Below are 144,179 nucleotides of genomic sequence, written 5' to 3'. Positions count from 1 at the left end.
TGAGATATTGTGAGATATAAAGTCAGAATTGTGATATAAAGTCAGAATTGTGTGATCTAAAGTCAGAATTGTGAGATATAAAATCAGAATTGCGAGTTATAAAGTCAGAATTGCTAGTTATAAAGTCAGAATTACGTGATATAAAGTCAGAATTGTGTGACATAAAGTCAGAATTGCGATGTGTAAACTCAAAATTGCGAGAAAAAAAGTCAGAATTGTGAGATATAAAGTCAGAATTGCGAAATATAAAGTCAGAATTGCTTGTAATTAAGTCAGAATTGTGAGATATAAAGTCAGAATTGTGAGTTATAAAGTCAGAATTGTGATAAAAAGTCAGAATTGTGAGATATCAAGTCAGAATTGTGTTATAAAGTCAGAATTGCAAATTATAAAGTCAGAATTGCGAGTTATTAAGTCAGAATTACGTGATATAAAGTCAGAATTGTGAGATATAAAGTCAGAATTGTGAGATATAAAGTCAGAATTGCGAGTTATAAAGTCAGAATTGCTAGTTATAAAGTCAGAATTACATGATATAAAGTCAGAATTGTGTGACATCAAGTCAGAATTGCGATGTGTAAACTCAAAATTGTGAGAAAAAAAGTCAGAATTGTGAGATATAAAGTCAGAATTGTGAGGTATAACCTCGCAATTGCGAGTTGTAAGTCAGAATTGCGAGAAAAAAAGTCAGAATTGTGAGATATAAAGTCAGAATTGTGAGGTATAACCTCGCAATTGCGAGTTGTAAGTCAGAATTGCGAGTTGTAAGTCAGAATTGCGAAATATAAAGTCCGAATTGCTTGTACTAAAGTCAGAATTGTGAGATAAAAAGTCAGAATTGTGAGATATAAAGTCATAATTGTGAGTTATAAAGTCATAATTGCGAGTTATAAAGTCAGAATTGCGAGTTATTAAGTCAGAAATACGTGATAAAGTCAGAATCGTGAGATATAAAGTCAGAATTGTGAGTTATAAAGTCAGAATTGCGAGTTATAAAGTCAGAATTGCAAGTTATTAAGTCAGAATTACGTGATATAAAGTCAGAATTGCGATGTGTAAACTCAAAATTGCGAGAAAAAAAGTCAGAATTGTGAGATATAAAATAAGAATTTTGAGTTATAAAGTCAGAATCGTGTGATAAAAAGTCAGAATAGTGTGATATAAAGTCAGAATTACGTGATATAAAGTCAGAATTGTGATATAAAGTCAGAATTGCGATGTGTGAACCCAAAATTGCGAGAAAAAAAGTCAGAATTGTGCAATATAAAGTCAGAATTGTGAGTTATAAAGTCAGAATTGTGTGATAAAAAGTCAGAATTGTGAGATATAAAGTCAGAATTGTGAGATATAAAGTCAGAATTGTGTGATATAAAGTCAGAATTGTGAGATATAAAGTCAGAATTGTGAGATATAAAGTCATAATTGCGAGTTATAAAGTCAGAATTGCGAGTTATTAAGTCAGAAATACGTGATAAAGTCAGAATCGTGAGATATAAAGTCAGAATTGTGAGTTATGAAGTCATAATTGTGAGTTATAAAGTCATAATTGCGAGTTATAAAGTCAGAATTGCGAGTTATTAAGTCAGAAATACGTGATAAAGTCAGAATCGTGAGATATAAAGTCAGAATTGTGAGTTATAAAGTCAGAATTGCGAGTTATAAAGTCAGAATTGCAAGTTATTAAGTCAGAATTACGTGATATAAACTCAGAATTGCGATGTGTAAACTCAAAATTGCGAGAAAAAAAGTCAGAATTGTGAGATATAAAATAAGAATTTTGAGTTATAAAGTCAGAATCGTGTGATAAAAAGTCAGAATAGTGAGATATAAAGTCAGAATTACGTGATATAAAGTCAGAATCGTGAGATATAAAGTCAGAATTGTGAGATATAAAGTCATAATTGTGAGTTATAAAGTCAGAATTGCGAGTTATTAAGTCAGAAATACGTGATAAAGTCAGAATCGTGAGATATAAAGTCAGAATTGTGAGTTATAAAGTCAGAATTGCAAGTTATTAAGTCAGAATTACGTGATATAAAGTCAGAATTGCGATGTGTAAACTCAAAATTGCGAGAAAAAAAGTCAGAATTGTGAGATATAAAATAAGAATTTTGAGTTATAAAGTCAGAATCGTGTGATAAAAAGTCAGAATAGTGAGATATAAAGTCAGAATTACGTGATATAAAGTCAGAATTGTGATATAAAGTCAGAATTGCGATGTGTAAACCCAAAATTGCGAGAAAAAAAGTCAGAATTGTGCAATATAAAGTCAGAATTGTGAGTTATAAAGTCAGAATTGTGTGATAAAAAGTCAGAATTGTGAGATATAAAGTCAGAATTGTGAGTTATAAAGTCAGAATTGTGAGATAAAAAGTCAGAATTGTGAGATATAAAGTCAGAATTGTGAGATATAAAGTCAGAATTGTGAGATATAAAGTTAGAATTGTGAGATATAAAGTCAGAATTGCGAGTTATAAAGTCAGAATTGCGATGTGTAAATTCACAATTGTAAAATAAAAAGTCGCAGTCAAAAGGTTTTTTTTTTCTGTGGCGGAAACAAGCTTCCATACTATCCAGAACTTCCTTTAACTTTTATGGCTATGAAATGACAGTATTTTCTAAACCCAGCTGAACCGTGTACTTAAAATAATGTAACTGCAGTTCAAACTGTGTTGTTCTCTCTGCTGGCCCAGTGTCAGCCAACATTACGAGCCAAAGCAAGCAATAAAACTGATGGGTAAACTGATTATATTATCCTGTGCATCTCTTACATGGATTTGCTTCTGAAGTAGAAGTAGTTGTTTGCTGGGTGTCTGAATCTCTATCATTTGCTCACTGACCCTCAAAAGCAATCTGGGCCAAACAGTGAAAAAAGTAAATTCACTGTAAAGTATGATGTAAGCGAGCAGTGTGCAAGTACTACACATTTAAACTTGCGTCACGTTTAACATTTATTTGGCAGTTTTGTGTGTCATTCTTAGGTCTTTAGTTCATGCTATGTTTATTTACAAATAGTAATGAAGACCAAATTGTGAGCAATTGCTTTCAAATGAAAAACATGTAGCAACGCCAGTTTATGTCAAATCTTATTGACTGCATGCTTTTTGTGAATTTCTTTTTTTTATGACTTAATTACGTCTTCCACTTGAATCAAATCATAATCACCCATTATCTGAACAGTTTTTCCAGTCCACCTGGTGTGCTTTCCCATGCTCTCTGTAGCAATTCTGTAACAATCATTCCTTTTGGCCCATGCTGTATATAACAATCTGCCTTGTCTACAGCGCCACAGGCCACAGCAGCCAAATCCTTGTCAGGGATTATCTGTTAAATTCCCTCTAGTGTTGACCCTGTACATAGAGTTTGTATTGCATATTATGTGACAGTATTGGCAGGAGTGAACTTCCTGACGTTTTCTCTTTTTCCACTAATGAGCACAATATGCTGTTCCTGCTATAGTCTTAATGACGTTTTTTTGTTTCTTTTTTTTCCCTTCCACTTAATTCTCTAGTTTAACATTCTAAATGACTTTAAAGAACACAAATTATCCTGATTTTTACCCTCAGGAGTGTACCCTAATCACTACCATTACAGAGGGGAATATGTAAAGGTGAATGCTAAAATGATTCCCAAAGCATTTAAGTATAGAACGCAAGTGATGCGAACACAGTGATTCACAAAGCTTAATGAAGCCATAAGCCAAGGCCTTTGCCACAGAATTAAACCTGTCACGATTACAGAGTATGACTCCTCTGGAGAGCTGTAATAATGGTGCAGGAGCCCAGACTTGGTGGAGACACTTAAGTGTTAGTTTTGACAGGACTGACTTGTACTTCTGCATTCTCTAGGAATCAAATAATTACCACAGTGCCATGCAACTTCTGCAGTGGGAAAAAAAGGAGTTGCATGTTAAGTTTGTTTTGCGTTGCATTTTGTTTTCGATTTCTTGTATAAACATTGCTGATTTGTGCAAAGATCCTATTAAATGCACATTTAGTTGTACAAACCTTTCCCATCATTTGCTGTACAATATTTTCCTTTCAGTGCAGAGATCTGACAGAACAGAGGAGAGTTCATAGCCTTTGAATTGACAGACTCGGGATATATGAGTGGGCGCCATACACCTTGAGAAGGTAGCAATTTTCCATTATTACGGTTAAATCCTGGTAAAAATGAACCGGATTCCAGGAGCCTAATTACAAGGTGTTAATAGCAACAACAATATAATTACTGTAATTTACATGCTAGCCAGAAACATTTGGTCCCCTCCAAACATATGTCACAAATGTTATCAGCTCACTGCAAAAAAAAACTCTTTTTGCTTTTTTTCTTGTTTCCAGTCCAAATATCTAAAAATTCGAGGTGCATTTACTAGATGAGTAAAATGACATTTTACATTTTTCTTGTTTTCTGGGTAAAAAAAAAGTGAGTTTTTGCTTAAAACAAGCAAAATTATCCGCCAATTTAAGAAAAATAAGCTTATTTCTTATTTAGAAACAAGATTTCAATCAGGAACTAGATTGAAAAAGCAGTCCTTTTGCTGTATCGAGGTTTTAATAAATTGTTGTTTTTAAATAAAAAAAAGAAATCCATTAAAACTTTCTTGTAAATAAAAACGTGCCTCGCAGTGAGTAGGCTAGGCTATATAAGTGACAAGCTTTATTATGCATCTTGAAATGTAGCCTAGCCTACAAATTATTGATGCGAGAGTAATTTGAAGAAAATCTAAAAGTCTAATTTTAGTTTATATATTTCCCCCACTATAAACATCACATTATGGTCTAAATATAACCTCTTCATCCATGAAGAGTATCATTTAACCACTCGGGATCTTCACTGATGAGGCAATCATGCGTCCATCTCCCTACAAACAAACAATCATTCTCTGTCCCAGGATGTCGAAAAGGGCTAAGTAGGCGGCTCTCTAGGTTTTTAGACAGCCTCTGACTGAACGATGATTGGTTCAAACTGTGGATAGTCTTGTAACTTTTGTCAAGTTATTGTTAGTCATGTAAAAGTTAGAGCGAGCCAACAGGTTAATGGTTCTTTCTCGAGTTTCCATGTGGAATATAGATATAGTTATTTTACGCGGAATGATTTCAGCCAATTATAAAGGTAAAGTGTCCTCCGATGAAGATGAGGATGACCATGGTTCACGGTCACCTCCGCCGGTTCGGGCGCAAAGTCTCCCGTTCAGCGTCGAAGCCCTCATGTCGAAGAAAGGAAGGAGTGAATCAACTTCACAGGAACTGATTCAGATGCCATGCATTAAAAATCAGGATGATAGATCTGTGATATATTCCTCCAAACGTCGTGAATCTGTCAAAGAGGACTCTTCCTGGATCAATAAACCCACACAATCAACATCACCACGTAAGTTATCAGATTAAAAAATTATTTTGACACTAAGTAATAACGTTATAGTGTCTGAATGACATTCACACAGAGAAAAAGGGTGTCAAAATTGTACCTTTAGGGGTACAACAAAAAAAGGACATCTTTGCATCTTTTTGTTTTGTTTTGTTTTGTTTTTTTACCACAAAAAGGTTCACAGTAGTACCATAAGGTACGTAGGCTATTTGTACTCTAAGGCAGGGGTTTTCAATCTTTTTGATGCCATGGACCCCCAAATATGATGAACCTTTTATGAGGGACCCCTTCCTAAAATCCATCTCTATATGTTTTTGTATGGAAAAAAACATTTAAACAGTTAAATAGTAAGTGTGACATTATAAATGCAACATATTGTTTCCAAACTTAAATTGGCTATACTTAATGTTGGATGTATAAACCTGAAGAAAAACATTTTCAATTTAAAAATGATTTCTATAAGCAACCTTCACAATAAATGTATGTAAGCTTGCAGCTTACGTACTGCGTTAGGAATACTGCCTTAAAACCCCAGTGAGCGAGATAAAGGGGACTATATTGAGAAAAACTCACTAGAAAGATACAAAGCAAACATAAACAATACTGGAATGTATGTATACGGAAAGAAAGGAGAGAAACATTTAGAAATAAAACAGATAGAATGTTCAGTAGACTTTATGCGTTTTTGCTTTGTCTTTTTATTCTCTGAAAGTTTCTGTGGACCCCTTAGAAGGTCCCCGGACCCAAGTTTGAAAACGCCTGCTCTAAGGTACTAATATGCACCTTTTAGGAGTAAAAAAAGGTACAAAGACGTACTTTTAAGGGTAATGCCCCAGTGGCAAGCTGTTGTACCCCTAAAGGTTAAATTTTGACATATCTTTCTCTGTGTGTAGATATTAAACAACGTGGCATCTTGTTAACAATAATTGAGCCTTTTTCAGAACTAACTTTCCTGAGCCAACTGGTGTCAGTGTGATTTTTTTAGTGAGTGATTCTAGCAGATTAACGATAGGTCTGACACTTCATTGTAAATTGTGTTGTTTTATCATTTCAATAATGCAAAACAAACAAACAGATATAATAGAAAATACGTAAGAGAATATACAGTGCCCCCCAAAGTATGCTTTTAAAAACAGATTGATAGTTACAAGATATTTGCAAGAATAAATATTCAGCATTGTAAACAGCAGATCTGGTACACAATGTATTTTATGAGTTTTCCCTGTTAAAGCAAATTAGTCATCTGCCCTAGCTGTTTATTACCTAGTCGTTTACGAGCTAAATTTATGAACTCATTTTACAGGAGCAACGAGTCCCGCGGCATGCACTCTCAGAAAGCACAAGACGAACCGCAAACCCCGAACCCCCTTCACCACTACGCAGCTCTTGGCCCTCGAGCGCAAGTTCCGTCAGAAGCAATACCTGTCTATCGCAGAACGTGCTGAGTTTTCCAGCTCTCTCAGCCTGACCGAGACACAAGTGAAGATCTGGTTCCAGAACCGAAGAGCGAAGGCTAAGCGACTGCAGGAGGCAGAGCTGGAGAGGCTCAAAATGACCAGCAAACCCATCTTGCATCCTGGCCTCACTCTACCGTTTCCACTCTGTACGCAACCCCAGACAGCAGCTCTATTGTGCGGACAGTCTTTCCCTTTCAGTAGACACATGCTGCCCTTCGCACCTGTAGGAATATACTCCACACCAATGGGTTACAGTGTGTGTCCTCTGTCCAAAGAGACAGTCTAGAGGATCTTATCGAAAGCTATTCGTGGAAACACTCTGCTGGACTGACATTTGTATGTTTGACACATCTACATGGGTTTCCATAAGATTACTTTTTATGTTGATTTCTATTTTTAATCAGAACAAATGAAAAGTAGACTTGCTGGTTTGAGTTTTCTGATTTTTAAGTGTCACAAAATGTAATGCTGTTCTTGTAATTGCCATTTTAGGATATTATATTACCCAATGTTTTACATTAAAATATTGATGTAAGTGTGATTTTGAGTCACGCTAAAGAAAATGTCAAGTATATTAATAATTTTACCACTAGCCTTAAAGGCACACTATGTAAGATTTTTGGATTAAAAAAATCCATAAACCAGAACAATGTTATATATTTTGTTGGCTTGGGTACTTACATTTAAATCCAGATAAATAAGCAATTTTAACCAGGACACGGATCGTGTCCATGCATCAATTTCCGGTTTTATCTTATTTTTATTTTATAGAAACCATGGAAACAACAAAGCACTGTAACAGGTGAGCACCTGTTTGGATATACATTTATAAGCAGAAAACTAATAGTTTTTATACAGCTCAACACAGTTAGCCTTATTGTTTAAATCTCGTTTTCTAGCGTCTCATAGTAGCCGCCAAGCGAACACACAGAGTAGCATTATAATATAACTTTCAGCACACTCAAATGTACCTAATATGATAAAACAGCGCTGCATAGGGCAGCAAAATTTATATCACGATATATTTCGGTCGATGCGATATAATTCCGATATCGATATGAACTATATAAAAGCCTAAGAAAAACTGCCAAGAACGCCCACAACGGATGTCTGTACCTACAAACTTCTGAAAAACGAATTTGTAGAGTCTATGAAACCTCCTCCTATAAAACGATATAATATTTTACTCTCAGAATATTCTATTGGGTGGAACTGCTTCAGATGGTGGAACAGATTTGTTGTGTTCCCGCTGCTAGTCGGCACCACTCTCGGGCACATTTTGCAGCACACTGAAACCTGTAGTTTATCAGATCTTAGATAGCCGAACCACTTCCACACCACTGAATTAGTCTTTCCTCTCTTATCAACTATTTCTTCTGCTTTCTCCTTACTTGTGGAAGCTCGTTCAGTCACATTTGTGTTGTGGTCAGGGGTACTCATTTTGTAGCTAAAGCTTGCTGCGTCTTAGCCTACTACTGCTGAGCACTAGCTGCATGTCTGTGGTGTACGTCATCACGCAAGTAGCCAATCGTGTTCTGCTCTTTCTGACTGCTGCGCCCTGAACGTCAATCAGTGAGACACCGTTATCGAAAAGAATTATATCGCAATATATATTGATATTATTGTCCAGCCCTAGTGCTGCGTTACCCCACATACGCATGAGTGGAAGAAGCGGAAGCGGTCGTCTACGGCATGATAAAAGCTCCACTTCTGTCGAGCCGTGTGTCGCGCTCGTCTCTCCTTAGAAATCGCTCCAGCGGCCTCGTTCCGCTCCAACGGCTTTCAGCCCCACCCTGCTTCATACACAGTAACATTAATAAATCTTTAATTCATTGGCTACATTGGTCGGTGAAGACAACAACTCCCATGATTCCGCGAAATCAAGGCATCATCAAGCTACACCTTTGTTTTGAATAAGGGAACTCTACTGGCGTAAATTACATATTGTGCCTTTAAAGTATTTTTGTATAATGAATTCAAATTCAGAAGCAAATGTAACATATATTTTGACACATGATTTACAGAATGTGCTGATTTAGAGTTACACCAAGATCTATAGGCCAGTCAGTGTATTTTCTGATTTCCTAATTGGAAATCTTAGAGGATAAACTACTAAGATTAAACCTTTTTTGCTCAGTCGAGGTGTTTCGGGAGATCAGCTCACGCTCCAAGTCGCATGATTGCTAATGCTTTTTAAATTGAGCTGCTGAAAAGAGGCTTTTTAAAGCGCCCATGCTCATAATCAGTGGAATTGCTGGTTGACCTCTGGATCTCTCTTCATGCTGGTGGTCCCAGGAAAGTTAATTAAACGGTGTCATTACATGACGCACTAAAACACTGGGTTAGCCGCGTAAGTATTTAACTTCGTAAATCTCTCTGTGTGCTGCAACCAAGGAATGTGTCGACCTGATCCATTTCTAAAATCTTAAGAAATGCAATGTTGCATATCATTTATGATGGATTAATTGGCTTTGTTGTGTCGCTGAGTTTCCATGAAATAATCTATAATCTTCTGCTGGTGTAATTGCATATATGTGGGGTATCTACACAGTAAAAATAGCCCGATATAATAGCCGCCTTCAGTCACAGTCCCTGAGCCGGAGTGACTGAACACAACTGCTTATTTTCCATAGACACCAACCGTGTCTTAGCATGTCCCTTTGGTAGGTCTTCTCCGCATGGTCTACCCTTTTAAAAATACCCTTGGCTTTGTATTGCAATTTGACTTTGAGCCTTAACTGATTTTGAATGCCGAGCTCCACATCAACCAGACTCTTTACTAATTGTCCTTACCCTCCAAGTTTAACTCCACCAATGTGAAATGGTGTATGAGAGCTCAGTGATAAAGTGCAAAAAAACATTACATGATTGGCTTCACCTTCTTTTGCTCACTTAACTGTGGCATTGTTTGGCAACCGACAAAGTGTTTCCCATTACTCTACACTATGTTACAATTAGCGGCCATTTCACAGTCTATTTCTATTTCTTTGTTTTTAAAACAAGGCTGCAACATTAGTTTGATAACAGATCGTTCTGTGGCACAAAACTGTCTTTTGACCCGAGAGGGTAGTTTCACTTCATCTTGATTGAAACTCAAAAGATCCCCATGCCAAGTTTTTCTGACTGTTCAGTCCATTGAGTGGAAGGCTTTGATCCTTAGTGACTACAAGGGAGGTCTAAAAAAGGTGTTTTTATTGTATTTATTTGCGCAAATGTAGCACTTCAGATTATTACATTTGCCTGAGAGAAAAAGGAACCATTTACTAAATGATAGCCTCTCACTGACCCTAATTCTTTTGACATTTAGCATATATTATAATCTAACTGAAACACATTCATTCATTACAATAGATAAAACAAAGTCACTAATAGGCACATCTAGATATTCTAGAAGCTTATAAAAGTCATAACTTAATATTTTTCAACTAATACCATATTGTATCTAATCAGTAACTTTTCATCAATGAGTGAATGCACAAAAATCTTACAGTTTTGGACGTTACCTTGTTTTTACCATGCTATTACTAAATGTACCCTCTTTTTATGAATTATTTATGAATAATTTTTATGAAAATGTTGATAAATTATTGTGCGGTATATCGTTAAATTTTTTGCAAAGCAACACACAGGAGCGCAAAATCCTTAGTATTTATATTCTGTATCTTTTTGCATAAAAAATCATAAAATTTAATGCAAAGCATCAGGCGTTTCCATCATGCGAAAAGACCTAGGTGACTCACATCGCTCCCCTGCATGTTGCTTTGCATAAAATTCAACGATATACCGCACAATAACGAATTTATAGATAAAATAAAATGTACACAAACCTGTAGGCCTATTTAACCAAAGACATGCACCAATTTGACGGGGCTCTCTCCTGAAGAGGTCGCAAAAAAAAGCCCTAGGGTTGTTATGTCTGACCCAGGATTTGGGTAACACAAACTACCAAAAAACAATGGGTTGTTACCTTACGGACCCACACAAAAACTACCCAAACACTGAAAAAATAACCCCCAAAAAATTATATAAAGAACCCACTTTATATTAGGTGGCCTTAACTACTATGTACTAACATTTAAATTAATCATTTGATACAATGCACTTATTGTGTACAAACATGTGTTTACATTGTACTTATATTTTTTAAATTACCTGCATGTAATTACATATGTAATTATTACGTTTATAATTACACTGATGACACTTCCCTTACACCTAACCCTACCCTTAAACCACACACCACCACATTGGTCTCTAACTTTTCCCGTATCCCACCTCAATATCATCAAAGGTATTTTGCAATACAATATGAACATAATAAGTACATTGTACTTATAAGTACATAGTAGTTAAGGTCACTTGGGAAAATAAATAAATAATTTCAATTTTTGACAGTCGTAAACACAAAAATAATAGTAAAAACAATACATTAAAAATCTTAATTAAACATTTTTATGTAGGCTACCTCTTCTGGGTCAAAAGAGACCCGAATGCAATAGGAGGGTTAAAAGAGTTAGAAGTCCTTTTGTGTCCTACAAACCAAGACTGCAGAGCTAAGGACAGAAGTAAACTAAATACTGATAAAGGACCGTTTTGGTTCAAGCCCCACATTTAAAAGAAAAAATGAGGTGGCTTCAAAACATTATTGGCTTCCTAGATGCTAATCTAACTGATTTGGTTTTGCTGACCTTGTGTCAATATAGATTCTGATTGTTATCCAGCAGTGCCTAGTGCTGGTGTTTTAAAATGTCCACTAGATGTAGCAATTTCTTTGAGAAAATTAAGTCAAGACAGTTAATTTACAATGCACATTGACTAAAAAATCCAGAAAGTTTTTAAAGTTTACAATAAAATATTTTATAGATAGACAATGTGTCTATATTCATTACTTACTTTGTCTATATTTATTGTAACACTTCACTTTTACAGTTTTTTACAATCGCTATGACAATTTTTTCAATACTTTTAACAAATTTCATAAACTCTTAACACACCAACACACCTACATCACACAATTGCCAAAACGGTTAATTTCATGCTCAAAATCACACATTATAAACTGAACTCCAAAACTAATTTTCAAAATACAATAATTCACTAACACAATACACAAAACACTGTCTACCAAAACCCTAACACATGTTCTCTTCCAACAGGAACATTTAGTCAATCATAGCACAATGTCATAAAAACACTAAAACTAGATGGAATTACAGAAACTGCATTATTTTGTGTGTCAAAATAGACAGTATATTTTATTGATCATAGATTCTGTGTCTTTTGAAGCCTCTCCACATTTTTGTTTTGTTAGGTATAGTAAATGCATGCATTTTGTTTCTTTTGCTGCAGAAATTCAATACAAAAAATGAATGACCCATCTCAGAGTAGCTTTATAGAATGCCCTTCAGTTATATTTCATTTTGACCAATCACCATGTTGACAATAGCAAGTTTCTGTTCTTCATTTAGGAGCTTTCCTCTGCCCCCTGAGATGTTGAATCCTTAGATAGACAAAACACAGTTAGGGACCAGAGGCATACAGTCACTGTAATATATGGTAAAAATGATTTACACTTTGCAGTAGAAGAAGCCCTTATACAATATCCTACCTGTTGGTTTCTTTAAAAAAAATCTGGATAATGGATGCCACTGTGTCCCGGCTGAGATTTGGCTGTACTTGTTCACCAGCCTCTCTGTATGATAGCCTGTGGTTTATGACATGGTCAATGATAGTAGCTCTTATTTCATCAGTTACCCTAACTCTGGCCCTTCTTTGAGCGCCACCAACCCAAAAATCCTAACTCCTCAATCTCTCCCTTGCCCTTGTCCCAATCCTTTCCCTTGTCCTGGTACTCATCTTCCTCTCCCTTGTGCAGGCATTTTTCTTATTTTCTTTGTGTTGCTCTATATTGTTCCTTTTTCACACAAGATAAGCCCAAAGATATTATCTTTTACTGTATACCATATGGCCATGTGATTGAAAGAACATCAACACCTGAACAATTCCTAGATGGGAATCAGATGTGATTTATATATTTGCATAACTTCATAACTTCAATCAGCTGTTGCAACAATGGAATAAAATACAGGGGATATATTTGTGTTTCAATGCACAATATAAACAGCTGTTTACCTTGACTTTAGCCTTTAAGGTTTAGAACAAGGTGTTATCTGTTCTGACAAACAGTGTTAAAGCATTGGTAAATTTGGCAGTAAAAATCCATTGTTTTGGTCTTGGTTGAGCTTGTGTGTAAAAGAAGTTCAAGCATTTTAAATTTGTGTATAGTGTATGCATTTTGTGTAAAAGCAACAATAAATGTGTTAAATGTATAGCCTACACAGACAGATGTTGTGCTAACTGCGTTAAGAGTTTAGAAAATTTGTTACAAGTATTGAAAAAATTGTCATAATGATTGTAAAAAAAATTTAACAGTGCATTGTACATTTTAGTGAAACAAAAGCCTGAGTGCACAAGTGATTTTTCTGTTTCACAACAGAAATAATGGTTACAAAAAGACATACTACCTCTAACATCTGATAGATCAGGGTATATTTTATGTCACACAAGTAGATCTCGTGCAACAAGCTTTTACCTGCTCAAGGTTGCATCTGTGAACAAATCTCCTGTGCCTGTCATTTTTTATAGACACACAAATACAACTTCCACGTTCGGAGGAACAAATCATTTGTGTGCAGTGTTTACACAAAATATGTGAGGTGCGTCGGAGGTGGAATAAACTGTGGTAATTGCTCGAAGGAGTGCACAATTGATTGACAAAGAGCACAATGGCTCTGATGGGGAGGAAAAGAAGCCAACCGATGGTGCTGTGCTGAGCTGCGCACACCTGCCAACATGACCAGTGGCTCAGTCATCTCTCTGCTCAGTAGAGCATGCAGCAAAACCAGTCTGAGAGAAACAAACTTCAGGCTTTGTGTTTTCCTCTTCACTAAGCTTCGGAGAAACATGTTTTCTCAAAACAAGAGGCTGGCTTAGAGAATCAGGTAGAACGATTCAATGAAAAGTCTGTTATAGATGCGAGGAAACAAAAAGCAGCAGTAAATACGATGAGCAGTTCATATATCAATGTGCCAAGACCGCACGGTTGAGATTAAATGTCACATTTGGATGGAGGAAGATATATTTACGCAATGGAAATCCATCTTTCGGCTAAAGCACAGCACAAAGAGAGTCATATCTGAGCACGCGGTGACTCCTGTACTCCAGAGGCTGAAATGAAATGCTCTTTTTATTTCAGATGCTGTCATTATGGGAAATCCCTTTATCTCGCTTCAAAGCCCTTGAGCAGGTGTGTTTTATGAAACAATCACTTTATTCAGCCTCTTTAACGGCAGGGGAATGAGGCTGTCTAAAAGCAATCCTCCAGGAAGATCTCAATGTAGTTATGCAGGTGTCGTCGATGCCTTCTTTGATTTGAATTTTGAACTAATTATGACACAAATGCAATCATACTAATACACATTAAGGATGCTAAAGTTTTAACTTTATATCCTTTAGGTCACTGATTCTCTGCTGGGTTGCGAATTAAAACTGTAGGTGTGTTATGAACAGGATTGCGGGCTGCATGGAAAAAACAATGCTAAATGCAGGAAGTAAGGAGTGTTTATTTACACTATAGTGCAACCCAGTTTTGGTTCCCAGAACATTCCCTGTTGGTTAGCCAGGAAAGTTTTCTTTAGATACATAGAATGTTCTCTTTAGTTTGTAAAAAGAAATCCCAAAAATATCCTGCAGGGAACGTTCTGGGAACATTTATTGCTATATTCTCTTGGTGCAAAGAGTATCTCTTTAAACTTAGTGTAATGATCTACACAACTGTTCAAAAGTTTGGGGTCAATATGTTTTTTATTTTTTATTTTTGATAAAGAAAAATAACGGCCACACTTTAGTTTAGTTTAGTTTATTCTCACTAATTTATTAACTACGATTTATTAACTAAAAAATCTTTAAAAAATCCCCTCAAAATTACTGCTTATTAGTAGTTAGTTAAGTAATTGTTAAAGGGATAGTTCACCCAAAAAGGAAAATTATTAATTGCTCAAAATAATTAATTGGTTTGAGTAGAGACTTCGTTTGAGTTCACAAAACTGACACATTTTAAGTAATCTGAATTGTTTCATTGTTTTTAGTTTTATGAACTTGTTTCTTTTAATTTAGACAAACTTAAATGTAACTAATACTGAGCTGGGATTTCTATAACTAGTTTGTTTGTGTTACCAATTAGCAAGGTAGCCGACGGAAAATGAAAAGTTGCGATTTTCTAGAGCGATATGGCTAGGAACTATACTTTCATTCCCGCCTGAAAATAGGCTAAATTCCATCAACATAACCAATGTGACAACCTGCTTGCACATGAAGGTGCTGGGGACAATTTTCAGGCGCTGCGTAATATCATTGCGCCACTGCACTCATGGTACGGCTGCAAAGTTCCTTGATTATTACGCAGGAATGAGAGTATTGTTCCTAGCCATATCGGTCTAGAAAATCGCAACTTTTCATTTTCCGTCGGTCTTAGTACATGGTGTAACTATACACATCACAACATATAAATAGGAAAATGTTGGCGATATTTTGTTACTTATTGAGCAGTAGGCTAGCTGGAGCCATTTACCTCCAGTCTTTGTGCTAAGCTAGGCTAGCGGTGGGCGCGTCAGACAGAGTTATGGCACGCACGGAGATAAGAATTGTATGTATGGAATTATCTAACTCTGGGGCATACAGTGAATAAGCTAAAGTCCCAAAAAGTTGGCGTGTTCCTTTAAACTCCAAATTCCTTAACTTAAAAAAAAAATGCTGTAACTATTACTGTAACTACTTTTTTTTTTTTTAGTTTTGCCAACTTCGGTAAATTCGGGTTTACAGTGTAGGATTAAGAGATGTAGAATAAGGCATTTATAAGTACTAATAAAAAGTCAATATCTTATGCTAATAAGCAACTTAATAGTGAGAATTAGACCCTATAAAGTGTTGCTACATTACAATGCAGAAAGCTATTTGGCTTTTTGTCTAAAACCTTAAGAACTTGTTTATAAACCATTTCAACCAGTTTAAGAATAGACTTGCATGTTTGTGTCCAGGTAGTACAGGATGTGATATATGAGAGAATCATGGAATTCATAAATAAAACTGCTGCTTATTTAGTCAAGCTATTTCAAGCTATTTAAATTTCACTGTGTTAAAAACTTTCTTCATGTGTTTTTTGGCTGATAATATTTTATTATTCCTAAGTATTTACATGCATGCACTACCTCAAGCTTCTGTCCCTGGACACTTCTGCGTTTGCATATGCCCTTTTGGTAAAAAACAACAACAAAACAAAACATGTCAACATGATTTATAAAGCCATTGTGAAACCTGATCCATCCAAGTCAATTTCAGTGTGGCCTGTTGCAGATTTTTTGTATGTACACACATAACATCATCAACATACATTTGACAAATAACATCTGGGGGGGCAGACATTTTGGTAAATCATTTACATACATACTAAACAACAACGGACCTAAAATAGACCCTTGTGGAACTCCAATATTATAACTCTTACACATTGTTTCCTATTTTCTAACTGAGTTTTAAACCACATAATGGCCTCAACTGAGAAATTCAAATTTGATAACCAAGAAAGCAAAATATCATGATTTACAGTATCCAAAAATCTAAAAATACAGCACCAACTACACCTCCTTTATCCATCTTTGATTTGATATTTTACAGCACCAAACCATTTGCAATTAAAAATGTCTGTCACCCATTTTTTTTAGCAACTTTAGACACTACCAGGAGAATATTTATTGGTCTATAATTACTCATTTCTAAGTAATATTTCACAATACACTTTTGAAATGTAGTGTAACTTTTTAATACTTTGTGTAAGATAATGGTAAATTAAGGAATAATTGACGACGGGTCGTTGAATTCTTAAAAAAATTGTGCAGGTTACACTAATAGTGCACTATTTTTCTAATAGTGCGGGTGTGCATTATTTTTCTAGTATAATTTGGCCCAAATTCAATTATCCCACTTATACTACAGTTACCACACCTCAAAACATTGTTCAGATGATTTATTTCAAGACATTTGTCAGGTTTTGTCGTTAAAACGCTCTTGTGTGCAGGACTAATTTCTTACGCATCTAAACCCAAGCCTCCATTGCTAATTCCAAAATGTAATTTTAGATACATGTTCGAGTCTGATCCCGAATCACAGGACAACGAACCAACAACACCTCAAATACAAAGGATACTCCAGCCTGTGACAGCGTGGTAAGCTATGTTTAGTTAGACACGTACACATAATCAGTAGATATCAAACGATCTGTAACAATGCAATACTATCAAACATAAAAAAAATTTTTTTACTCACATAAGTGTGTTGCACCATTCCTGTTGGATCCAAAATAGAAGGCACAGCATTGTTTTTAATGACATTCTGTCTGCAAATCCAGTCTCTTGTTTACAAATGAATCTGCGGTGAAATGAAGCGATCAAACGCAAAATGTGTTCAACCATGCCTTGCTAATTGGAATCTTAAAATGAAGTTTATGCTGCGTTTATTGCTTGGAAGTTTGATCTGGTTTAGCGCCACGTAGGCCTATGTTATTTATCAACGTCAGGCACGAGTCGGTGGGCGGGGCTACAGAATCAGGCTTTCGTCTCTGATGTCACAGGAAGCACATCCTCAGATCGATCGTTTGCTGAGCCAGCTGTCAATAGAAGCTTTTCTTTGACTAACAAGGAAGTTTTCAGCTCCGAAACCTACTGGATATTCTTATATTACCATGACCTTTTATATATCAAAAGCTCAAGGGAAAGTTGGTTTCTCAATTCATTCAAGAGCAAAATACTCAGAAGCTTACACGGACAGTTTGCATGACATTTGTGACATCCTGAAGTACCATAAACAAAAACAAACAAAAAGAAAAGACAAGCCAGACCGCATCAAACCATCAAAGAGAGACATTTGGAATCCAATAACAAGCAAATTATTGCATTTAATATGTCAGTTTTTGTATACTTCCTTTCTTGCTAAACAGTTTTGGTACCGTGTTGGGTCATCAATCATCACTCAATGTCCGATGTAAAAACTGGGTCCTGAAGCGAAACCTGTTAAGAACCGCCGCCTTAGGCTGAAGTGTGTCAGATTTCAAGCCAATCACACAGAGAGAGGAACATCCTCCCATCCAACACTTTGTGGATCACAGCTCTCCCCCCATGGCTATTACTGTCTGAGAATGTTATATCTCCGTCCCTACGACTCTCCATCACAGAATGTAGAACAACACAGTTATGGTCCTCTGATGCCAATGGTGTGGACATTGTTTTGCTGAACGAGAGCTTGCACTTCAGTGACTTTGATCTCCGGGCTGGAAGTGGAGCTTTATTTTTTTCTTTCTTTCTTTTTTTTTCTTTCTTTCTTTTTTTTATCTCCATGTGCAAGGTTGAGAGGTCTTAGCTTAGAGGTTGGGTCCATTACTATAAATATTTCACTGGCAAAGCAAAAGCGCTAAAAGTGAAAAATAAAAAAAACCCAATGAACTAAAAATACAGCAGCTTTAAATAACCTCAACCACAAGCCGTGAGTTCCTTAATACTGTACACCTCAGCACTGCAAGAACCAGTCATCTGTTGGAATGACACAGATTTTTGCATTAATTTGACAACAACAAAAACTATTTTTAGGGTGTGATGCAATATATATATATATAAAATATGATCCCAAAATATGTGTGCTGTGCATGCTTTAAGGTCAGAATAACAAAGACCTCTCTGTGAGGGACTGTTTGTACAGCACGTTGAATGTGATGACTGTGGGAATGCTGTGGGAGATTTTGTACGCCACAGCATCTGCTTCAATGTTAGGATTGGAGATGTGACATTCAATGAATACTGATTCTCTTTGACTGATGAGATAAACTGGATTTATCAGACCAGTGAATATTAAGAGAATCTTTTGACTGTGTCTGCATCTCAATCATTTACATAGGAACAAATGTTAAAGAATCACATATAGATGTTTGCTTTACTCCTGCATGAACCCGGGAGAGGTTCGTGCAGCTGTTTTCAGTTTTATATTTATTTTTGTTCTCTTCTGGAAGCTGTTGCTCTTGTTTTGAGTGAGTCATCAATTTCTCAGTCGGACTGTAGGGCGCATGTGACATGCAACGATACGGCCTCATTTTCTTGCTTTTATCACAGAAAAGAGGCCTGCATTGTGTTTCTTTCTTAGCAAAAACTAAAGGGCTGTGGATGAAGACTATAGGCTTTAAAAGGACCGTTCAAATCACTTAATCTGTGTTACAAGTTCAGAGGCCCGGTGGATTTTAACACAAGGTTACATAATAGCAGAAAACGGCACATTATGAGATTTAGGTTAGTGATCATTTTGGAAAAACGTTGCTTGGCAAAATGTTTGCACATCTGCACAAAAGAATCACTGCTCAAATGAATCCTCGTTTTATTATGATGTTCAGTATATGTCAACATGCAACATCAACACCCAGCACGTTAATAAATGACATTTAATTAAAGGTCCTGTTTTTCCTGGGTTTTTTTTAAGCTTTGATTGTGTTTACAGTGTGCAATACAACATGTGTTCATGTTTCACTTGTACAAAAACACAGTATTTTTCACACAATTTACTTATCTGTATACCGCTGTTTTCACTGTCCTCAAAACGGCTTGAAAGATTTCCCTGTTCTATGAAGTCCCTCCTTCAGAAACACGTAACGAGTTCTGATTGTGCCAGCGGTTCCCGTGTTGTGATTCGACAGCAGCTTAGCGCACGTTGCCCGGAAAGGTCACGCCTCTTACCATAACGGGGAGATGAACGCGCTCAAACTACAGCCCCTGAAGGCCAAACAAAGGTGATTTGACTCCGGGATGAAAATAACAGCGTCTGGATGACATGGCGACAAACGCAACCGAACGCAACACTTCCTCTTTTCCACGAGGGAGCAACAAGACCACGCCCCCTTTTTTGTATTCTTGTGGGCGGAGGTTAGTCAACAAACTGTTCTACTGACGTCATTAAAGCAGGAAGTACAGGGATGTAGTCCAAACCGGCCGTTCGCTGTAGGCTTTGAAAGGGAACTTCTGTTAAATAAAATATCTCGCTTGGCATTGAACTTTGAGCTTTATAATTTTACAGGTATTATTTATGCTCTAACAGCAACATTACACACTAACTAAAGTTTGAAAAATGGGATCACGAAGAACAGGACCTTTAAAGGTTTTTAATTTTATAGACTTTTTTTGAATAACCACTTTTAAAAAATCTAAATGTAAGATTTATGTAATTGAATTGCATATACGTATCCATTCATTTGGATTAAACAGTTTTAATATAAACAAACTAATAAACAATATGTTTTAGATGCACAATAACCGGTTTTATATATTTATCATCATTAAATCAAAATTTTTCAATCTTGTTTTTACTAAGTGTTGCTTGTTCCATAGCCATATTTTAACAATGTTTTCATTTGAACTAAATACATTTAATTTTTCACAATGTATGCTGATTCTTAAAGGTAAGTAAAGGCACTATGTAACTTTTTTTGTTCAATATTACCAAATTTTAAATCAATAAATCATCAGTCCTTCTTCCTAACCGCGTTTTTGTCTTATTCCCTGATTCATTATGGTAAGTGTTTATATTTTATACCTAGCAAGATAGTTTGCACTGGAATTTGTGTACGTCACTCGTCCATGTGTCATATCCATAAATTAAAAAAAGTTGCTCCGGCTACTTTGATATGTGTATGGTGTGGGAATTGTATAGTGTCACAACGAGCAAGAAAGTTTGACAAAAGCCCTATTCGGACAGGACTACACTGTAAAAAATAAAAACGGAAAATGTACTGTAATTTTGTGAAAGTAGGCTACATTATCCAGTAATTTTACGTTATTGTCTTCCGTGTGTGCCTCCACGACGCATGCGCGAGAATATGACGCAGATCCGGCGTTCGGACAGATGACCCAGAAGGGATTTGTTTACAAGCAGAGGAAGACGCGCGTGTCTAAGCTGTTGGATTCTACATTGATCGTGCTTTAGGTCTCAGCGTAGTTCTCAAAATGGGGCTTAAGCGTGCATTTCATGGATTCCCGAACGCTGGCGCTACGTCATATTCTCGCGCATGCGTCGTGGAGGCATACACGGAAGACAATAACAAGTTGGATAAAGGTGTTATTTTGATTTTTTTTTGCGCACAAAAACTATTGTCGTCGCATCGTAAAATTATTGTAGAGCCACTGTGGTGAGATGGACTTTGTAACGACGTTTTAAGTGCCTTTTATGGGTCTTGGGAGTATTAATGTACTGAATGCCAATGGAGGCCTATCTGAGACCTTTCTCAGCCATCAGCTTTCAACAAAAATATCTTCATTTGTGTTCCGAATATGAACGGAGGTCTTACGGGTGTCGAACGACATGAGGGTGAGTAATTAATGACAGAATTTTCATTTTTGGGTGAACTATCCCTTTAATGTCTAGCTACAGTAATGTCTTCAGCTAGTCAGCTTGGGATCCTTTCCATCTAAACTGGCTATATCTCTTAAGCCTAGTAGTGAATATTTTATGAGCAGTACAATAAACATATTCATTCGCACAGTCACACATAAAGGCACATCCATAAAAATGTTCTTCTGCAAAATGCATGCCATGGCTGTATGTTAACTTTTTTGCACATAGCACTGGTGCTACAGAGGTTGACCGTTTTTTATTATATTTTACAGACATATTTTTTACATTTTACATAAATCATTAAAAAGGTCTAAGGTTTTATTATAAAATATTAAATTATGATAAAAAAATTCTTATTTTTTGTCAGGAAATCTTATGCATCCACTGAGAGAGAAAAAAGGTAGGCTACTGTAGGCTACACTTCTCTACACCGCAAATCTATCACTGTACAGAATATTATAAAATAATATAATTTCTGCCTCATTCTATGATGTGAAGCACGTCAGATCACAAAAGTAAGCTATTTCAAACACTTGATTAAATGTTCTCTGTTGTTGGGCAACAGGTTTGTAAACGGCACTTCTCATTACAAGTTTGGAAAGATGTTTGTTTGGCACAGGGTGCTTTTGGCTTTTCACACTTGTCTGGTTTCACACTCAACTTCATTCTATTGAACCCTGGTGCATTTGGGTTCATCTCATTAAAAACATGCACGGCGCATGATAGAAAACAGGCCACGGTAAATATATAGTTTTTTTATTAATTTGATGCTATTATGCGCAGCTGAATGAAAGACACTTGGGTTTACTGAATGTGTGTCGCATGAAGGCGGCTTTCTGCTGCTTGCAAAAGAAGGAGACAGCAGATTGCCATTCATTTGCCGCCCTGATTACACATATGCGCAAAATCGTGAATACACTACAGGCTAACTCACGCTCGTATTCAAGGTAAATCATCAACACTATCATCCCGTATGTGTTTTATCAAACTAAATACATCGTAATCAGCTAAAAAGCATGCGTGGGTTACTTGAACAAGTGCGCACCCGACCCAAGTCTGTGTTGCTTTCACATTCACACGATCGCGGCACAGTTCGGGTGCAACCGAACTCAGACCACCTCCTCCAGGTAGTGTTGAGAAAACAGTAGTCTTGGGCGCACCTAGCTCGCATGACAGCTTTCACATTTTCGCAATTTTTCATGCAAAACGTGCTCCGTTTCGAACTAAACTGCCAATGACTCAATCTCACCGTGCTTGCACCTGCACATATATTTATTTATTAAAAAATGTAAGCCTTCATAATTCATAATCTCACTAAGCCAATCGCGATTTTGGTTTAATTTCAGTCAATCGTGCAGCCCTGGATAACCTCACACAAGCACAAAACAAATTCTCTCTTCACACAAACAAGCCCTATCTCACATGCTAAACTGTATCGTGTGCATGCTACTGTGGTAAATGTATTCATCGCACAGACTGATTTTTTCATGGCACGTGCATATATGTCGCACTGTACAGCCCTGCATGCAGTTTTGTTTTTTAACAGCTAAAGGGCCAAAATTTACATTGTGTTCCTTTAACAATAAGAATACATTTTGCATTTAAAGGTGCTGTATGTAAGAATGGCAGCTAGTGGTTAAAATGGGTACTGCAGTCCAAATTCAAAATATTGTTCAAAATACTCCACGCTCACGCAGGTTGCCAGTTTGAGGACACGCAACAGGAACGAGCGCAACTGAAAATGGAAGGAGAGGAGACTTACATACTGTAAGTTAATGAGTTGATTTATCCGTGTTTTAATGTGGTTTTTCAGATTTTTAGATGGATGCCGAGGCTTTTTAGGTTGGGTAGAATCTGCGATCTCTGACCCGGTTTGTTTGCTGGCTTCCATGGCGGCAATACGCTCTGTTTTCCACCAACTGGCAACCTAGGGTGTTGATATAGTATTGGGTAAACTGGCGGTGTGCGGTTTTGCACAGACCAAAACAAAAACAGAACGCACATTTCAGAATAGAATAGAAGTAGAATAACTGGCTGTAGCTTTGTTTTTCAGAGAAACGAGTATGTGAACTCAGCATGTTTCCTAAATATCTGCAAACAGATGGTATTTTTATGCTTTAGTACAGTCAAAAACTTACATACCGCACCTTTAAATAAAATAGCTGCAAACAGTTAATAATAAACAATGTCATTGCTTTATTTATTTATTTTTGAGTGGATCACAATATGCATCACATTAAGTTTATTAGTTTATGTTAAAACTGTGCAATCAAAATCCATGAAAATTTCAAATGCAATTCAAATAAGTCAATTCTAAATCTAGGCCTAAATATTGTGGGAAAACTGAGGAATACTAAAAGCCCTTGTTGTTCATTTTCTGGATTACACTGTATATAAAATATTCAGGATGCAAAACCCTACACAGCTGAGTTTATTTGACTCTTCCTTTTCAGAGGGGGTCGGCTGGCTCCCAGGAACCCATTTGACACAAGCATTTTTCAAACAGGGCCATATTTAGCCTGCTATTTGCTGTTTCCATTGTGAATCTGGAATTTCTACTTCCTCATGGGCACCAGTGCAAAATATTAAGGCTGTTTTGTTAAATGCTGAAGCGTTTGTGTTTCTTTGGTGATTCCAGACTCAAATCTCAGCTTTATTCTCTTGGATGGATTATTTAACTCTATAAGCATGTGATGTCTTTCTTGATCAGCGATATTTTCTGTTGCTTTGTAATCCATGTTTTGTTGTGTATGACTCATTCAGCTGTGGAATTCAGGTTCTCCCTAAGGTGAGTCCGACGCATCGTTTTGAGAGCTGGAAGCCCTTGTTGGAGGTCTAATTTTTGGCAGCAAGCAGGAATCTCAGTCATGCTTGATTGTGCCCCGTGCCTTTGAACGGCATCCAAACCGCTCCACAGGTAACGTTGTCTTTCACAATCTGGAAATTAGCACTATTCACCACGGAGATGCTGCACTTCCGTTCTTCCTGTATGTTGCCAAGGAGTTCGTGTTTTTCTGAGGGGAACGCAAAGAAAACAAATGTTCTCCCTCACTTTCATCCACCTAAGTCCTTCAGTCTCTCATCCTCTCAGTGCGAGGCGGGTGTCTTGTTTTGTTGATAGAGGGCATCTGTCCGCGAATGGCAGTGATGTGATGAGATTAGTCAGATTGGACAGGCCGCACTTCAAAAACAGGCCTAAGGGGCAGTGCATTAGCATTGCATCCATTCAAACATGACACAGCTTCCCCAGACTCTGTCCTTCAATGGGCATTCCTATTTTTGAAAGACCAAACCATCAAGCGGTAATTTACATTACGTTCATTATGCCGGCTTCATTCACTCACACGTAACATGTTGCTGGCACAAACCGTATCAAATATACATCACGAGGGATGTTAAAATATAACTTAAACAGTTAGCATGAATGACTTGTAAAAGTAATTTATAAGAAAACATCTTCTGATTAAATTATTCAAAATGTCAAGTCAGTGACAATCCATCAACTTAAATGATTAGTTCACTTTAAAATGAAAATTAGCCCATGATTTACTCACCCTCGAGCCATCCTGTATGACTTTCTTCTTTCTTATGAACACAATCAAAGTTATATTAATAAATATCCTGATGCTTCCAAGCTTTATAATGGCAGTGACGGGGTCCATTGAGTTTGAAGCTCAAAAAGTGCATCCATCCATTATAAACGTTCTCCACACAGCTCTGGGGGGTTAATAGAGTCCTTCTGAAGCGAATCAATCGAGTTTTGTAAGAAAAATATCCATATTTATTAACCCCCGGGAGCTGTATAGATTACTTTTACAATGGATGGATGCACTTTTTTGAGCTTCAAATTCGTGAGCCCCATTCACTCCCATTATAAAGCGTGGACGCGTAAGGATATTTATTACTTTGATTGTGTTCATCTGAAAGAAGAAAGTCATAGCAATACTTACAGTAGGGTGGGTAAATCATGGGGTAATTTTCATTTTAAAGTGAACTAATCATTTAAGTGATATACTAAAATATAAACATTGACATCATGAGACAGCTATTAGCACATGGCAATAAAACTACGTAAATTAAACAAAGAGTCAAACAATGCAACAACTGTAACAATTCATGACCCAGAGTAGGCTATAGCGCTGTGCTGGGAGGAATTCAGGTGAATGGGACTAAACCCAAACACACTTTAAACTATTTGAAATTAATTCATCTAAAGCTTCACGTAAAAGCCTTATGTACACACACCTGTGTCTGATGATGGGGTAGCGGCTGTGTGTGATGACGAGACGTAAGTTATCATGGGACTATTTGGCGAGAGGAAGAAGCAGCAGAATGTTTGTATAGCCAGCAAACACTAAAATCGCAGACGGCGAAATGAACCGCGAGTGTATCGGATCCGTTCAAAATAACACAAAAAACGAATGAGATGAGTGGGGATTCTTTGTGAGTAGGCTAGCCTATATGATGTGATGTCGCTTTGGCTTTACGGGACTGCCCGGAGTGTGTGTAGCACATCTTGTTGGGTCACAAAATAGGCTAAAAAGGCGCATTTGTTTTCCCCCACCCTAAACCCCTAGATGGCACAAAAACTCACCGCAGCACAAACATCCGCACTTCACTGTGCAGGTGGAAATTTGGCTGATTCTTGACACCATTGCGGGTAGAAAGGTAATTTAAAGTCGTTGTTTTTATTTAAAAAATTTAAAAAAAAAATTATACATTTATATAGAAATAAGAATCGTTAAAACCACCCCCATTTTCTAAAGGCATAGTGGCCTAATTGACGTGATAAGCTGGCTGACTTTTCCATGTGTTGAATCAAATGGTCAATATCATTTATTAAAGGTGCAACAGCCGATTCTCTACGAATTTTTTTGTTTTGTTTTGCTGGTTGAAAGTTTAAAATAGTGATATATTCTATTTACACCATATAAAAGTAGAAGTTCTTTGCAATGTGTAAATAGTAATTAGATGCTATTTATACTTTATTTTGACAGATACACACTATTTGCACCTCAGTATTGTTGTACATTAACAGGATGCAATAATAACATAGAGTGTAAATGATTATATTTATTAAAATCATTAAATGGATGTCGCCTTAATGGGACAATAAAAGCCCTCCCTATTCTTACCGCTAACCCTACCCAATAAATACTTTTATTATTATTAAACATTTCGTTAGGCACTTTATTATACTTTTAGAAAATTTTCTTGATTTTTATTGAAAGTAAATGCCTTTCTAATGTGATGGGAAAAGGGAGAAGAGTGAGCTCGGCTCTCGGAGTGCGCAGTGCGGTAAAGTTAGTTTTCTTTGCCATTGTTCTATAGATTCGCCAGTTGTATATCGACATGAAATATCAATTCAAAATCACGTGTATTATAGCTGCATATTTATACTCCAAAATGCTTTGACACGCTACCACGGCGGATGACGCCTAAGGGAACGTCTGCCAATCTGCCAATTTATTAATTAAAATTACTTTTAACATTTAAAAACAGACATGTTAAAATTCCACACTCCACAGCTTGATTGTATTGGTAAAACTGACTCAGTAATGCACAACACAACATTGGAATTTGAACATAAAAAAGTAATTTTAATTCAAACAAATTATACGTTTCAACCACTTTTGGCAGACATTCCTTTAGGCGTCATCCGGCATGGTAGCGTGTCAAAGCATTTTCGAGAATAAATATGCAGCTAAAATGCACGTAGGTGATTTTGAATTGATATTTCAAGTCGATATAATTGCACACTTAAAACTGATCGTAGTGTTTATATATTTGTAAGACTGGCAAATCTATAGGCGGTTTCAACGGCAACAACATAAACAGAAGTTACTGTGCATGCGCGCTTTTGTGGCCCAAACTTAACTTCCGGTAGACGTCCGCAAAGAATCAATAACAACAGAGGATGCGTTATCTTTCTTATGCGCTATCATCTTTCATTTTAATTTGGCAGCATTATCTTAATTTACATGTTTTTATTGTTTCAGCATGTTTATTATAAATAATCTCCCATTTCTGTCTGCAATATAGAGTGGGGGAAACGCCACCCTTAAAGGGTTAGTTCACCCAAAAATGTAAATTCATACATTAATTACTTACCCTCATGTCGACCCCAACCCGTAAGACCGTAGAGAAGAAGAAAATATCTAATATATAATTTTCTGTACAGAAGGCTATCTATAAATGCTTGCGCGCTCGCCTTCAATCATGCAATGCATCGGAATGACGTTTCTTTGTTTCATAACATAAGATTAATTTTGGGAAAGTTAACCTGTAGATAAAGTACCCTATTTGAGATTGATTGTATATGAATGCATCATTAAAAATCCTGTGCTCTATGGGCACTGCCATTAATAGAGGACAAAGCGAAAGTTGTTTTGCACTCCGTGATAAAGGCAGTAATTTAAATATTTTGCGGGAAACATAAATCCGATCAGTTATCCAGATGGCGACCACTTGATGTGAACAAATGTAAACTCGCTGTGTCCTGACTGACTGATGATCACGGTGCTCGCATGTTAATGCCAAGTGTAAAAGCAAACAGAATAAGTTACCTCTAGAGTAGATTATTTCTGATAAAAAGCAAAATAAATAACAAGTAAATTACATTAGACACTGCTCTCGTATGACTGGATATTTATGAAGTATTTAAGTATTTAGGCTTTTTGGTGAGTTGCACACACTGTTTTTGCGCTGGTGTCATATTATCTCTGATTGATCGTTAATATTTATATCATGTTATCCAAGAATAGTACGTCAAAAATGTGTTTCTACTGAGTAGTGCGCCATACTATCCCCTTGCCAGACCGATAAACAAACACAGAGCGGAATTTAACTTCGGGCCAGGCACGTAACCGTAGCAACGCGTGGGTCTATAGAACAATTTCAAGGAAAACTAACTTTACCGCACTCTGAGAGCCCCCTAGTGGTCGGGAGCATTTTCGTTGTGTTGTGGCTTGTTTCCATTGTGTTGTGGCTTTTCCGTTGTGTTGTGGCTTTATTTTGTTGTGTTGTGACTTATGTATACTTTTAAAATTTTGTTGTGTTGTGCACTACTGAGCCACCGTACTTGCAACAAGCAGCATTATTCGACTGACAGATCCAGCGTGTGCGCACAAAGACGCCTCTCACAGCGTGCGATCCCGATATACACACATACACAGAATTACAGTACTTCAAAATATCTGTCTTGTCGAGTATTCACACACACACTGTTACAGTGTGTCTTAAATAAACGTTTGGTTAACTGCTGGGGAAAAACATTTGATGTGTTACATTATATAAGATCTGTGCGGTACGGTCTGTCTCATTAATGTCAATCAAACAATTGCGGTATCATGGAAGAAAAATTTGAATATATATTTTTCCTATAGATATTTGGTGTTGACTTGATGTGTGCCACATTTGGTGTTATTACCAGGGATTTTAAGGTGTGGTTGCTAGGTGATTTTGTTTTGGAACCTTCAGAAATCCCGCCAGCACGGGTCACATACGTATTGTAATAATTTTCATAGTTAGTTAACTCTGGAATAGCAATTCAACAAACAAAAGCTACATTTAAATAAATACAATAAAATTTGTTTTACTTTTTCATGAAGAAATCATACTAACAGGCACTGTAACACACTGATCAGAAACAGCATGACTACCCTGCAGTGGAGTTTCATCTAAATTCACTGGCGCAGGTTCAACCGTTGTCAACAGTTTATACAGCCTTTGTTTTTTCAATTGATTTTGCATAATCTCTTTAACGCAACTCAAGCATGTTTTCATTTTTGGAGGGGAATTTACTCATCACTCTTAAGTCCCAGTCAGGGGTTTCTTTTGGCAAAGTGTGTGCACCATTTGGGCCTGACATGTGAATGGACTGCAAGGATTAGGATGGATTAATGCAGAGTTTGCCTGATGGCTGCTGAGATTCATCTTAGTGGTACAATGTGTTATTGCTCCCAAAAAGCTTCACCCACTGGATAATGCTGTTTGCTGGTATTTGCTTGTTTCCAGCTTACGAATCCATCGCTCCTCATATAACAAGATTGTGGGAGGGGTCTGGAGGTCAATTGACCCAGCATCGCTGACAGGTTAAACGGCTGTGCAAAAACAAAACCATCACTCACCCGCATAGTAGCATTAAGACATCAGCATGTACAGCAGTCACTGTAGCTTTTGACATCGAACGTGCAGTTCTGTCAGTCGACATGAGGATCTGTTGACGCATTACCGCTGTGTCCCTCACCGCTTCCGACCCTTTACTTATTAATCTGTCACAGCAATTGTATGCAAGCTATTAGAAATGCATTAGTTCTGGTAATACATACAATAGCCGATGTGATTCAGCCTATACATTTTAAATGAGGGGATAAAATGAATCTAAAGGGACTGATTGCACTTCCATCATTCTCCTTTCATACAGCTGAGAATGTGGACAAAGGCAACAAGTTGCAAATTTATCCCAACCATATTTACAGTACATTTCTGTTATGGGAGTCCCCAATGGTGAAACACAGACGTGATTCCCCCACATTTTGTCCAAAACTGACATTGTCGGAAAATTGTGGTAATAGACTGCTTATGCAAGTCTCTCTCTATCTCTCTCTCTCTCTGAGGTCATCAGTAACTTTACTTCTAAGGGCTACAACACTGACCACAAATGTTACTTAAGTTACACTTAAAAATGTATGAATGCCGTGGCATTAGATAACAAAAACGAATGGAATTTTTCTGAAAGAAAACAGCACAAACACACTTTTCAAGCAAAACGCTTTACATACAACATTAGGTTTGAAACAATATATATATGTTAGATACATGTGTTCAAAAGTAATTCAAAAAGATGTTCTGACACTTTCTGGTTGTGAACAGTTAGTGGATCACAGTTGTTCATAGTTAATGTGATGAACTACCTGTGGTTACACTGCTACGGTACCTGTAAGAACTGAACTCGAGGAGAATTGACTTCATGCATCCACTAAAAACAACCTTGTCTCCAGCGGATTAAAAGTCAAACCTAAAGTCAAGAGAAAAGTGTTATTTTCATTCACCGCTTTGATCATTTGTTTCATACAGTGCCATCTGTTTCTACCTGATCTAAACATTGCGTTTATTTCGGACCGGTGAAACCTAATGTGGTTTGGTAATGTTAATTATTCAATTAATTAATTATATTTTGACTTGAATAAAATCACTTTAGATGTTTCCACATGAAGCACATGTGACCTCAATGAACTGATTTTATTCAAGTCAAAAGCATTAGTATACTCTTTATTATTATGTGTCAACATGAATTAATGTGCATCAAGTGGTAACATTTATTTTAAATGAATTGAGTTTGTTTAATTGAGGGTTTAGTTAAGTAAATAGTTCTTTAAGGTTTCAGTTTACCGCATTTTATAGTTGTACAGGAGAAACAAATCGCTTTAATAGATTTACATCAGTGTGTGACTTTATTTCTAGGGGCTGGTAAATTGAATATACACTCCTATGGTACCTGTCCATTAAGTATGCACAAGTATGCTATACAATACTAATGCTCTTCATTACACTAATTACACAGTGGCCCCGCTGTTTCCTGTCGGCTGACTTAGACCAAACAACGTAGCGTATAGCAACAAATGACAGTGATGACTCATGCACTGCTGTTTCTGGATCTTAAGCACAGCGCCTACTGTTTAATAACTCATCCAATATGCTTCCTATTGTGTCCGATATGAGAGTGCTGTATTTGAGGCTGAGTGGGAATGTCAGCTTTGAGAGCCCTGCTGTGAAAGCTTGACTCTTACACGTTCACGGAGCCTGGCAAACAAAAACAATTTGACTCCCCAGTTCCTCTGAGTCGGGCCTGAGCTTATTATCTCTATTTATGCCAGCTTTGCACAGTGTCAAAAAGGGCTTGACGGTAACCAGTGGAAGTTTAAGAGGTTGAGAGCCACGGTTCCTGCTGTCTGTTATTGCCTCCCATTCAAGTGAAAAATAAACTGAGGAATTATGACGTGAAGTTGATCGCTTTGCACAGGTTAACAACACAATGCTCGCAAAGAAAGAATGAACACTTTACATTTTATTTACCAAAAGCCAGTGAAATGAACTTTAACACCTAATGGTTGCTTTCTCATCGGTTGCCAAGAAGTATAATTGAACTCTACTTCAACATTAATAATGCTAAAGGATTGCATCAGTGTCTTTCTCTAAACACCACAACAATAAATCTAGTACTGTGAAATACCAAGTTTAAAATACCATAAAATTGAGCAGATAGACTCATCACATTAAATTACATTCAGTTTGCCGCAAACGCTCTGAGGTTCTCGACGTTTCATTTTCTACATTATCACATGGCACATTGCATCACAGACACAGTAACAATCCAGTGTTATTTTGTACCAGGGCCGAAGGCCCCATACGCTTTCAGAACATAATTACAATCTCGACAATAACGTATCTATTACTTGATGACCGTAACTGAGCACGCTGCCACATCTGCATTTTTATTTTATGGCCATCTGTTCTGCTAGTCGTAGTGTTTAGCTTTCACAGTTTAATAATGAATCAGAGGCTTTGAAGAGAACAAGTACCACAGAACAATATACATGTTCATTATAGCAATGATGGGTTGGCCATCTCATGATTGACCATCTGCCCTCTTGTTTTGGAAAAAAAAAGTGAAGTCTCATGAATAAGGCAAGATGTAAAGGAAATGTAATGAGAGTGGAGAGGATGAGATAGATATTTATCAAGCAGCAATGTATTAGATTCAGATTACACTGAATTTTATTGGAAATGCCTGAAATGGTCATTTATTCAGCGATAATTCAGATATTAATGGAATGATACATTGAGTCCATATTCTCCACTCATTTTGCAGTAAATACACAACACGTGTTCCAGTGTATTGCAGTTTTGCCCAGCACTAGCTTCACAAACATTACTATTGTACAGTTTCTTTAAAACGAACCTCTGAAAAACATTCAAAGAAACATCTATATTTCTTTAATAAAACATTTCATCTCTAATTTCTGCAAGTCACTTGTGGATTCAATAATCTGTCGAGTGTAGTATTGTCCGAAGAAGACATTGGGAATATAGGGACCACCCTTGCGTCATAGCTTTTTTATAGAGATTAGCCTTGCTTAAGGGACGTCGCAACTGCTTCCCCTGCTCTCCAGCACAGCAGGAGGGCTCTCTTCCCAGAGTCTTAATCCCAAATCCATTTCCCCCTTTTTCCAACAGCCTTCCTTGGCAAAGGACTGGTGTGACATGGGCTCCCGCATTGAGCATTGCTTCTCAGTTCTTGTTCAGGCTCGGTGTCTCCATGCTATTGGTTCCTGGACAGAGTCTCTGGCACCCCAAAAGGATGGCAAAAGCTCGGCGAAAGTCTGCATTGAAGGCGTATATGATGGGGTTGAGAGAAGAATTGGCCCATCCGAACCAGACAAAAACATCAAATGTTGTTGGACTGATGCAGGGGAGACCATCCGAAGTGCTCTTACAAAATGGCACCATGCAGTTTAGGACGAAGAATGGCAGCCAGCAGCACACAAAAACCCCCATTATGACGGACAAGGTTTTTAAGACTTTCGTCTCCCTTTTAAAGGACAGTTTGAAGGAGCTTTCAGACTCCATGTTGGAGCTGCTGCCCATGCTGTCATGGCGGATCTTGGCGTTCTCCGCAGCTCTTTCCAGAGCCGAGATCCGTCGGATCTGCTTCTGGGCGATTCGGTAAATCTGAGTGTACGTTACAATCATGATGGCGACTGGAATGTAGAAGCTGATGAGCGAGGAGGAAATGGCATACGTTCGGTTGAGGCTGGAGTCACAGTTGTCCGTCAGCAGAGCCCTGTGAGAAGCGTTGACCTCGGGGAAGCTCACTGGCTGAGCCTTGTGCCATTTGAGCTGCACTGGGATGAAGGAGATGAGCACAGACAGGGTCCAAGCCATGCTGATCATCACAAAGGCCACCCTGGGAGTCATCTTCCTCTCGTAGCGGAACGGGCTGGAAATGGCCCAGTAACGATCCACGCTGATAACGCAGAGGTTCAGGATGGAAGCCGTGGAGCACATGATATCGAAAGCGACCCAAATGTCACAGAAATCACCAAAAGGCCAGAAGCCGGCAACCTCTGTCACAGCCTTCCAGGGCATGACCAGAATGGCCACCAGCAGGTCTGACACTGCCAGTGAGATGACAAAAAAGTTTGTGACTTTAGAGCGCAGGTGGCGGAATTTTGTGACAGCTGCACAAACCAGTGTGTTCCCGAATAGGGTGGAGAGGATTAGAACGGAAAGAAAGCAACCGGTCAGAACCCGCCTGGACTGGTCACTTTCCATGAAGCCGCTGTCGATTACTGTTGTCAAGTTCAAATCCATCACTGCCATTATGCTGTGCATTAAAGATCACTGCATCATGAGAACTAAACGTGAAGTGTTTGAACACTTCATCTTGGAGTCCGTCAGACCTGTCACAGGTAATGTGGTATTTTCATACCAAAGTTAACAATTCCAGTTCATGCTCCATTGCGCATTTTTTTCTCCCTGCATTCCAGTTTGGAAAGTGCCAATAAAGTCCAGTTTTACTGTCATGCCGGTTGATCAAAGAAACATCATAGTATCCTGCATATCATCCTGCATCCATCTAAACTGTTCAGATAAGTTCACATTTCTCAGCACACCGTTTTTAGCGTTCTCTTATATACTGGGGGTGATCATGTAGGAGTCCTTATGCCATAAGAGGACGTTTTAGATTCCAGTGAGCAATAACATGCCGTTCTGTTAGTCAAAAAAGGACAAAACTAATATTAAGAGAATAAATACACAAAGCAGCTACCATGTTATCTATAAAAATTTAGGGGAAAAAACTTATCCTCACCTGTTAGATAATACCGAAGAGCTTATTTGTGCTTAAAGCTGCATTCATCCGAGAAATGTTGCACAAATTGCTCTTTGAACCATCTTGTCCACGAGGAACGATTCATTTAAATAAACTAGAGAGAAAACTTGTTTTGTGTACGTCCTCGATGGATGACTGTAGCGCACCTTCATCCTGTCGAAGATCAGGTGTTATTCCATCAGGATGCCCGAGCGGCACGAGCTCCACGCGACGAATGCGCGCGTCGTTCGCATGCTGCGCGCGCGTGGCGAGATTGGTGAGACCCACGCCGAGTGACATGACAAATACATTTAACACCGAGATGTGTCGTGTCCGAGCCCGAGGAGCTTGAGAAATTACTCTAACAGCAGGTCGTCCAGTTTTAGAGTCGACGCTGAAAGAAAGGAAAAGATGCGAGTGACAGTGGAAAGCTCAGTGCACGTGCGCGGCGCGCTCTTAATATTACGACCCCTTTACGAACTTGAACGATTCATGATGCGTTTATCTTAATTAAATCTTTATTTTATGGTCAGGCTATTAATTACATGACCAAGTTTCTTTATTGTTGTTATAGTTTTCCACTTCAGTAGGCTTCTGTGTGAATTAATTGCTAATTCATTTAACTTGAGTGCTGCAGCTTTTCACTGCTATGTTCACCAAACCGACAATAAGGAAAATTCCTACCTGAATTAAGGAGCAAAACTGACATGTTTGGATTGTCAGATCCTATAACCTAAATCAAGTCTATGAGGACACCTAATGGGGAGTCAAGCAAATGTGTTTCGGACTATTGGACTATTCTATAGGCTCGTGTTTGTGACATCCAGTGATGTTTGTTATCCTCAGTAGGCTACTTTACAAACAAATGCTTCATTATTAAAAATGTAACACTTACCATAGTAATAACAGTTTAGTATGCATAGTTACAGGCAACTAACCCTAAACCCTATTGTAAGTACATGTTGTTAATTGATATTACTCAGTACTTAAATATATAATTACACTGTGACAATGACACCTTAAAATACAGTGTAGCCTTACTGTCGTAGACTTCTTTCAGCACTGTTCTACTGGTTTGAATGTCAAGATTTATTTTACATAATCTGTAGTACATGTATAGTCTTGCGTATATTCTGAAGCAATATGTCTCAAATATTTGTGTTCTGTATCTGTCATTTAAACTTCAGTGTGACTGACCAGATATATTTAGTTTCATATACTGTATATATTATTTTATTATATCTATATATTTTTTGTATTATTATTATTTTAGTTTATATTGATTTTTCAATGTTATTTTGATTTTTGCTTACTTCTATAATGGCTGAATGTTTGTCTTCTATATCAAAAAAACAATAAATAAAGTGTAACCAAATTTTTTTGCCAGTTTTGCAAGATTAAAAGATAGCACAGCACATTTACTGCTTGTAAACTGTTGAACTAATGGGTTTATCAGATAAAATATTAATAGAATGATAAATACTGCATGTTTAATCCCCTAATTAGTCATTTGTTACAGTAAAGTACCATCATATGAATAAGCAGTTATACTGAAGAACAGCATGCATTTAATATGGATTATTTCCTAGAACAGTTTACACACTGTTATTGTTAGTTGTATTTATTATTGCTTTGTATTATTATTATTTTTAAATATGCAATGCAATATGGACACTGTTGTCTGAAATACAGTCCAAATGTCTTGTACTTGACATTAAATCTCCACACAAAATTGTTATATACATTTTATAACAGTAAAATGATCACTCAGGACCAATATGTTCTAAAGGTTGTGTATAAACACACTGGCAAGAGGAGGGTATGAGAAGTAATGAATGGTGGATAAATAGTAAGTCTTTTTTTATCTTCTGTCTCTGTCATTTCCGCTATAAATCTGGATGTAGGGCTGCTCTTGAAGTTTGCTCAAACCTGCAGTTTAGTGGAATTGTGTGATAGAAACTTTTGTGATGATGATGATGATGATGACATCTTGGTGGGTGTGATGCAGCAAAGCGAGATATTAGACTGACCTCATCGCTGTCATCATCTTTCATCATCGTCCACAGCATGGAACCTTTTTATTACATAATTAACAACAGAAAAGACCTGCATTAGATCTATAAAGTGGTCTCTTTCCTCAGAGTTTTCTATGCAACAACTTGGTTAATATTGCGGTGTTTTAAAAGGCATGGAACGAGCATCTTTTGCCTGCTGCAATTCCTTGGAAAAATCATACATTCTCTCTACCAATAAATATGATTTTCCTTAAAAAGTTACTATGCTTTTTTGATGCCATCACAGTGATGTAATCAATTTGATAAGGTTTTGCAATATTTATAAGCATAAATGCACAATTTTAGTTATTGATCCATATATATCAAATTGACTGATAGTCTCGTGATGTGTCCCATCATTGAATGCTTAAATGTGAACCTGGACCACAAAACCAATCACAAGGGTACATTTTTTGAAATTGAGATGTAATCATCATCTGAAAGCTGAATAAAGCCTTCAATCGATGTATGGTTTGTTAGGATAGTACAATATTTGGCTGAGATACAACTATTTGAAAATCTGGAATCTGAGGGTGCAAAAAAATATAAATATTGAGAAAATCGCCTTTAAAGTTGCCCACATGAAGTCCTTGGCAACGCATATTACTACTAATAATAATTTTTTATATATATTTACGGTAGGAAATTTACAAAATATCTTCATGGAACATGATCTTTACATAATATCCTAATGATTTTTTGCATAAAAGAAAAATGGATAAGTTTGACCTATACAATGTATTGTTGGCTATTGTCATAAATATACCCATGTGACTTATGACTGTTTTTTTGGCCCAGGGTCACACATATTAATTGTTATATTGCCTATAATCAGGTCGGTCACTGAAACCTGTTCCATTTCCTAAGAACCAAAGTTTAAAATCTAGAGTTTCTGCTTTCTGAATACTGATTATTAGACTTTAAATTTAGACTTTAGACTTTTAAACTATTAGACTTTAGATTGGTAAAGCCTCACATCTAAAGGAGTTCGCTGACCATACAAGGCATGCGGACACTTTTTCTGATCATTTCCTTCTTTGGCTCTTTCCTGATTAAGGTCAGCCTGTTTCAAGATCAGCTCTAGATCAATGCAGACATGGCTACATGGTTTCTCAGGTTGGAGTGATGAATGTGGACACTTGAAAAATCATCAAAGACAGTGATCTGTGAGTTTAGATTTGACCACCAGCAGCCCATAAATCACAGCCTCAAAGGAGACGATCTGTCTGGTGTTCGCCGAAGCCTCGGTTGAGAGCTTACACAACCTCCAGCTGCTCTTGCAGTTTCTTTCAAAATCATTGTGTGACCGGTGTGAATTATTTCAGTCATCATTGTCTCCCGGTTAGTCTGAAAACAAATCTAAGTATAGTTATATGTAGCCACATAGAGGCTCGTTCATGACTCACTTGCAATCACTCATCATTATCATCAACTGAAAGACTGATGATTTCATGCCTTGGGATATAATTTGATAAAGCATATGAGGACCTTCAATAAATACATGCAAACCGATGCAACAGAAAGTTGGACATCACCCTACTCATCCCCTTCCTTCATGCCAAACTATCAGCCCAACAGAAATAAAATACGCAGTTGCTCATCTACATACCATAGAAATAAAATATCTGTTCTGTGGTGCAAGATAGACGTGAAATCACAACTGTGACTGGATGTCACCAAAACCCAAAACAAGTGACCACCTTGGTTGTGAAATGGATGGATTTTCTATAGAGTGCTTCTCAGTGTTGTAATAACACCCACAAAATACGAGTGTGTGGTAGTGTTTTGTGTGAGTGTATACTGTCTCTGTCCAGTTCTAACTAGATGGAGTTTATAAATAAAGTAATTGTAGTGCAGCTGATGACTCCCTTTGTGGTTGTGGACAGGGTTCAGATAAGGTGCATGTATGGAGAAGTCTACATCATGTGATGAATCAGTAAATGCGCTTTCCACAGATAAGGTCTAGACACCTACATTTTGTATAGCACATATGATGAAAATCTATGGAAGGAGCCTTCAAAAAATGTTAATCGTCAACCTCAAAATATCCACATAAACTACATAGTAAAAAAGTGTTAACACTTTACAATAAGGTTTCATTTGTTGCCATTAGTTTCAGTGTATAGGGTTAGATTAGGGTTTGGTGTAAGGTTAGTTGCATGTTATTATGCATGCTCTATAGTTATTACTATATTAACAACAATGACACTAATAAAGTGTTACCAATCATTATTGTAAGAAGGGATACTCACATTTGATGTTTACAGCTACTTTTCGGTGTTTCGTTTTTTTTTGTTAGATGGTAACACTTTATTTTACAGTGTCCTTGTTACGTGTACTTACCATAGTAATAACAGTAAATTATGCATAATTTTATGCAACCCTCAACAAAACCCTAATCCTAACCTAAAGGGTTAGTTCTCCCAAAAATTTACAATAAAGGCAGTCTGAAGCGAAGTGGCGCATTCGCGTAAAAAAATATCCATATTTAAAACTAGCTTCCGGCGGTAAGCGGTACCTACGTCGGCTTGTGCTAAAAGAGTAACCCAGGAATAAAGCTTGGATTAGCCAGGACTTTTTTAATATAACTCCGATTTTATTCTTCTGAAAGAAGGTCATATACACCTATGACTTGAGGGTGAGTAAATCATGGGCTATTTAAAATTTTTGGGTGAACTAACCCTTTAGCCTGGCTTCGCCCTCCTACGTACTTCCGCTCAATTTTCATTTTCCTTCAGTACTCCGTCTGGGACTGCGGTGTATGCTTAGGTTTTGTGAAAAATCTCTCAAAAAATTTTAACTGGTCCAATCAGTCCAAACAGAGGGAGTGGCTGAGAACGATGACGTTGATGTCGTGCTCTAGTTTGAGATGACATACGTCACGACCAAACGTTAGCAATTGGTTATGGCAGATCCAGAGTGGCTCTGGGCAGATCCAATAGTTTTAAACTTCAACAGAGTACCTTCAAGGAAGTTAACGCTTCTTAATGGAGAGTGGCCAGACTCTCTGTACTAATGAAATGTACGAGAGTCTGGTAAGACCAGGCTATACTTTAACCCTATAGTCAAGTACATGTAATTAATTACTTTTACTCAAAACTTAAATAGTTTTTTTTAAAACATGGTATCTAATAGTAAAGAGTTTTTTAACATAGTATCTAATAGTTCAGAAAGGATTTGTGCAACTAATTTTTTATTCAAATAACTGTTAACACTTTACATTAAGGTCCCATTCGGTATAGCATTTATTATTATTTTTTAGCATTAGTTAATAAAAATACAACTGCTTTTTAGGAATTTTAATTGTACAGTAAAATTCCATGAAATTTAATTGAATAATCCTTACATATTATGAATTAAGTTAAATAAGTAAAGTTTTATGTAAATCATAATGGAACAAGGGAATGGACCATTTAGTTTATGTGATTCGTATTCATAAATTTAAACACTCACACTCTCTCTCACACACTCACTCACACACACTCACTCACTCACTCACTCACTCACTCTCTCTCATCACATTAAATGAAATGGTCCATTCCCTTGGTCCACTAAGATTTATGCAAAATGTCTTTTATTAAGCTCTAGTATTTTTTACTAATTTTAAATTTTAAATTCTTAATTCATAATATAAATATGTAAGGATTGTTCAATTCAATATGATGGATTATTTATAAGTAAATATGTAAGGATTATTCAATTCATCTTAACTAATGTCATCAAACGACCTTTAGCCTTGACCTTGTAAAGTGCTACCAAAAAACCTAATGGGACACAGAAGTGTACCTTGGTGGAAAGAGTCATGAACTGATTGATCCTGAAGTCTTCACAAGACTGAGGAAGCACACTTTCTGACACAATGGTTTTGAAACACACTCTGGAAGCTAGATGTTCTTAGTCACTGGTCTCCTGAATATTCCATCCTTGTGTTGTTAGGGATGTCCCCTCTCGTCAGGACACCGCCAGCAGCTGCGGGACTGTCTGTTTCCATCCATCAGACTTAATATTGTATACACAGCCTCCTTCAAGATGCACCACATCCCAAGAGAAGATAAACAATACACAGCTGGGTCAGTTACAAGTGAGCGAAGTGAAATTTACCACAGCACTACTGCAGCAATACAGATTTGTTGAATGGCCTATACATATTAGGCTATATGCAACTTGAAGTTTTGTATCAGCATATACAGGTTACACACAATCTGTGAAAATAAGAGGTATCATTCAAATGCATGTTATTTTTTTATTTAGTACTGTCCTGAATACGATATTTTACATAAAAGATGTTTACATATAGTTTATATAGTAGTGTTTGTCCTGAGCAGTTAAACTGCCCAATGTTCTTCAGAAAAATCCTTCAGGTCCCGAAAATTCAGTTTTCCAGCATCTTTGAACCTAATGCATTAAGCCGGGGGTGGAAACTTTTTGAATTTGAAGCTCAAGGTAAATTGTACTTAATTTGTCTTCCGGGAAACATGTAAGAATAGTCTGTTGCTTCCGAAGGGCAGTAGTAAATAAAATAAAAAAGGTTTTAAAAAAAATTAAGAAAAATATTTCAAATCTTCATCCTGTTCAAAAGTTTTCACCCTTAATGCGTCGTGTTTCCTTCTGGAGCATCAATTAATGTTGAATCTTTTTTAATAGTTGTCTTTGAATTGTCCTCAGTGTGAAAAGATGGATCTCAAACTCATACAGTCACTGCTGGAAAGGGTTCAAATATGAAAAAGATGCTGGAAAAAAACTGAAGATTTTTCTGGACCTGAAGAACATTGGGCAGTTTAACTGCTCAGGACAAACAAAGGACTCAAGAACAACCATCACAAAACAACAAAACAGCCGTGGATCATCCAGATCACGACACACAGTAATTAAGAATCAAGGGTTCATAATCTTTTGAACTAAATTGAACTACATTTTTATAAATTCAGCTATTTTTTTTGTCTTGTGGACTATACGTAAACATCTTTTATGTAAAATATCTTATTCAGGACAGTACTAAATAAAAAAATAACGTATTTTATATGATCCCTCTTATTTTGTTAAAATTATTCACAGATTCTGCAGGGGGTTCACAAACTTTTGAGCAAGACTGTAAATGCACTGAAAGGTATGGCATTCAGCAGGTACGCCATTTTTACTGCACAAGAATCAAGAAAAAAAAGGAATGAAGCAACAGAAAGAGTTTATCTTCAAAATATTCTTTTTATTTTTATTACATTCAGCATAAAAAAACTGTGGGCCGTAATGTAACATGATGTTTGTATTGCTACAATACAAGTCAAAACTTTACAGAATAAAGTATAGATCATTTTTTAAAGCATAATTCATAGCTCGCATCCGTTTCATTTTACGGTTAAGTGCGAAGATAGAGGACAACCAACACGCACTGGACATAAATAATAAATAGCCCAATAAATAAATATATTAATAAATACAAAGTGACGTTTTCGAATAAATAAACACGTGATTCGTCATTCTCCATAGCAGGACGTCCGTTTAGTTAATTTTTTGTCTTGCATTTTGTATTCCAGTTTTCGATGAATTGAATGTTATCCCGAGTGAAGTTTGTGAGTGATGCATCTCTCATCCTGTGTGTAGTGAAGCTACAGTTGCCAGTTGGATCCTGGAAAAATCAAAAGAAAACGATTAATGCGTTGCGTTATTTGAAATGATGAAGCAGCTCTTTCCATGCCGCATAACTCGAGCAGAGATGTTAAAATGAAACTTTTTTTTACAAAAAGTCATGAAGAGGTGTCTTCAGGCTTTTAAATGACCTACACTCTTCATCTTCAACATTAATAACCAAATGGATGATACAATTAAGACAGAAGTCTTACCTTAGGCACGTTCTCTAGCAGGTCAAAAATGTTGTCAATTTGGTCACAGGGAAGTACTATGTCAACTAACTTTAGAGCTTCTTCCAGTTGTTTAAAAAATTGTGCCTCACACTCACACTGTGGGTGGGAAAAAAAACCTTAATTACAAATGTATTATTTTATGATAACAAATGATTATTGTTTCAACGTTCTGTAATACATAGGGAATGTCAAAATACTTACTGCATTCTTTATATTCCGAGGTGTTTGGAATATGACTGTTTGATTGAATACCTAGAAAATGGAAGTTATCAAAGTCAGTTGATATCAGAGAATGTGTACAACTGATGTTACTATACAGTTATGCTTATAGAACATATCTATAAGCAATAAAGACAAATACTTCTCTCTTCACGCTTGGTGTTTAACCAGTTTTAGCTAAACTATGATGGCAAAATAATGAAGTCCCTTGTCGTAATGCAAAAATAATTGACTTACTGTGAGATCCTGCTTAAGTTCACTCGGCTTAAGTCCACCCAATCGTTGTTGAATTCGATGAAGGTTGACACAAACAGAATGGAAGATCATTGGAAGATTAGGCTTGGTAGGTATGGTAGGCTTGCTCAAACTAGGGTTAGTTCGAACAAGCAGTGCGACGAGAAGAATTAGCAGTTTCATGTTCTTGTTCACAGGGATGCTCTCTAGAGATAATGATCTCATTCTGCACTCTAACCCTTTAAATACGTCGTAAAACAGGAAACGAACGCTCACACCTACCGTCATGTATGTCAAGTTTCTAAATTGGTTAAGGGGAAAACACTGGGGTTTCGTTAAGAATGACACTGCCCACAGAGGAAAAACTGGCTGGGAATGCAATATTAATGTCATCATGTTAAAAGTCATTATTGTGTTGTTATTTTAATACTTCTGCAAATGGAAATTATTTTATAATTATTATTTTTTAAGAATATAATGAACATGGTCTTGAAAGCAAACAAAGCTCCAATAGTCATTACCCCGTATGACAGGGAACAGACAGGTGTTTAAATGTGAACCTGGGCAAGACTCTCTTGCACCACGTTTCCACCGCGGGAACTTTCCCCAGGAACTAGGGACTTTGGGGTGGTACTCTGTGTGTTTCGACCGCAGGAACCGGGGTCTAAATAAAAGTTCCAGGTAAAGATTTCCCCCTCAAAACGGCCCGGCTCGCAAGGTAGTACTTTTTCAAAGTTCAGGAACTTTCAGGGGGTGGGACTTGGGCGCTGAACATGCTTTCATGGGTTGAGTTTACGCAGCATTTTATTTCAACCTAAAAGTCTGTTGCCGTGCGTGCAGTAAGAGTTGTTTGCTATTCAAATCAACAATGGAGTTTAAAAAATACGACGAAGGTTCAGGCTTTATTATGTTTATTTGCAGAGGACGAAAACCAGTGGGCTCTGGAAAGTCGCGTGCAGTCCTACCTACGTCACCGGACTAATCTTCACAGTACTTTAAACCGTTATGGAAACGCAGACAGCAGCAGGTCTGTAATTTAGGTAGAAACGGGGCTTTGGAGAAGGGGACGTAGTTGAAGGCAGGGTATGATTTGTTCCAGAAACATCTTTTGTTATGCTGGTTGAAAGTGTCACATCCCGACCACTATTTTAAGTGGTCTAAATGTATTTATATGTAAAAGGCTTAGGACCATAAAATGTTTGTCCAATCAATACGATGTCCTCCCTGCCTGTCAGCATATATCACACGTCATTGGCACATTTCATGAGGCTTTACAGAGTTAGACAGACGTCAGTCACCAAGCACCGCAACCGAAACAGCAGCCGCCTTTTACAATCCCTCCTAAACCAAAACACAGAGCTTATGCTGCGTTCATGCCATAACTACTGTAATTTTAAGAGATGGAAACCTCTGCCGTTATGATTCAAATGCATGCGTTTCTATGGCAACACCATCAACACCGAAATGAATCTGCAGCTGTCAGGTGGTACAGGTCAGTGCTCTTTAAGTGGTTCATGTTCATTATTATTGCAATGTTATGTGATTTTAAACATGAGGTAGTTTAATGTCGTTTCTCGGGATGGTTTGCAGGCTCTGCTGTGTGTGTTCATGTGTTTAGGAGGAGGCGTGGCTTTGGAGACGCTCTGAAGGGAGGGTGGGATCTCATGCTTTCAAAGCTGGCTCGCTATTGCTAGCCTCTCTGAAAATTACCCTACCTTTAATAAGCTTCATTTCGGGAGTTTCATCAAAAAATACATTAAAACAGCAGATTTTAGGTTAACGGGATTACATTGAAAAAAGTGGCCTGGATATTCACATTTTGTAAATCACAGAAAATGTTTGTATAAAGCACCATGGGAGTTTCATCCAACATTAAAACAGAAGATTTAGGTTAGAAGTATTACATTGAAAAAAAAGTGACCTGAATATTCAAATGTGTTTAGAAAAAATAGAGTGCGAGTAAATAATGACAGCTTATGTGTGAACTAGTTTTGGCTATGTGTATGACTCTTGACTTGTGGAGTTTTATAGCAAACAGACAATTCATGTGGGTGTCAGTGGTTTCTGTGTAGACTTGACACTGGCATATTGACGCCGTTTACATTAGTATGCATAAAGGTCACACAGATATTTATACATTAGAGATCTGAGAAACTAAGAAGCCTTTTTTTTCACATTGCATTTCAGAGCAGGAAGAGGTGGGCTTGTGTATTAATAGTATTTGTAGCCTTGCTGAGTGAAACCCCTTGATGATGTAATGATAATTAATACAGGCCCCATCTTCACAAGCGTTATTAGCAACATACACTGAAGTGCAATTTCAGACATTCAAAACTCCATGACTCATTACAATAATGATATCAGTGATATTTGAAATATTTGTCGTCCCTTTCATCGCTCTTTTCTTTTCTTTGAAAACTCATGAATAAACATTCAGCACTCATAAAGAGTGGTAAGTTACTATAAAACAGTAATTAGGCAAAGTTATACTGTTTGAAACTTCACATCCTGATAGCAATCAATAATAGATGTGGTCTAAATATTAAAACATACACCGATCAGGCATAACATTATTGTGACGTGAATAAAACTGATTCTATCTTCATTACGGCACCTGTTAGTGGGTGGGATATATTAGGCAGCAAGTGAACATTTTGTCCACAAAGTTGATGTGTTAGAAGCAGGAAAAATGAGTTTGAAAAGGGTCAAATTGTGATGGCTAGATGCATGGGTCAGAGCATCTCCAAAACTGCAGCTCTTGTGGGGTGTTCCTGGACTGCAGTGGTCAGTATCTATTAAAAGTGGTCAGTGGAGGTCAGGAAGTAACAGTGGTGAACCGGCGACAGAGTCATGGGCGGCCACGGTTCATTGATGCACGTGGGGAGCGAAGGCTGGCCCATGTGGTCCAATCAAACAGACGAGCTACTGTAGCTCAAATTGCTCAAGAAGTTAATACTGGTTCACAGTGCATCGCAGTTTGTTGTGTATGGGGCTGCATAGCCGCAGACCAGTCAGGGTGCCCATGCTGACCCCTGTCCACCGCCGAAAGCGCCAACAGTGGGCACGTGAGCATCAGAACCGGACCACGGAGCAATGGAAGAAGGTGGCCTGGTCTGATGAATCACGTTTTCTTTTACATCACGTGGATGGTCGGGTGCGTGGCACCAAGATGCACTATGGGAAGAAGGCAAGCCGGCGGAGGCAGTGTTACTTTGACACGTACCACCTCCTAAGCATTGTTGCAGACCATGTTTAGGTTCTGCTGTGGCCTCTTTCAGCAGGATAATGCGCCCCTGCCACAAAGCAAAAATGGTTCAGGAATGGTTTGAGGAGCACAACAACAAGTTGTTGACTTTGCCTCCAAATTCCCCAGATCTCCGGATACCACAGCACACCTTCAGGGGTCTAGTGGAGCCCATGCCTCGACGGGTCAGGGCTGTTTTGGCAGCAAAAGGGGGACCAACACAATATTAGGTCATAATGCTATGCCTGATCGGTGTATATCTTCTGTCAAAGTCTCATGACCAAAAAATGTTCGCCCAATTCGGTCCGAATGCAATGATACGATGTCTTACCTGCTTTTCAACATATTTTCCATACATCACACGTCATCAGTGCGTTTTATAAGGCTGGAGTTGTAGACAACAGTCACAGAGCGCCGCAAACAAACAGCAGCCACCTTTTATACAGTTCCTCCTGAACCAAAACAACGAGCTTATGCTACTTTCACTTTCCATGTCGTGATCATAATTTCAAGGCAACCGGTTATACTCGGAGAGGTTCACGACTTTTACGTCAACACTATCAACGGGAAATTAATCTGCAGCAGTCAGGTGGTAGAAGTAAGAGCTCTGTAAGTTGTCTACATTCATTATTATTGTAATATTACATGCTTTGAGACATGAGGTCATTTAATGCCGGATCTTGTGATGCTTTGCAGGCTCTGCTGTGTGCGTTCATGTGTTTTGGAGAAGGCATGGCTTTGGAGACGCTCTGAAGGGAAGGTGGGATCTCATGCTTTCAAAGCTAGCTCGCTATTGCTAGCCTCTCCAAAACTGTTACTAGCTACTAATTACATCCTCAACATTAATTACATTACTGTACTAATTAGGCCTACATAAAATATATAAAGAATTTAATGCAATTACATCAGAACTGTAATTAAATTAACACAATTAACAACCTTACGTTTAATGCAGTTTTACAGTAAAATACCATTAAACTTAGTTTTTGGAAGTGAAAAAGTGAAAAACGTCAATTGACATTACCAGAATTCCCTGCGTGACACTTCACATTTGATGTATTTTCGTTGAAATAACTGTTTCTTCTTAGTTTTTTCTAATCAGTTATGTAAATTAGGGTTTTATGTTACATTTAATGTTGTTAAATTAATGTTTATTGCATTTTTAAAATGTCGTGTGTTACCATGAAAACTTCCATATATTAGTATTGTCCTCCTAAAAGCTGCTTGTGATGAGCTTTGAATCATCGATTGGTGGTTGTCAGTATTTATCAAATGTACATAATAGATATTAGTATTTAAATGGGCTGGTAATTTAACATTATTTCAGTTAATGAAATACGGTTGTTTACTGTAAATTTAACTTAAAACTGTAAATCTAACTTAAAACTCTAAAACCTAATATGTTGCTACCATATATTTTTTTACAGTACATTTTCTGGCAACCACAGCTGAATTTGTTTTACAGTGCAAAAAATAAAATGCACTAACAGAAATGCATTGATACTTAAAGTCTACGTACAACCCGACTCCATAGACTTCTACTGTAAGTGTTGCAAGAACAGCATAATAGACACTTATCTGATTTCCTAAATAGTTGAGCTAGTTTCATGACATACTCTACATGCTCTTTCTTTCCACATTTTATTAATATAAAATCAGCTCTAATCAATATTTCAGGTACATTTTTTATTATTTAGTAAGTAGCTATTTAATAATCAGTATAGGGGTGTAACGGTACACATATTCGTATTGAACCGTTTCGGTACAAGGCTCTCGGTTCGGTGCACGCGTGTACCGAACGGTTATGAATGCAATCTTTAACAGTTAACAGTCGGCTTGTTTAAAGCGCGGAACACACTTCAATCCTAGTTCCCACACGAACATATTGAGTATTCAGTCCATTTTATCACGAAATTCAAACGATAAATGCATTTTAATGCTCTTTAATGTTACGTGACTGATAGACGCGTATCAGTTCAACTTCAAGCGGCAGCGCGCGCCGCGCGAGTGAACGCGTCGCGATCAGGAAGAGAATAAATATAAATTAATATCTTGTTGAGGATACATTACAACTTACTGAAACGTATCATATGTTGTGTAATCACTCCATCAGTGATTCAACCGCGGAATAAAACAGCTGGTAAACAATGTCGTGTAGAATCACGTTTACCTCAGAAGTCAGTGTCCACAGCTGTTAGCTCACTAACGTTAGAGAGATTAACTCTTTCACTGAATACATGCACTATATTAGCCTATATATTCATTATATTAGCCTATATATATTCATTATATACTACTTAGCCTGTTAGTGATGTCTTGTTTATTTAATGTATGTTTAAATAAACCTGTCATTAAAATTACAGCCAGTAAATGATTATATTTCAACAAAAAATTGGAGAAAAAATTATAATAATTCGATTTAGAAGTTACTGCAAAAACTGCCTTATGTGAAGCTTATGAGTGTTGATTATTATATCTAAAAATAAATAGCAACTGAATTTAGGCTAATAGTTTGGGCTCTGTTGTTAATCTTTAATAGCAATATGTAAGTAAGGGCTCCCTATATAGTTTACAGCATTATCTTTAAGAAACTTTTAGTTATAACTGAATTAATTTAAGGACAGACACATTTTTTTTTCATTAAACCACTGTTGAATAAAAATTAATAAAAAGCAATTTTGTAAAACTGCTGTACCGAATCCGTACCGAACCGTGACTTCAAAACCGAGGTACGTACCGAACCGTCAGTTTTGTGTACCGTTACACCCCTAAATCAGTATGATGTACAGTCATAATTACATTGAAACCTAGCCTAGGACAACAAACACTCAGCAGTGTAAATATGCATCCGGGAGACCCTCTGCTTAAGGGTCCTGATCACACTGTTGAGTTTCATTTTGACTCGATACCTTTGATGATAGAAATGTCATTTTTGGGTGAACTAAACCTTTATTTACTCCACCTTATGTCGTTCCAAACCCATAAGACTTTCATTCATCTTCGGTTCTTGCTGAAGCTCAAGCGTGCTGCGTAACACAAGAATGAAATTCAATCTGTTCATCATATAAAGCGATCAAGTCTCTTCAGAAAATTTGGACTTAACCGCTCAATTCTTATGGATTAGTTTTACGATCTTATGAACTTTTTGAAACGTCAAAGTGGTAGTTGCGTAGCTGTCAATGGAGGGACAGAATGCTCCCTGATTTCATAAAAAATATCTTCATTTGTGTTCAGAAGATGAACCAAAAAAATGACGTGTTTGGAACGACATGAGGGTGAGTAATAAATGACAGAAATTTGGGTGAACTATTCCTTTAAGTTATGCCTGGTGTCATTTTGCAGTTTGTCACGTAGCAGCTAGTTTATGTAGAAGTGTTGCATATCAAAATACTTGACCAAAAAAAAAAACACCCTGCTTGAAGCAATTTGTTTTACTTTACTTTACAATATGGCAGTTTGTATATCACTTAGCGAATTGATTATACTTGTGTCATATAGGGGCGATTGGGACACATTTTGCCATTGAGATGACTTGGAAAAAGTGTCCCAATAACCCTGAATTCACCCTGTAATATAGGCTATTTTAGATCATTTTATTATACAGTATATATATAATAGCCTAGTGTCAGCGCATTTTTTATGATGTTGCAAAGTTGCATGTTTAAGTGCTTCAAATGAAGATGGAAAAGAAAACTGAGTCATTTCAAGGTGATCAGCATGATGAGTCTACATTTCTACTAGTCTTGTCTTAACACCATCAGTTTCTTTAAAAGAAGAGGTTCTAAGTGTTGTCAGCCCACAGCCGCTATTTAGTGGAATTCACCCTATGTGGTTGTACCCTACTAAAAAACTCAGCAGCCCATGGTCACACTAATTTTTTTGTGTATGTGTGTGTGTGTTTGTGTACATATATAAGTGATATACATTATATGGAGATATAATATCTGCACACACTGTATATCACTTGACTTTTCCAGATTTGCATTGTTCAGCACATTCGTCATCATGGCGCATTTTAGATCTTGAGGTCAATGTGGTATGTGATTGGGAAAATCAATTGATCATTCCATTAAAAAAAGGAATAATCCAACTCACCCGTACCAGCTGAACTTCCCCGGGCTTCATTTTCTCCAGCCCCTGGAGATTTTGTGGGCCATGACAACGTGAGCGTGAGTGTCACTTGAGGTAGCGCTTGACAGACATTTCTGCATACAAAACAGAGATGGTGAGGTGATACGCAACACGGTAATTTCAAACCCGGGTCCTACCATTGCGCTTAGGGAGAAAAAAACTAACCAGAGAGGAAGTATTTGACACGAAGAAGAAATGACTCACGTTTTAAACCTTAAACGTGTTAAGACTGAAATTGTATGACATTTTGCACAAATCATGGACATTCCAACAAATAAGCACTGTACTTATTCACTTATAAAAATAAATGTTAACTACATTAGTTGGCATGAGTTAACAGAGAAAAGTACTTTGCTTAATGCTTAATGGTTCATTAACGTTGATTTCAACATTTACGAATCCGTTATTAAGTCAAAAGTTGTGTCTGTTAAAGGGATAGCTCATCCAAAAATGTATGAGTTTCTTCTGTTGGACATTAAAAGAAGATATTTTGAAGAATGTTGGTAACCCGACTGTTGACGGTAGCCATAGTGGGGAAGTCAATGGGTGCCGTCACCAGTTTGATTACCAGCGTTCTTCAAAATATCTTCTTTTATGTTCAACAGAAGAAAGAAACTCATACAGGTTTGGAACAACTTGAGGGTGAGTAAATGAGGGACAATGGATTAACATTTCTGAAGATTACTAAATACTGTAACAAATGAATTGTGTCCAACTTTATATTAGGGGTCTTTATGTACTTACTGTATGATAGACTTATTGTGTTCATGTTGTTGTGCTGCTATTGAGGTGGGATATGAGTAAGATTTGGTGGTATGAGTAGGCTGGGGTGGGTTAAGGGGTAAGGAAAGATCAACGGTGTAACTACAGATATAATTACAGAAATGAATTACATATAGTAAAATGTTAAGAATTTAGAGTAAATTGAAGTGTTGGTGCATAGTAGTTAAAGATACTTAATATAAAGTGGGTCCATGATTGTGATTCATACTGTATAATGTTTATACATTATGTTTATTTTAAATGGGACACTGCGCATTAATTGTCACAAGGACATTGACGAGTTGGCAAAGGTAGCATAGAGACGGAAACACTGGCGAGAGCACCTACAAGTTTCCGTAATGAAAAGTGCAGATGGTTTTGATTCTGTGAAAAGCAAACTGCAGTCTTATGCAAAGTGTGATGAAACGGCTGGATGATCATTGTACCACTGAGGGACAGAGAATGTGAAGGGCTGGAAAGGTGATTGTCAGTCCTAAACCACAGAGGTCACGAAGGAACATCGATTTGCGTCAGTGACTTTAGGTGAGAGGTTGGCGTTCTGGATCATCTGGAACTTATAATGTGGGCAGAAATCATATACTCATAAGAAATCTGCGGTCAGTAATGCTATATAAAATCGCACGTACAACGCAGAACTAAAACTGATCAGGAAAGCATTGTGGTTCACACCTATTAGTAACAACACACAACAAATTTGTCACATCCAGCTGACTGTGTTGAGCATGATTTTCAGTTGGAGGTAGACTACTAAAATGAACCAGCCAGGTCACCAGTGTTTTAGCTGTCTGAGCAATTGCAGCACAGACTGAGAGCATCTCCCCGTCAGTGCCACTAGAGAGCACTATGTAGCCATGGAAAGAAATGCCCAGCTCATCCACAGCACAAGTGCGCTCTTCAGGGTCTGTATGGCTGATGTTAGCTGATGTTGAAATTGCATCAGTTGCATTGCACTTAAAAATGCATGAAAAAAACAAAAACAAAACAGTTTGATTTTTACTGATGTTAACAGATTAATAAATATGGCCAGCAGCCATATCACCCTGTAGCCCAAGACTGAAGCTAAGCAGGGCTGAGCCTGGTCAGTACCTGGATGGAAGACCTCCTGGGAGCTGCTGGAAGAGGTGTTAGTGAGGCCTAACGCCTCAGTATAGTGATGGGGACACTATACTGTAACAAGCACCGTCCTTCGGATGAGACATTAAACCGAGGTCCTGACTCTCTGTGGTCATTAAAAATCCCATGGTACTTCTTGTAAAAGAGAAGGGGTGTAACCCCGGTGTCCAGGCCAAATTCCCTTCATTGGCCCTTACCAATCATGGCCTCCAAATAATCCCCATCCATTGAATTGGCTCTATCACCCTCTCTTCTCTCCACCAATCAGCTGGTGTGTGGTGAGCGCACTGGCGCTGTTGTACTGTGGCTGCCGTCGCATCAACCAAGTGGATGCTGCACACTGGTGGTGGTTGAGGTCTTGAGGAGAGACCCTTGACATAGTTGTAAAGCGCCTTGGGTGTACAGTAGTACATATGAAAGCGCTATATAAATGCCTCATTCATTCATGCACTCATTCAATAAATGCTTAAAAAAATACTATATGGGGGGAAAAAAAACCTCTTAAAGGGATAGTTCACCCAAAAATGAAAAAATGAAAATTTCCCCATGATTTACTCACCCTCAAGCCATCCTAGCTGTATAAGACATTCTTCTTTCAGACGAATACAATCAGAGTTATATAAAAAAATGTCCTGGCTCTTCCAAGCTTTATAATGGCAGCCCAAAAAAGTGCATCCATCCATTATAAAAGTAATCCATACAGCTCCAGAGGGTTAATAAAAGCCTTCTGAAGCGAAGAGATGTATTTTTGTAAGAAAAATATACCTATTTACAACTTTATAAAGTAAAATATCTAGCTGCTGCCAGACCGCCTTCCGTATTCATTCATTCTGAAGAGCTCAGTGAATTCAAGTGTGGGACTGTGATGCCACCTTTGCAATAAATCAGTTCATGAAATTTCATCCCTGCTGGATATTCCACGGTCAACTGTATTATTGCAAAGGGGAAGATTGCAGCAATTCAGCCACGAAGCAGATGATGTAAAGTCACAGAGCGGGGTCACTGAGTGGCGCATGCATAAAAGTCGAAAACGCTCTGCTGATTCCATAGCTGAAGGATTTCAAACTTCTATTTGCATTACTGTCTGCACAAAAGCTGTGCGTAGAGAGCTTCATGGAATGGGTTTCTATGGCCGAGCAGCTGCATGCAAGCCTCACATCAACAAGTCTAATGCCAAGCGTTGTATGGAGAGGTGTAAAGCATGCCGCCACTGGACTCTAGAGCAGTGGAAGGAAATGTGTTCTGTTTGGCAGTCTGATGGGCGAGTCTGGGTTTTGGCGGATGCCAGGAAAATGTTACCTGCCTGACTGCATTGTGCCAACTGTAAAGTTTGATGGAGAGGGGTAATGGTATTGCTTCAACATACTAAAGACATTTCCGACAATTCTATGCTTCTAACTTTACGGGGAACAGTTCTATTCCAGCATGACTGTGCTCCAGTGCACATACATAGAAATGTCCATAATGACATGGTTGGATGAGTTCCGCGTGGAAGAGCCCTGGGATGAACCCTGAAATGAAGATTGTGAGTCAGGTCTTCTCATCCAACATCAATGCCTGATCTCACAAATGCTCTATGCCGGATTTATGGGCAAAAATTCCCACACTCTGAAATCTTGTAGAAAGCCTTCCCAGACAAGTGGAAGCTGTTATAGCTGCAAAGGGAAAACCATCTATTAATGTCTATGTTTTTAGAATGCAATGTCATTAAAGTCCCTTTTGGTGTAATGGTCAGGTGTCCCAACACTTTTGTCCATTTAGTATATACTGCTCATTGTTATATAGTTATAGTTATATGTTATATAGGCTAATGCATTCACTCACTGATGTTGACAAATGAGACCTTGGGTGAGTCTCAATCTGCTCCGTAGTTCTGGGCACTGATCAGGGAGTCAGCCATTTTAATACCCGTCTTAATTGCAAAATCCTTGCATTGCACTGAAATGCTCCCTAAGTCCCACAATGGACTATGAAAACCAGGGAGCACTGATGCTCACTATGTTCCCTTTACGGAAATTCTGATGAGTATGAAACAAATTACACTAGCCAACTCAACACACACAAGTGAGATATACACTCACCTAAAGGATTATTAGGAACACCATACTAATACTGTGTTTGACCCCCTTTCGCCTTCAGAACTGCCTTAATTCTACGTGGCATTGATTCAACAAGGTGCTGAAAGCATTCTTTAGAAATGTTGGCCCATATTGATAGGATAGCATCTTGCAGTTGATGGAGATTTGTGGGATGCACATCCAGGTCACGAAGCTCCCGTTCCACCACATCCCAAAGATGCTTTATTGGGTTGAGATCTGGTGACTGTGGGGGCCATTTTAGTTCAGTGAACTCATTGTCATGTTCAAGAAACCAATTTGAAATGATTCGAGCAATGTGACATGGTGCATTATCCTGCTGGAAGTAGCCATCAGAGGATGGGTACATGGTGGTCATAAAGGGATGGACATGGTCAGAAACAATGCTCAGGTAGGCCGTGGCATTTAAACGATGCCCAATTGGCACTAAGGGGCCTAAAGTGTGCCAAGAAAACATCCCCCACACCATTACAACACCACCACCAGCCTGCACAGTGGTAACAAGGCATGATGGATCCATGTTCTCATTCTGTTTACGCCAGATTCTGACTCTACCATCTGAATGTCTCAACAGAAATCGAGACTCATCAGACCAGGCAACATTTTTCCAGTGTTCAACTGTCCAATTTTGGTAAGCTTGTGCAAATTGTAGCCTCTTTTTCCTATTTGTAGTGGAGATGAGTGGTACCCGGTGGGGTCTTCTGCTGTTGTAGCCCATCTGTCTCAAGGTTGTGCGTGTTGTGGCTTCACAAATGCTTTGCTGCATACCTCGGTTGTAACGAGTGGTTATTTCAGTCAAAGTTGCTCTTCTATCAGCTTGAATCAGTCGGCCCATTCTCCTCTGACCTCTAGCATCAACAAGGCATTTTTTGCCCACAGGACTGCCGCATACTGGATGTTTTTCCCTTTTCACACCATTCTTTGTAAACCCTAGAAATGGTTGTGCGTGAAAATCCCAGTAACTGAGCAGATTGTGAAATACTCAGACCGGCCCGTCTGGCACCAACTACCATGCCACGCTCAAAATTGCTTAAATCACCTTTCTTTCCCATTCTGACATTCAGTTTGGAGTTCAGGAGATTGTCTTGACCAGGACCACACCGCTAAATGCATTGAAGCAACTGCCATTTGATTGGTTGATTAGATAATTGCATTAATGAGAAATTGAACAGGTGTTCCTAATAATCCTTTACACACACACACACACACACACACACACACACACACACACACACACACACACACACACACACACACACACACACAGGTGCTGGTCATATAATTAGAATATCAAAACTTTTATTTATTTCACTAATTCCATTCAAAAAGTGAAACTTGTATATTATATTCATTCATTACACACCGACTGATATATTTCAAATGTGTATTTCTTTTCATTTTGATTATTATAACTGACAACTAAGGAAACTCCCAAATCCAGTATCTCCAATATTGAACCTTTTCACAATATTCAAATTTTCGAAGACACCTGGTGGCACACTCTAATCAGCCAATTAACTCAAAACACCTGCAAAGGCCTTTAAATGCTCTTTCAGTCTAGTTCTGTCGGCTACACAATCATGAGGAAGACTGCTGACTTGACAGTTGTCCAAAAGACGACAATTGACACCTTGCACAAGGAGGGCCAGACACAAAAGGTCATTGCAAAAGAGGCTGGCTGTTCACAGAGCTCAGTGCCGCTGCTCCCATTACGCGATGCGCTTAGGGCACCAAGTGCTCAGGGGGGCACCACAAGAAAATGCTCTCTCTACTAAGGTCAACGCAGCCATATACCAGGAAGTTTTAGAGCACTTCATGCTTCCTGCTGCTGACCAACTTTATGGAGATGCAGATTTCATTTTCCAACAGGACTTGGCACCTGCACACAGTGCCAAAGCAACCAGAACCTGGTTTAAGGACCATGGCATCCCTGTTCTTAATTGGCAAGCAAACTCGCCTGACCTTAACCCCATAGAAAATCTATGGGGTATTGTGAAGAGAAAGATGCGATATGCCAGACCCAACAATGCAGAAGAGCTGAAGGCCACTATCAGAGCAACCTGGGCTCTCATAACACCTGAGAAGTTCCACAGACTGATCGACTCCATGCCACGCCGCATTACTGCAGTAATTCAGGCAAAAGGAGCCAACCAAGTTTTGAGTGCTGGACATGCTCATACTTTTCATGTTCATACTTTTCAGTTGGACAAGATTTCTAAAAATCCTTTCTTTGTATTGGTCTTAATTAACATTCAAATTAATAGAGATACTGAATGGGATTTTCCTTAGTTGTCAGTTATAATCATCAAAATTAAAAGAAATAAACATTTGAAATATATAAGTCTGTGTATAATGAATGAATATAATATACAAGTTTCACTTTTTTGAATGGAATTAGTGAAATAAATCAACTTTTTGATGATATTCTAATTAGATGACCAGCACCTGTATATATATATTTATATTAAAGAACCATTATGAAATCATATTTCAGCATAAACATACATTGATAGCTGGTAGCAAATATAAGTGTTGTTTTACGCAGTGAGCCAGGGTCCTTACCAGTGATCGTTTCATGCACATGACATGCTAAGCCAGGAAGCTGATTGAGACGTACCCCTTATTGTAAAGTTCTACCAAAGTGGCATCTGCAGACAAATGATGCTGGAGCTTTTCTCTGAACTAAGAAGATAATTTCTAGGAAATAATTTCCCTTTCAGATCCCGCAGGTGTCGCAGCAGAGTAACCACATATGTAGTTTATCACTTTAACTGTGAATATAATCCACTAATGTTTCACAACCCGAAAAGGGGCAAATACTGTTTGTATATAACAATATATCTGTTTTGTCATTTAAAGTGTGCTTGAGCTAACTTTCCTTCAAATAAATGGCACTTGGATTTGATAGTGTGTTCCTAATACAATGATATTTATACGATTTGTGTTCAAATACTTTTTGGGTTCACTGTATAGGCTACTTTACATATGTGTATTATATCATTTAACCAACAATTTTGTCAGCTTATCAATTTATATAATATTCACGTTTATGAGGTACAAAAGGCCAGGATCTAATACACTGTAAAAAGTGATCAGTTGACTTAAAGGGATAGTTCAAAATTCTGTCATCCTTTACTCACCCTCAAGTTGTTCCAAACCTGAGTTTCTTTGTTCTACTGAACACAAAAGATGATATTTTGAAGAATGTTTGTAACAAAGCAGATAGAGCAACCATTGACTACCATATAGGGTCTATCTGCTTTGTTACAAACATTCTTCAAAATATCTTCTTTTGTGTTCAGTAGAACAAAGAAACTTATACAGGTTTGGAACAACTTGAGGGTGATTAAATGATGACAGAATTTTTATTTTTGGGTGAACTATCCCTTTAACTTAATAATTTTAAGGCAACTGGTTTCCTCAATTTATTTTAAGTAAATAAACCATGCGTAATTGAAAAAAAAAATTAAGTTATGTGAACTTAATTCCACATAACTTAATTTTTTTTTTCAATTAGTCATCGTTTATTTACTTAATATTAAAGCAACAGGTTTCATCCAATTTTTTAAGTTTAGTCAACTGATCACTAAAGGTTCTTTATTGAAAGTTTCTTCATAGTGCAAAAGTGTTCTTCAGATTTTTAAAATGTTCTTCAAACAAAGAAAAACATGGATCTTTTAAGAACTGTTGACGCAAAGGTTCTTTTGGGAAACCAGAAATGCTTCTTTTATGGAATCACTATGAAAAACCCCTTTTGCATCATAAAATGTTCATACTTCAGAGATTTTTTTATTGTTGGGGACATTAAGAGTTGTTCTTGTAAAATAGTTTCCACTTTTTTCCAAATCGTTTCTTTAATTGTCTTTAATTAAATTGTAATTTGGGGATAAAAAAAAAAGAGGTTTCATATTAAATAAATCAACATGAACAGTAATGCTAACGGTTATTAGGCCAAGAGCAAAGTCGGCAGAGAGCATTGATCACACAGGAAACTGCACAGGAGCATTTCTAGAAACAGAGATAGGAATCACAATGCAAAGCCACATCTGAGCAAGAGCTGTAATACACGTCTGACTAAAAATGCTGAAGCCTGATTACATAGACAGCTTGTGATGGTGCACACTTTCTTTTCCACCGTTTAACTTTAACCTTGTATACATATGGCTAAAGTAAAACTAGATCCAAATGTAGCTTGTAGACTGATCACAAACAGCACAGTTCAGCTCATAACAGCTTTATAACTAAAGTATTGATTGTTTTTTTTTTACATGTGTACTAGTATATGATCCAAATCAACATTTCAACTCGGAATAATTTTAGCATGTGATTGAATATGGCAATGTTAATGTATTAGAGATAGATCTGCAACACTGTTGCCGCTGTAGAGCAAGTATAGACTTGCTACTGCTAAAAGATAGACAGATGCACTGCTGTGAGCATAAACGATGTGCTAATGCTGCCTAAATAGAAATAAATCCCAAAGCAGATCTAGGCAGGTGGAGCTGGGGAAGTGGAGGGTTTCAGAGGAACAATGCTTACAGCACACAATGAATAAGACTATTTAAATGCTGAACAAGCAATCTCATTGACTGCAGAATCAGCAGAGGCCAATCAGCTTGTGCCATGTGGTAATGATGGGATTACTTGCATGTAAAGGACCTATCAGCTCACGCCCTCTTGAGTTTCATGACTGGACTAGATATGTCTACAGAATATACATTAAATTAGACTGTATTAAAGAGTTTCTCTTTCTTTACTACCTGAATGCACACTAAGCCTGGTCAACTATGCTTAGGCACTTTCTAAGAGCTCTTTCCAAGATCTTTTAGCTTCTCATAAAAGGTACAACTCTTGTACCTTTTGACAAACTGTGAAACTTTCCCTTTCTGCCCTTTGATGTTGACTCCAAATGACTAGTACTTTCCTCAAGTTGAAGTGTTAATATACAAGGATTCATGAAAATGTAAAATCTGTAATGTATATGTATTTTTGTATCATCATACATTTACAGAAACTCAGGGACCCACTTTATATTATGTGTCTTCAACTACTACTAACATTTAAATGAATAATTTTTTATTGAAAAATACATGCATGTAATTACATATGCAACTTAAACCTACAATAGGTACATTATACCAAACATTTTTTTAAATGTAAATAATAGTTAAAAACACCTCATATAAAGTTGATTCCAACTCAGGTTTGAACTAGTAATGTAAACTAATGCTGATTACAGCTTCAGTGTTGCGCTTGTATCTTCAGTGTTTCTAAATGAATGTAATGATGATATCAACTTCCATTTTTTAGTTTCCATGAATAATGGCGTGGAATACGTTTCTAGAGTTGAGAATCTCACACTATACAGCAGGTGTCAAACTGAGCATTGATAGAGATAATAGAGCGACAGCACCCCCTGCAGATAAACAACTAGATAATTTTTTTTTTAAATTTGTCATAAAATCTTTCATATGGGAATCATATGCTTACACAAACAGATCTGAAGTTTCTCATTGTCATTTTTCAGGTGTGAATTATGGATAGACCTGTATTAAAATGCTGGCCAAAATCAAAAAGCTAATTTATTTTTATTTTTATGTAAAATGGTTGATAAATAGCCTATATTAAAAACACACTACAGTTTAAATGCTGTAATACAGTATGGATGCAAATATTTCTTAAGTAAAAAAAAATGCAGTGTAAGATTCAGAAGGACTGAGCTTATTTTTATGCATGAATGCACATAATCATTACAAGCACAAAGAAATGCGTCCAATCTTTAGAATATAGTGCTCTTACAGGATTAAATATTTGCCATAAGCCAGTGTTATTTCAGTATTATTTATATACTATTATCGTATTTATTAATATTTTGAATTAGCTTTTATTTTCATATTTTCAGTTCAATTTTAGATTAAAGGGTTAGTTCACCCAAAAAATGAAAATTCTGTCATTAATTACTTACCCTCATGTCGTTAGACACCCGTCAGACCTCCGTTCATCTTCGGAACAGAAATGAAGATATTTTAGTTGAAATCTGATGGCTCTGAAAGGCCTCCATTGGCACAATGCACGGTTCACTCTCAAGAGCCTTAAAAGGTACTAAAGACGTTGTTACAAAGTCCATCTCACTACAGTTTCTGTTCCGAAGATGAACGGAGGTCTTAAGGGTGTCGAACGACATGAGGGTAAGTAATTAATGACAGAATTTTCATTTTTGGGTGAACTAATACTTTAAGTAGATTAAGTAAATGTGTTATAGGCTTTTGTCATTTTTTTATCAGCTTTATATTTAGCTTTATTATTCTTTTAATTTGATTCATTTTAGCACTTATGTTTTCAGTTAGTTGCCAAGGCAATATTTCAATATTTCAATTTTTGTTAGGTTGTTTGAAGTAGGCCTATACATTTTTATACAGATTCATTGCAAATAAAGAAAAATTATGCAGAAACAACACAGCCATAAACTTTCAGTCAAATGACATTGATATTTGACAAATGATATTGAACAAAATATCCAATATCAACAGATAATGCTAAAAAAACACACTATTTGAAGTTGCTCTTGTACAATATTAAATACACAACATGTACTTACTATTTAATTAGGGTTAAGGTTTTGGGTTACACTTTATTTTAAGGTGTCTTTGTTACAGCGTAATTATATATTTAGGTACTGATTAATATTAAGTAACTACATGTACTTACTATATGGGTTAGGGTTTGTTTGAAGGTTAGTTGCATGTAATTATGCATAATTTACTGTTGTTGCTATGGTAAGTACATGTGTAACAATGTCACTGTAAAATAAAGTGTTACCAGGTTTTGTTGATTGTAATTATGCATAATTTACTGTTATTAATACAGTAAGTACGAGTAAGATGTGTAAGGGACTAAGCACTAATATCAGCCGATATGAAGTTGAACTTGATCAACTTTGACTCGTTGCAAAAGCAACAACACAAATAATGTATCTAATTAATGACATCACAAAAATGAAACCGTAGATGTTTCATTACTTTCCGAAAGTGATAAATCTGACCTAGATAAAATCAGCCTACATGAGTTTTTCGTTGCACAACGCGATAAAGCAATCAACTGTTGTGGTTTTGTGGCGTCTTCAGGAGACGTGTGAAAAAGGGTTAATTGGCATCTACATCACTGTACGTATATTTTGTGTCTAATGTACCGTCCCTGTAAGAAGGCCAAAGGGATGTGGCAAACGGTTCTTTCAGAAAACATAGATGATGATCTGATTAAAAAAAACTGAGACAATCAGTGCTCATGTTGCATTAATGGAATCTCTTACTACAACACTGGAAATAATTAGTTGCTAATTTAAGATGACTAAGAAATAGAAAGTGTCAAAGGCACTGAGGTAAGGGTGAATTTTTTATCAGGCACAAACCATAAATTTGGTGTATTAAAAGTTATGCCAGATGACTCCAGCAGCCTTCAAGTAATAATAGCGAGCCAAGTGTCGGTCTACTTCTTTTGAATTATCTTGGAGGGAATTCTCTCGTTTCAACATATTCTCTGAAATCTATTAGTGATTGTGAGGGTGTGTGTGTGTGTGTGTGTGTGTGAGGGTGTGACGTGTAATCTACTCCATCACCTCAGCATCACATCCTCTGCTATAAGTAGACTGAATGATCAGCGCTGAAGCTATGAAGACCAGCATCTCAGCATCTAGATACCTCAACATAGAACCAAGCATGAGGACTTTCTTGCTCTTGGCACTGACATTTGTAGCCATCAATGGATCTAAAGCAAATAAAAACATCTTAGAGGAAAGCATTGAGAAGGTGAACAAGATCCTACATGAAGATAAAGAGAAGGTAAGAATCGAATTCTGCAACTGCTCCGAAGAGGCAAAAAGTGATTGGCAAAGTCTAACAGCGTTCAATATTTTTTCCGTAGATTCATAACCGACATGTGAAAGACATATTTCCTAAAGGGCCCTGCTCAGTAAGTATTTGAGAACTAATGTTCATGATGGTAAAAGCTTGATTTCATTATCTCACCAATTCACAATGACTTCTACGATTACATAGGAGGAAACCATTTGCCAAGCAGCAAAGGTCCTGAAAAACACACATCTAAACCTCAGCTTGCTACACAGGAATCTGTTTCAGTTTGCAAAAAACACCGGGGTAAGTCATCGTCCAATATTTATTCATTGAATTAGATGATAAACGGCAGATCGTATTGATAATCCTTACCATACTGTGTCTATATTATTCACACAGAGAAAAAGGGTGTCAAAATTGTACTTTCAGGGGTACAACGGCTTGTCACTGGGGCGGTACAATTAAAAGGACATCTTTGTACTCCTAAAATGTGCATATTAGTACCTTAAAGGAACACTCCACTTTTTTTGAAAATAGGCTCATTTTTCAACTGCCCTAGAGTTAAACAGTTGAGTTTTACTGTTTTCTAATCCATTCAGCCGATCTCCGGGTCTGGCGGTAGCACTTTTAGCATAGCTTAGCATAGATCATAGAATCTGATTAGACCGTTAGCATCTCGCTCTAAAATGACCAAAGAGTTTCAATATTTTTTCTATTTGAAACTTGACTCTTCTGTAGATACAGACCAACAGACCAGTTAAAGACCAACAGAAAATTAAAAGTTGCGATTTTCTAGGCCGATATGGCTAGGAACTATACTCTCATTCCTGCGTAATATCGTAAATATCATTGCACCGCTGCATCCATGGTACGGCAGCAAAGTTCCTTGATTATTATTATTGATTAGAGTATAGTTCCTAGCCATATCAGTCTAGAAAATCACAACTTTTCATTTTCTGTTGGTCTTAGTACACGATGTAACTAAGCAAGATGCTAACGGTCTAATCAGATTCAATGATCTATGCTAAGCTATGCTAAAACTTCTACCACCAGATCCGAAGATCGGCTGAATGGATTCGAAAACGGTTTAACTCTAGGGGAGTTGGAAAATGAGCCTATTTTCAAAAAGAGTGGAGTGTTCCTTTAAGGGTGGATTAATCTTAAATCTAGATTAAATCAAGGTTTATCTAATAATTATATTGCACCAAACTTTAAACCTCGTTTAAAAATAAGCATCATTTTGATCCTGGATTTAATTTATATATAAAATAGATTAACTTTAATCCTGTTGCTCCATAACTTTAAACTCAGATTCAAATCTCAATTATGGATTAATTTTAAATTTACACGTGAGGAGGTTTAAATAAAATAAAGTGCACCTACAATTTAACTATGCAGATGATTGAATAGAGATAGAAACTGTGGGTGTGTTGTCAGGTCTCAGGTGTTTATTACTAATACAAATTGAACTGAGAGTGTGAGGGTCGTGGCGGCCCGTGAGTTTACGCCTGCTATCGAGTCCGGGATGCAGATCCATCACTCATCTCAGTGCACCTCGGTGTCGGACAAAGAAAAGAAGAGAGGAGTATATTTAGCATTTGACGGCAGCGGGGAATATGAGGGGAGCGCCAGTGATCGCGGCCGCGCCTCATGTTTTTCATACCCGCTCCACTCGATCAAACGTAATGTGTCAAGAGCGGAGATGTTTTGTCACAAGTTACGCTGCCACAATATACTCCATTCATTGATACTATAAATATATTTCCAGGCTTATGAAATTCGCACGCGCTGCTACAATGTTTACATTGCCTGCTTCATCAGTAACAGTCTATCTACGTAGCGCTTTATAAAGACAGCTGACATTGTACTAGTTTATTTCCTTTATTGGCAAGAGCTACTTAAGTCAGAGAGAGAGAGTTTCTGGTGGTCAATAAAGAAGGTATTTGAATAGTAGTATTGTTGCTGTCAATGGCGAGTCAATCACGGCGGCGAAAATTAATCGTTAATGGAGGTTTTAATCACAGGTTAAAGCTGCAGTCCGTGACTTTTGGCGCTCTAGCGGTTAATAAACATAACTGCATGCGTTTTGCAGAAGAACATTGCAGCCGGAGCTACTTCTCTCTGTTTATGTCTATGGCGAGTCACGCAGGGACTGTGCTCCTCCGCAGCGGTTCCTACCAGACCGGGCTGAAATAGTCCCAATATAAACACTTATTATGAGTGTTTCAAATTGTTTGTAAATTTTGAACACAAAAAAACGTTATGGACAGCAGCTTTAAATTCTAATCACCGATTTAATATGGGTTTAAAATTAAGTGGTCCAACACAACACGATTTAAAATAAAGCCTAGATTAGCTCTAAACTGTGCGTAATTTAATACTTTTTGGTGCAACCCAGTAAAAAAACCTTAACGTGGACCTTTTTGTGGTAAACAAGATGCAAAAGATGTCCTTTTAAAGGCACAATTTTGACACACTTTTTCTGTGTTGGAGTAGCATTCTGCTTAAACCAATGCGGTGTGCTGATGCTATTAGCATGATTCTCACACTATAGAAATAATCAAATTATTGACATTTTTCCCTTGAACATAATAAGACAACTAAGGTAGTCATGTTACCTGCTATCAGTGTTCTTTCTGCCCCAGAAGTAGCACCAAATGGAACTGCAAAATGAGATTAATCCGATTGATTAATAATTTGTTTAAACAACCTCAGTTACTTCAAAGTATGAACTATGGCTACACTGTAGGTTCAATGTAATCTAATACACGGAATGTGTTTGTTTTTCTCCACAGCACGGTAACTGTAATGTTACAGCTACAGAGGAGTGTACAATGGAGACTTTTCTCAAAAAAGTCAAAAAATGCTGCCAAGAACTAATCTCCAAGCATGTGAAATGACCTTAGACTTACAGTTTATGCTATATTTTTGTATTTTCTCATATTTATATCATATTTATTGTATTTATGAATAAAAAATATATGATGAAATTTGAATGTGGAATTAGAAATGATTATCTAAAAAAAAAACACAATGCTACATTTTTACCTTGTAAAATAATTTAATAATTTAAGGAGGAGTACAGGAACAAAAAAGAAAACAGTAAATGTAAACATTTTTTACATAATACATAAGACTAATGGTTTTACTACAGTGCACAATGGAAATACATTACAATTAGAGTAAACGGACCTAATGGCACTACAGCCAAGGGAACATGGCATGCGCATTCTCACAATAAAAAAATGAAGTAGCATAGCTTGTGTGCATGGAGCTAAAGCAATTGCACGCTGCCAATTTTATAAAACATTAAGATTAGATAGCATATTCCCTGACAGCAAGCGAATCTCTTGTGTCAGACCAATAGGCTGCTCAACACATGCCAGCACAGCCATCAGTGTCAAGCTGAATATACAGTAACAGTGTTTATGTTAAAGTTGAAATGTGCCTTCTATCATAATGGACATCTTACAGCAAACTATCCTCACCTAAACCCAGCTTTGGAGCAGTTTCTGCATATAAACACATTATTTCTTTTCATCTACACTTATGTCAAAGTGCCTTTACGTCACAAGAATCAGTATTTCCTAAGACATATACTGGACTGGCCTTGAAATGCACAAAATATGGTGGTCTTCATCAGACAAAAGGCTCACTGCAGCAGGGATTCAATCACCGCCTCTGGTTTGGAGGAGCGTTTCCTAAAGAAAAAAAAAAAGCAATTGGGAAAAACAGACTTTTAAGACAAAAAAAAAAGAATAAATGATACTTTCATTTATCAAGGATGCATAAACAAAATATATATATATATATAAAAAAAAAAATTCACAATATTATTGTTTTTAGAGTCTATTTTTACTATTTTACTGTCCGTGGTAACACTTTACAATTATGTTTCATTAGTTAACATGAACTAAGAATGAACAATACTTCTACAGCATTTATTAATCTTAGCTAATGTTAATCTCAACATTTACTAATGCATTATTCAAATCAAAAGTTGTTTTTGTTAACATTAGTTAATGCACATGAACATCAACATTTTTATTAAGTAACATTAACAAAGGTTAATAAATGCTGTAAAAATTTTTGTAGCCACTCATAATGTAGTATTACATTATTAATATACATTTTTTCTCAAAAAGTTAAAATCTTGAGCTCATAATATAGACAATTTTTACATTATGAGAAAATTATTACATTATAAACTCACTAAAAACATGTCATACTTTCACTATTGTATTGTATAGCTTTTAAAACATAAAAAAGTATTTCCCTTACAGTAAATTTTTTTTTTATCTAAAGGCAGTCTTAAAATACCTGCAAAATGAAATATTCATAAAATTATTATTATTATCATACGTTTATTAAACAAAACATTGGTATTCCTTTACAGTACATTTTAAAAATACAATTGCTTTGTTTAATATAATAATAATAATAATAATAATAATAGTAATAATAATAATAATAATGATAGCATGAATATTTACATCTGTTGCATTTCGCATAGTTTAAGACTGGATTTGGATTTTTTTAAATGTACTGTAAGGGGATTTTTGGTGTTTTAAAAGCTATTACCATAATGAAAATTTTACATGTTTTTGGTGAGTTTATAATGTAATACATTTCTCATGTAAACATTTCTATTTCATTATGAGCTCTAGATTTTATTACATTTTGAGAAAATGATTACATTATGAACATTTTATTACAATAATAATGTAATATGTAATTGCATTATGCGCAGTTATTACATTACGAGTTTCTACAATGTTGCTTATTGTTTCATGTTAGTTAATGCATTAACCTATGAGACCATATTGTAAAGTATAACCCTATAATCGGTTTTTACTATTTATGATCAAATAAATGTCAAGATATGAAACGATTACTATATAATCCATTATAACTTATTTATTAATTATAACATAATAACAAAATTATGTTCATTGTTAGTAATATAAATCTCTTAATGGTTATAACCACAAATATGTAAGCATTATTACTGTTGTTATGAGGTGATACAACACATTATAATGTTGTTTATAAGGCATTATGCATGTATTTTAATGCATTAAGAATACCCTTATAATGCATTATAAATGCAGGCTTCATCTGGTGTTATAATGCATTGTACTAAAAATTAGCTAAGTATTATAATGTATTGTAACTTTTGTTATGATTATTTATCAGATGGTTCAACATAGTATGTTGTTTATAAGGCATTATGCATATATTAGAATACAGGCTTCATAGAAAGTGTTACTGAGACTTCTTTCAAAAAGAGAAAAATATCCCAAACATTTGAAAGGTAATGTACAAAACGTGAGAGGATCGACTCGGTCTGGATCAAACCAAACACTTATGTTAAAGCTTAAATTTTGTTTGGATTATTTGGGGATTTTTGAATCACTTTTCCATAAAAACATTATGGACACAGAATATTGACATACTGTATGCTTATAGTGCCCATTTCAACAATGTCATCAATAACAGACTGTACCTTTAAACAACATCTAAAATCATACAGCTTATTAATGCATCACGCACTAAATTAAACTGAAGGATTGTCTAATTGTAACTGTTGTAATATTTATATTGTGACTCAATTGTGCAAAGGCGTGAACCCAAAAAAAAAAAAAAACCCTAAAGCATAGCACCTCACCTACGACTAGTTTTAGGCCTGGACTTTCCACTCTTTGATGTCCGAGGCCTTTCTAGTTTCATTAGAGACTGTCTCATGCTCTCCTCCGTGTAGGCCAGATATACATGAGAGAGGTCCACTTCAAATGGCTGAGTCATGAAAGAGGGACAGATTCAAAAATTAAACATGAAAAGGGAAGAGCATTCATCATGTGTGCCTAGAGAAAACATTCGATTTGAACTGACACTTACATCCTTTTCTTTCTTGTCTGACACAGGTGTCTGTTTTCTCATGTTGTTGCCTGTATAGGCCACACATTTCTAAAAAGTAAAAATAAAAAGCAAATAGATCAGCTGTATTATATGTTTTCATTGCTCGAGATCTGAGAGAATGGCAGAATGAATTGTGCTAAAGAAGCTCACCAGCTGCCACTCTCCAATGTCCTCATTCCAGTGCACATAGTTCTCAATCATCTCCTGTACACAACACAACAAATAAGAAGTCGTTTACATGTGTTTTCATAGCAGGGAACCTGAAACGCTGAGATAAAAATTAAGCTAAGCTCAGACAGCTCTTTTCGGGGCTTTTGAAAGTCAAGTGAGTCGACATATGAAACTGAATGTAAATCTACTTTCCCCTTTTACAGACAGTAAATGCGTAAAGCTGGTTAATACCGCTCATTATTTCACTGAACTGCACTTGACTTAGGCCCAATCCCATTTCTACCCCTTAGCCCTTCCCTTTCCCCTACCCCTTCGTTTTGCGCGTTCACGTGAAGGGTGTCTCGATTCTCTCTCTGGAGTGGTAGGGGTAAGGGGAACGGCCAGATAGCCCTTCAAACGAAGATTTTTCAGGACCACAGTTCGAACGAAGGGGTATGAGGAGTTTCCCTCCACCTAGAAATGTGAGCTAAAATGTGTGTATGTTGCCACTCAGGATCGATCACTTGCGTGTCGCCTGGCTGCCAGTTTCTCCGTAGCTTGCTAAACGCACTATTTGAGTGATTTGAGCACATTAATAATAGTTTAAAAAATATATATCTGGTCATCCTTCATAACGCAGTCGATATTTATATCACATATCGTCTGTAAACTCTTGCATTACCAAGGCAACGACTGACTTGACGTATAACGTATGAACATTATCGCAGCACCACTGTAGATAACGAAACCATATCCGTACTGGCCAACTCGGATCAGCACGAAATGGAACAGTTAATAAACAAAGAGAACAGTTTGGCCCGATGGAAAAGCGGCTTAACTAGTCTTGTATGTTCTGTATCATTGTATCATCTTAGGAAACTCTGGCTCATATGTTTTTGAACTGAAAACGAGTCCAAATACAGCGCAAAACTCTGTTGGGAGTGAGTAATTTGTTAAACGTGCTCGCGCCTGATTTCTGTTAGATATAGCCTACGCACTTCATTGCTGTTCATACTTGTTAAATGTCACAGGACACTAATAAAAGAAACGGGGTATGATGACGTGTAATGGTATAGTAGTGGTGTCCCATTTCTTAGGAGAATATTTTCACCCCTACGCCTTGGCACTCTGTTTCAAGGGGCAAGGGGAATGGGTAGGTGTAGGGGTAGGGGAAGGCAAAGGGGTATAAAATAGAATTGGGATTGGGCCTTAATCTAATCAGTTCTTAAAGGGATAGTTCACCCAAAATTAAAATTCGGTCATTATTTACTCGCCCTCATGTCGTTCCAAACCGGTATGACCTGTAGAATATAAAAGAAGATATTTTGAAGAAATGTCTTCTGACGCAATGGTAATTTTTAGTTGTACTATCCCTTTAAAACTTACTGTGCAGTTTATTTGCCAGCTCAGTTTTGACATTTGTGCCTTTTTTAGTGCAAGAGCAGCAGTTCACACTTCATATTATCAGCAAAAATATCAGATGAATCAAATCCGGATGAGGAGGGAAAAAGCAAAACATTATTTGCATGCTTATGCATGTGCTGCGGCCTGAAGCCTGAAGTGCTGTTTCTTGCAGGAGAAAAAATAAGTTAGTATTTTACAAATACTGATGTGTAGGATTTTACAAACACAGGTGCGTCTATACACACACACACACAAAAATTTGACTGGTAGTGTGCAATATACATACACACAGACACACACACACAGACACACACACACAGACACACACACACAGACACACACACACAGACACACACACACAGACACACACACACACACACACACACACACACACACACACACACACAGTGTATGTAAATATGTGTGTGTGTGTGTGTGTGTGTGCATATAATGTGTACCAGCGTTAAATTCAAAAATGTGTGTTTTTGGAGTAGATAGTGTGGGAAGAGCAGTCAACAAGTGTTATAGCATAACAGCACACATGCAAACTCCTTCAATACTGTTTAAAAAGCATATTGGGATGCGCCTAATGAAGTCGGTTGAGTTGTGATCTGGATAGTTTTTTTGTTTGTTTTTTTCGGGTTGCAATTTTCATGGCGAAATAATTCCTGTACTTCTGTAGGTATTATTTGATAACTTTACTGTTATTCTAAAATATGTCAACAATAAAGAATGATTAGGTGTGTCCATTGTGCACCAGCATAAATATAGACCTGATATTCCTGAGGAATAAAATTATCAATGATGAGCATCTGCAGACGCAGCTCTCGGCTCAGCTGCCGGATGTTTTCCAGCAGACCTTCGATCTCCCTGTGATGCTCTTGCTGCAGATCAGCCATCTGAAAAAGAAGAGACGTTCTTAACGGAGTCGTTCAATATCATGTCAAATATGCTATTTGAAATGTACTGCACCTCTGATTTTGCTGCCATCAACATGGTCCACACTTTCTTCAGTTTCTTGGTCTTGCCTTGAGCCTCTTCTTGTAAACTGGTGTATTTCTCCTCAATGTCCAAGCGCTCTTGCTGTTTTAGAGACATTTACAACCACAATCCACTGTGAGATAAAACTATACAATAATGGATGAACATGAGTCTGCTATGATCTTTACCTCCTTTTCTTCTAGTTCTCTTCGGAGCTGCTCGGCCCTTTTCCTCCTCTCCTCGAGTTCATTGTTGGATTCTTCCAGAAGCTTCTCTTGCTCCTCTGCTTTAGCCAGTAAATCGACCCCACCAACAATAACCCTCTTTTCCAGAGCAGACAGCTTCTCGAGTAATAAGTGATGTTCCTGTCTGAGATACAGGAAATAATGCAAAGCATGACACCATTATACTCATTACACCCATTATATTAATATCTATACCAGTGTTTCTCAACTGGTGGGTGGCAACACTGTTTTGAGTGGGTCATGAAGTGTGTAGTCAAAGAAACAACAACAACAGTAAAATGTTGTCCTGAATCAGTATCTGCGGTCAGATGAGATGTTGTCAGGCTTAATTATAGCAGCACTGATGATGTCAGTCATTAATGTTCATCAAAGAACAACGGGGACATAAAGAAATTGTAGCTTTAATGTTGATTCATCTATATTTCATTTATTATTTATGCAGTTTATAACTTTTTTCAATTTCGGTGTATACTATGTCTAACAGGGAAGGCCATGGGTAAATAAAACAATCTTTACATAAACCCATTATAATAAATGTTATAAGTTCAATTAAATGAAAAGTTATTTTTTAAAGCCTAATAAATGTTGAAATTGGTAACTTTCAGTTATACTGTAATATAACGTCATTAATGTTTCATAGAGACATTAGTATCAGTGATGCTGGCCTTCATTCATAAAAAAATGACAACACATTTAAAATATGCTGTCTTTAAATTGTTTCTTCATTAATTTGGAGAGTAACAAATGATTACAATATCAAAATATTAAAAACTCCCATATATATACACACACACACACACATACTATATATATATACACACACACTCACCTAAAGGATTATTAGGAACACCATACTAATACTGTGTTTGACCTAGCCTGACAAGCCAGACCCACATCAAGATGTTTTGTCTGGAAACTCACCATTGACAGGGCTCAATCCGAGGGGCGGGATAAACGGTTGTCTGTCAAATTTCCTCTGCACGCAATTGGATAGCACCACAACCAACCGAGACAGAGCTAACGTTAGTTGATAGATTAAACAACGAATACATCTTCCTTTCTTACGAATGACATCAGTGCCGATCTTTGTTCTTTCCTCAAAGAAAAGCTTAACTCCAAGTCTTCCAGAGTAGCGGCCAAAACCGATTTGAAAGACGCTGATCGTCAGCTTCTTTGTTTACCAGTAGCACCAAGAACCTCCGCAACTCCGCTCCGTCATTATGTTAAGCCCGCCCACCGACTCTACACACGATTGGCCTGACCAGAGTTTGGTTTTTCCAGCTCTGAGGTTTACCGAGAGTTGCTAGACTACACTCGCGGCAAAATAAATTTTCTGCTGCTAGGGTGCGTCTAGATTTATAGGCTATGTTTGACCCCCATTCGCCTTCAGAACTGCCTTAATTCTACGTGGCATTGATTCAACAAGGTGCTGGAAGCATTCTTTAGAAATGTTGGCCCATATTGATAGGATAGCATCTTGCAGTTGATTGAGATTTGTGGGATGCACATCCAGGGCACGAAGCTCCCGTTCCACCACATCCCAAAGATGCTTTATTGGGTTGAGATCTGGTGACTGTGGGGGCCATTTTAGTTCAGTGAACTCATTGTCATGTTCAAGAAACCAATTTGAAATGATTCGAGCTTTGTGACATGGTGCATTATCCTGCTGGAAGTAGCCATCAGAGGATGGGTACATGGTGGTCATAAAGGGATGGACATGGTCAGAAACAATGCTCAGGTAGGCCGTGGCATTTAAACGATGCCCAATTGGCACTAAGGGGCCTAAAGTGTGCCAAGAAAACATCTCCCACACCATTACAACAGACGACCGGACGACCTGCAGCACAGAGAGTTCTCATTAAAAGAATAACTTCTGTTTGAACGTGATCCCGAAGTCTCCTGGTCTTCACTTCTGAGTTTCCTACACTTTAGAAGATAAAAGTTCACAACACTGGTCATATAATTAGAATATCATCAAAAAGTTGAATTTATTTAACTATTTCCATTCAAAAAGTGAAACTTGTATATTATATTCATTCATTACACTCAGACTGATATATTTCAAATGTTTATTTCTTAAAATTTTGATGATTATAACTGACAACTAAGGAAAATCCCAAATTCAGTATCTCAGTAAATTAGAATATTACTTAAGACCAATACAAAGAAAGGATTTTTAGAAATCTTGGCCAACTGAAAAGTATGAACATGAAAAGTATGAGCATATACAGCACTCAATACTATGTTGGGGCTCCTTTTGCCTGAATTACTGCAGCAATGCGGCGTGGCATGGAGTCGATCAGTCTGTGGCACTGCTCAGGTGTTATGAGAGCCCAGGTTGCTCTGATAGTGGCCTTCAGCTCTTCTGCATTGTTGGGTCTGGCATATCGCATCTTCCTCTTCACAATACCCCATAGATTTTCTATGGGGTTAAGGTCAGGCGAGTTTGCTTGCCAATTAAGGACAGGGATGCCATGGTCCTTAAACCAGGTTCTGGTTGCTTTGGCAATGTGTGCAGGTGCCAAGTCCTGTTGGAAAATGAAATCTGTATCTCCATAAAGTTGGTCAGCAGCAGGATACATGAAGTGCTCTAAAACTTCCTGGTATATGGCTGCGTTGACCTTGGACCTCAGAAAACACAGGATCTTTACACTGGACCTCAAGCAACGTGGATTGTGTGCCTCTTCTCTCTTCCTCCAAACTCTGGGGCCCTGATTTCACAAGTAAATGCAAAATTTACTTTCATCAGAGAACATAACTTTGGACCAGCAGTCCAGTCCTTTTTGTCTTTAGCCCAGGCGAGATGCTTCTGACGCTGTCTGTTGTTCAAGAGTGGCTTGACACAAGGGATGTGATAGTGGTTCTTGAAGCACTGACTCCAGCTGCAGTTCACTCTTTGTGAAACTCGCCCACATTTTTGAATGGATTTTGTTTCACAATCCTCTCCAGGGTGCGGTTATCCCTGTTGCTTGTACACTTTTTTCTACCACATCTTTTCCTTCCCTTCGCCTCTCTATTAATGTGCTTGAACACAGAGCTCTGTGAACAGCCAGTCTCTTTTGCAATGACCTTTTGTGTCTGGCCCTCCTTGTGCAAGGTGTCAATTGTCGACTTTTGGACAACTGTCAAGTCAGCAGTCTTCCTCATGATTGTGTAGCCGACAGAACTAGACTGAAAGAGCATTTAAAGGCCTTTGCAGGTGTTTTGAGTTAATTGGCTGATTAGAGTGTGCCACCAGGTGTCTTAAATTTTGAACCTTTTTACAATATTCTAATTTTCTGAGATACTGAATTTGGGATTTTCCTTAGTTGTCAGTTATAATCATCAAAATTAAAAGAAATAAACATTTGAAATATATCAGTCTGTGCGTAATGAATGAATATAATATACAGTTTCACTTTTTGAATGGAATTAGTTAAATAAATCAACTTTTTGATGATATTCTAATTATATGACCAGCACCTGTGTGTATATGTGTGTGTATATATATATATATATATATATATATATATATATATATATATATATATATATATTTATTTATTAGGGATGCCACAATTCTCAATATAATATTGAACCGTTCGGTACGGCATTCACGGTTCAATACGCGCTTGTGAATTGCGGTTTTCTCGGTTTCGCATTTAATTAATTATTTTTCTACAAATTCTATAATTTGCCTCCATCCCAATACTGAACAACGCGACATACATTCACATCACACGTTAGTGGTAGAGTTATACTCAAGGAACACTGTAGTTATTCACAATCACGAAAGTGAATTATTTGCATGCGTTTTAAAGCCTTGCCGGTTTCATTCGTGTGCGCGGTTTTAACATGCGCTTTTTAGAGCGCGCGCACTAAAAGCCTGTCAAACACGTGAATACTGAACTAAGTAGTCGTCTTACTGCGTTAATACTGTCAAATACACGCAAGGTTAACATAAACACAGTCAGTTATGTCTAAAGTGAAAGTAAAATCGCAATCGTATCTGTATATTAGATGTGTAGAGGTCTTAAACTGACAGCAGCGCAGCCAGTGAACACGCGGTCCTTAAAGGGACAGTTCACCTATAAAATTGTCATTATTTACTCACAATAATATTGTTTCAAACCTGTATTCATTTCTCGATGACAGAATTTTCAGTTTTGAGTGAAATATCCCTTTAATGTTAATACAACAACAAGAGACATAGAGAAAATCACTCACTGCTCTTGACTGAAAAACTAGCTAAGAATCTCTCTAGTCTATGTAGTGTTTTATTTTTACATTCATTCATTCAATTTCATACTTAAATGCTGCTGTACAGCTCTGAGCTGCCAGTGTAAATCTTTATATATATTTATTTTATATTATCCAATACACTAGGAATGTGTACAAGGTTTTTTTTTTTAAGTAAAGTTTTAAGTTTAAGTAAGGTTTTTCAATTATTTTAAGTAAAATAAAGAAAGAGTATTGCAATAAAAAAAATAGTCTTTTTTCTCTTTAACCTCTTGCGGTTCCTGTAGCCTAAGAATAGAATAACAAAAAATGTATGTGACAAGCCATCAGAACCGAACCGAACCGAAAACCGTGGGTAAAAACCGAGGTATGTATTGAACCGTGGACTAACTGTATTGTTGCATCCCTAATATATATATATATATATATATATATATATATATATATATATATATATATATATATATATATATATATATATATATATATATATATATATATATATATATATATATATATATATATATATATATATATATATATATATATATATATATATGTGCGTGTGTCATTATTCTGACAATATGTTACTAGGGCTGCCCCCTAATAATTGCCAAACAATCGCCTTGGTTTCCGTGCACTGGAACGTGTCACTAAAACCGGAACTCAGGCTACTTGCGTCACAGACATGAGAAATACATTATATTGCCAAAAGTAATGGGACACCCCTTCAAATCATTGAATTCTTGGAATGGGTTTATATGGCCGAGCAGCTGCATCCAAGCCTTACATCACCAAGTGCAATGCAAAGCGTCGGATGCAGTGGTTTAAAGCACAACACCACTGGACTCTAGAGCAGTGGAGACGTGTTCTCTGGAGTGACGAATCACGCTTCTCTGTCTGGCAATCCGATGGACGAGTCTGGGTTTGGCGGTTGCCAGGAGAACGGTACTTGCCTGACTGCATTGTGCCAAGTGTAAAGTTTGGTGGAGGGGGGATTATGGTGAGGGGTTGTTTTTCAGGGGTTGGGCTTGGCTCCTTAGTTCCAGTGAAAGGAACTCAATGCTTCATCATACCAAGACATTTTGGACAATTTCATGCTCCCAACTTTGTGGGAACAGTTTGGGGATGGCCCTTTTCTGTTCTAACATGACTGCGCACCAGTGCACAAAGCAAGGTCCATAAAGACATGGATGAGCGAGTTCGGTGTGGAGGAGCTTGACTGGCCTGCACAGAGTCCTGACCTCAACCCGATAGAACAGCTTTCGGATGAATTAGAGCGGAGACTGTGAGCCAGGCCTTCTCACCCAACACCCTTTAATGACCATGGGAAAATGTGGGTCCCACGACCAAACCAGTTGAGAACCAGTGATCCGTACTATATGATGCCGACATTTGTGCTGGTAGGTTTAGAGATCACCATTTTTTTGGTGGACAGATCCAAGATGCCTGCACCTGTTAAATGACTTATATGGTATAATATCTTACTGGGCTTTGAGAAGGTCCTTCTCTCTCTTCTCAAGCTCTGCACGTGCTTTGTTCCTCTCTTCTTCCTCCATGTCCAGTTTGGCCTCCAGTGCTTTCCTTTCCTCCTCTATCTTCGCCTGCATCTCCACCATCTTGTCAGGAGACACCTTCTTCCTTCCTGATCATGACACATTCAAAAAAAATTATAAAAACATTAGCTGAAACACATAGCCAAGAAATAACTACATCACATCAGATTTTGTAAACGGAGCCATTTTGTAGCAGCGATCTTACCCTGCTGAAATTCATCCTCAATGGTAGACACCCTGCAGTCAATAATTGTATCTCTAAAAACCCATCTTTGATAATCAAGATGACAAATTGATTTGTTGTTCATTTAAATATATGTTTGAACCAGAAATTGATTCAGAAGAAAATGGAGCGCAAATTATATGGAGCCATTTAGAAGTCTATGTATCAGAATGGTAATGTGTTTTATGTATCACTCTCTACAACATCAGACACATAATAATTGATGATTACACAGTAATTGATATGATTGACTACATTACCAAAAAGCTAATGTGTTGCTAATGTTACACAAACCATGCTCCAATTTTCCCAATTTCAGATTCAGAAAAAAATCCTTCTAAAAATCATCATCCTTAGAAACGCTTTGAATGTCATAGAAAGTCAGTGGGAAAAAAGCCCTGCATTTAAACGTCAACGATTTACTAACATGGTCAAAGTTATTCTACAAATTTTTTTTTTCACAAACAGACAACGTCAAAACAATCCCCGTTCACAGATCCGTGAAAACACCTAAAAACACTGTATTATTCATGCCAGGTCAGTAGTTTATGTCACTTTGTAAAGAAACACTACATACCTGTAGACTGAACATGTAATGCACATGACATCACCGTTTTCACAAATTCACATTTTTTGTATGTTAATTTTCAAAAACGTACACTTTGAAAGTTTGTGTTTTCAGGCCACCAAAACGCTGTTGTGTAAATGAACTGCCAAAACACAAAAAAAGTTTAATGTTTAGCTGAAAATGGTGTCATGTAAACAGTCTTTGATACACTGAAGTTTATCTAAAGAAGGAGAAACTACTGTGTTGGTGTGATATGGTGTTGACTGATGAATTTGCAAATTGTTTGTCTTAAAGCATATTAAAACACCACATAGACATCTTAAAGGTCCCATGGCATGAAATTTTCATTTTATGAGGGATTTCAACATTAATATGAGTTCCCCTAGCCTGAATATTGTCCCCAAGTGGATAGAAATGTTGATCGGTGTAAAACCGAGTTCTGGCTGTCTTTCTCTGCCTTTGAGAAAATGACAGGCCAGACGAGCCAATCCTGAAGTCTCCTGGTTTGACGTCCAAGCAGGAACGGTTCCCTCCCTTTCCTCCGCCCAGAGAATCTGGCACGCCCATGCAAACGCTCGAGAGATCATTACTTGTGAACGAGTGAACGCTGGCAGTTTCTCAGTGTTTGGATGTACAAATGAAAACAGAAGTCTTTTTTCAGTTCCTTCTGATCTGTGATCAGTGATTTCTTATGTGTAGCTAATTATTTATTATTCGTGCACACACTGCGGCTTCTCTCTCTCCCGACAGAACGGTGTTTTCTATCTCGTGAGTCAGTGTTTTTTTACATCCTCGTCGCGTCTATCTGTTCATACAGTCGGGAGTTTCTGCTCAACATCGGCAGAGCCACATCTTTAGAGATAAACCTCACTCACGCCGAAGCTCGGCCTTCAACATCCCCGACCCCAGTAGTGCATCTGGCCCACAGCGGAGGCACCATAGGCGGCGTGAGATTAAGCAGAAGGGGGGTAAGCGTGAGGGTATCCGACTAGGCTAGCCAGCTCTCCCCACAATAAACTGGATTACTTGACGATTACTGCTGTTGTGTCTTTGTTTGCGCTGTGTACTCAATGCGCGTCACTGAAGCTTTTCATTTGATTGGAAAATATCTAGAAATAATGCTTTAATCAACACTTACTAACTCGTTCATCTCGCTGTAATGGTACATTGCATGTGTTACAAAGTTGGTAATAATGATGAAGACGGACTCGGCGTGACTGGGACTCGTGTTTATTCAGAACTCTCAGATACAAACACAATAAACTCGCGCTGACAGACAGCACTCTCACAACTCAGTAGTTACTATAAATAACTTTGTTAGCAATCGCTCCGTCTCCGTGATGTCCGGTTCGCGAACGAATCATTCTTTTGAATCGGTTCTTTTAGTGAACCGAACCAGTTCACCAAATCGGACTGAATCGTTCTAAACGGTTCGCGTCTCGAGTCAGCGCTGATCCATAATTTACTTAAGTTACTAACTTTCTGACATGAGTGACAGCCCCTCCGACTAGAAATAAACTAATAACCTGAAGTATATGCTGTAACTAAAACAGTTCACTGAACTGAGACATGCTGAGAGAACTGATGAGAAGTGAACTCAGGTCCATCCGTCTCTCTGGCAGCAGCTCGTGCGTCGTAGACCTCGTTAAACCACGCCCCCTCCGCTCATTTAAAATGCAAAGATGTCAGCCAATCACAACAGTGGGCGTTTTTACTGAAGTCTCACAGCAGACACGCCTCTTGAAACAGGACATTCAGCCACAGGGCAAACAGCAGTATAGAAAAAATGCCTTTTATTTCTAAATTATGACATTTTATGATGTAAAAATCATACTAACAATATAAGTACACCTCAGGAAACACTAAAATAATAGAAAAATGCCATGCCATGGGACCTTTAACAACATAAAAAATGTGATTTTCACCACAGCACAGAGGGTCTTTAACTAATCAATGAGATGCTAATAAAGGGATTCCCAAACCTTTTGGCAGCCGAATTCCTTTGACCGAAAATATTAATTGAAGTTCCGCATGAGATTGGAGGGGGGCTGATATACCGGTAGACATGATTAACTGGTAGACTATCGGACTATTTGGACTATTATCTCGATTGTGGTTATACTAATGTTACGTTGCTGTGCTGTGCGGTCATGTTTGCAACTCATTTCAGTACATGCACAAGCAGTCAGAGAGACTGTTTCTCAGAGTTGTCAGAGATGCGCGACATGAAGCTGCTGCTCCTAGAGCGTGTGAAAACTGAACGGAGTGCTTTTTGCTGTCTAACTGGGCTTGAACAGTTAAATCAGGATTTCTGCAGGTTTCACCAAGTCAAATTTAAGATTTTTTTAACTTTTTAAGACCATTATGAATTAAATTTAAGACCTATATCATGCAAAACTTAAACTTGTAAAAAAAAACTTACAAAGGAAATGCTGAGTCACAAAATTACTTGCAAAGCAAAATAATTAATTTTTTAGTAAACTTGCACTTCCAAATAGCTCAATCCCACCAGAATATATACAGTGAGGAAAATAAGTATTTGAACACCCTGCTATTTTGCAAGTTCTCCCACTTAGAAATCATGGAGGGGTCTGAAATTGTCATCGTAGGTGCATGTCCACTGTGAGAGACATAATCTAAAAAAAATCCAGAAATCACAATTTATGATTTTTTTAACTATTTATTTGTATGATACAGCTGCAAATAAGTATTTGAACACCTGTCTATCATTCTGTCTATCAATTCTGACCCTCAAAGACCTGTTAGTCTGCCTTTAAAATGTCCACCTCCACTCCATTTATTATCCTAAATTAGATTCACCTGTTAAAGGTCGTTAGTTGCATAAAGACACCTGTCCACCCCATAAAATCAGTAAGAATCCAACTACTAACATGGCCAAGACCAAAGAGCTGTCCAAAGACACTAGAGACAAAATTGTACACCTCCACAAGGCTGGAAAGGGCTATGGGGAAATTGCCAAGCCGCTTGGTGAAAAAAGGTCCACTGTTGGAGCAATCACTAGAAAATGGAAGAAGCTAAACATGACTGTCCATCTCCCTCGGACTGGGGCTCCATGCAAGATCTCACCTCGTGGGGTCTCAATGATCCTAAGAACGGTGAGAAATCAGCCAAGAACTACACGGGAGGAGCTGGTCAATGACTTGAAAAGAGCTGGGACCACCGTTTCCAAGGTTACTGTTGGTAATACACTAAGACGTCATGGTTTGAAATCATGCATGGCACGGAAGGTTCCCCTGCTTAAACCAGCACATGTCCAGGCCCATCTTAAGTTTGCCAATGACCATTTGGATGATCCAGAGGAGTCATGGGAGAAAGTCATGTGGTCAGATGAGACCAAAATAGAACTTTTTGGTCATAATTCCACTAAACGTGTTTGGAGGAAGAAGAAAGATGAGTACCATCCCAAGAACACCATCCCTACTGTGAAGCATGGGGGTGGTAGCATCATGCTTTGGGGGTGTTTTTCTGCACATGGGACAGGGCGACTGCACTGTATTAAGCAGAGGATGACCGGGGTCATGTATTGCGAGATTTTGGGGAACAACCTCCTTCCCTCAGTTAGAGCATTGAAGATGGGTCGAGGCTGGGTCTTCCAACATGACAATGACCCGAAGCACACAGCCAGATTAACCAAGGAGTGGCTCTGTAAGAAGCATATCAAGGTTCTGGCGTGGTCTAGCCAGTCTCCAGACCTAAACCCAATAGAGAATCTTTGGAGGGAGCTTAAACTCTGTGTTTCTCAGCAACAGGCCAGAAACCTGACTGATCTAGAGAAGATCTGTGTGGAGGAGTGGGCCAAAATCCCTCCTGCAGTGTGTGCAAACCTGGTGAAAAACTACAGTTAAAGTTTGACCTCTGTAATTGCAAACAAAGGCTACTGTACCAAATATTAACATTGATTTTCTCAGGTGTAGATTTGCAGCTGTATCATACAAATAAATAGTTTAAAAAAATCATACATTGTGATTTCTGGTTTTTTTTTTGATTATGTCTCTCACAGTGGACATGCACCTATGATAACAATTTCAGACCCCTCCATGATTTCTAAGTGGGAGAACTTGCAAAATAGCAGGGTGTTCAAATACTTATTTTACTCACTGTATATAAATATATTATATTATATTATATTATATTATATTATATTATATTATATTATATTATATTATATTATATTATATATATAATTATTATTTTTTTTACTGATTTTGTGGTGGTGCATGTTTTTTTTCATAATTAGGATGCCACGTTTACCATATTATTATGTTAGATGCACAATAGTCACACATGACAATAAAAGGTCCAGTGGTGTGCTATCTAGCTTTAATAACATGATCGTTTAAAGGGGGGAATATGACCAAAATCTTACAAGTAACCCACATCAATAAGCAATTGCTTATTATAGGTAAAAAGTTCTCAAAGTAATCAAGTAAAGGGTGTGTATTTGTGTGTAATGTGTGTATTTAATCATTCAGGGGCAATAAGTCTATAAATAGAATACATTCACGCGAGAGCTGACAGGGTGGCAAACGCGTGCACAGAATCCACAGTCAGTCCGACATCGGTCAGTCCGACATCGGTCAGTAACAAATTAAGTTTGCAGTTTATTAACTCTTTTTTTAGTGCTATCAGGCATATCATACTTTTATTTGGTCATTATGCGAGATGGCAGGTGAAAAAAGATTCGTCTTCGCTTTCACGATCACGGAACTGGAGAACTTTTAGCTGAAGAATAAAATCCGTTTGATGTGTGTGGTACAATTCGAAAGAGATAACACAGTAGCTGATTGGCTGCAATATAAGATGCATGTTGGTCTCATTTGTAGTTGTAATACAGCGAACTATATAAATGGACTAGCGAAACAAAGAACTACAACACCCCGGCCGGAATAAACACACACACACACACACACACACACACACACACACACACACACACACACACACACACACACTAAAGTGCTGCGGGAGCATTTCAATGAGCAATAGAGGTAGTGTTACATGGACGTAGGAAAATTAAGACCTGTTTAAAATGAATTAAGACCTAGAACTCAATAATTCAGTGAATTTAAGACTTTTTAAGGCCTAAACTTTTGATTGTGAAATTTTAGACTTTTTAAGACCCCGCGGGAACCCTGTAAATACACATACCTATGTGTCAAAGTGACATGTATTTGCAAGTAAACAGTCATTTAGGTCTTAATGTAAACAGTTGAGAAAGAACTGAGAAATTGAGAAAGAACAATGCACAAGTATAATGGATCCATGCAGTCGGTCTTAAAATGACAGCATCCAAATTTACCTGCGGTCATTATTAATGCAAATCAATTTATAACCTTTATATAAGGTGTTTTTTTCTGGATTTTTTTATTGATATTCTGTCTCTGTCCATTAAAATAAACCTACAATACAAAGTATAAACCCTTCATTTTTTGTAAGTGGGCAAACTTGCAAAATCAGCAGGGGATCAAATAATTATTTTCCCCACTGTATTTCGTTATCATGAAATAAAATTACTTATATATCGTGATATAAGATTTTGGTCATATCGCTCACCACTACCCGAGATATTAAGTAAATATTTAAACAATTTACCAAAACATTTGGACATTCTCTGATTTTGTTAAATGGTGCACAGGTGAACAAATAAATATTTTTGATTTATTATTTAAAATAAATATTTTACATTAAATTGTAACTATACTTTTATATATTTATTTATTTTTCATTTGCTTTAATTTTATGATTTAATTCATTCTTAGCTTTTTAATCAATTCAGAAAACCCCAGTTTGGGAAACCCTACGTTAAAACAGAGCTTAGCATTTGCCTGTTAACCATCTTAAGTCATCTGAACAATCTCACCTTCCTTAATGTTTCTCAAACACTTCCCATTTTAAATGAATTTAAATTAAAACCCAACCAAACGTGGCAGATTTCATACATTTCATTTTTGATGGTCAGCAAGAAGCTTTAAGAATGCAAAGATGAGAACTAATGAGCTTTGGAGATCAGAGTTTGCATAATGTGTCTATGGTAAAGTAGTGACATCCACTAATGATAATTGAATTACATTTCACACACTTAAGTTGAAGACTTGGCAAAGTTTTTGTTCCGTCTGACCATCTAAGGTGTGGGACAGTAAAACACAGCACATTTCTAGAGTTTGAAGGTGATGGGAGGTTGGGCTGGTAAAGAGATCATGACACCAAGCACACTGCGCAAGAAGAGAAAAGGCACAAGCACATATCATACCATCATCTAAATGTCTTTTAAGGGGGAAACATATCTGCAATTTGGTCAGTGTGAAATGACACATCAGTGACTAAGGCAGAAAAGCTGTGGGGTGCAACAGAAAGGAAGACGATAAACATGAAGTGATTAGATGAGAGTTAAAGTGAGAAAGGTGACGCCTGAGAACCATTTATAGACTTCCTGTTGGTAGAAATGTAGTGTCCTATTTTCAGCTTCTGCTGTATCACTGAGTTCTGCTGCTACCTGCTGATTCAATTTATTACGCAACTGGTAATTAAAATAAAGGCTTGACTGATGAATAATTAAATTCATATCATTTATTAAAAGTTATTAGAAGCTGGGTAGATAGATTTTATGATTAGCAGCGGGTGCCACATTGGAGCCTGAGCAATCAAGATTAATTTAAGTTTTTTAACTTGTAATATGCATTGCACAGCGTGTGCTATCTGAGGTTTTGGATACAGTTATGCACACTACTGTGCAAAAGTTTGGATAGAAAATAATACTTTCATTCAGCAGGGATGCATTCAGTCGATCAAACGTGCCAGTAAAGACATTTATAATGTTTTGTTAAATCAATTATTTTGAACTTTCTATTCATCAAAGAATCCTGAAATATGCGTCATGGTTTTCAGAAACATATTAAGAAGCACAACTGTTTTCAACATTGATAATAATAATAAATGTTCCTTGAGCAGCAAATCATCATATTAGAATGATTTCTGAAGGATCATGTGACACTGAAGACGGGAGTAATGATGATGCTGAAAATTCAGCTTTATCATCACAGGAATAAATTACATTTCAGAATATATTACAATAGAAAACAGTTATTTTAAATTATTATATTATTTCAAAATAATTTTGATCAAATGGATGCAGTTTGAATAGTAGTGTACATTCAATTGAGCATTGGAGTGTGCTGATGTCAGGGTGCAAGAGGGAGTGTGCATTTGGGAGAAGTGATTAAAGAAGCACAAAAGGTGGGAATGACTCGCGGTATCCATGTGCTGCTAAGGTGCTCTTTGGATGATTGTCAAATCTTGCTGAAGAACAGGATCACAGGTTTACCTTGTTCAGACCAAACACCAAAGACATCCTGAAATTCATGTTTATTTTTAAATCCAGCTTTTCACTCAAACTGAGGCTGATAATATTATTTTATAATAACAAAAATTGCATTCATCTGCATTTTCACTAGTGGTCCCAGACTGCATGTGGGCACACAGTCAGTGCAGAGTCATTGCCAGGCATTAACTGTTTGCACTCATGACGCACAATGAAAGTAGATTTGCTTGATCTGATAGTCTAGACAAGCAAACCAAAACCACATTGTTTCTTCCTTCAGATACATTGTGATATCTAGATATTTCAACCTAGATGACGTCAGGGTATGTGCACTGTAGTGCATCACAAGGTTTACATACATAAATTAAAACTTGAATGAAAGTTTAACGCCATAAAGCAAAAATATCTAATGAGGTCAAAGAAAAAACCAACACAGAACGACCTTGACATGTCTTCTGCAGACTATGAAAATGATTTTGTAAGGCAATACTTGTGGTAAAAAGACAAAACCACGGATTGCATCATCTTTCTAAGAGACCTCTGTGACGAACGCTGTCAAGTAATTAAAAGGAAAAGAAAAGGGGAAATTCATACCTCTTCGTTTCCTGCGTCTCTCTCCTCCATCACCACCTTCATCTTCACCCTCATCCATGTCATCTGATCCACTGCCATCAGAGCCAGAGATCTCCTCACCTGAACAGTAGTAGCATAATACTGTATCACTGTGGCTTTATCAGCACTGAACATGTATAAATACTCTGGCTCTGTACCAAACCCTAAAGCGACTCTGACTTCATGGATCATCATAGATGCACTTATCAAAGAAAGCAAACAATTATGCTGTCTTTCAAAATACCATCTTTTTGGTCTAAAGCAAAAGCATGTTTTATGAAAGTTGATATCACTCTTCTTTATATTAATTTAGGGGAAATAGTGCAGAAAACATTAAAATGATCAAACATGACAGTTAAGACATTTGCTAAAAAAGATTTCTGAGCAGCACAACTGTTTTTAATATTGATAATAACATTAAATGTTTCTTGAGCAGCACATCATCATATTAGAATGATTTCTGAAGGATCATGTGACACTGAAGACTGTGAAGTAAGGATGCTGAAAATTCAGCTTTGCATCACAGGAATGCGTGTTGTTGATCAAATAATTGGAGCCTGAGTAAGCACAAGATACAAAAATCTTGCAGATCCCAGTCTTTCGAACAGAACCAAAATGTATATGATAAATCATCAAAATGCTGAGTTAACCGAGTCTAATGCACCTCACGTGTGACCGTTAGAAGGTAGCTCCCTATGTAGACAACTTTGCAGCTCTCTAGGCTTTAGACCAGGGGTCTGTTCTTCGTACCTCGCTTAATACATCTGAGATAATATGACAGATCCCAGATCTTTTAATCGTGATAACTGATCTCTGGCTAATTTGGTTCTTCAAAAGAATTTGCGTATTGGATTAAAATATCTGGATTAAGTTATCAAAGATTACTGCGCGTTTGTGTGTTCCCTGAAGAGGGCAGATGTATCGATACTCGAAACTACGATCAGCAATGCAGTGATTGGCTGGCGGCATGACAGCAACGTAATGACATCATATAATTAAAAAAGCCACCGGGCAAAAAACTTGACATATATATATATGTATTTTTTTAAACATGAATTTCTGGACCTTTATAAGGAAACAGCCAAATGACCAAACCAACATAAAAGTTATAATAGATAAATGAAATGTGCATTAATTTTTTTCAACATGATTCACAATTATTTATATTCACGATTTTATAGTATTTGTACACCCTTTACAGTTTTTGTAATTAGCAATTAATTTCGTTTTTAATTCAATTTGAAGTAGATTTGTTATGTGACAGCATTAAAGTTTCTTAAGGGTCAAGATCAATTTCTCTACGTCTCCTGTGCCGCATCAAGCCACTCCCATAATATGTCACTGTTCAAATGAATGCATGGCTCAGAGTAACTGTAAAGCATGTGTGCAAGACAATAACATTATAAAGTAATTATTCCATCAAAAATAAATCTTTCAATCAAGTGGCTTTGTCTATAGTATTATACACAACATAACAATATTATTTTCAAATACATTTTAAATTGTTATTGCCCCTGGTTCAGTAAGGAACTCTTGTAATAAAGTAGCAGTGGCTGGGACAGCTTTTAAGTATCACCTCAAGATGAAATCTAATCCTGTTTACATGAAATAAGCCTGCTCCCGAGCAGGTTTAAGTTTACGGACCTGTTGCTAAGACAGCAAGTCCAGGATGAGCTTCAAAGAACCAAACAATCCAAGATTGTCAATGCCAAATCGTCAACAATCAAATCCAGCTAACTGATTTAGTGAGGTACGAAGAACGGACCCCAGAGCAAATGAGTCACATCGTGAAGACCAACCCTGACGTAAAGACATTACATAGATCAAACTGATGTGTGGTACCTTCTTCCAATTTTTTCTTGAGCTCTTCAATTTCCTTCTGAAATTGCCGCAACAGTGCATCCTTGGGATCCTCGTTAATTCTGGCCTTATTCTTGATATTTTTGGCACGGTTAGCATAACGGAGAGTACTGATGGTCTCATCGTAGTTGTAATCTGCTGGGCCGATGTTTGCACACTGCAAAGTAACAGATCATTAAAACAGAATTATACTGTCTGCAGTTCTTTGACTGAAATCTGCAAAAGCTCATTACTGTCGTACCATCATGGTTTTGGAGTTTCCTCCTAGAGAGTCCTGTAACAGTCGGGTGAGTTTTGAGTTCCTGTAGGGCACGTGGGTGCTTTTCCCATCCACTAGTGCAGAGATAACATTTCCCAGGGTGGACAGGGACAGGTTGATTTTTGTGGCCTCTTTAAGACGTTGACCTGTGGCACCTGTTTTTCCTTGTCTTTCAGACCCCTGAGCAACAAAACAATTCAGTAGCGGAAAGGAAACCAAAAACACTGTTAAGTTAATTCACATGACGTGGGCCGCTTACCGCAAGGTCGACCAGGTGTAGCTTGCCCATGCGCACATGTTGATTTCCATCTACACCTTTCTCACTGCACTCGATAGTTATGGTGAAGATGGCATGAGAGCGAGAACTGTGCTCGTTCATATTAGTAGCACCAACAGAACCTGGAAAAGGACAAAAAACAAAAATTTTGGTTATCATCCGGTCTAGAAAACAAAGAGCCCAATGTCAAGTAATGTTGACCCTCGCTCTAATATTCTCACAATGGTCATCACATTTCTCTACATTACTATTATAATCAGTGTTGGGGTACTTTTAAAAGTAATGTTACAATCAGGGCTTAAAAACGGAAAAAAATATCAATCGGTTCACTCCGAGCAGAATCGATATTATAGCGTTTCCGTTTTTGCGTTCCTCAATAAACATTACTGTTCCGAAAACGGTTTGATTTGAAAAAATACGGTTAATAACGTTATTTTAATTTAGCCTATACTTTAAACAAATATGTATAAATAGACTTATTTTTCACTCAATAATAATATAACGCATGGTAATTAAACTTGAATATTTATTTCATAACATTTTTAAAACCACAACAGAAATACATGCATTAATTACAAAGCATCAACAGCGGACCTGTTTTAATGGAGCGTTAGACAATCGAAAGTGGCCTCTTATGCCTAATTCTTTTCAGAAGAGTGATAACATTCTTTGTACATAACTTTTTTTCAACACGACTTGTTTTAAAAATTGCATGAATAAAGAATAAATAAACTGGATAACCATTGCTCTTTTAATGCACCGTCAACTGGTAATTTCAAAGCAAACACTGCGCAACACATCCTTGCATCACATAATCAAATTCAGTCAGCTAATAAAGCTTGATCATTTAATGCAATATAACATACCATTTAATACGAAGCATCAACCGTCTATATAGAAAACATTGACCTGTCCTGTATTGGCAATCTGAAAGACTATAGGAAAAATGTTTGATAGATGCTAGTAGCCTAACGTTACTTGGATAGGCTTAAACGGAATCCATAAACTAGCCTAAATCAGTCTATTTGAGCTTAAAGTCCGTACTGCTTATTTAAACGTTCGAAAAGAATGTCCTCCAATACCTGCACATTCATTGTAGACCTCAGCGGGGAAAGAAATGTACTTGAGGCATGAAAATGCACGCTCTACACTGACTTGCGTACCGGTAGATTCATAGATGACTGGTGCGCGGGCATTTCACTCACGCTTGATCCGTCAACGTCACATGCTGTACTACTCAATTCATGATTGGTCACTGCCAAATTAAAATATTAAAAGAACGATAAAATAACGTTATTAACCGGTTAATGGTCATTTCAAATTAACGTTTCTGTTCAGAACGATTCAAATTGATTTTGATTTCGTTTTCGTTTTTGTTCCTCTTAAAATTTTGTTCGTTTCCGGTTTTCGTTTTCGTTCCTTGAACCGGTTCAGAGCCCTGGTTACAATATTGCGTTACTAATTGTGTTACTTTTTATGTGTTACATTACTTTTGCGTAACTTTTTCTCACCTGGGCTGGGCTTGGTTGTTTGTTTCTTTGTTAAAAAACAAACAAAAGAAAAGTAACATTTTGGGCAAATGCAAAGGCCCTTTTATGCCACAGGTGAAATGAAAAAGCCTCAGGCTGAAGGAAATGCAAATTCAAGCCTGTACTGTAGAGGGCGCAGCTCAAATAAACCTTAGCTGTGCTGCCGTTCTGGATTGCTGAAGAGTAAGATGCAGAAGAAGAAAGTTTGCTGGGCCTGGTGTCAATAAAAGCTTTTTTTGACTAACAAGGACGTTTTCAGCTCTGAAACTTACAGGATATTCTTATATTACCATGACCTTTTATATATCAAAAGCACAAGGGAAAGTTGATCACCTCTTTAAGCATTTAGATTTTTCCCCAAGAAAATTGTACTCATCTAGTAAATGAATCTTGATTTAAGAATTTTCAGATTTTTGGACTGGAAACAAGAAAAAAAAAAAACTAAATAAGAAGAGCAGTTTTTTTGCAGTGTAGTCAAATCTTTTGATCATTATTATATATATAAGTGACGGGCCGTTATCGGCGTAAACGTGCTGTGTTAACGTGAGACTCTTATCGGGCGATAAAAAAAATATTGCTGTTAATCTATTCTCAAAGTTGTGTTGGGAGCTGGGTCTATACTTCGCAAGCTATGATGACTTTCACCTTGATTTTCTAGCGCGGATGTATACCTAGCCGAATTGCACTGTAGGGGGCGAGAGAACGAACCTGTGTGTATGCCTACCAGTGATGCGCGGGTTGATCCAAAATGAGCGGGTGCCCGCGGCCACCCGCGGTTACCCGCGGTTACGAGTCATCCAAAAATATTTTTAATGATATTCGGGTCACGGTCGGTCGGATCGTCAATAAATCCTTATTTACCTTTTGAATGTTGAGCGTTATTAACTTTTGAATAAATGCTGACGCGGGACAAAATGCCCGATTTCCCAAAACGTTGAACTGAGCAATGCCATTGTACCATTTTAATAGGCTACTTTTAAACGCATTTAAAGTCAGTTTTATGTATTTTCTGAGAGGGGGCGGGATTTTTGTTGGGAAAGTCGGGGGAGAGACGCACACTTCGATTAGACTGGATAAACACATGCAGCATCTTAATTGTTAAGAAAATTAAACGAAATAAATGAATAAATCAAGCCTGTATTACATAACACTAGGCTATATCATACAGCATTCAGAAAAATAACAGTTTGCGCTCCTAAGGGCTTTCACACTTTTCCAAATGTTTTCCAAATGTGGGCTGATGAATTCTTCAAGCCGGGTCGAAACATAAACATCGCGTTCATCAATAATATGCATCTGGAGCTGAAATGGAAATTGATGGGCCGCCTCAAGAACTTCCTGCTCTCGCCGCTGCACCTCTGAGCGCACCACGTCAGGGCCTGAAACATTTTCTCAATGGCCCAATGAGCTACGATGAGCATTTACTACTTTTAAAAAATGCGGGTCAGGAAGCGGGTCGGGTACAATATTTTCTTCTTTTTTTTTTGCGGTCCGAGTTGCGGGCGGGTTAGTTGAAAACGTCGGTCGGGTGCGGGTTGTTTATACATTGACCCGCGCATCACTGATGCCTACTAGCGTTGTCAAAAATACCCATATTTCACTATGTATCAATACTGAAATATCTGAAACGATATGATACTCATTTTCTACAGTATCAATATCAGCTGCGCTCTCCTATCCGACCGACAGCGAGTTGACACGCACCCGCCTCCTCTCATGCAGTCCGGTTAACCCTCTGAACATGGCGAACGGGTGTTCTGCTGGATTTTTCTTTAGCGTGTTAGTATTGGTGTGACCGGTCTGAATTTCGCACAGGGTTGCACATAACGTTAATTCTACTAATTCCCGCAGATTTCGCGCTCGCATCTGAAGCGCGCACACACACATACCGCAATAAAGCCGCCTCTGACATACAGGTGCAAAAATTAGCTCCTTTTTCCAGTTTATTAATGGTCAAATACACTCAAAAATGTCTCAATGCCCATCTTGGTGAGTTTTAATTCCATGATTACAGTGAGATTAATCTAGATAAAAAAAATTAATCTATGCCCACCACTAATATATATATATGTATGTGTATGTATGTGTGTGTGTGTGTGTGTGTGTGTGTGTGTGTGTGTGTGTGTGTGTGTGTGTGTGTGTGTGTGTGTGTGTGTGTGTGTGTGTGTGTGTGTGTGTGTGTGTGTGTGTGTGTGTGTGTGTGTGTGTGTGTGTGTGTGTGTGTGTGTGTGTGTGTGTGTGTGTGTGTGTGTGTGTATATATATATATTGTCCTGTTGCTTAGCTCCCTCTCAGTCACATACCTGAAGCACATTCATTATGCAGGTCTTTATGCGGCCCATTATGCATTATTTTATTATCTCAGGTGTGATACCCAGCATTATTCATTATCGTTCACGCCTCCTCGCATACTGCCTTTATAAAGAAAAAGTGTCTTACAATATGTAAATTAATATATTGTTTTATGTGGCTCAACGTAAAGTAGGCTCAACGATTCTCACATCAGTTTGAATCAAAAACTCTAGGCAACAACAACCATTAGTCAAAAGTCTTGTGGACACATACCGTAAAACTTCAAATAATAGCCCGGGCTTCTATTTACCCACATCACCGAACTGCACCGGCTTGTATTTGAAACAGGCGTCTATAAGAGACAGGCCTTTAATTTAGTGTTGAGATGTTCAAGCATGACGGTAGGAGGTTACCACATATTACGTTTTATTTATAATTCATTCGAATGTGTTTAACAAATCATTTAATGTAAGAAATTAGGGTTGTGCCGATGGACGATATCATCGTGATGCCATGCCCCCGTTGCGAGTCTGTTGTGCGTGCGACGCACACTAATCCTCTTCTATAGTTATAGTTAAACTAAAAACTTAGCAGGGATTGCTCTGTAAATTAATTTGAGAATGTAACTAATGCATATATGCTATTTTAAATACTGTAGTCTATGCCAGATATATGTATAGCCTACATTTTGAAATCATTTGAGGCTGAAACATCCATAAGCATGCGTGTTTATTTTAGCACTTCCGTCAGTGAAACAACACAGCCTATTCAACATTTAAACGATTTTCAGTAAATAATGGTTACCTAAAGAATATAAGAAAATTAAATATTAGTTAGAAAAATATTTGATTCATACTATTTCCCCGCAAAGACGTACTCTGCGCTTTGAGAGGAATGGGACAAAAGCTGGATAGACACCTTTCAAATATATCTTCGTGTTTTCTCCTGATGTTGCAAGGCAACACTTGTAAAGGGTCTGAAGAGCGGATTTTATCTTCCACAAGGTCAAGACATTTAGGCAATGTTTGATTATTCACAGCCAGAGAAAACGAAACTAAAATCACCGGTGTGTGTGTGTGTGTGTGAAATGCGCTATTCAAATAAACCAAACTTGACGCGCATTACCAAGTTTAATAACAAGAACAAACTGTGTTAAATAAAGTTTTAAGTAAAAAGGTATTCGTCCCACAGTTTTTTATTGTACTTTACCACAGTAAAGGATGTGAATAGTTATAATAGACTTAATTATAAGCAAACGAAAGGAAGAAACGTTTATAACGTTAATCCCCTGCGAAAATGGCGACGTCCCCCCCGCTTCCATCAGAAGCTACTGTCAGGCCACATACCTAAGGATAACATCCCGAAGCTAATGAAATATATCTCCTCCTTCTCCCTCGCACACACAAACACACGCGCACGTCTGCGCGCAAGCATTAAAGGAATTTTTCAGCCGCTCCGTATCCAGCTTTACCCACGCTTGAAATTTGACAACTGTCAGCTTACATGTCAAATTATACTTTTCTCCATGGTGGTATTGAGAGAATTAAGAAAAACTGAAGACTGAAAGTTCGTTAACCTCTTTGTTATGCTGCCATAGTGATGAGTCGTTCATGAACGGTTCCGTCTGTCACGTGAAATATAATCAAAACATAGAACAGACGATCTGACGGGTTTGAGAAGATCAAATACGGCCCGATACTAAAAAACAGACCCGGCGTCTATTAGAGACCGGCCTTTATTTACCCAAACCTGTCGTCGCACCAGGCGTTTAAAAGAGACAGGCGTCTTTATTTTGGACTCGGCTATTATTTGAAGTTTTACGGTATATATTGTGTGTTTTGAGGCCTTAATTTAAAAAAAAACAAATTTAGTTTTTCAAAAACCACGCATAAACGTTATTCTCTCAAAAACAGCCCCAAAACAGCTCAGACTTCTAGGGGTTAAAATCCACTATCGATTGACCTCTAAATTGGATCATTGAAGGTCAGCAGCAAAGTCATTGGTTCATCAAGTGAGATTAAATACATAAAGTATATTGGTATTATATAACACTTAATTAGTTTGCGTAATATTCAGTTTGCATTTCACTGTTTTAATATTTTTTTTAAGGAATACTGAGTCTGAATTTTGTGCAAGTAAAAGCATGCACACATTTAGTCTAGAACTACAATAACATGTTTACACAGAGCACACAACGCCTCTGCAGTTACTCCTGATTTCTCTCAATACAAGGACAGGAAAGCTCAAGGTCAATAAATGGGAAAACGAAGTAACTTGTGTACTTGTTTGAAAAAGTAACTCAGATATTTTGTTGTAAATGTAAAAGTAATGTGTTACTTTATTAGTTACTTACGTAATCTGATTACATAACTCACATTACTTGTAATGCGTTACCCCAAACATAGATTATAATGAATTACTCAAATAATTTTTTGCAACAAATAAAGAAACAAAGCAGTCATCCATGCTCATGGCAAAACATGCCCACATAAATATTACATATTGATACCCATATTTAAGGTCTATTTTAAAGACTTTCCTGATGTAACTCTAAATATTACTTTACTTTCTCAAAACAAGTTAGTATGCTTCATTTATTTAATAAAATAATTCAAATATACTCACGGTTTTTGTGTCCAAGGGTCATAATCCGGTCCATATCGTCAGCATTGTTTACCACATATCCAGAAAGATCCTTGATATAAACTCCTACATCAGGCCTCTCCTTGACCTGTATTTTGAGTTTAGCATTATTATTCTGGCCTTCACAATTCTGAATTTAAGTTGCACAACAAATTGCCAAATTTTAATGACAATTGTAGTTAGAAGTCAGACTTCCTCAAAAACGACGAGGCTTATATTCATAAGGTTACACTACCATTCAAAAGTTTGGGGTCTGTTTTTTTAAAAAAAAAATTGAAAAAAATTAATATATTCAATCATCAAGAATGCATTAAATTGATCAAAAGTCACAGTAAAGACATTTAGAATGTTACAAAAGATTAAAGTGGGGTAAGTGTCATTTCAAAACTGCTTTAGTAAAGTGTCTCAGGCCGTGGACCAAAACAAACTTGTAGCCAATCAGCAGTAAGGCGTGTCAACTAATGATGGGGAAAAGAGAGCGCTCAGTGCATGTCATTTTCAAAATACACGACACAGGACGGACATTAGCCGATCGACGACAGAAAGAGAGAGATGGCAGATAAAAAAACATGTGGAAAATGTCTAAGGAACAAAAGAAGGCTTACAGTCAGGCAAGAAGTATCAGCTTTCCAGCGCTGGAGAGAACTCAAGGAGTGCTAATGGTGCGTTCACACCGGACGAGATTCGCGCAAGTGATTTACATGTTAAGTCAATGCAGAGACGCGAAATGGCATTCTGCGGCGTGATTCGCGCGATTGAGGCGGCGAGATTCGCGCGATTGAGGCGGCGAGATTTGCGCAATTGAGGCGGCGCGAAGGACGCGAATTGAGCGTTTTGAACGCGCGAATTGAGCTTAACTGACTAATATAGCCTAAAAATATAAAGTAATGAAACTTATCTTTGCCCTCAGCCTAAACGATTTGCCAGGGAACAAATTATAGATCCATGAGACCAAATATCGGCCGTTACAAGATGAATTATAGCTCGAGACACACCACAGAGACATCAGAGCTAGCGGCAGACGGCAGAAGGACTGGCCGAGGAAAGGTTGCCCTCGCCGGCTTTGACGTGCCCTGAGCGCCGCTGTCTGCTGGAGCTCACAACTCCAAACACGGCAGATAAAATGTTCAAATAGGCACTGTTTATATAAATAAACCACAGATTTGAGCTTTAAACAACAACATTATCGACTGAAAAAGTCTTAAAACTACGTTTTATCACACATTAACAGTAGATTTTAACAAAAAAAAGACATGTAAACACAGCCCATGTCAGCCATTTCTCAACGAGACGAGTTGCTGGCGGAAGCCCAGCCCATGACGTGAATTTGCGTCTGTTGTGCAGTGAATGTCACGCGCGATTCGCACGAGTAAACTCAAAATGTACACGCGTCCACCTTCGCGCGATTAGCGTGAATTATTTGCGCGAATCGCGTCCGGTGTGAACGCCACATAAGGCCTGCAATCGGACGCCGAGGTTGCTCTATTTCTTCTCAACATTGGGAAGTAACATTGGTTTTGTTTTGTTTCACAGAACTAATATATGCTGGCTTTTGCTTGAATATGCTCATGTGTCATGTTCGCTTGTTTGTCCATTTGCAATCGTATCGTCGTTCATTTCAGCGATGAGAAAGACCCATTCATTTCCACATCCTATAACGTTAAACCACTGTCTGTTTCAAGCGTCAGCTCGCAATGTGTCCGATAAGTAAGACAATAAACTCCTAATATATATGGGTTTCCTTTGGTTCCTCTTTTCGTGATCGATATAACCCTCTAATCCTGTCATAATTGTAATATGTTTGTTAGTTGGTCTGTCGTGCTCGTGCTATCGAGTTGTTCATGAGAACTGTGTTTGTGTTTTTGGGATGCAAGACATGACTTTCTCACTGAACATTCGACCCGCCATAGTCGTTGCTTGGGTTACGTACGTATGTGTGGGGCAGAGCTATCAATATAGGGGCATGTTAATTTTGGTGATTTGAAATATCAACATTACATTTTTTAAATAAATGATGTATCATTCGAACTTTCAATTAAATCCCAAAATCATGAAAAAATTTAATAGTTTCCACAAAAAGAAAATTCTCAACATTGATAATAAGAAGGGCCCTATTTTAACGATCTAAGCACATGGTCTAAACCGCACGGCACAAGTGCACTTAGGGTGTGTACGAATCCACTTTTGCTAGTTTAACGACGGGAAAAATGGTCAGTGTGCCCGGCGCGTGGTCTAAAAGGGTTGTACCTATTCTCTTAATGATTAAGTGTGTTTTGGGCATAACATGCAATAAACCAATCAGAGTCTCATCTCTCCCATTCCCTTTAAAAGCCAGTTGCGCTTGCACCATGGCGGATCCGCTATTTACATGTGGGAATATAGACACCCTCTACCTGACAAGTCAGTTATGTGTGTATTGCAATGACTGGTTAAAAATGTAGCCAATTTAATTCGTCATTACTGCAAATAGTTAATTCTGATACATGCAATGACTATCCATTATGACATGTAGGCATTTTTTATTAATTATTTATTATTTTTAATATTTAAAAATGTTTGTGTGCTGCTGCATCCCTGTGTGTGTAATAAGCAGAGTGTCAAGCGTTGTGCACCCACTTATAGGTGCTTATTAATAACAGGCCCTTTAAATAACAAAAAATACTGCGCTATTGACTTTAGACCAGGTTTTTGTTGGTCAATCGCGCATTTGTTTTCAGTTGCCTCAAAATCGCAACGCGCCAACAATGCACCTGAACACACCTCGTTTTCAGACCAGCACGCCCATGGGTGGACATTTGGGCGCAAATGCATTTGCTATTTAAACAATGTGGCGCAGGACGTGAAAATGATAACTGTGTTACAATGAAACTAGCAAAAAACATTTGGCGCCGCATTGTGCCAGTTGTATGATAGGGCCCATAAATACATAAATGTCAAATAAATGCAGCCTTGGTGAACATAAAATTTTAAATAAGGCTAATTTCAAAAACATTCAAAATCTTACGACCCCAAACTTTTGAATGGTAGTGTATGTAGTTATTTATATAAGCCAGTGTTTGTTGCCACTAATTGTGAAGAAAAATCTGCAGAACTAGACTGTATTAATTATGGTAAATATGGTCAAATGTGTTAACAGAGATGAAAGTATGACAGTACATTCCAATGTGTAGCTGAAATCATTATCAAATTAAATAAAAATATCGAAAATTATTTAACAAACAAACCAGCACAGAGTGTGTAATCATAACTATTAAAGTAATTCTTCTGTTTGATGTATTTAAATTCAGTGGAAATGTGTGCCGTTTTCTGTAGAATTGTGTGGGGGCAGATTTCATGCGGATGTAAGCATTAGTCGAGTGCTTCATGACCTATATTTGGAGTGTCAGATTAATGACACACCTATAAGTGCAGTGCTGGGGGACCCCCAGAATCAGGACTGACAAAACACTGTCATCTCAACCTCTCAACTTTCATATATGCTGATGTCTCACCTCCAGCCTCTGCAACTGGTCCTTTCCTAACAGATCTCTCACCTCCTCATTGTAGATTTCCAAATAGGAAACTCTTACCAGAAACCTGTGGTCAGGTAACACACGTCATCAAATCTTTGATAACGTTAGAAGATAGATCATAATCAACATGACAAATCATGAGAATCCCCGTTCTCACCTGGTGTCTCCTTCTGCTTTTGCAATGTGGCCAAATACATGAGCAAATGAATTCGGAATGATGCCTCTGAGTTCAGGCACTGCCCTGACACCCTCCATGGTGAACGTTTTCCCTGTGCCTGTCTGACCGTATGCAAATATGGTTCCTGAAAAAACAAATTAATCATCATGATGTTCGCAAAAATAGCCAAATAGATAAAAATGTGACAATATATGGCAGAAATATTTATATAGTCTTTTACTTACCATTGTAACCCTCTAATACCGAGTCAATGATGGGCCGAGCTGTTAAATTATACACATCCAGCTGTTTGCTATCTGGGCTGAACACTGTGTCGAAGGTGAACGTCTTTGGCGGCTCACTAGATATATCAAGTTTGTTCACAGTAATGGTTCCTCGAATCTCGTCCACAGTGACGGCCTGCTTGTGTGCCATCATCTTCTCCTTCTCGTTGAGGGGTCGACATCTCACCACCACCTTCACATTATCGCTCACCTCCATCTTCTCTGGTTTATCCAGCTTATTACTCTGTACAAATACAAAGCAGTTTAAAAATATTATGGCATGACTAATGTGTTTGTCAGCACAATGGAACTCGGACATAAAATTGTGGAAATTCATCAAAATAAACAGAGCAATTCCAAAAGGTGCGAGGACACAATTGTTTTTGTGTGATTGGAATCGATTTTATAAAATCAAAACTAGGAGTAAAATAAACAGACAATTCTGTATTCACGCCTTGTTGGAATTACAATCATTTTTATTTCATTTCTGTGTAAAGCACTTTGAATTGCCACGGTGTATGAAATGTGCTATACAAATAAACTTGCCTTGCCTTGCCTAATTACGGGATTCTGACTTGTAAAAAGCGATAAGGCCAGTTCACACCGAGGACATTAACTATAAAGATAACATTAAAGATATAATTCTAAAAATCTTTCTTAATATTAAAGAATAGCATAGTTCACACCACAGCTATAACAATAACAGCACAGAGAAACAATATCATTAGAATCACTTACAGAATCATTTTTTGCAGCTGATGAACGATAAAAACATTGAAAGCCAATCAGAATCCATCCTGCTATAATACTTTTGGGTACAATTAGGGCTGCACGATTTGGGGAAAATATCTAATTGCGATTATTCTGGTTAAAATTGCGATTGCGATTTAAAATGCGATTCTTTTATTTAAATTTTTTACAAATGCATTTTAAAATGTACAAATACATTAATATGACTAATAATAATTATCATTACGATATATATTTAACAAAATAAGAAATATTACTATTACAATAACATTTACTATTACAATAACAAAAATAGACTATTTAAGAATAATTATAACAATATAATAATAATAATAATAATAATAATAATTATATTTTACAGAAAACTTTTTACAAAAAAACTGCTGGGTTACCTGTTAATATGCAGACAGTCTATGACTAAAAATCATTAGAAAGGTGTAAGGATTTATTGTAAAAAAAATTATTATTATTATACAAATCTGTGCTTTTTATCTGTGATATCAATTTCTTAAAGTCTATGTCTTTAATACGAAATATGAGCCTCTTATGCATGCCCACTGTGGGGATTAAAACTCCTGTACATTGAAGAAAAACACATGGGTTGTCATATAAATTTATTTAGAGAGAAGTATTATTTTCTTATTTTTTTGCCCAAAAGTTTCATTCATACTGGAAGCCAGAGGGCGCCCTCGAGCAGAAACTCCACATTTCCCTCAGAAAAGTAATAGCTTTCAGGAAATCTCTAATGTGAAGCTATAAGTTAGCAGAGCTGAATAAAAAAGATAGAAACACTTTGATTAAATATGACGACAATAAACACGACTGCATCAAGATATGGTGTATTTGAGTTCTTCAAGCCTTCTCGGGTATTTTCATCATAATAACGTATGCCACATCAGCTCACAAACACTCGACTGACGATATGAAGTGAGTTAAAACGTGTTATTAAATGTTGTATTTTGTTGGACAACATATTACTAGTTTGTGAAGATGTTTGAAGTTGTTTTTTCAAGCGCACGTTATAATAAGCGACTCAAACTCGCAGTGATTTCAGACGGAGCAGCGTATGCTATTGATCACAGAGCCGCTCTTCACTAACACGCTGGGCATTTATTATTTCATTAAAATCGCAGCCTTTGCGCTGTCATAAATCACACATAAGCCAAATCACAACTGCGGTTCGATTTTGATTAATCTTGCAGCCCTAGGTACAATACTATTGGGTAAACTGGCTATGCGCGATATCGCACAGACCAAAACAAAAACAGATATTCCGACACAGAACGCACATTTCAAAGTCTGATAACTGGCTATAGCTTAGTTTTTCTGAGAATATTTCTTAAATATCTGCAAACATATTATGGTATTTGTAGGCTTTAGTAAAGTGAAAAACTTACATACAGCACCTTTAAGGCAATTACAACATGGTGTAAACGCAGCATATGACTGCCACTTTGTTGTGGCATTATTTCTAACAATTTTGTCCTTAATAAAGTTTCCAAATAACGTTTTTGGGTATGTTTACTGAGTGCTGCAGGGATAAGGTTAAAATGCAGAAGCCTAATTTGTCACTGGTTTTATAATGGGGTTTTTTTAATTCATGAGTACAATAAGGTCTGTGGTAAATGTAAATTTGTGTAAATTTGTTCTACAATGTAAACTGCACAAGCAAACTCCCCAAACATTCTTATCTAGTTTAAAACATTTTTGATATGGGTGTGCATAATTTACGTTGTAGAGTAAACCATTCAACTATCACAAATATTTTACTCGCAAGTAATAAACTTCATTAAAGCTGCGAGCAGCGATGACGGGCCCAAGCCGGTGGCACCGCCACGCCGGTGGCATCAGCTTAACTGTGCACAGCAGGCAATAGGCATTTAAAATTGGAAAAACTAAAAGGACTATGTCAAAGTCATCTGAATTCACCACATTAACTGCAGCAGTTGGTGCTGCTATGACAACGAACCACAACAGCCACATCTATGAGATCAATTAAATTTAAATTAATTTCATGTCAGATGATGTCAAAGGTCAAATTAGAATGAGTTCACAATACCATTCAAATGCTGATGTTGTATTATCCTAACATTTCTCTTCATGTGTTTTTGACCTACCTTAGCTACCGTTTGTGCACCAATCTTATGCACCATAAAGCGTGCTTTCATTTCAATATGGGTGGTCCAATAAAAAAATTTTTATAAAAAATTTTATAAATTGAGCCAAATCACAGTAAAATGCAAAGATGATTTTAATATCAGTGTCAGGTAAGAGTAAGATGCGTGTCTACATTTTATGGAAGTTTATTATAAATAGCCACTTTTATAAAATCATGTGAAATTTATGTTTTAATACATTTATATTATATCAGTAAATAATTAATTTAAAGACATGTGCATCATACGTGATCTTGGCAAACACATCACATGACGTTTTTATTTCAAGTGATAGTTATTTGTGATAGCCTATATGAAAGGGTTAAATTATGATCAAGAGAGAAAGTCACACACACACACACACACACACACACACACACACACACACACACACACAATGATAGAGTGAGAGTGAGGGGGAGGGGAAGGACTGAGAGAAAGGCACACACACAAACTCACAGGGTGAGAGAGAGACCCCCCCCCCACACACACACACACACACACAGATAGAGAGGGGGAAGGGGAAAGACAGGCAGATGGCATTCCATAGACTTAATGGTTTGTATACTGTACAAACTGTACATTCTATCCCCCTACACTACCCCTAAGCCTACATATCGCACACACACACACACACACACCATAGCTGTCAACCCTCCCGTTTTTTCCGGGTTTCTCACGTATTTTAGCTCTTTTCCCGCTGTCTTCCCGTTTTAGTATTTTCCCGTAAAATATCCCGTATTTTTACGTTCTGATTGTGTTAACTCAGAACACGCAACTATCTGGTTTAGTGCCAGAAGACGCGAATGAGAAGTCGCGCGCACTGTGAGAAAATTTTCCGTGCACTCATCCGAGAGCGCGCACACGTCTCTCAGCGCGCAAATATTGAGTTCTCTTTCAAGTCTTGCTCTTGAATGGACAAACTCACGCAAAAAGTATGTCAACATATTGATGAGTATTCTAGCAGACATAGTCTGTATATGGCTTAAGTAAACTTTATACAGTCCAGAAAAGACGACGCATATCCGAGGTCTTAAAGGGGCAGTAGCCTTTACTGCTGTCTGTTTAATGTCAAACAAAAGACAAGGGCATCACTCACTGCTCTTGATTGAATAACTTTTGTAAGTTTAATAGGATTAATCTTTAATTTATACAGTCATATATGCAATGTTATTTTACATTTGATCAATTTCTGTAGGCCTACCTGAAAACTAATGTTAGACATACCTGAAAAACCTGAAAAGCATAGTTTATTTTATTAGTATCTTTGCTCAATAGTATTTATTTGTGCTGCTGCTTGTATTTAAATGATTTGTTCTTATTATTTTCTTTTGTTTTATTTGACAGTAGTCCTTTTTTCCCTGAACATAGCAAATACTGAACCGTACCGAAACGGTGAACCTTAAACCGTGATACAAACCGAACCGTGAGCAATCTGTACCGTTACACCCCTAGCGTAACGTATGATAAAATGACTGATAAAAGGTTGGGAAACACTGGCTTAGGCTACTATCGAAGAAGAAGAAGACAGTTGCAGCCGCGGTTGGGAGGAAGAGGGAAAAAGTAGCGGGAAGTAAACTTCAAGGAGAGTATAGTAATAATAAATGATAATAAATGGAATAAATAAATAAATGAAAATAATAAATGTTATATTTACCCATGGCCTTCCCTGTTATACAGAAATGTAATAGTTATCAAACCTTCCTTAACTGTATAAATAATAAATGAAATATAGATGAATCATCATTAAAGCTACAATTTTCTCTGTTCCCGTTGTTCTTTGATGAACATTAATGACAGGCTGACTCCACAAAATGACTCTAATTTGCCTCTTTGAAAAATAATTCTCTAATTTAACCTTATTACTATACTAATTGTAATATAAATAATACAAATATTAGAAGAAAAATATTTTAAGTGGTCATTATTGACAAGAAATATTGCACAACTAGTATTTAGTACCAAAAGATCTCCTCAAAATATTCAATAAATATTATTGAACTAAAATATAGAACATTTATTTAATTGAAAAATAGTTAAGGTGTATGGTCACATTTGACCATCAATTAGTATGAGTATGACCAATTAGTATGGAATACCTGAAGGCTAAGTACAATAAAAAACATTAACATTAATGTTAACATTGTTGCATTACTCTCCATTATAAAACGATCCTGTATGGTTGATGTAATAATCAATGCACACTATGCTGTACTGTTTACCAAAACTTGCTGCAAACCCCTGTAAAGTGGAGCTGTTGTGTATCAAGCCATTCAAATGTATTGACACAGCGCTAGAAGTATTGAGATTTCTGTGAAGCACGACTGCGCGCGCCGCCGGGAGATAATAGAGCATGTCGCAACTCCGTATGGTTTTTCAACACTCTGGCTTTAACTGTTATGCCATATTAGCGCCAAAACGCTATTTATTGTTTGAATTTCGCATTAAAACTTTAAAAAATGTAAAAGCTTAGACATTGTTTAATATCAAAAGCAGGTTTGGCAATTTGGCGTGAGATTAAGTTGGGCAGCGTGAGAGCGTGAGACAGAGCCTGAAAGCGTGAGTGTCACGCCAAATGCGTGAGAGTTGGCAACCCTAGGCAAAAGAGAACTCGATGTGAGCAGGAAACTGACGCGAGTCTATCTATGCATCGAGTGTGTGTGTGTGTGTGTGTGTGTGTGTGTGTGTGTGTGTGTGTGTGTGTGTGTGTGTGTGTGTCAGTGTCCCTTGAATAGCTGACATGAGACGCATCCACACAGACAGGACACTGACACACACACATACACATACACACACACACAGACAGGACACACACACACACACACACACACACACACACAGACAGGACACTAACACACACACAGACAGGACACTGGCATACAGCGCGCTCTCTTGTGTCTTGTCGCGCTTGGAAGCATTTACATGAATAGGAGCGTGATCATGTAACGCTAAGCAAAAATGGATATAAAAACGGATGCTGTGTTATTTGCGTTACATATTTTTAATGCGTTAAGCTTCCGTTTCACGTTGACCGAGTTTGGTGGAGATTGAATAAATCACCTACGAGGAGAACGTAAAAACTCAGACCCTGAATTAAACAAATATTCACGTTCAAACAAAAACTTTCTGTGAAAAAAAGACACTTATAAACAGACACTTGTAGAAAATAATGTGAATTTTTTTTAAAAATAAATTTGAACTATGTCAGTAAATAATGAATTTAAAGACAAATGTGTCAAAAGTGATCTTTGCAAACACAGCACATGACCTTCTGTAAAGCACATGTATAGAAAACACACTCACACTCCTCTGTTTTAAAAAAAGAGTTCTGTCTGAATGAGTACATGAAATCACGGCTGTCAGATGATAAGAATTGTAACTCAAATGTGATTTAGAAAATGAGTTCTGTAGTGATATAGTGTCATAGTTCATGTCCACATTAACCACTACGTTGTAATACCAATAGCCATGTCATCATACACATTTGTGTCCTCATAAATCACATAAGCAAGCACAGAGAGAGAGAGAGAGAGAGAGAGAAAGGGAGTTTCAAAAATAATACAACACTGCCCCCTTTTGGTGATAGAGGGGAGGGCACACAAACAGTCAAAAACATTATTAAACTTTGACATGTTGCCATGGCAGCATTATTTGAAATATCAGGAATTCATTCATATGTCTCTATCTGTCATGTTTTCACATTATACTGATGAAGTTTGAAGTCAATCGTGTGAAAATAAGATGGTGATTCAAAGCATTTTTGAAAGTGACACACTTCCTGCTGCCAGTTGGTGGCGCTATAACTTTGACTCACAAAAGTCATATCCATGTGATCGGCCTCTTACAACGAACACACAGCTGAAGTTTCATCCAAATCAGTCAATGTTTGCACAAGTTATTACACACTTCCTGTTTCCCTTTTCTCGCCATAAATTCGTTGCTTCGCCACGGCCAAACCATTTGAGATATCAAAAATCCGCTCGCAATTTAGCATCCTGGATATGTTCTCCTCATGCTGACCGAGTTTGGCGATGATCGAAACAATGGCCTCGGAGGAGTATATTAAATTCCAGAGCATGGGTTTTCCGAACAACCGATTATAGCTCACTTCCTGTTGGGCTGACGCATAACTATGAGCACGAAAGTTGTTTGGCCCGATGAGGTCTATATGTGTACCGAGTTTCATACATGTACGTGCAAGTGTGTTTGATATATGGACCAAGTTTTCAGACCCCACTTAAGGGGGCGCTGTCGAGCCCCCCTGCCACGCCCGGGTACCAGCTTCAGCCCGGCTCTGATGGCCGCGCATTCCGATGCCTGTGCGAAGTTTCAAGAGTTTTCGAGCATGTTAAGTGCCCCAAAAGTACCCGAGAAGTCGGAAAAAAAAGAAAAAAAAAAAAAAAGAAAAAAAAACAAAGAATAATCTGAGGAAGAACAATAGGGCTCTGCGCCCTTTCAGGGCTTGGGCCCTAATTATAAAACCCCATAGGAAAATCTCAAGAGAACCAGAGGCACATTAGTCTTGCTGGTTTGGACGTCATCCCTACACCCCAGTATTGTCAATTCTAAGTAACCTTTGATACATGTCAAAGTATTATTGTCTTTATGTTGGATTTAATAAAAATGTTGGTTACACTTTATAAAATGTAGGGCAGCCCCCAAATAGTCGACTAGAAGAGGATTGGTTGACCAAATTTGGAATAGTTAGTTAGTTAGTTAAAAAAGAAACCTCCACAGGAAGTGGCGAAATCACACAGGAAATCCAAAGATTCCCCTATCATTCATCAACCTCAAATATGGTTTATCACTTGAAACATGTTAGTAGTAGCAACTTCACGAGTCTGGTCACTCTAACGTTAACCTAGATAAATGTGCACGATTATTAGGCTCACATCCAAGTGTCTGTGCAGAGACTGAGAGCATGCTTTTGGTCATACGGAAAAGAGTAATGCAAATTGTAAACTTTTATTTGTGTAAACTTACAATAACAACAACACGTTGTGCTTTTGTAAAATAACAGAAGCAATCGGGATGCACTTTCTGGTCTCGGTCAGAGTGAATTTGAGCACGTCGCAAAAACGGACCGAAACTCAGTGTATACTTGCCTCACAGACTTGAAAAATATCTATGGAAAGCTTGAAATGTCTACTTTTAAAACCAAGAAAACATGTCTCCTCCTGCTTTTTCACGACACATTAATAATAATTACTTTTGTCTGTGTGCTGTGGCATGCTTTATGTGTGCATTTGAGTGCTGACAGGCAATGCATTAAATATAGGCAATTAAAGGCTTATTATTATGATTTATGGCTTATTAATATAAATACGCAATTAGTCGACTAATTGCTTAAATTCACAGATAATCTTGAGTTAACGTATAATTCATGAAGAAATAAACCATTCATAAATGATCGCCGCATCAGCAACTCATAAAGAGTCTATCTGATTAATAGATTAAGTCATATAAGAATTGCTATTAATTAAATGTGTCATCGTGGATTAATTCCATATTAATATCTAGTATTAACTAATAGTGTAAATTAGTGTTTATAAAACGAATAGTTCTGGTCCTTGATTCTGATTGGTTGAGCCAGCCAGGTTTCGAAGCCATCGTAAATTACTCCAAAAACATACCCCTGTGACCTCATTACATAAATATTATTTGTTATTATAGCCATTTTATTAAAGCAATAAGCCCACGAAGAGGTGGTTAACAGTGAATTTAGAACAGCTAAGGCTGTTTTAGGCCCCCCGCATCATGTGCTGCGTTTACGCCATGTCGTAATTACCATAGTCTCGAGATGACAACACGTGACGTTCTATTCGGAGCTGTTCACGTACTCGGACTGGGAATTCTAAGGCAGGGCTTTCAGAAGCATACACTCGAGTGAAACAGCTATAAATGTGAGATTTTAGTAGCAAAACTTTAGTCATCCACAAGAGGGAGCAATTTGTCTATTCTCCCAGCTAATCGTTGGCTATGGTTACGGAAGATTTGGCGCAACTGAATTTGAGCAAAAACAAAATGGACGGGTGGCTTGTAAAAATCAAGAATACCAGAGATGATAAAACGGTTATACTGAATTAAAAACAAGCTCAGCCGTCACACTAAATTTGGTAAGCTGTTTATATTTTTAATGTTTCAGTTTAACTAATACCCTGTCCACACCGGACGCGAACGGCGTGATGCAACACACAAAATCCCTGACAGTAAACTGATGCCTCCTTCCATTTCTGACATACTCCAAAGCACCTGTGCTACTTTTGACACAAAGTGTGTAGACATCCTGAAGCTGCTCAATGGTTTTGTCCACTATATGCAGCATATTACGTAATATAGCAATGATGTTTGAACGTATCTAGTAATATATCAATGATGTTCGTGATGGGGGGGCGAGTGTGAAATGATGGCAGGTTTCCACAGAGCGGTACAATACAGTACAGTTCGGTATGGTGTGCAAATTTTGCCGTTTCCATTGTCAGAAGTTGTGAATGGTACCCTAATTCCGAACCGCACCTAACCACTTTTTTGGCACCCTTCCGTTGGGGTACCTAGTACTGTAGTCCGGTATTAAACGGTGGAGCTAGACTCACTGCAGAATGTTGATTGGTTGACAGAGAATTGTCACTTGCGTGTGCTTTTTCGACTATGTTTTTCCTTGCAGCCTTGGCTCAAACCAACCATGTCTTCTTGTTTCAAACAGCGGCATGCCGAGAAGCAAGAACAAGATCTGCTGTATGTAGTCCATTGTTGTTTACTGTGTCTCTTTCTTCTTCATGCGAGAATGACGTCGATCGCTACACCACGCCTATCAAAAGGGTACTGTTGGCGGTGGAAACCGGGGTTTACGGTCCCGAATCGTACTGTACTGAACTGAACCATACCGCACTGCGCCATTAGATAAAATGTAGGGGGGGGGGCCTTTTATGTCATAAAAGGTTGAAAACCCCTGTTCCAAGCAACACTATCAACACCTAAATGAATCGGTCATGGTAATTTTCTGAGAGCTCTTACTTGTACCACATCTTACAAGCTCTATGAGGACGTGAAAGCTTTTTACAAGTTGAAATCTCGTAATTACAGTAATTACAACATGGCATGTACGCACCTTTATTGCTTTAGTTCATTACCACAATGGGTCGAAGGAGCCATGCATTTCAACTTCCAGCCATCTGTTTTAAAGAATCATTAGCTAATGATTTGCAAATATATCAGTCTTCAGTGCTGCATGTACTATCACAGGCCAATTTAATAGGTACACCTGTTCAACTGCTCGTTAACACAAATATCTAATCAGCAAATCACATGGATTTGCATGTAGACATGGTCAAGACGATCTGCTGAAGTTCAAACTGAGCATCAGAATGGGGAAAAAAGATGATTTAAGTGATTTTGAACGTGGCAGACCATTAATGGTAACGGTCTGAAAAAGAGAAAATATCCAGCAGTTCTGTGGGCGAAAATGCCTAGTTTAGGCCAGAGGTCAGATGAGAATGACCAGACTGGGTTGACCTGATGGAAAGACAACAATAACTCAACCTCTCGTTACAACCGAAGTCTGTAGAAGAGCATCCCTGAACACACAACACGTCCAACCTTGAAGCAGATGGACAGCAGCAGAAGACACACCGGGTGACACTGGTAAGCTGAGAACAGGAATCTGAGCCAACAATTCACACAGGCTCACCAAAACTGGACAATAGAAGATTGGAAAACCGTTTCCTGGTCTCGATTTCTGCAGCGACATTCAGATGGTCGGGTCAGAATTTGGCATTAAACAACATGAAAGCATGGATCCATCCTGCCTTGTATCAACGGTTCAGGCTGGTAACGGTGATGTAATGATATTTTCTTGTATCAATTGATCATTGTTTAAATGCCACAACCAACCTGAGTATTGTTGCACAGAGTACCCATCTTCTGATGGCTACTTCCAGCAGGATAACGCACCATGTCACAAAGCTCAAATCATCTCAAACTGGTTTCTTGTACATGACAACAAGTTCATTATATGGCCACGTAGAGCACCTTTGGGATGTGGTGGAAAGGGAGATTTGCATCATGGATGTGGAGCCGACAAATCTGCAGCAACTGTGTGATACCGTCATGTCAATATGGACCAAAATCTCTGAGGACTATTTCCAGAACCTTGTTGAATATATACCACAAACAAGGCAAAATGGGCTCCAAATCGGTACTAGCAAGGTGTACTAATTATTAAAGTGGCCGGTGGGTGTATGTCCACTAGTTGACAAATAACTGAAACTGTTAAAGAGTTTTATAGGAGCTCATTTCCAAAAAGTCACAGAGCCAAAGGCACCCATATTTAAAGAAACGACCATTTGAGGTATTTTGGCGTGAACTATGGGTTTTCGTGTAATAGTAACCTTTATTGTAAAGGTCAACGGTTGTTGATGTCTTTGATAGGTGGGGTCAACGCTGTTGCTAAGCAGCGGATATGGTCGGCCTGTGTCGAGCTAACAGCTAAATTAAGACAACAAAAAGGCAAATCATCTTTTAAACGCAGAACATAACTAGTTAAGCGGTTTCTAAAATGAATCCAAACGTGAATCTGACTCTCTGAGAGATGTTTAACACTGTTAAAGCCCCTAAACTTGCTATGATGCTAATAACTAGCAGGCTGCTAGCTTGCTGTGCACAAAACCACTGTAACGTTAGTCATTAAAAAGGAAAAAATCGTCACATACGAATTAAATGCATAATAGAACTGAAAGATAACGGCATACGAGTGGTAGAAACGCTGTCAAATAACAGTCCGTGAATATTTGCATGAGATTCCGGTTGCAAAGCAAAGGAATGATGGGAAGGTGGGGCATAACAACACACATATTAACGTTACAGAGCGATAAATAAAGATAGGAAATTACAATCTTACCGGCATTTTAAGATGCGGATACGTGGCTCTTTATTAAGACTTTAATAAACGCGTTTTCTGTGGAATGATAACCGATGAGCTCATTCGGGTGGATGTTGTTTTTTTTCCAGCTCCAGTGCCGATCCCAACCTGCCCAGTGATGCCGCTGCGGTTACTGGACATGCGCGGCGGCGGGCGGCGATGCGCGCTCCTAAGATCACCCGGCTATTTACATATTTATGTATATCAATAATGTTTATCCGTCTTGACTCTTTCCCAATACAATAGCCATTTCATTAATTTATTTAACCGCATAGAATTAGTTCCATCATTTTGCCATCTGAATTGCTTTATTATTATTATCAGTCTCTGAATGATTTTTTGAGTGTCATGTTTCAGTTTGGATATTATTGAAATGGTAAACAGTTAATGTGTGTGTGTGTGTGTGTGTGTGTGTGTGTGTGTCTTGCAAAAAGAGAAAAATGTATGTAATCAATAATACCCAATTCAATTCAATAAATGGCAAATAACACATCAAGAGAAAATACTTTATTTTTTGTTTATTATTATTAGTTTAATAATTTCCCCAAAATACAAAAAAGAAAAATACACGGACTGAGAATGGGAAACCTGATGACTCAGGATATAGTTTCTATGACATCTTATTCAACAAAACACCTTTACTACATTGAGACAACAGGGATTTTGTGCGTGAAAAAGACAATCTTGAGTAATGCTGCCTTCACGTGCTATCGGAAATGATCTTAAATTGGACATGAACACCATATCAAGTCAAAATTTGAATGCGATGAGCTCGTATTCACAACTTTAGAAATGGGAAGTAGGGAATTTCCTATAGCGCGTGAAGGTAGCACAAGTCATCTTTAGGCCTCTATTTATCCAGCAGCCATAGAGACTTACTGGTTTCCTAGAATTAACAACCGGTCCACCTCTCATCCCATCCAAAAGTGCAAACAGTGATTCAACCTACAAAAAGGCACATTTTTTAGTCATAACTGACTAATGATGAAGGAAAAGCCTACACACGTTTTTGTGCCAGGTGGGTGTGCATGAAAAATGATGTGATCTCCCATAGAAGTACACAGGATATTGCTTTTAATTTCTGTCTATTACACAACAGGCTAAAACGGTGTGACTCTAAACACAGCACTGGTCGAAGAACAAGTACACAACAGAAGAAACTGTGGCACTCAAAGGACTTTGTCTAGTATTTCCAGAACGCTGCTGTGGAAAAGGCCCGTTTTCCCACTGATCTCCTGGGTCACGAGAAGCCTTCCGTCTGCTCGAGGCCTTTGAACGACGACTATTTCACCTTCTGTCAGCGTGAGCTCTGCATCTGTCTTAGCATTGTACCCCTTCATTACCCTATATCTGAAGAAAACAACATCAAAAACAATATCAGTGTCTGTCAGAACGCACCAAACACATAATGCCAGGATGTGCTAAATCATCTGAATGCTTCTTCTTGACAGGAAATGTTTTTTCTGTTTCGGTGCATTATCTATAGTATCTGCTAACTGACAGTTTTCAGGGTAATTTTCCTACCCATTACCAAGAGCAATTTGATTAGATAACGCAATGTTTCCTCTTAAAGACACACTCAAGAAAACCCACCTATTAGAGCCGGACTGGTTGCTGATCAGTACTGGCATCATATTTAGCGAGAGGCAGTCCATAGCGGCATGATCTGGACCTGTGCTCTTTCTGGCTGGAAGTGTTTTTGTGTCTTTAAGAACTAATGTACTTCCATCCCGACCCAAGATGGCGGAAGGGTTCCAGTGGTCCAGGGCCGAAAGGCCAGGCTGGGAACTAGAGAACTGTCCTGCAGATGAGGCCATTTTTGATGTTGTCTGAGGAGCATCGTGAGTCAGGAACCGCACTGACTTTACTGGCTAAAAGAACATCAAAAACAAATAAAACCATGCTGATGTAATTTATTTGAAACTGTGCCTTTAAATCTTAAATCCTATTTTTCCTAAAACACTTTATTACCTTCTCTGCAGTGTGCTTATTACCATCTGGTTTAACCAGAATGGAATGAGGAGCTGCGCTGGCCTCTCTCTGGACTGGGTCCCTGTTGACCGGTTGATATCCACCAGCAGAGGATGCTGTTGTCTCATATGCCCAGTGCTGCGTCTTGATGGGGTTTGAGAACAAACCGTTTCTCTTTTTGGGAAGAACGGGTGAACGACCGAAAGTATAGATCTGTCCCAAATCCTGAGGTGGTGCCTGAAGGCTGAGGATGGAATTTGAATTGTAGCTTCCATGGTGAGGTAACCCTAAACGAAAGGCCAAGCAGAAGTGAATCATTGCATCAGACTGAATACACTAATACACACACAGTACCTGGTGCAGAAGAAACACAGCCAATGCTAGTTAATGTCTGTATGGCAACTAAAATCTAAAAATGTATGAAGAGAGAATCAATCAAAAAAACTGAAAATTAATTGCGTAAACATTTTAATTTTGTAGAGCGGCCCATACAGACACAACTGGTAAAAAGTTTTTAAAAAAATTATGCTTTTGATGGAAGTCTCTTATGCTCTTATGCTCATTTGATCAAATGTTTTATTACAATTCAAAGTAACTTTCTTCTAGTTTAATATATTCATAAAAAATATTTATTCCTGTAATGCAAAGCTACATTTTCAGCATCATTATGCCAGACTTCAGTGTCATATGATCCTTCAGAAATCATTCTAACATGCTGATTTCCTGATCAATTCTCCATTATTATTGGGGTTCAATTATTAATAATGTTGAAAACATAGAATATTTAAGATTCAATGATGTATAGATAGATCAGACTAACAGCATTTATTTGAAATGTATATCTTTGTAACAATATAAATGTATTTACTATCACATTTTCAATTTAACGTTTTGCTGATCTTACTGACCCTTAAACTTTGACAAAAATACTAGGCAGCACAAATGTTTTCAACATTGATGATAATAATAATACATTTTTCTCGAGCATCAAATCACCATGACGCTGAAAATTCAGCTTTGCATCACAGGAATAAATTACATTTTAAAGCAACACTAAGTAACTTTCTTGTGCTCAAAATGTACAACATTTACATAATGAGCGAGTACATCATGAAACCGTGTTTTTGTCTTATCCTGAATCACTATGGTACACGTATAATATATGTTTATATTCAGACTATTTTAGTCCTGCGTGACTCGTCATAGACATAAACAGAGATAAGTAGCTCCGGCTACAATGTTCTTCCGCAAGACGCATGCAGTTCTGTTTATTAACCGCTAGAGTGCCAAAAGTTACCTAGTGTTGCTTTAACACATGTTCAAACACATTTTAAATTGTAATAATATTCCACAATATCACAGTTTTTTCTGTAATTTGAATCAAATCAACTGTATTTTTGATCAAAGCGTAACAGACTTTCAAAAAAATGTGTAAAAACTTGATCCTTGACTGGTAATGTATGTTGACTTACAAGGACGAAATGTGTCAATAAAACACAAATTCGACAAGTTTTTGATTTAGAACAGTTGCAAAGGCTAAAGGTTGACTTATGTTGTCAGCGTGCTGAGGCTTGTTGGCTCTCACCCCTGTGTGTGGCATGGAAGGCGCGCCTCACACTGCTCCATCCCTGCTTTCCACCCAGCTGCGGTGCTCTCCCAGAACCGGCAGATGACATCACAGCCATTGTAGCTGACGGGGTGTCGCTGTTTACTCTGTCTAGGGCCAGGACAACAGCCTGCGGCTTGTGTGGGGTGTGTCGTTTTGTTGATACTGTGCTTGTATTAGGAATGGCAGGTTTGCTTTGTTCAAGAAACCTTGCAGAAGTTCTGTGAGAAAGTCAGTATATTACTGTAAACCTGATTGTCAAGATAACAGGCGTGTGCTCGTAAAAAAAGTTTCCAATTAGAACTAAAAAGTTCCAATGTTGCATTCTCTAGTTCTTTTGAAAATGTATAAAGAACCCATGCACCAATAAACAACTCTAAATAGCCTATATCAATATTGTTAATAAAGTGTTTATCATATCAAACAAGTAAGCAGACATAGAACAGAAGGAAAGTAATGATAGCAGGTGTTGTTGTAACTGTTCTTCTGCTCACCTGAGCACTGGTGTAACATAGTTGGCCGGCAGGATCCCTACTTTGCCTGTTCTGAGAGACAGTCCACGCAGCCATCCCTCTTTGAATTTCCCATAAACCCCCACCATTTCACCCTTCCTCAGTTCCAGCTCCTCAGAGCGATGGGGTGTGTAGGAATACAGCGCTGCACACCTAAACAGATCAGACATCAGGTTAAAGAAATATTTCAGCCAAACATCCAAAAAGGTCAATAAAAAATGTACTCTCTATATCACAGAGAGGCACAGTAACTAAGCATCACAGTAACTAAGCATCTTTACAATCTACAAAATTAAACTCTTTTCATTTTATTGCAAGAAAATCTCAAAAGCACTCACACACTGATGGAGAGCTGCTGTGTGGCAGACATCTTGCTCTCTGATGGCATGGGGGATGCCTGGGGGTTAATCAGTGCCATGGTGATGGTTGGCGGACTTTCACCGTTCATTGTTCGGTCTCTCTGTAATAGTCAGAAAGTAACTGGTAATTTTCCTATCTTTGCCAACACTTTCCTGTCAACACTTGACAGCAATTTAATCTCTTTAATACATTTGTTTGGAAACAGTACAATAGATTTGTTAATCTCCAAACATTCATGCTTATCCTTGACAACGTTTTTTAACTTATGCAAACAATTATGAGTAACACTTCATGATTACTTTATAATAAATAATTAACAAAACAAACAAAACACACCTGAAAACAAAACAAGACAAAAACACATTTAACAAAAAAAGACTAAAACCAAAAGTCAAAACAAACAAAAAATAGACAACATAAGACAATATGAAACAAAACAAAACAAAAAACAAGACAAGGCAAAAACTAAATAAAACAAAAAAGACAAGAGTAAAAACAAAAGTTAAAACAAAACAAACAAACAAAATAACAACATAAGACAAGACAAAACAAAACAAGACAAAAACTAAATAAAACAAAAAAGACAAGACTAAAAACAAAAGTTAAAACAAACAAAATAGACAACATAAGACAAGACAAAACAAGACAAGACAACAAACAAAACAAAAAACAAGACTAAAAATGTAACAAAAAAAGACAAGACTAAAACCAAAAGTCAAAACAAACAAAAAAATAGACAACATAAGACAATATAAAAAAATAAAATAAAAAAGACAAAAACGAAATAAAACAAAAAAGACAATACTAAAAACAAAATTAAAACAAAACAAAACAACGCAACGCAACACAAAAAAACAAGACAAAAAATCAAACAAGCAGTCAAAAAACAAAAGCAAAAAAACAAACAAAAAAAATGACAGGACTAAAACCAAAAGTCTAAACAAAACAAATAAAAAAGACATTAAATAGTACAAGTTAAAACAAAGCAATGCAACACAAAAACAAAAGACAAAAAAATAAACAAGCCTGAAAACAAAACATGTTAAAAGTAAAACAAAAAAACAAGACAAAAACAAAATAAAAAGACAATACTAAGAAGCAAAGTAAAAAAACAAAACAAACAAATAAAAAAGACCAAAGTAAGACAAGAAAAAAACTACACAAAAACAAGACAAAAATCAAAGAGCATAAGGAACTTGAAATGCTCATTGAATAAATTAGTACTTCTGCAATATCATTGGTGACTGTCAGTTTAATTACATGTTATTATTACTATTGTAATTATTACAATTGTAACTATTACAATTAAATAATACTTAAATCGATATGTCATCCTCAATAAACCCGTCTCCAGCGTGTTGCCTCCGATCATTCGAATATTGCACTTTAATGATTATTTAATCAACATCATCCTCAATAAACCCGTCTCCAGCATGTTGCCTCCGGTCCCTCGAATATTCCGATCTATTCCGACCTCTGAGCTGTAAAGCTGCCAGAATAATAATAATAATAATACGCTGTTTGTTAATTGGCCAGAGGAGAACTGGCACCCCGACTGAGCCTGGTTTCTCCCAAGGTTTATTTTTCTCCATTAGGTCACCTAATGGGGTTTTGGTTTCCTTGCCACTGTTGCCTCTGGCTTGGCGTGCTCAGTTGGGGACACTTTCAACTAAACATCGAAATAAATCTAATTAATAAACTAAATCAACCATATAAACTAAATTACTGATCTAATTATTGATCTAAAGCCCACACTGTCACTGTATGATAATTGAAATGAACTCAACTCAACTCAACTCAATTTATTTTTATAGCACTTTCAAAGCCATTAAAATGGACCAAAGTGCTGTCCATAATTGGTAAAAACAGTAAAAGACACATATAAAACAATAAAATGCAAAGTTGTACCAACATCAAATAACAGCACAACAAAACACCAAGAAAAACATACAATCAATTTCTCACAGTTTTCAGACCTAATCAAATGCCATAAGCTTGATAGAAAAGGTGAGTCTTCCAGTCTGTTTTAAAGATATCTATACTTGGTGAGGATTTAATATATAAGGGCAACACATTCCACAGAGCAGGAGCAGCGACAGAGAAAGCACGATCTCCACTTCGCCTCAAGCGAACAGTTAGCAGCATGCTCTGAGAGGAGCACAGTTGGCGTTGGGGTTGGTAAGGGATCAACATGTCCTTTATGTACTGGGGAGCCTGGTCATGTAATGCTTTATAGACAAACATTAATACCTTGTACTGTATTCTGTATTTCACCGGTAACCAGTGAAGTGATATTAATGTAGGTGTTATGGGATCCCATTTTTTGTTTTTTGTTAAGATTCTCGCTGCAGCGTTTTGAACGTACTGCAGACGAGCAACGAGAAATTCATTCATGCCCAAATAAAGAGCATTACAATAATCCAGCCGTGACGAAACAAAGGCATGTAGAACAACCTCTAAGTCCTTATTTAAAAGGATGGATTTCAATTTCGACAGTTTCCTTAACTGAAAAAACGATGTTTTCACAACACTTTTAACTTGGCGGTCAAAGCTAAATTCAGAATCGAAAATGACTCCTAGGTTTTTCACATGACTATGAAAATGTTTTGGCAATAACCCGTAATTCCCAACTAGCCCATTCCCAAGCTGTTTGTTCCCAAACATTATAAACTCAGTCTTATCGTCATTTAGTTGCAAAAAGTTTTGCGCTAACCATCCCTTTACATCAGTCAGGCACTTATAAAAATTAGCAAAAGAGGTATGACTATCACACTCCAAAGGAAAATACATTTGTAGGTCATCTGCGTAAAAGTGATAATTGACATTGTATTGCCTAAAGATTGACCCCAGGGGTAACATGTACAATGAAAACAGTGTCGGAGCAAGAATGGATCCCTGGGGAACACCCCAATAGATGGTCGCGGAAGCAGAAACATAGTTTTCAATTTTAACGGCGCATGTCCTGTCATGCAGGTAGGAGGAAAACCAGTCGAGGGCTACACCATTGATCCCTACATAATCTCTGAGGCGTTTTATTAATATCGCATGATCTAAAGTATCAAAGGCTGCATTTAAATCTAACATCATTAAGGTAACACTTTTCCCGGAATCAATGCTTAACAAAATATCGTTTGTAACCTTTAATAACGCTGATTCTGTACTATGTTTAGACCTAAATCCTGACTGAAAAATATCCATCATATTATTACCAATCAAGAAATCAACAAGTTGATTATGGACAACTTTCTCTAATATCTTATTTATAAAAGGCAGTTTAGAAATAGGCCTAAAAATGTTTAAATCCTTGGAATCCGAATTCCCTTTTTTTAGAACTGGTTCAATAATAGCATGCTTAAACCCTGATGGTACAACACCATAAAATAAGCTACTGTTAATAATTGATAGAATACTTTGGCCAATAGTATCTACAACTTCTTTAAACAATCGTGACGGGAGAACATCATAAAGTGTGGTGGTCGGTTTTAAGTGCGAAACTATGTTTTCCAACTCAGTTAATGTAATAAGTTCGAATTTACTTAGACAGTGAGAGGGATTCATTATGTCGACTACAACTTTCCCGATGGGCACAATATTCGAGCGGATATTATCAACCTTATCAATAAAAAACTTTTAAAAGCGCTCACATAGATCCTTGGATGGGTTAGGGAACATATTAATAGATGGACTCAGCACCTTATCTATGGTTGAAAACAACACCCTTGGGTTATTTGCATTATGTGATATAATTCGCGAAAAATATGAAGATCTAGCGTCTTTGACAGTATTTTGATAGTTCAATAGAGACTCTCTAAGCATATCGTAAGATACTTGCAATTTATCTTTTAGCCACTTACGCTCAGCAAGCCGACAAACACGCCTCAAATTCAGAGTTACATCATTTAACCAAGGTTGTTTTTTAACTTTTTGACATCTCATTTTAAACGGTGCAATATTGTCCAAGATCTCTGAGCAAACATGATTAAAAGAGTTTACCAATTCATGAGGTCCTTTAGCAGGTAGCATTATAGGCTCAGCATCAAGAGATAAGTCAATACATGAGGCAGTTAAGAACGCTGTTGAAAACGCACTAGGTGTAGAGGTAGTGATAACCCGGGACAAAAATGATGGAGGCTGATAGCAGACTTCATTTGTTGCAGAGGGCAAAGTAAACCTAATAGGCATATGATCCGAGATAGCTAAGTCATCGACACAAATGTTATCTAACATTGTTCCCAAAGAAAACACCAAGTCAAGTGTATGCCCGTGATCATGTGTGGGTCCAGAGACACATTGAGATAAGTTGAAAGAATCAACCAAATTCAAAATTCCTTGGTCATGGGTTTCCCCGGACAACAGACATGAATGTTAAAATCACCCATAATCAAAATCCTGTCAGCAGATGGAACAACCACAGTTAAAAAGTCATAAAATTCATAGAGAAAATTCTTATTATAGCCAGGAGGCCGGTATATCAAGGCACAGACCAACGGCGAGGGCAAGTCAATCTTCATTAATTGAACTTCGAAACTCTTAAAACATTCAACAGGCTGAATGAACTGATGAAATGAACTCAAAATGAACTGATGACATCAGCGTTTTCTCCAGAATGGCTATACAGCTGAATAAAATTATGCTGCATTATTTTCCTGTTTAACACTGTAAAGCTGCTTTGAAACAATCTACATTGTTAAAAGCGCTATATAATTAAAGTTGACTTGACTTGACTTGACTTAGTAAATAGTAACCCAATTAATTATGCAACAATTAAGAATTTTCAACTTTTATGCAATCCCTTAAATCAACTGTCAACAGAACGCCTCAAGCTCTCCTACCATTTCACAGATAATTATATTGAATTTTTTTGGTTAATTCAGGAGTTATTTGTATCGTTATACACACAACTCTTACATAAGCGCCAGTGAAACTGACTCAGAAGAGAAGAGAGTCACGTGGGATGTCGGAGAAATATGTCCAGGCAAATGAGTCATGAGTCTTTCTCTTAAACTGAGATCCAGTCTAATATTAGTGCATTATAAAAGCATGATGAAACAAGAGACCGATCTGTGAAGTTTCTGTAACTTTGACAATTTCCACTCCTCTCTTAAACACTTACACCTACAATATGTCCCATAATTATCTCAGGGAGAGCAGGTGATTACAGCTTAGTTACATCAGCACTGCCACAGAAGACACAGAAGGCCTAGAGAGTACATTTTATTCAAAGCGACGTTCAAATGAGAAATTCAGCACGGGTGATTCATCTTAGCGAGGCGGTAACATTAACATAAGAAGTGCTGCAATTCAAAACTGTATCTTAAAAGTGCCGCAAGAGTACAATGGGGCATTTATTTTAGGAAAGTACGTTTGGTCCCAGTTTATATCACTGAAAAAAAATGGTGTAGGATTTACTTTGAAATCATGTTCACTCAGAAATAATTACAAATAAACAGCAAGTAACCCATAGGATTAAAGATGAAATTTTAAAGTAGAAATATTATTTTCTTGTAAAATGTACTCCAAATATCTTTTCTTTTTTTTGTTTTGTTTACAATTTAGACCCTTTGGGCCCTATCATACAGCCGGCACCAGGCGCGACGCAAGTGTTTTTAGCTAGTTTCAGCCCGACGCAGTTAATATTTTCACATGCATCGCCACATTGTTTAAATGGCAAATGCACTCGCGCCCATCTGTGCACTCATGGGCGTGGTGGTCTGAAAACGAGGTGTGTTCAGGCGCATTGTTGGTTCGTTGCTATTTTGAGGCAACTGAAAACGATTGACCAACAAAAACCTGGTCTAAAGTCAATAGCTCTGTATTTTTTGTGTTATTTAAAGGGTGCATTAGTAATAGTAATATAACGCGCATACACATTACACACACAGGGACACGCAGCAGCACACAAACATTTTTAAATATTAAAAATAAAAGGATTTCTCTCTGGAGAAGCGTTCAGTCACCATTTAAGAGACTAGGGACAACACTTGTAGACCATTTTCCTGTTTTTAAACTAGCAAAAGTGGATTCAGACATGCCTTAAATGCACTGTCACCGCGCACTGCGCTTAGATCGTTAAAATAGGGCCCATAAACTATGTACTTGTGTAAAAGAAAATTGTTAGGTACAATGTACTTATTGATTGTACATTGCTGCTATTGAGGTGGCATATGGGTAAGGTTAGGGACAAAAACATTTATGTACAAAGTAAATGCATTGTAACACATTATTCATTTTAAGGGATAGATCGCCCAAAAATGAAAATTATGTCATCATTTACTCACCCTCAAGTTGTTCCAAACTTGTATGAGTTTCTTTCCTCTGCTGAACACAAAAGAAGGTATTTTGAAGAATATGGAGAACTAAACAGTTGCTGGACCCCGTTGACTTCCATAGTAGGGAACAAAATAATATGTGGTCCATCAACTGTTTAGTAAATGATGACAGAATTTGACAGCATTTTCATTTTTGGGTTAACTATCCCTTTATATGGTAGTACATACTAGTTAAAGACACTTAAAGGGGTACTTCAGCGCTGGGAAGATGAATATGTATTTAAACTGGGTCATGTATGTAGTAGAAATGTGAAAGCATTTTTTAATTTGGTGCCTTATAGACTGAGAAAAGACAGAAAGTTTATCTTTTGTTAAAAACGTGTCTTTTCAATAAAATGTGAATGAGCCGAACGAAAGTCACAGGACAAACGCAGCAGGAGTCAGATTTCATTCATCACGAGAGCGAAGTAAGAGCTGAGCAGAGCTGAGGTAAGCGCGGCAGTCATTCTCAGCGCGTGTCCACGTGTCTTTTCAGGTCGCATATGGAAGCTAAACTTTCATAGGAATTCATTGAAAAGTTGAAACACTCACTTTGCTCCGCACCGCCCAGTTATTAATGCCCGATCCGAGCGGCCATGCGCATTTACATTCTGTGAGTGAGATCTCTCCCCTACGGGCGAGTTGAAAACATGCGGAACAGCTCCTACTACTGGCTGTAGTTTTTAGCCTCTGGCCAAAACATCCTCAGATGATGCAAAATGACGATATTTGCATCATCGGAGGATATTTTCCAGAAATAAAATGCATAATTCTCTTGTCTCAGGGGGATATGAGGGGGGAAAGTACAATAATTCGAATATACTACCGGGTTTCTACTGACACAAAGCTAAATGCTAAATCGCTGAAGTAACCCTTTAATATAAAGCATCTATAACTTTATTGGAAAAGTGTAATGAGTTTGTTAGACTGTGCCTATTCAAATCAGGTTTTTGAATAGAGATAGTTTGAATTGTTTGTTTGAATTGATTGTTTGAATATTCTAAGATTGAAGAATATTGCTCAGTTATGAACAACCTTGGGAGACCCAACTTCACAGATCATTTTTAGATTACCTATTTGCGTTGCTTTTTATTTGCAAATTCAAATTTAAAGCTCTCCAGTCATTTCAGCCAGAATCCATGCGATTGGGAATTTCACGTCTAAGGGCAAAAGATTTCCCTATGCATATGAGGTGACTTCTGTGTGAGCTGTGCTTCATACATCTCTACACTACTGACAATAGAGAATGGACCTTTTTTGCCCTCAAAGTTTTGGTGAAATTGTATACTATTTTTATGCTACGGCACTTTTAATTGGATGGAAAAGAGCAGCCAGCTGATTCTAGAATACATCTTTTGTGTTCCATTAGACGGTCATGAAGAGTTTGCACCAACGATGAGTAAATAAATACTGACATCATTTTCATTTTGGGGTGATCTATTGCTTTAAATGTTTCCCTTCCCCTCGGACCGACACTGCTGAGTCAGAAACAGTGAGTATGTTTCCTGTGACTTCTCACAGTGTTGCACAACCTGAAGAAAAAAACACAAATAATGCAAAAAATCCAGTGTCGACAGACCCCCCCCCGAGTGGTCGCCTCACCATGATGTGATGTTCTCCTTGCCATCTATTAATGACACAGCTGATGGCAGGAGGAAAGAGAGAGAGTCACTGCTCAGTGGAGAGGAATGAGCCTTTCAACCAGATAAGAGGAAAGTGTTATGTAACCCTATGAGTCATGAGCTTGTAAAGCGGCAACAGAGAATGGGGCATTTTTAGCTCTCAAGCACGCCGGCTTTCTCTCACACAGGAAAACATCTCAGGCTGACAGCGGAGAGAAATATTTTTTACCCATTTTTGAGGGGGAAAACACAGGAAGGAATTGCTCGTTTTAGGTAAATCATTGATTTCAAAGCATTATGTTTCTAATCAAATCTAATTTAGATTGAAGCAGGCACATTTGTATCATGCACACGTTAAGATGTTATAATTATTGTTCCTATTCTATACAAGAAGGATCGCAGATAACCAAAACAAACATTGCCTCACCATTAAAAATGAAGCTCATCTGACTCTGACTCATCATCTCTCTCGTTCCTCAATAATGAATCTGAATAGGATGTTAAACTTCATCCAAAAACATTCAGTGTAGCTAAATCACAGCACTGAATGACAAAAACACATGCATGGCTAACTAATTGCATGTCTGCACAGCAAATAAATAGGCAATCATCATTCCTACACAAACAAATGTGATAAAAAAATACAGCCGCAACAGGGACTGCTCACCTTAGGCAAGTTTCTGTGAGAGCTCCTCAGACGTGGTTTGTTAAATGTGGTGAGTTGTGGCGTCTTGCTGGAGGAAGGCTGTGCTGTGGAGCTGACGTGAGGTGGCTGCTGGCTCTGGCTGAGGGGAGGATGGTTCAGGCTGTTCAGGAGACTGACATTTGGAGGCCTGGCCGACTTGTGCGACGCTCCAGTGAGCCGTCTGTGGACGTAAGCATCTGCATTGACCCTAACAGCGCTCCGTGGGTGCGATTCCACCGAGTCCCTCCTCTTACGTTTTTCCAGAAGCTCGTACGCCGCCGGATTCGGCTACAGCGGAAAGACACAAATCAGGTTAAAAAAAGAGGCTGAACAGCACAATAAAGACATGCTGGCTCTCATCTGCGTGAGCCACTTTACCTGCTGCGAGTTTGCCAGTAGGAAAAGTGCAAGCTCAAAGCTATTAGTCCCACCTGCTCGCCCCAAACTTCCTAAGTGGCAGCTGGAGCTGCTTATCTGAGGAACGCGACGTTAAGATGGACTGGTGCAGCACATGTGGGCAGGAGTGACACTCCCCCTCCCTTTTCCCATGATGTGCTGCTCTGCCACCAAAGAAAAAGACAGCATTACTGTGCCTTCACGCCTGGCTGGTCACCGCTGAGATGCCCGACTGGCGCTGAGAAGGAGGCTGGCTGTTTTATCTGACTAACCTCTGATATAATCCAGTGCGTGGATAATGAAAAGCATTCCTATCTGGAGCTTAATTATCCAGCGGCACATGAAGTTCACTGGAGCAGCCGTGGCGGAAGAATGCACATGTCAGTCACAGGACTGCAGCGTCAGAGATAGCAAGCTCACTAACCACGTCTAAAAGCCCGTTATCACGCTCCGTAAGTAGCTACCGACACCACGAGTGCTAAGAGATGAGGGCCTATTGTTCTGAATTTAATCGTGACATTAAACAGAGAAACGATTAGGGGAAATTGAAAAGATTGCCAAATAGTGACGAAGGTTTCACGTCACAAAGCAGAGAGTGATGTCATTTTAAAGTATTATTGCATAAAGGCTTAGAAAGTACAATAGTCAAGAAATATCTGGGTTATATTTTCAAAAGAAAAAGAAGTCTATTTTTAGGATAATTACATTTTTTGTGCTGTGACATTATTTTCATGACAATTAAGCAAATATCCCTCATTCTCAATGGTCCACAATATTCTCATTACTGTAATTGCTTGAATCAGGGGTCATCAACAGGAGGTCTGTGGTGGCACTGCAGGGGTCTGCCAATTACTGTTTGATCTCAAACTCATTTTTGCTGAAGAAAATATAAAAATTATATTTAAAAAGATTAAGTTAACTCCAACTAAAGCTAAAGTGCAGGCGTCCACTACTACATTTAATCAGAGATCATTTTATAGGATATTTAGTGTTGTTTGTCACACTGTCAGGGCTCGACATTAAGCCAGTTCACGTGCTTGTCCTTCGGACAAGTGAATCTGTCATTCACTTGTCAGAGTAAAAAATTTGCTTGTCCAGATTTTTTTTTTTTGTGTGTGTTGTAAATATAATTTATTCTGAAGCAATATTCTCATCAGTGTTCAATCAGCTTTGACATATTTAAATCTGCATATTAGTGATATTTGTACCTGCATTTTTTCCATAATCTTTTTAAATATAGGCTATGTTTCAGCTTTCATTTTATTTATTTTTTTATTTGATCTAAAAAATAAATTAGAATAAGACACTATAGGGCTGTTACCAATCAAATTAAATAATTTACACAAAAAAATTACAACTGCATTAAATAATGGAATGAGATTTTTTAAATATGTTTGAATATACACCACCAGTAGGTGGCAGCAGGTGACGGTCTTAAAGATTGAGTCATTGAGTCATTAATTTAAACAATTCATTCAAACTTGGATGATTCATTCAAGAATGAGGCAGTCGTTTACGAATAGGTCATTGAATCTTTGATTCAACCGATTCATTCAAAACACTGAATCATTCACTTACACACCGTTGCTGTGAGAAGTGTTATGGTTCTGCTGTGATCTTTGTTTGGAACTATTTTTGCTGCTGAAATCGAACAAAAACAGTCAATATTGCATCTAAAATGTAAGTAACTTAATGTTAATTAATTGTTTATGGAACTGTCATATGAAATCAGTGTCATTTTCAGTCGTGATAGTATTCAGAAAAACAGCACTCTAGGGTCTATGATGTTGCTTTACTGTAGGCTATCATATGTTATAAATATAAAAACTCCACAATTTGTAATGTTAACCGTGTATGTTAACTGAGTTTCTTTGCATGAGCGGCACTCATTTGTTGTGATTTCTCCTCGAGAGGCTGTGCGAGCGTCAACAGCGCAACCCTGTTACCGTCAGTTAATTATACAATACATATTATTATCCACTATCGATCGCCAATTACACTAAATTAATGCAGAATTATTGTTGCATGTTGGTGATTCTATAGTTATTTTTTGACGTTTTCATCAGCTTGTCCTGTCGGGCAAGTAAAATTCTCTTTCACTTGCCCCTTCAAAAAATCCACTTGTCCCGGACAAGCGGACAAGAGTTAATGTCGAGCCCGGCACTGTCCATTAGTTATGTTTGTTTGCTCTCTGAGAGGTTGTTAAAACTAAACAAAAAATAAAAAGTTGCTAAAAATGACCAAAAATAAGAAGCTAAATTCAGTTGCATGCTTCATTATCCCTGTGCATAATATCATTGCACCTGCTGCACCCATGGTACGGCAGCAAAGTTCCTTGATTATTTAGCAGAAATGAGAGTATAGTTCCTAGCCATATCGGTCTAGAAAAACGCAACTTTTCATTTTTCGAGCGATCTTAGTACACGATGTAACTACAGAAGAGTCAAGTTTTAAATAGGAAAAATATTGAAACTCTTTGGTCATTTTTGAGCGAGATGCTAATGGTCTAATTAGATTCAATGATCTATGCTAAGCGTGCTACCACCAGACCCAGAGAGAAACAGTTAAACTCAACTGTTTAACTCTAGGGGAGTTGGAAAATGAGCCTATTTTCAAAAAAAAAGTGAAGTGTTCCTTTAATTACAGAATTTTCTTTTTTGGGTTAACTAACCCTTTAACATTAATTTGAACTAATATTAACTAACATGAACTAACAATGAACAATACATGTGTTACTGTATTTGTTCAACTTTCTTAATGTTAGTTCATATAAATACAGCTGTTCATGGTTTGTTCATGTTAGTTCACAGTGCATTAACTAATGTTAACAAATACAACTTTTGAATTTAATAATGTATTAGTAAATGTTGAAATTAACATTAACAAAGGTTAATAAATGCAGTAAAACTGCAGTTCATTATTAGTTTATGTTCACTCATGTATTCAACTAATGAAACCTTATTGTAAAGTGTTACCCTTTTTATATTTAGATTTTAGGGGCATGTAAATATGATCGAAACATTTGAAAATCTAGAAATCTAGAATACAAACTTGTTGTCTTACCTCTGTGAGCTGCAAAGGAAAAATCCCAACTTTGTCTCCAAGTTTACCTTCAACCCAGTTTTCATTGACTTGTTTAATGAGAGTAATGCTGTCTCCCTGTGGGGGGAAAGAGAGACAGCCATGCGTTAGGCAGCTCAGGGTGCATGGACGTCTCTGAAGATGTTTACTTGGCTCAAATCACTCTAAGCTGCAGGCCCATTACACCCTTAACTCGGCCCCAGACCCATTTGGACCATCTGCTCTAAAAAAAAACTTTAAAAAAAAACACTCCAGGAAAATGTCCTTTAATGGAAGCTGTGCCTGAGTCAAAACTGTTATATAATTCAAGTCCTGTGGTGTGACTAACAATCCTGCTACATAAAAGAGCACAAAGAAAATAAATGTATTTGCTTCCCAGTTCCCACAATATAAATATCACACAAATGGGGCATGTAATACTCAACATGCACACAAATACAATAGCCGAAATAAGTATTTTGACACTTCAGTCACACATAAAAATCAAAGCAAAACATTTCACAAATAGAGGTTTGTTTAAACTATACAACAAAATTGTATGCTGTATAGTAGCAACGTCATTGCAAAAATGGCTGATCTTTTTTTTTTTTGAGAGAGAGAAAGACGGTCTAGCATAATTTTAGCAGATGCCACTTTTGTTGATGCTATGGAATTCATACATTTTTTAGTATAGCTTAAGTGTCCAAATACTGCCACTGTACCAACAAAACTGAATTGTGGTAGCACATTGATTAAACAAGAAGAGATTGACCTTGAAGAAGGTTAAGCATTCCTTGCTGTCATCTGGATCCAGATTGTTAGCATTGAAGTCATAAAGTGCTCGGCAAAGGGCCAGGGGCTGCGGCTGTCCACTTATAACTCGCACCACATTGCCCGGTACCAGACCGCTGCTCTCTTTGCTCTCCCCATAATACCAGTTATCATCTACTTTCCACCGCAGATAAATGATGTCACCTGACTTCATTGTGATCTCCCCAGGTGTATTACCATGGAAGTCATATAAAGCCTGGGCTTGCACCTGAAACAAATAAAAAATAAAGCCCGTCAAGAACATATCTGGATCATATTTTAACACATTTTTAATTCTAGGACCATTATATTTTTACATTGTGGCATTATCGCATTGACAATTAAATACACTATATTGCCAAAAGTATTGGGAAACCCCTCCAAATCATTGAATGCAGGTGTTCCAATCACATCCATGGCTACAGGTATATAAAATCAAGCACCTAGGCATGCAGACGCTTCTACAAACATTTGTGCAAGAATGGGTCGCTCTCAGGAGCTCAGTGAATTCAAGCGTGGTACCGTGATAGGTTGCCTCCTGTGCAATAAGTCCTTTCGTGAAATTTCCTCATTACTAAATATTCCACGGTCAACTGTTAATGGTATTTAGGGCTGCGCAATATATCGAAATTATCGAAATATCGCATATGCAATAACTTGCGAAAAACAACTTGCAGTCTCGTGCTGTCTGCTGTCTGATGCACATTAAAACATGCGCACAAGCCGTTCTTTTTTTCGTGTCTTGTTACTCACTCGAACTGTCAAATACACACACAGTTATGTCAAAATGGCTGTCTTGATGAGTATTCATGTAAACACAGTCGGTTATGCTTTAAGTGAAAGATATCAGTTGGGGAATAGAATAGATTTTACACACTTAAAGCAATATCGTATCGCATATCGAATATCGCATTATTTAACAAGGATATCACATATCGCATTTTTCTTCAATATCGCACAGCCCTAGTGGTATTATAACAAAGTGGAAAAAATTGGGAACAACAGCAGCTCAGCCACAAGGTGGTAGGCCATGTAAAATCACAGAGAGGGGTCAGTGCATGCTGAGGTGCACAGTGCGCAGAAGTTGCCAACTTTCTGCAGAGTCAATAGCTACAGACCTCCAAACTTCGTGTGGCCATCAGATCAGCTCAAGAACAGTGCGTAGAGAGCTTCATGGAATGGGTTTGCAAGGCCGAGCAGCTGCATCCAAGCCTTACACCACAAAGCGTCAGATGCATTGGTGTAAAGCAGGGGTGTCCAACCCTGGTCCTGGAGAGCTACCACCCAGCAGATTTTAGCTCCAACCTCAATCAAACACACCTGAACCAGCTAATCATGGTGTTCAGGGTGCTAGATAATTACAGACAGGTGTGTTGGAACAGGTTTGGAACTGAAATCTTGAAATCTGCAGGACGGTAGCTCTCCAGGAGCAGGGTTGGAGACCCCTAGTGTAAAGTGTGCCACCACTGGACTCTTGAGCAGAGGAGACGTGTTCTCTGGAGTGACAAATCGCGCTTCTCTGTCTGGCAATCCGATGAACGAGTCTGGGTTTGGTGGTTTGGCTGCATTGTGCCAAGTGTGAGGGGGGATTATGGTGTCAGGTTGTTGTTTCAGTGGTTGGGCTTGGCTCCTTAGTTCCAGGGAAAGGAACTCCTAATGCTTCAGCAGACCAAGACATTTTGGACAATTTCATGCTCCCAACTTTGTGGGAACAGTTTGGAGATGGCCCCTTCCTGTTCTAACATTTCTGCGCACCAGTATACAAAGCAAGGTCCATAAAGACATGGATGAGCGAGTTTGGTGTGGAGGACCTTGATTGGCATGTCCTGACCTCAACCCGATAGAAGACCTTTAGGATGAATTAGAGCGGAGACTGTGAGCCAGGCCTTCTCGTCCAACATCAGTGCCTGACCTCACAAATGCGCTTCTAGAAGAATGGTCAAAAATTCCCATAAACACACTCCTAAACCTTGTGGAAAGCCTTCCCAGAAGAGTTGATGCTATTTTAGCTGCAAAGTGAGGGCCAGCTCCATATTAAACCCTACGGATTAAGAATGGGATGTCATTTAAGTTCATGTGCATGTAAAGACAGGCGTCCCAAAACGTTTGCCAATATATTGTACATCTAATTCTCAGTCCTGCAATGCTGAAAACGTAATTCTCATTACTGTAATGCACAAAAATCATTGATATGTCATTTAAATTAATACACTGACTCCCAAATACTTCAAATGAATATCTACTAAATTAAGAGGCATGGAATGGGAAATGCAGTGGGAAAAGTTTCCCAAGAGCTCAAAAGCATCCCAAATGTTTAAACAGTGTTACTGTTTGTGGCTGCAGATGCAATGGCTTTTTTTCCAACTGAAACTCAAATCCACCGACCTAGTTAAACTAAACCAAGGCCCAGTGTGTTTCAGTGGACATTGTTAAACACACACAGAGATAATTGAGCTCTTAAGCAGGTCGGAAAGGCAAACTGACCTCCCATATATCCCAGCACAGAACCCATACTGATATATTGATAAATACATATTCCATTATAATTTACGCTGCACAGGATAACTGTTCTATTGAAAAACAAACATCATGTCACAATGAATGTAATAATGACACATTCTAGAGGAAATATTCATATTTTGAACCATAACACTATTATAAACATAATGATAAATCAACATCATAACACCTAAAAGATACAACAACAACAACAACAAAAACTTTTGGTCCCACTTTATTGTAAGTGCATTTAACTACTACTAACATTTAAGTTAATAATTTGATACAATGCACTTATTGTGTGTATGTTTTTACACTACTTATATATTTTTTAAATGGTAACACTATTTTACAGTGTCATTGTTACATATGTTACATGTAGTTATAGTAGTAACAACTATAAATGATGCATAATTACATGCAACTAACACTAAACCAAACCAAACCCTTCTCCTAAAACCTATAGTAAGAATAGCAAGTATGTCGTTACTAAATATGACTTGGTACTTGAATGTATAGTTACGGTGTAACAAAGACACCTTAACATAAAGGGTTACACTTTATTTTTAGGTTTCATTGTTACGGTACAATTATGTTTAAGTACTGCGTAATATTAATTAAATACATGTACTTACTTTTTTGGTTTGTTGCATGTAATTATGCATAATTTACTGTTATTACTATGGTAAATACATGTAACATATGTAACAAGGACACTGTAAAATAAAGTGTAAAATACCAAATAAAATGTAACCAAAATACCTGCATGTAATGGATTTCTGTAATTATACTACATTGTCGACCCTTCCCTTACCCGTTAACCCACCCGTAAACCTACTCATGCCACCAAACTTGTGCCTAACTATACCTGTATCCCACCTTAATAGCAGCAAAAGTGTTTTGCAATACATGAACAAAGAACATTGTCCCTAACTTTTTTTTTAATGCAAGTACACACAGTAGTTTAAGACACCTAATAGAAAGTGTGACCAAACTTTTAATCCAGAAAGAAAAGCAAACAAGCCTAAATCTTGACTTGCAGGCAAGAACGACTCGATTGCATGTCACAAAACAGCAGCTACAAAAAAAGAACACCGAAAAAAAAAGACAAAGGCTGCTTTTAAGTATGTCCCTTTCAAATCATTATTCACGCTCTAATGCAAGCAACAAAAGTACATTTCCTTCTTACCCCCTGTGTGTCCTGCCCCTGATGGTAAATGTAACTGCTTAAAAGGTCCTCCTGGACTGTAGAGCTCACATATCTGCCGGATCTGTCCCTCGGTGTGCCCAGTGGCCCCCTTTCCTGGAGGCTCTCTAGGAGTCTTAGTAGCAGCGGATTGGTGGGGAGCTCCTCCACTGATCCTGGAACAGCAGCTCTGCACTCTGGGCAGCACATCTGATGATGGTGTGATGCCTCGTGCTGTTGAAGGCATGACTTACAGAACGTGTGCTGGCATGGTAAGACCTTGGCAGACACGTCCAAAGGCTCCATACACATAGGACACTCCAACAGGTCCAAAACAGCCAGTTCCTCCATCATACAGGATTCATGCACATACTCCTCCTGCACACTTGACACATGATCACACGCTTTATATGAGGGTTAAACAATATATAACGTATTCATAACTACTTTGGCGAAAATGCACAATATGATTTAATGATTTCTAATAGCTCTACTTCCGTCAACACCTCCTCATAGTCATCACGCTATTGTAATATGCAAACAGGTGTGACTAGACATTTGTAAAGACAGACACGACACAAGTTTATTTTTTAGATTACATAACGACATTCTACCTTAATCAAGCCTACATTTCGATACATTTGCGCAATTATGATCCTGTAGAAATGAGAAGCAAGTTTTCATTGAAATCAAGATCGCGCGTCGTCAGCACGTGACGACGTCACGTTTATCTGTTTACGCGACAAACGTCCACAGCGAACATGAGTTAGATATAAAACTGAACATTGTACTCAAACATAGTTAAATATTCACATACCTTATGGTCACGTAAGAATATAAAAACTGAGAGAGAGAAAGAAAAAAGGCCAACAAGCGACCGAGAGAGCTGGTCTAAACTGGATGTTTGCGGACAGGTGTCATCTTACACCACAATGTCACTGAGATTCAGCCGGAGGAGAAAATGGACTGAACATGAACTCTACGGAAACTTCTGAAGTAAAAATAAATAAATACAAAATAAATAAAGAAAAGAAAGAAAAAAAAAGAAAAAAAATTATATATATATAATTAGGCTATATATATTGTATTGCAACTCATCTCTATAAGACTATACGGAAAAGATTGGTTAAACTAAATTATATTTGAGCAGTTTTATTTTCTATTAATTTTCTATAGAGTAGGCTAAAAAAAATTAATTTGACAAAATGCAGTTTTGTATTATTTAGCAATTTGCAATTAAGATGACATAATCATTCAAATACAAATATGTGTTAAAGATGATGATCTAAATGATGATTTAAAAAAATGTATGAGAATGGCTAACAGGGTTGCAAATTTTGCCATAATTAAGCTGTCACGCACTAGAAGCTAGTTCATTTCTAGGTGTTAATTTGTAGCCTTTTGTAACTTTTTTTTGCTGTAAAATAATGAAATATCTGTTTAATCATTTTTTTATTGAAATAACTTGAACAATAGGGTTGAATGGTTGAGCCTGACAAATGTAAGCAATTGTGTAAAAACTAATGAAATAGAGATGAATCACTTTTCTTCTCTGTAAAGGGTGTTTTAGTAGTAACTCTGAAAAAAGGGTGTTGGATTTATATTATTTAATCCTGTCCATCGCTCCCACATGAATCAAATAAGATAATCAAACATAATATGTTTATGTAACTTCACCATCATGGGATTAAATCATTTTAAGTGGGCCAATAAAGTATAGTCTCAAAGTGAAATTTATATGGCTCCCTGACCAAGTTCAGGAATACAATTTGAAATATTAATTTGACTAATTCAATTAAAAATATTTTAAATTCACAGAACTGAATTATAATACTGTACAAACTACTAAGAATCATTTAGCTAGCATTAGCTCACATTAGCATCTTAAATGCTAAGCATTAAAAGCTCTGTTTCGGTCCACAGCCTATAAGCAAATGCTCCACTCTTCTCCACAATGGTAACCCACTGTAATTTAAATTGTTCTAATAATTAGTAATAATTGAGAAATTATAATAATTGAATGTTGAACACTTTTACATAAGCCACACAGTGGCTTAAGATAGTAGACTAAAATGCATGTTTGAGTTGTTTTAACTGAAAGAAACTTGCACTGATATATATCATAAAATATGTCAGTGCTATTGTTTTGTTTTAAACTCAGTTTACACCTATCAAAATTTCTAGCCACTTGGGGACCATATACAGGCTAAGGGAATTCATATTAATGTTAAAAAAAACTCATAAAAATTATAATTTCATGCCATGGGACCTTTAAGATGCAGACCAGTAATGTTTTTTTCCCCCTAGGGCATGTTTATAAAAAATATACTTAAATGTCCTTATTGAACTAATGGCTAATCTTAATTTAGCCTAAACCCTGTTTGTCTCCCCCTTTGCTCAAAAATACGTAAAAAACAATTTTTACATATAAAATAACAACAATTACTCTCTCTTGATTTAGCCGTATGCAAAGCATGCCGGGAACTGACAAGCCCCACCCAGTTTCAGCTAATACTACACAAATCGTTCATGTAATCTCAACACAAACAGATTAAGTATAAACTTCAATTTTACATATATTTAAGTGGATTGAACACAATCAAATTAGGTTAGGAAAAAATGTATAGCAATTGTGTTGCTTTAGCTCATTTTAACAAAGCAATTTGAACAAGCAGCAAAAATATTTTTTCAGTGTGAATATCAACTAAACAGATGGTCAAAATTAAAAAAATTATGATATTTTGTGAAATACAACATGATTTTGGATTGTTGAATACAACCTCTGTTCAGATCTCTGATGATGGACAGGCCAAAATCAACATCAAAGTCAACAATTTATAGTGAACTAGGCCTACACTCTAAAAAAAAAAAAAAGGTTCTATATTGCACCAAAAATGGTTCTTGGCTCGTAATCATAGGGGAACCTTTTTTAGTGCTATATAGCACCAATTTTGGTGCTTCAGTGGTTCTTCAGCAGTTCTTCAGAGGTTCTTCACCGGTTCTTTGACTAAGGTGCTATATAGCACCTCTGAAGAACCGCTGAAGAACCACACTAAAAAAGGTTCCCCTATGATTACGAGCCTTTTTTTTTAGAGTGTAATGATGGGCTAAAATTGCGCCTTTAATGGTTTAAAAGGTGGGAACCAAAATTTACTGTAGTTGTGTAATGTGCCATACTCTATAAACAAGACGCACGATACACAGAGTCAGATCAATAGCTGGATGAGATACTTTGAAATGAATTTCATTGCAAGGTCCAAGATTCCAAGTTAATTTTGAAGTAATGCTGCCACCATCTAGTGGTGAATAAAAGCAGTTGGATCGTGTTTATTGCCTTATAATTTCATGTGTCATCTAAGGTTTTCATTGAAACAACCCCATCAGGGAACTCTATCTTCATAAGATTCTCCCTACATGAATAAGCATATGCTTCAGTCAGACAGATTAATAAGCAGTATATCTGACAGATAAGACAAGACAAGCCTAATGATGATGGGAGTTCTGCTGCTGCTGCTGATGACTGCAGCTTTAGTCAACACATAAATCATCTCCTACTTTACCCTGCAATGAAAAAAAAATCCAGACATCTGTTTTGAATCTATGGGATTTCAATTTCACACATCCCTTAAACCCCAAAGTCCCGTTAACATCTCACGGTTAAATTATTCATTAATATTGGCTCTGCGTTCTGCACAAGTTCAGGACATTCACTTAAATTTTTTAAGGGTGCATGAATATTTTATCTGTTTTGTAAGCCTGCAGAATATGGGATTTTTAGATATTCTTTAAAATAGAGTTTTCTTTTCTTTTTTTATGTTTGTGGTTTGCTGTAGTTTCATATCCATGGGTTTCAGTGCAGTCTGATAAATGCATATTTTGCAGTGATTCTTTCTAATCAGCTTGTTAGGTTAGGTTAGGTTAGGTTAGGTTAGGTTAGATTAGGTTAACATCCTGACAGAATGAGCCTTTGGCTGCTGTAAGAATGAGTGTTTGATGAGCTGGAGAGTAATTGCAAAAGTTTTAATGGGACATATTTGTAATTCTTTGGCCTCTTGTCTGATAGAGAGGCGAGGAGGACAAGAGAGATCTTGCCAGCAGAGGGAGCAGTTTGTATGGCTACATAAAAACCAGCTGATAAGCCTTTCTTCTCAAATTTTAAGTGTTTCCTCTTTACACAAAGATTATCACTGGCTCATAATAACGGTATTCCATTACCTTTCTCATTTCATTTTTCATTCTGCTGGTTTCCTTGTTTGTTTTCAATCATTCCTTCCGATTTGTGCTTTCTCTGCAGTTTGAAGTAATCAAGTCATCCGAGTTCTGTGGGAATGGGTCTATGGGTGTTTATAGGCTTCCATTACAGGCCATCAATTATTCATGGACTGATTATATGGCTATTGTTTCCTGCCATTATTTCTGAGAGTTTACATTTATCAAAATTGTCCACCCACATGTAGGCTACACACTATTTCCTTACTCTCGACGCATAATTTACTTTTGTAACTATAGTCACTAATGCTGCCAGCCTTAACGTGCTATCGGAAATGTCCTAATTCCCACTTCCCTCAAGTGCTTTGAATGAACAGGAATCATGGTTTATTCTTGCCTATTTATTAGGAAAACCAACATCATATGTAGTGCCCCATGCACTGACAACCATATAAACATTAGTCCGCTTTCTGCCGATTCTGTCATTTCAGTCAAATGCAGGCTATTTTCGCTGTGTATCAAACATAGGCCTACAATACGCTTCAAATGATTAGCCTACTCGTGCATGTAAATATGCACTACATTAATGTCAAGACAAGACGACCTAGCTGTTTTGGGGGGGTGGCAATCACACCTGCCACCATGTTTAAAGTTTATGGCACGCCCATCTCGGGATTTTGGCATTTCCAAACTTCCCAGTGGTAAACAGTGTTGTAGTACTCCAGACCGGTCTTAAGACCCTTTTTTAAAGGTCTTGGTCTTGTCTCGGTCTCGACTGAATTTCTCCTCGGTCTTGTCTTGGTCTCGGACTTGGAGGACTCGGGATTTTATCTCAAGACCAGTCAAGACCACAACTGCAAGGATATCACTAAATTGGCGGTGCATTGTCTGATTTAACATCATTAATGTGATTTGATGTAAAATTTACAGCTTAAAATGCAATCAATAACTTCTTTGAAATATTTTCTTTTGCTACTGTGCTGCCGTGTTCAAAATCAATGCAGCATTGTCTCAAAAATGCTCAAAATTTGATTGAGATTTAGTTTTTTTTTTTTTTATGTAACATATAATATAATTAAGCAACATCGCAAGAGCAAGAGAGCTATTTTCATGAATATAAGCGTGATTGCAAATGATATTGATTTATAACAACTGCTTTGAACAAATTAAAGGATTCTGTGACTGTTAAATAATGTTAACGTTTTAATGTTAAATTAATCTGAACATTATGTATGCAGGTGTAATTGTACCAATTCAGATGGAACTTCTGTGCCATGAATTTTATTGTTAGTGATTTGATTGGTAACAGCGCTATAGTGTCTTACTATTGTAATTGTATTTGTTCATTAAATATAAGTCATTTCTCAGACAGTAGATATGGATTTTTAGATTAATTTAAGGAGTGCTGGTCTGGTCTTGGTCTTGTCTTGGTCTCAACCCCACAAAGTCTTGGTCTTGACTTGGTCTCGGTTGAGGTGGTCCTGACTACAACACTATAGTAAACACTACATCAGAGGGCGTTCATGTGCAATTTTTACCCAGGAAACTGGTATTTACGATGATGCCGAAAGCATGTGAAGGCAGCATTATAATGATTAAAATATTGAAATCTTTGCAGTGTTATCCAGGCCCGAGAGATATCAACAGTAAATCTAAATGCTGTTAAGGTGTCTCTAAGCAGTGTCATTCACGTTTCCTGCTGGCTGGGGGGTGTCAATCTGTTGTTTGTATCTTCCTAGTTGCCGTTTCTGGGATATTACAGCACCTTCTGTTTTGTCCTGCTTCTGATGTTTTGTTAATTATGGCTACATCCGTATGTGCAGTATGTGTGGTTATGCCGCTCTCAGAGTGTTTAACAAAGAGCCTGCTGCGCGAGACCAACCTGAATAACAACTTTTTTATAGGTTAAAAGCCGCTCTTGTATTTGCCACAAAAGGTTAAAACAGTTCCCACTGATCAAATTACACTACCTGCAGTGTCTGTAATATTAGCATTAGGAGGAGGCTATGTTAGACAGAATACACACATAATGAAACACGTAAAGACAGAGGATTGTGAAGATATTTCACAGGAACTTGGTCTTCATTATCTATTTCATGTTCAATGTCAAATTTGATTTATTAATGTATTCAGCTAACAACTGTTGTTAGAGCATTGTATTTTTTGCTACAATTTGCCATGTCAATATAAAATAAAAGTACCTAGCTGACCCAACATGCTGGGGTTTATTCGCTTTGGTACTATTTTCACAAGCAAAGTGTACATTTTCAAAACTCTTAGTGCTAATATCACAACATATCATCATCAAAAAGTGCACTTTTTTCAAACATTTCAGCATTCGTGTTAGTAAAATCTACAAAACTACAACGTATCCTTTTCACTACACAAAATAACTGTCTACAGTAACTGCCTCTCATAAAGCTTTTACAATCAAACTTTTAAATTGCATCTCTTCTTGTTCAGTTCAATACATTTGTCTATTATTTAATCCAACTGATCTTAATGGTTACAGTTTTGTTTTATTAGTTTTGGTACTATTTTCACAAGTAAGATGTACATTTTCAAAACTACAAAAATCCAAACTGATCACACTTGTAACAGCTAGTCATTCTTTCAAAACCTGATCTCATGCTTTCATTCAGTTGCACATATTATAAATCCATATAAACATTGTTTCAAACACAAGATTATTGTAATATGTAATGAGAACATTTGGTTTAATCACCGAATATGATCTTCTTTCAATTTAGTACTTTTAACAATAAGTTAATTTAACAGCAAACAATGCGAGATACATGTTTCAAATCACCCTCGTTTCTGAATTATCTACTACAGTACCTATAGTAACAGGCTACAGATGCCACATAAGAAAATACGCTTACATTACCTAACTTATGTAATTGAATCCGTAATGTTTCATAGTATCGATTCAAAAGTTCAAAAGGTGTGATGAAGTTACGACATGGCCATGAGGTTCTGGGTTATAGAACAGAGTTTGCTGCCAATACAGTAAATGTTCTCATTGTACCATATGACTGAATCTACTGGAGTTGAGCTTTATAAGGGTGAGTTACAGTAATGTGGCAGTCTCTGCCATAGTAATCTGTTTACAGTATCACATGGCATACATACTGTAAAGTAAATTGCTGTATTTGATGCCATCTGTCTTATCCATACCTTATAACCTATTCTGCTCTATGTTCACTCACACACACACACACACTCACACCCATAGTGTATACATAGGCGTAATGGTTTCTATACTGTACAAACTGTATATTCTCTCCCCTTATTTAGATTTTTTTTTTTGGATCTCCCCATGGATTTGCTTATAAGGGGATAAAATGGATAACCATTATGTAATTATTGTAATTAATTCATTATTTTTACAGTATAAGCAAATTATTTTAGATTATAACCTCTATGTTCAAAGTGTGTGTGTGTGTGTGTGTGTGTGTGTGTGTGTGTGTGTGTGTGTGTGTGTGTGTGTGTGTGTGTGTGTGTGTGTGTGTGTGTGTGTGTGTGTGTGTGTGTGTGTGTGTGTGTGTGTGTGTGTGTGTGTGTGTGTGTGTGTGTGTGTGTGTGTGTGTGTGTGTGTGTGTGTGTGTGTGTGTGTGTGTGTGTGTGTGTGTGTGTGTGGCCTGGTATGATGCCAGGGAAAAAATGGGAACAAAATTATGGACATTATGGGGACAAAATGTCCCTATAAAGACGGCAATATCCTAAATCCTTGTCCTTGCATGGACATTTTTTGGTCCCCATGAGGAACAAAAGCTTATAAATCATATAGAATGTATTTTGAAAATGTAAAAATGCAGAAAGTTTTGTGTGATGGGTAGGGGGAGAGAATATACAGTTTTTACAGTATATAAATAATTACGCCTATGTATACACTATGGGTGTGTGTGTGAGTGAACATAGAGCAGAATATAGTATAAGGGATGGATAAGACAGATGGCATCAAATACAGCATTTTACATTACAGTATGTATGCCATGTGATACTGTAAACAGATTACCATGGTAGAGACTGCCACATTACTGTAACTCACCCTTATAAAGCTCAACTCCAGTAGATTCAGTCATATGGTACAATGAGAACATTTACTGTATTGAGAGCAAACTCTGTTCTATAGCCCAGAACCTCATGGCCATGTCGTAACTTCATCACACCTTTTGACCTTTTGAATCGATACTATGAAACATTATGGATTCAATTACACAAGTTAGGCAATGTAAGCGTAATTTCTTATGTGGCATCTGTAGCCTGTTACTATAGGTATTTGAAACATGTATCTTGCATTGTTTGTTGTTAAATGAACTGATTGTTAAAAGTACTAAACTTACATATTACAAAATCTTGTGCTTGAAACAATGATTATGTGGACTGAAAATATGTGAAACTGAATGAAAGCATTACATCAGGTTTTGAAAGAATGACTAGCTGTGTTACAAGTGTGATCAGTTTGGATTTTGTCCTAAGAGTTTTGAAAATGTACACATTCAAAAAACTGTAATAATGCTAACATTATTAATTTGAAGATACTAATATAATAATATTAATGAAAATGAACTATTATTAAAAAGGTTTATAACACCACTTTCAAAGCATGGTTCTTTATGGAACCTTATGAAAAGGGTTCTATTTAGCACTAAAAAAAAAGGTTCTGCTATTGTTACAAGCCAAAGAACCATAATTGGAACCCTTTTTCTTAAGAGTGTGGATGGATGGAGGAATGGATGGATGGACGGACGGACGGATGGATGATGAGGACGGATGCAACTCTATTCTAAGAAACAAAGTCGTAAATCTGTCCCTAATCTGTCTAAACGATAGATGGATTATAAATAGATGCCGGGGTTTTTTTTCTCACAGTGTTAAAAAAATACCACAAATCAAAATATTCAACCCCCTACCACGAAACGCTGTTGAAAATCTGTCACATTGGATCATCTTAATTATCCTTGTCTGAATGCCTTGAATCTAAATTGGAAACCAAATGTTAGCTGTTTCAGTAGCAGGTGGTCCCCTGCCAAATGTCTTTACCATCCATCTGCAGAGCACCTGTGCTCTCATTCTGCTTATGCTCTGCTTCGGCAGGTTATATGTTCCACGTATGATTCTCCATTGAGAAATGCTTTGTCTCTTTCAGCTCTGGGCGCTGTGGGCAGTGACACCACAGCACAAGAACACACTGTGCATGATTGAATTAATGACTGAACATGTCACTGGATCCTGATACTCCACCATGATGAGAACATCAAGCCACTTCAGCCTGGTTCAGTTCAGTGGTGACCTGATATTGTTGTGCATGTCCATTAAGAAAAGACTGTCATCAGTGTGGCATCTGTGATGTTGTGACATTCTGCCCGACCTCTAGGCGAGCCATCTAAGGTCCTGTTTGCCTTCTGGACCTGACAGGCCATCATCAGAAATAAACCTCAAGCGCTCCCATTACAGAGGACATTACGTTCATTTGCACAAAAATTATCTGATATGTCCTGTGTGGATGAGTGTAGTGGTGGCGGGTGTGCACGGAACATTCATGGAGCTTTACATCTGGCTGTGAATATTAAAAACGGGACGTCAATGGCACATGCATTAGACTATATTGAAGCCAGCTTTTAATTGAAGAACACATAAACAGCTGTCAGAACAAGCAAAGGACCTAAATATAGGACACACACACACAAACATGCTTGCAAGCCAGCTGCCTCCCTGTTTGTCCTCCCTGAGAACACTCTATTTTCACTGACTCTGAAAAAAAGAGCGCATGAGGGGGGTTGACTACAACATAAAGCCAAACTCTGCTTCTCTGCGCCCATGGGTTATGGCTGATTAACTCGCAAAATTAGAAAACCAACCACAATGACCTTACGGCAAACATATTTTTTAAAATAATTGATCTCCTCCAATTCCCTCATGCTTTATTCCCATTGATTTCCAATGAGTGCTATTGGCCCCCGAGGAAAAATCCATCAGTGTTGAATAAGAATGCAGAAAGGGAAATGAGGCTACATTTAACATCAGTGCACACAAAAAGGCTCTGTCTGAATGTTTACTGAACTGGTAAGACCTTTATTCATTGTTGCATGGCTACTCATAAACAAAGAGAGCGAGGCACTACTCTCCGATGAAAAACAGACTGCTCTGGATGGATGGATGGATGGATGATGAAGATAGATAGATAGATAGATAGATAGATAGATAGATAGATAGATAGATAGATAGATAGATAGATAGATAGATAGATAGATAGATAGATAGATAGATAGATAGATAGATAGATAGATAGATAGATAGATAGATAGATAGATAGATAGATAGATAGATAGATAGATAGATAGATAGATAGATAGATAGATAGATGGATGGATGGACGGACGGACGGACGGACGGACGGACGGACGGACGGACGGATGGATGGACGGATGATGAGGGAGGATGGATGATGATGATAATGAGGATGGATGATATGGGTGGATAGATGATGACGTAGATAGATCGACAGAAAAATGTCCCTTTTTGACTGTTTATGCAGCTCATGTGAAATCAACTGTGCCCTTTCATTATTTCCCCAGACACCATGCATTAGGCTGTTTGGTTTCAAAGTGAAACTATAACATGATTACATAGCATCCCACATGTTTGTAAATGATGAAACTAATTCACATTTGAAATGATACCGGCTGCCGTTCCCACACTTATCTGCCGGGAAACAAACCAGCTTTGATGTGTTTGTGTGTATCTAATTCCAATTCCATACAATGATTTCATTTTTGAACTCAGCCGAGGATCCAGACACAGTTCTTCTGCTTGAAATTTTGTGCCGCAAGTCCCCAGAGTTTTTGTCCTTTTATTAAACACCAGCAAGCAAAACCTTTTTATACCTCTGCTGTGATCTGTGCAAGCCGCTGAAAATGTATTATTATAACAGATCTGTCATGTGCAGATCTGTTTATTTCATGCACAAATGCCTTTTTTACAAAATGATGGTGTTACTCCTATCAAATATTTTCCAAACGGAAGTGCACTTTACTGTGTCACTGCATGGACTGATGTCTAAAGTGATTTGTAAAAACACTAGATTTGATTGATGCTTTACAGATGAATCTCACAAAGCCTGCAAAAACATGTGGTTGAAATCAGAAAAAAGCAATACAGCAAATACTATAATACAGGTGCTGGTCATATAATTAGAATATCATCAAAAAGTTGTTTTATTTCACTAATTCCATTCAAAAAGTGAAACTTGTATATTATATTAATTCATTACACACAGACTGATATATTTCAAATGTTTTTTTCTTTTAATTTTGATGATTATAACTGACAACTAAGGAAAATCCCAAATTCAGTATCTAAGAAAATTTGAATATTACTTAAAGGTCCCATGGCATTTTTCTATTATTTTATAATGTTTCCTGAGGTGTACTTATATTGTTAGTATGATTTTTACAACATAAAATGTCATAATTTAGAAATAAAAGGCATTTTTTCTATACTGCTGTTTGCCCTGTGGCTGAATGTCCTGTTTCAAGAGGCGTGTCTGCTGTGAGACTTCAGTAAAAACGGCCACTGTTGTGATTGGCTGACATCTTTGCATTTGAAATGAGCGGAGGGGGCGTGGTTTAACGAGGTCTACGACGCACGAGCTGCTGCCAGAGAGACGGATGGACCTGAGTTCACTTCACATCAGTTCTCAGCATGTCTCAGTTCAGTGAACTGTTGTTACTAGAATAAACTTCAGGTTATTCGTTTATTTCTAGGCGGAGGGGCTGTCACTCATGTCAGAAAGTTAGTAACTTTAGTAAATTATGGATCAGCGCTGACTGGAGACGCGAACCGTTTAGAACGATTCAGTCCGATTTGGTGAACTGGTTCGGTTCACTAAAAAGAACCGATTCAAAAGAATGATTCGTTCGCGAACCGGACATCACGGAGACGGAGCGATTGCTAACAAAGTTATTTATAGTAACTACTGAGTTGTGAGAGCGCTGTCTGTCAGCGAGAGTTTATTGTGTTTGTATCTGAGAGTTCTGAATAAACACGAGTCCCAGTCACGCCGAGTCCGTCTTCATCATTATTCTACCAACTTTGTAACACATGCAATGTACCATTACAGCGAGATGAACGAGTTAGTAAGTGTTGATTATAGCATCATTTTTAGATATGTTCCAATCATATGAAAAGCGTCAGTGACGCGCATTGAGTACACAGCGCAAACAAAGACACAACAGCAGTAATCAAATGTAATCCAGTTTATTGTGGGGAAAGCTGGCTAGCCTAGCCGGATACCCTCACGCTTACCCCCCTTCTGCTTAATCTCGCGCCGCGTTTGGTGCCTCCGCTGTGGGCCAGATGCAGTACTGGGGGTCAGGGAAGTTGAAGGCCGACCGGTCAGTGCAGCCCGAGCTTCGGCGTGCGTGAGGTTTATCTCTAAAGAGATGTGAGTCTGCCGATGTTGAGCAGAAACTCATGACTGTATGCACATTTTAGAACAGATAGACACGACGAGGACGTACAAAAACACTGACTCACAAGATGGAAAACATGAAAACACCGCTCTGTCAGGAGAGAGAGAAGCCGCAGTGTGTGCACGAATAATAAATAATTAGCTACACATAAGAAATCACTGATCACAGATCAGAAGGAACTGAAAAAAGACTTCTGTTTTCATTTGTACATCCAAACACTGAGAAACTGCCAACATTCACTCGTTCACAAGCCTTGATCTCTCCAGGACAAATATGGCGCTTGCATGGGTGTGCCAGATTCTCTGGGCGGAGGAAAGGGAGGTAACTGTTCCTGTGTGGACGTCAAACCAGGAGACTTCAGGATTGGCTAGTCTGGCCTGTCATTTTCTCAAAGGCAGAGAGAGACAGCCAGAACTCGGTTTTACACCGATCAACATTTCTATCCACTTGGGGACAATATTCAGTCTAGGGGAACTCATATTAATGTTGAAAAACCTCATAAAATGAAAATTTCATGCCATGGGACCTTTAAGACCAATACAAAGAAAGGATTTTTAGAAATCTTGACCAACTGAAAAGTATGAACATGAAAAGTATGAGCATGTCCAGCACTCAATACTTAGTTGGGGCTCCTTTTGCCTGAATTACTGCAGTAATGCGGCGTGGCATGGAGTCGATCAGTCTGTGGCACTGCTCAGGTGTTATGAGAGCCCAGGTTGCTCTGATAGTGGCCTTCAGCTCTTCTGCATTGTTGGGTCTGGCATATCGCATCTTCCTCTTCACAATACCCCATAGATTTTCTATGGGGTTAAGGTCAGGCGAGTTTGCTTGCCAATTAAGAACAGGGATACCATGGTCCTTAAACCA

At 37.6% G+C, this 144,179-nt stretch overlaps 5 protein-coding genes across 7 annotated transcripts; 2 read left to right on the top strand and 3 right to left on the bottom strand.

The window, feature by feature from the left end:
• Positions 1 to 5,005: 5,005 nt before the first annotated feature.
• Positions 5,006 to 9,678, top strand: msx2a (muscle segment homeobox 2a). The gene is made up of 2 exons (XM_079838843.1): positions 5,006 to 5,373; positions 6,674 to 9,678. The coding sequence occupies exons 1-2, from the start codon at positions 5,040 to 5,042 to the stop codon at positions 7,111 to 7,113; spliced, it is 774 nt and encodes a 257-aa protein (XP_079694969.1). The 5' UTR covers positions 5,006 to 5,039; the 3' UTR covers positions 7,114 to 9,678.
• A 21,683-nt stretch (positions 9,679 to 31,361) lies between these two features.
• drd1a (dopamine receptor D1a) lies at positions 31,362 to 34,598 on the bottom strand. 2 transcript variants are annotated; one of them, XM_079838649.1, is made up of 2 exons: positions 34,180 to 34,598; positions 31,362 to 34,102 (listed from the first exon to the last, which is right to left on the bottom strand). In XM_079838649.1, the coding sequence occupies exon 2, from the start codon at positions 33,699 to 33,701 to the stop codon at positions 32,598 to 32,600; it is 1,104 nt and encodes a 367-aa protein (XP_079694775.1). In that variant the 5' UTR covers positions 33,702 to 34,102; positions 34,180 to 34,598; the 3' UTR covers positions 31,362 to 32,597. The 2 variants fall into 2 exon arrangements, with proteins under 2 accessions (XP_079694775.1, XP_079694774.1); XM_079838648.1 differs by having other exon boundaries at positions 31,362 to 34,079.
• A 26,980-nt stretch (positions 34,599 to 61,578) lies between these two features.
• Positions 61,579 to 64,661, top strand: il4 (interleukin 4; the record flags this gene model as incomplete). Its single annotated transcript, XM_079839249.1, has 4 exons — positions 61,579 to 61,749; positions 61,832 to 61,879; positions 61,966 to 62,064; positions 64,557 to 64,661. The coding sequence occupies 4 exons, from the start codon at positions 61,579 to 61,581 to the stop codon at positions 64,659 to 64,661; spliced, it is 423 nt and encodes a 140-aa protein (XP_079695375.1).
• A 146-nt stretch (positions 64,662 to 64,807) lies between these two features.
• kif3a (kinesin family member 3A) lies at positions 64,808 to 109,752 on the bottom strand. Its single transcript, XM_079839861.1, has 17 exons — positions 109,591 to 109,752; positions 97,750 to 98,032; positions 97,505 to 97,649; positions 97,327 to 97,411; positions 93,818 to 93,923; positions 87,355 to 87,494; positions 87,078 to 87,275; positions 86,819 to 86,993; positions 84,959 to 85,057; positions 76,167 to 76,323; positions 70,404 to 70,584; positions 70,207 to 70,317; positions 70,008 to 70,133; positions 67,831 to 67,884; positions 67,660 to 67,728; positions 67,430 to 67,557; positions 64,808 to 65,462 (listed from the first exon to the last, which is right to left on the bottom strand). The coding sequence occupies exons 1-17, from the start codon at positions 109,594 to 109,596 to the stop codon at positions 65,414 to 65,416; spliced, it is 2,112 nt and encodes a 703-aa protein (XP_079695987.1). The 5' UTR covers positions 109,597 to 109,752; the 3' UTR covers positions 64,808 to 65,413.
• A 351-nt stretch (positions 109,753 to 110,103) lies between these two features.
• Positions 110,104 to 131,594, bottom strand: sh3rf2 (SH3 domain containing ring finger 2). Of its 2 annotated transcripts, none has more exons than XM_079839403.1 (11): positions 131,444 to 131,594; positions 130,630 to 131,011; positions 126,904 to 127,170; positions 126,135 to 126,230; positions 122,658 to 122,963; positions 114,039 to 114,160; positions 113,683 to 113,853; positions 113,168 to 113,409; positions 111,583 to 111,869; positions 111,205 to 111,482; positions 110,104 to 110,961 (listed from the first exon to the last, which is right to left on the bottom strand). In XM_079839403.1, the coding sequence occupies exons 2-11, from the start codon at positions 130,978 to 130,980 to the stop codon at positions 110,781 to 110,783; spliced, it is 2,301 nt and encodes a 766-aa protein (XP_079695529.1). In that variant the 5' UTR covers positions 130,981 to 131,011; positions 131,444 to 131,594; the 3' UTR covers positions 110,104 to 110,780. The 2 variants fall into 2 exon arrangements, with proteins under 2 accessions (XP_079695529.1, XP_079695530.1); XM_079839404.1 differs by lacking the exon at positions 131,444 to 131,594 and adding an exon at positions 131,241 to 131,336.
• Between the last annotated feature and the right edge of the window lie 12,585 nt (positions 131,595 to 144,179).

This window comes from Gobio gobio, assembly GCF_949357685.1.
Source record: "Gobio gobio genome assembly, chromosome: 16".
In the NCBI taxonomy this organism is placed as follows: Eukaryota; Metazoa; Chordata; class Actinopteri; order Cypriniformes; family Gobionidae; genus Gobio; species Gobio gobio.
The sequence above is the reverse complement of the archived record's forward strand: the minus strand, read 5'-3'. Positions and strand labels throughout refer to the sequence as shown.

Excerpts from the sequence above, each read along its gene's own strand:
- drd1a (XM_079838649.1), bottom strand. The coding sequence starts at position 33,701 with ATGCACAGCATAATGGCAGTGATGGATTTGAACTTGACAACAGTAATC.
- msx2a (XM_079838843.1), top strand. The coding sequence starts at position 5,040 with ATGGTTCTTTCTCGAGTTTCCATGTGGAATATAGATATAGTTATTTTA. Across the intron at positions 5,374-6,673 it reads CACACAATCAACATCACCAC|GAGCAACGAGTCCCGCGGCA; the intron begins GTAAGTTATCAG and ends CTCATTTTACAG.
- kif3a (XM_079839861.1), bottom strand. Across the intron at positions 67,885-70,007 it reads TTATTCCTCAGGAATATCAG|GAGATGATTGAGAACTATGT; the intron begins GTCTATATTTAT and ends TGTTGTGTACAG. Across the intron at positions 67,729-67,830 it reads ACATTGGAGAGTGGCAGCTG|AAATGTGTGGCCTATACAGG; the intron begins GTGAGCTTCTTT and ends TTTACTTTTTAG.
- sh3rf2 (XM_079839403.1), bottom strand. The coding sequence starts at position 130,980 with ATGATGGAGGAACTGGCTGTTTTGGACCTGTTGGAGTGTCCTATGTGT. Across the intron at positions 127,171-130,629 it reads AGGGGCAGGACACACAGGGG|GTGCAAGCCCAGGCTTTATA; the intron begins GTAAGAAGGAAA and ends TATTTGTTTCAG. Across the intron at positions 114,161-122,657 it reads CTCACAGAAACTTGCCTAAG|AGAGACCGAACAATGAACGG; the intron begins GTGAGCAGTCCC and ends TGACTATTACAG.